Below are 144,179 nucleotides of genomic sequence, written 5' to 3'. Positions count from 1 at the left end.
CACTTAGACAATTTTGGGGCAAGCGTTGCAAATAGATTGCGTCTCATAAATAATCGTTGCAAACAATCTACATGCATGACGGCCATTTGTTCACTGTTAGCTGGCTTTGAGGAAGATGTGCCCTTCCCAACAGGAGGTGAGCTTGCCTGTGCCATTGAAAATATTTTTCTACGAAAACAGGCAAAAACACCAAATGTAGCATCAACTACAACAAGTGCCACCTTCACACCATCTAGTGCCACCATTCCAACACCACCTGCCCCTTATTCCTTTGTTCGTCCCTCCCCCTACCCAGACTTTCCTACCGCATTTGGGGTGAGACCTGGCACCCCATATTATCAATCCCAATTAAGGCGTGAGGTTCCCCCAAAAAACATAGAAGCAAATACCCCTCAAATTACTGGACCATCACAAAGCTTGGAAGCCATGACCAACCTTTATTCGGAAGACTTTTTTAATCTGTAAATTAAAATTCCCCCAAAAATTTGATGCTTAAATAAAAAATAAAGGGTCCTATCCAAAAGAATTATTTAATGTTTGAAAAAAAAATCTAAAAAAATGTGTATGTTTATTTTTACACTGTCATGTTAAGAACACTGTAAAATAAAAAAATACTAGTTTTCAATTTAAACCTTTTTGTTAAATAAATTTTGAAAAACAGTTTTGACTTTGTGTGTGTGTGTTAACTTCTTATTTTGTTTAATCCAAATTGTGACACAGTAAATAATTACATCATTTTTCATTTAACACATATTTATTTCACATAACATAAACATAATATAAACATGTTGCATTTGAGGTATTAATTAGGGGTGACAAGATGTGCATTCCATTGAGCGTGAAAAAAAAATCTTCAACATCTTGTCTTTCATTCGGGGTCCTGTCTTCTCTGCTGGTCTGGCTGCTCAACACCGACACTGGAGTATTGCCAGTGCACGGCACCTTCCGGACTCATAAAGTAGTCAGTGAAGGTCTCTCTCACAGAGACACCAGAATTACTAGGCCGACCAGAAACGGTCAATACTGGCATAAAGCTTCGTGCCTGTGCTTCTTCAACTACATCACTGGTGTAGTGACGAGCAAAATTGTGGAGAGCACAGCACGCTTTTATGACAGCATCAACCGTGTTTGGTTTTAACTGGATGGCTGTGTGAAAGATTCTCCACTGACTACTCATGATTCCAAAGGTGCACTCCACATATCTACGTGCACGACTCAGCCGATAGTTAAAAATCCTACGCCGGTTATCCAGTCCCCTCCGTGGGTATGGGCGCAGCAGGTTTGTTCGTAAAGGGAAGGCCTCATCCGATACCATCACAAAGGGGACTGGATCTGTGGAGCCCGGCAAAGGTTGTGGGGCTGGGAGCGTTACGCAATCTTGAAGAATTTGCAGACCAATCTGTGATGTTCTCAACACCCGAGAATCCCCCGTACTGCCATAAGCACCAACATCGATGGCCACAAAGTTGCAATAGGCATCCGCCACCGCCATAAGGACCACAGAAAAATATTTTTTGTAATTAAAAAAATTGGATCCTGATCGCGGTGGCTTCTGCACTCTTACATGTTTGCCATCGACGGCACCTATGCAGTTGGGGAAGTTGGCCACAGTCTTAAAGCCTGCCGCAACCTGCAGCCAAGTCTCCTCGGTTGGGGAAGGCATCACTATGGGCTGCAACTTCTGCCAGATCACGTTGCATGTGCACCTCACAATTTCGGAAATGGTTGATTTACCAACCCGAAATTGAAGATGCAGGGATGCAAAACTCTCTCCAGTGGCCAGAAATCTGGAAAAGAAAAGAAAATGAAATGAAAACCAGTTTGGGACTTTTTTCAAAATTTACATACATTGCAATTTAATTAAACCAATGCGCAGCAGTGACCTCATTAGCGATCTCGCTGTGTGTGACACTGGGCAGCGATCTGGCCCCTGCTGTGAGAACGCTGTTTGTTACACACAGCTCGGCTTCATTTTTTAGTTGTTGCTCTCCCGATGTGAACCACACATCGCTGTGTGTGACAGCGAGATAGAAACAATCTGATTGTGCAGTGAGCCGGCCTCGGCGGACGCTGGTAAGCAAGGTAACTATCGGTGAACCAGCCTGGTTATCTGATATTTACCTTAGTTAATATCTTCCGCCGCTCTCACGTTGCCAGTGCCGGCTCACTGCACGCATCGCTGGAGTACACATCGGGTAAATAAGCAAAGCGGTTTGCTTATTAACTCGATGTGTACTCTGGCTAGGTGTGCAGGGAGCCAGCGCTAGGCGGTGTGCGCTGGTAAGTAAGGTAAATATCGGTTAACCAAGCGCTTGGTGACCCAATATTTACCGAAGTTACCAACCACAGCATAGCTGACACGCATCTCTGCTGGCTGGGTGCTGGTCAATGGTCGCTGGTGAGATCTGCCTGATTGACAGCTCACCAGCGACCATGTTGCGATGCACCAGCGATCATGACAAGGTACAAATCGCTGGTGTGATCGCTAGAGCGTTACTGGATGCGTTGTGACAAGACGACATTACATATAAAGGTGTTGGCTGTGCATTGTCCTCAAGTTCAGGCTGCATTGTGTAACCGCTATATTGACTTTAATGTTGCCATGTTTTTAGAGAAATTAAATTACGTCCAACATGAACATTTTCCAGCAAAACAAAATCTACGTAATTCCCAGTGTCACATGAGGAGTGTGGCCAAAATGCCGAGATTCATCATGAAAGGGTGCAGATTCCTGTAGCAGACACACAAAAAAACAAAAACATTGATTGGTATATATTACGTTACAACTTACCGCAAGGTGATGAGCAGCCTTTCCTCAGCTGAGATAGACCTTCGCATCACAGTGTCCTTGTATGTTAGGTCCGTTTTGACAATTGCTAGTAGATGATCAAAAGAGTTGATGGGGAGCCGACAAAAAGACATGAATTTGTCTGGATAACTATTTAAAAAAAAAAAAAAATAAAAAAACAATAACAACCAGAGATGCATATAGAAATATGGTATAACATACACATATACATATGTAGCAACATAAAAAAAGTAGGTTTTGCTCACCGCCTTAAATCTCTGTACAGTGAGGCAAAATGGCCTTTCTCCTCACGTGCCATGACAAGAGGATGCACCCACATCTTTTTTGTCATTGCCTACAACATATTGTATTGGTTAATAGAGCACAACACCCAAAACATAAACATGATCAAATTTGGGGAAAAAGTTACCTGGCGTCTACGACGGCGAAGTAATAACAGTAGAATAATGAGCAGCCGACTTCGTTGTGCCCTGCGTAGACGTATCTGTCCTGTGGGGTGCGGCATTTTTTCAGCCAAGATCACACTGTTTCCACAATGGAGAATGTAGAGAATGTGGAGAAGGAAATGACATCGCAGGTTTTTTTTTTCCCCAAGGTCTGTTTTCAACAAACTTTATTGAACAGTGTGTTGGAAAAGGTGCCTAAAAAAACGCATGGAAAACGCATGGAAAACGCATGGAAAACGCATGGAAAACGCATGCGTTTTAGATGCGTTTTTTTACTAAGACGCATTGTTTACAATTGCTCCCTCTGCCAGAGGGTGCGTTTTTTTCTGCACTGAAAAATACGCAACGTGCGCACATAGCCTAACCGAATCACCTAAAAGTGCACTATTGGATGTCGCCCTACCCGCCATAATGGTATAGTGTTTCTGCAGAGTCAATTTTCTAATAAATGTCTGTAGATCGGTAAATAAATCAAATTCCTTTATATTAAAAATAGGGAAAAAAGAAAAGCCCTTATTAAGTAAAGATGTTTCAGTAGTAGTAGGTGTATCCGAAAGATTAAATATATTATTTCTCTTATTTAAGCATCCAGCAGATACATTTTTTTCCCTTTTTTGCTTTGTTTTGGCTCCAGATCTGGTCCCTCTGTAACGTTTTTTTCTTTTTACTGACTTGGGAGTTAGATAACTGGTTATCACATTGTTCTGACCGTGGGTGGCCTTGGGTAAAAAAGGCACCAATGCTGCAGCATTAGTGGAATTATCAATAGTGATAAGTTTATTATGATCAGGTAGTGTAGAGGATGAACCAGGGATTGCAGTAAAATCCTCTATATTATCATGAATGGTGAGATCAAGCAAATCAAATGAAGTAATGTTACATGTATTAGATAATAGAGGGTTAATATATAAAAGATGACAGAGAGTTAGATACAGAGTCAACTATTCCAATCTACTTAAAGGAGCTGGAATTAGCTGCCATCAAAGAAACTACACGTCTCCCTTTCCTCAATTTATCGATTTCCGTCTGAATGATAGCCAAATCCTGTTCTGTATCAGTGTTGAAGTTGTCTGTATTGGTATCAAAAACCTTATTAACATCCGAGGACAGAGTATTTGCCCCATAAGCATTATATTAGTAGTAATAGGAGCAATAGAAGAAGAAATGTGTACTTTAATAACCTCAATAGAAGGAGGAAGAGATGAGTATTTCTCAAGGACTGTAGGGGGGGTAGTGGTCCGTACAGGAGGGGTCGCTTGGTCAATGTTTTGTGAACTATTGTCTCCCCACACTGACTAGCAGTGGAGATGACACACTAGGATCAGCAGAATGTGATCTAATGCTACTGAATTGCTGAAACCTAGTCTTCTTATATCTACTGTTGGTGAAACCTCTTGTGGTTAGAACCACTCATGGTGGAGCCTATTGGCTCACCAATAGTAGGGTTTTTCGGAGTAGGTTCAGGAATATCCTGTTTGGATAGTACATGATAATTCTCCCTGTCTCTTTGTAATTCTTTTCGACTTGTTACTAATAGTCTCTGTGAGATCCTCTGCAAAACAGCCGCCTCTTACACTGGGCACCACTACAGAAGCTAGTAGTCAAGCTACTTTTTCCCTAAACCACACAGTACAAACCAAAGCCAAAAACCACGAGACAGAACAATGCTCATGATCTTCAAAAGTGGATATTACAATTGTCCCTGTTATCTCAACTGTGTGAGATCTTTGATGCCCAACAAGTTCTGATTTCCAATTAAAACATTTCCCAGTCTGAACATGAAAATAGATTCTCCCTTGTGTGAATTTTCTGATGTCTAACAAGGTATGATTTATCACTAAAACCTTTCCCACACTCTGAACATGAAAATGGTTTCTCCCCTGTGTGAGATCTTTGATGTCTAAGACGATCTGAATTCCGAATAAAACATTTCCCACACTCTGAACATGAAAATGGCTTCTCTCCAGTGTGAAATCTTTGATGCGCAACAAGTTCTGCTTTCTGAATAAAACATTTCCCACACTCTGAACATGAAAATGGCTTCTCCCCTGTGTGAATTTTCTGATGCCTAACAAGGTTTGATCTCTGAATAAAACATTTCCCGCACTCTGAACATGAAAATGGCTTCTCTCCTGTGTGAGATCTTTGATGCTCAACAAGTTCTGATTTTCGAATAAAACATTTCCCACACTCTGAACATGAAAATGGTTTCTCCCCTGTGTGAGATCTTTGATGTATAACAAGATCTGATTTCCGAATAAAACATTTCCCACACTCTGAACATGAAAATGGTTTCTCCCCTGTGTGAGATCTTTGATGTCTAACAAGACTTGATTTCTGGTTGAAACATTTCCCACATTCTGAACATGAAAATGGCTTCTTGCCTGTGTGAAATCTTTGATGCTGGACAAGTTCTGATTTCCAATTAAAACAATTCCCACACTCTGAACATGAAAATAGCTTCTTCCCAGTCTGATATTTTTGATAATCAATAAGGTTTGATTTTCGAGCAAAACATTTCTCACATTGAGGAGATGAAAACGGATTTTCATGTGTCTGAACTTTTTGAAGGTTAACAAGATGTGATTTCTTGGTAAAACATTTCCCACATTTTGAACATGAAAATGGTTTCTCCTTTGTATGAGCCATTTCATGTTCCACATCCCTTCCGTAAGTTTTATTTTGCTGACAATTCTGTGATAAATCGGAATTTTGGACTTCTTTGAAAAGATCAGATGATAAAGCTTTCCGAGGAAGGACTGGAGGTAAATCTGGGACAGCAGCATGCTCTTCATATGTATCATGTGTGATACTTTCAGCATCTGTTCTAAATTCTGAAGATATAAGATTTCCATCTGAACTCCCAATACAGTCATCTGCTAAAAATAAACACAATGTTATTATTTTTTAATGATATGATCTTGAAAGTACTTTTACTTTTTTAAACCCGAACATGATAAATTAAATTAGGAAAAAATGTATTCTGAATCTGTTGTCCAATTTCGACATCTAAAGGCCCTGTTACATGCAACAACATCGCTAACGAGATATCGCTGGGGTCATGGAATTCGTGACGCACATCCGGCCTCGTTAGCAACGTCATTGCGTGTGACACTTACAAGCAACCGCTAACGATCCCAAATACTCCCCAAATCGTTGATTGTTGACAAATCGTTGATTGCTGACACATCGTTGATTTTCAAAATATCGTTGCTTGTTATGGACACAGGTTGTTTGTCGTTCCTGACGCAGCACACATCGCTACGTGTGAAACCCCGGGAACGACGAACAACAGTGTTCCTGCGTCCTCCGGCAATGAGGTGGGAGTGTTGTTCTTGCGGCTGCTCTCCGCCCCTCCGCTTCTATTGGTGGCCTGCTGTGTGACGTCGCTGTGACTCCGCACGAACCGCCCCCTTAAGAAAGAGGTTGTTTGCCGGCCACAGCGATGTCGTTAGGAAGGTAAGTTCGTGTGACGCTTACCTTTGATATTGTTCGCCACAGGCAGCGATTTGCCCATGACGCACAAACGACGGGGGCAGGTGCTATCACTAGCGATATCGCTAGCAATGTCGCAGCGTGTAAAGCGGCCTTAAGAGTTACATCTTTGTTAATGCGGATCTCCCATTCCTAGCACCAGTTCTCTGGAATGTGCTACAGTAAATAATCTGATTGATTGTCACAATGTGACTGCAGGATAATGAGGGGCAGGGGGCTCCTATACTGTCCCTCACGCTAGGGGACCCTAAGCTATTGCTAACCTCTGGATTATCCTTGAAGATGGAGACGCCAGAGTCCCATACCTTACTATTCTCCTGACCAGATCTAATCTGTTATCCCCCCCCCGGAAGGAAGGGGCAGTAGTATGATGGAAACACAGATTACGAAAGATAGGAAACACAGATTAAGACAGACAGGACATATTGCAAACTCACAGAAATAAACAGTGAGAGACTAAAGAGAAAAGCAAGAGCAGGAAGGTAGCGATAAAAAGAGAACAACAACAGCTCACAGCAATAATGCACAACAACTACCTGTAAGTCTGGATCACAACTCCTCACCAGACCTGTATAGGTAAATTATAGCTGGCATTAATGAAATAGCCCAGCCAGCATATACAGAAAGGGAGAGAATGATACTGGCTCCCCTACAGCATGTGATCAAAGAAATTAACCAGCAGCCCAGCAGAGAATAACTCTTGCTAGACTGCCCAAGCCTGTGGTTCGATGCCTGCGTCTCCCTGCGCTGCTCACAGACATCAGAGAAGTTAACATGTAGAGTACTAGAATCTATAATTTCCACAGATCCTGAAACCGCCATGACAGTTGTGAAAATCTGCAAAAATCTCCTTGTAACATTGACCAACAGCATAGACAATTTAAAGAGATTTTTTTCGAAGACTAATATAATAGTTACAGACAGATGCCGGATATTTAATAGGGTTGTCCGGGATTGTAAAAATTGATGGCCTATCCTTATGCGGGCGTCACACGAGACGATCTATCGTATGATATGTCGTCGGGGTCACGGTTTTCGTGACGCACATCCGGCATTGTTTGCGACGTTGTCCCGTGTGACACCTACAGCCAACTCTGAACGTTCGCAAATCGGTTACAAATCGTGTTTCGTTGACACGTCGTTAATTTTTAAAAAATCGTTTTTTCTTCTTTGCGCTGGTTGTTCATCGTACCCGGGGTAGCACACATCGCTCCATGTGACACCCCGGGAACGAAGCTTACCTGCGTCCCGCCGGCTATGTGGAAGGAAGGAGGTGGGCGGGATGTTTACGTCCCGCTCATCTCCGCCCCTCCGCTTCTATTGGCCAGCCGCTGTGTGACGTCGCTGTGACGCCAAACGTCCCTCCCCCTTCAGGAAGTGGTTGTTCGCCGCCCACAGCGACATCGCTCAGCAGGTAAGTGCGTGTGACGCGGGTTTACCGACTTTGTGTGCCACGGGCAGCGATTTGCCTTTCACGCACAAACGACGGGGGCGGGTGCGATCGCACGATAGATCGTACCGTGTGACGCCTGCATTAAGGCTACGTCTCACTAAGCGACATCGCTAGCAACATCGCTGCTGAGTCACGGTTTCTGTGACGCAACAGCGATCTTGCTAGTGATGTCGATGTGTGTGACATCCAGCAACGACCTGGCCCCTGCTGTGAGGTCGCCAGTCGTTGCTGAATGTCCTGGACCATTTTTTGGTCATTGCTCTCCCGCTGTGTTTGACAGCGAGAGAGCAACGATCTGAATGTGCAGGGAGCAGGGAGCCGGCTTCTGCGGACGCTGGTAAACAAGGTACACATCAGGTAACCAAGCAAATCGCTTTGCTTGGTTACCCGATATTTACCTTGGTTACCAGCGTCCGCAGCTTCTAGAAGTCGGCTCCTTGCTCCCTGCACACGTAGGCAAGGTACACATCAGGTAACTGTAAGCAAAGCGCTTTGCTTAGTAACCCGATGTGTACTATGGTTACCAAGCACAGCGTGGTTACACAGGTCGCTGGTGGCCAGTGTCTAATCTCTGATCGCTGTGGAGCTCTGCCTGATTCACAGCTCACCAGCGACCATGTAGCGACGCTCCAACGATCCCTGCCAGGTCAGATAGCTGGTGGGATCGCTGGAGCGTCACTAAGTGTGACGGTACCTTTAGGCTTTCTAACCAAAGCAGGTAGCAGGGTCTTGCGGTCTGTGCAGATAAACATTACGGCTCTAATTCATGAATACCAGTGATGGACACTGAAAAATTACGTCAGGGACTGGAGTGAAATCTCTGTCATAGGGAATGCCGAAGTTTGTTATGAATTAGAGAAGCGTTAGCTTCACACCCTTCTTCTGGCAAACCTACAAAAGTCGCACAATTCTAATTTGCTCTCCCTTTCTCCTCATACTAGTTCTGCATGCCAGCCTGTGTCCTGTTTAGTTTAGACTCCCGCAATTAAGAGACCTTTGGTTACATCATCTCACATGACTTTGAAGTCATCAAAGGTTCTTAAACAATCAACCTCAGAATACAACTGATGTGGTCACAGAGAGAGGAGTGCCTGAGAAATTGCTCAATTTGACTCCTTCCAATGCTGGTCCTGACTGTAACTAGGGTTTTTTTTTTAGTAGGGCTTATATTTCAAGCATTCTCCAAAAATCCCATAAAATCGTGCTAGGTCTTATTTTCGGTGTATGTCGTCTTTTCGGGGAAACAGGGCATTCATGAACCATCTACAGGTCTTTGAGTTGCCATCACAACAACATAGAGAAGGCACTAGAAACAAACATCAAAAGAAGCAGAAGCAAAGAAAATACAGCTGAAAAAAAACAAAGAGCAGAAAGTCTAAAAATGTAAACACAAATTAGTGCAGAAAGTACATGAGTAGATATCTCTTACAGGATAGAGCTGGAGTAAACACATCCTGAGGAACATCGGGATCTTCTTGTTTACAGTCCTGTGGGAGAAGAGGACGGGGACATCTCTCTGGTGTTGTCCTCTTACTGGATAGACCTGGAGGAGACACATACAGGGACTGAATTCATTCCTTACATACAGATAATTATAGGCCGTGTGTATTTAGTCCTGTCTATTACCTGGTGATGTGAGGGGCTGGGGAACCTCCATCATGACGTCCTTGTACAGATCTTTGTGTCCTTCTAAATACTCCCACTCCTCCATGGAGAAATAGATGGTGACGTCCTGACACCTTATAGGAACCTGACACATACAATGATACCGTCACCCCCGATCCCTTCATAGCGTTACTGTATAATGTCCCAGCATTCCCAGCAGTGTCACCTCTCCAGTCAGCAGCTCAATCATCTTGTAGGTGAGTTCTAGGATCTTCTGGTCATTGATGTCCTCATGTATCGGGGGCTGAGGTGGAGGCCCCGTGACTGGGCTCAGGGGTCCCCATCCCTCAGACACAGGGGCCTGACAGCGCTCACTAGAGGTCTTCTTCACTACTGTGTAATCCTGGTTATGGAGAGACACAGTAATAAATCTCACTCCGGACATTTCCAGAGTCCTCACCTCTCCAGTTCTGTCCATCTGTTATTCCCAAAGATAAGAATGATGTAATGTGACGTCATCAGAATCTCTCACCTCTCCAGTAAGGCGGAAGAGGATCTCTAGGGTGAGGTGTAATATCCTCTCCGCCATCTTGTCCCTGTCCATATCCATCCTTCACGGGGCAATCAGGAGAATTCTCTTATATAGAAGATCTCCACTGAGAGGATCCGATATTGTAAGGACCTGAATGGGGAGAAGATGACAATGTAACATCATGAAGAATCCGCTGTAATAATACAATTACTGGAGATAATAAGGGGAAACATATAATGAGAACATTCTGGGGGAACATTATACTGTGTGGGGAAGAAAGGGGCCAAGGACCGAGGGTAAAAAGGGGCCAAGGACCGAGAGCAGAAAGGGGCCGAGGACTGAGGGCAGAAAGGGGCCGAGGACTGAGGGCAGAAAGGGGCCGAGGACCGAGAGCAGAAAGGGGCCGAGGACTGAGGGCAGAAAGGGGCCGAGGACTGAGGGCAGAAAGGGGCCGAGGACTGAGGGCAGAAAGGGGCCGAGGACTGAGGGCAGAAAGGGGCCGAGGACCGAGGGCAGAAAGGGGCCGAGGACCGAGAGCAGAAAGGGGCTGAGGACTGAGGGCAGAAAGGGGCCGAGGACTGAGGGCAGAAAGGGGCCGAGGACCGAGAGCAGAAAGGGGCCGAGGACCGAGGGCAGAAAGGGGCCGAGGACTGAGGGCAGAAAGGGGCCGAGGACTGAGGGCAGAAAGGGGCGAGGACCGAGGGCAGAAAGGGACCGAGGACTGAGGGCAGAAAGGGGCTGAGGACTGAGGGCAGACGGGTTTCCTCACTTCAGGCCTCTCATAGTTGGGGCGTCTGTATCTATCAGAGGAAAAGGAACAAAAACCTCACGATTCATAGGAATCAGCGAGAGAAAAACACCAAGAAAGTCTCAGAGCTGAAGGGGTTAATGCCGCCTGCCCCAGTAATGGGGAATCTCCACACAACTCCACCTGCAGAGCCGCACACTAGATATATAATAACCTGCACCTACCTCCACCTGCAGAGCCGCACACTAGATATATAATACCCTGCACCTACCTCCACCTGCAGAGCCGCACACTAGATATATAATAACCTGCACCTACCTCCACCTGCAGAGCCGCACACTAGATATATAATAACCTGCACCTACCTCCACCTGCAGAGCCGCACACTAGATATATAATACCCTGCACCTACCTCCACCTGCAGAGCCGCACACCAGATATATAATACCCTGCACCTACCTCCACCTGCAGAGCCGCACACCAGATATATAATACCCTGCACCTACCTCCACCTGCAGAGCCGCACACTAGATATATAATACCCTGCACCTACCTCCACCTGCAGAGCCGCACACTAGATATATAATACCCTGCACCTACCTCCACCTGCAGAGCCGCACACTAGATATATAATAACCTGCACCTACCTCCACCTGCAGAGCCGCACACTAGATATATAATACCCTGCACCTACCTCCACCTGCAGAGCCGCACACAGATATATAATACCCTGCACCTACCTCCACCTGCAGAGCCGCACACTAGATATATAATACCCTGCACCTACCTCCACCTGCAGAGCCGCACACTAGATATATAATACCCTGCACCTACCTCCACCTGCAGAGCCGCACACTAGATATATAATACCCTGCACCTACCTCCACCTGCAGAGCCGCACACTAGATATATAATACCCTGCACCTACCTCCACCTGCAGAGCCGCACACTAGATATATAATACCCTGCACCTACCTCCACCTGCAGAGCCGCACACTAGATATATAATACCCTGCACCTACCTCCACCTGCAGAGCCGCACACTAGATATATAATACCCTGCACCTACCTCCACCTGCAGAGCCGCACACTAGATATATAATACCCTGCACCTACCTCCACCTGCAGAGCCGCACACTAGATATATAATACCCTGCACCTACCTCCACCTGCAGAGCCGCACACTAGATATATAATACCCTGCACCTACCTCCACCTGCAGAGCCGCACACTAGATATATAATACCCTGCACCTACCTCCACCTGCAGAGCCGCACACTAGATATATAATACCCTGCACCTACCTCCACCTGCAGAGCCGCACACTAGATATATAATACCCTGCACCTACCTCCACCTGCAGAGCCGCACACTAGATATATAATACCCTGCACCTACCTCCACCTGCAGAGCCGCACACTAGATATATAATACCCTGCACCTACCTCCACCTGCAGAGCCGCACACTAGATATATAATAACCTGCACCTACCTCCACCTGCAGAGCCGCACACTAGATATATAATACCCTGCACCTACCTCCACCTGCAGAGCCGCACACTAGATATATAATACCCTGCACCTACCTCCACCTGCAGAGCCGCACATTAGATATATAATACCCTGCACCTACCTCCACCTGCAGAGCCGCACACTAGATATATAATACCCTGCACCTACCTCCACCTGCAGAGCCGCACACTAGATATATAATACCCTGCACCTACCTCCACCTGCAGAGCCGCACACTAGATATATAATACCCTGCACCTACCTCCACCTGCAGAGCCGCACACTAGATATATAATACCCTGCACCTACCTCCTCCTGCAGAGCCGCACACTAGATATATAATACCCTGCACCTACCTCCACCTGCAGAGCCGCACACTAGATATATAATACCCTGCACCTACCTCCACCTGCAGAGCCGCACACTAGATATATAATACCCTGCACCTACCTCCACCTGCAGAGCCGCACACTAGATATATAATACCCTGCACCTACCTCCACCTGCAGAGCCGCACACTAGATATATAATACCCTGCACCTACCTCCACCTGCAGAGCCGCACACTAGATATATAATACCCTGCACCTACCTCCACCTGCAGAGCCGCACACTAGATATATAATACCCTGCACCTACCTCCACCTGCAGAGCCGCACACTAGATATATAATACCCTGCACCTACCTCCACCTGCAGAGCCGCACACTAGATATATAATAACCTGCACCTACCTCCACCTGCAGAGCCGCACACTAGATATATAATACCCTGCACCTACCTCCACCTGCAGAGCCGCACACTAGATATATAATAACCTGCACCTACCTCCACCTGCAGAGCCGCACACTAGATATATAATACCCTGCACCTACCTCCACCTGCAGAGCCGCACACTAGATATATAATAACCTGCACCTACCTCCACCTGCAGAGCCGCACACTAGATATATAATAACCTGCACCTACCTCCACCTGCAGAGCCGCACACTAGATATATAATACCCTGCACCTACCTCCTCCTGCAGAGCCGCACACTAGATATATAATACCCTGCACCTACCTCCACCTGCAGAGCCGCACACTAGATATATAATACCCTGCACCTACCTCCACCTGCAGAGCCGCACACAGATATATAATACCCTGCACCTACCTCCACCTGCAGAGCCGCACACTAGATATATAATACCCTGCACCTACCTCCACCTGCAGAGCCGCACACTAGATATATAATACCCTGCACCTACCTCCACCTGCAGAGCCGCACACTAGATATATAATACCCTGCACCTACCTCCACCTGCAGAGCCGCACACTAGATATATAATACCCTGCACCTACCTCCACCTGCAGAGCCGCACACTAGATATATAATACCCTGCACCTACCTCCACCTGCAGAGCCGCACACTAGATATATAATACCCTGCACCTACCTCCACCTGCAGAGCCGCACACTAGATATATAATACCCTGCACCTACCTCCACCTGCAGAGCCGCACACTAGATATATAATACCCTGCACCTACCTCCACCTGCAGAGCCGCACACAGATATATAATACCCTGCACCTACCTCCACCTGCAGAGCCGCACACTAGATATATAATACCCTGCACCTACCTCCACCTGCAGAGCCGCACACTAGATATATAATACCCTGCACCTACCTCCACCTGCAGAGCCGCACACTAGATATATAATACCCTGCACCTACCTCCACCTGCAGAGCCGCACACTAGATATATAATACCCTGCACCTACCTCCACCTGCAGAGCCGCACACTAGATATATAATACCCTGCACCTACCTCCACCTGCAGAGCCGCACACTAGATATATAATACCCTGCACCTGCCTCCACCTGCAGAGCCGCACACTAGATATATAATACCCTGCACCTACCTCCACCTGCAGAACCGCACACTAGATATATAATACCCTGCACCTACCTCCACCTGCAGAGCCGCACACTAGATATATAATACCCTGCACCTACCTCCACCTGCAGAGCCGCACACTAGATATATAATACCCTGCACCTACCTCCTCCTGCAGAGCCGCACACTAGATATATAATACCCTCCACCTACCTCCACCTGCAGAGCCGCACACTAGATATATAATACCCTGCACCTACCTCCACCTGCAGAGCCGCACACTAGATATATAATACCCTGCACCTACCTCCACCTGCAGAGCCGCACACTAGATATATAATACCCTGCACCTACCTCCTCCTGCAGAGCCGCACACTAGATATATAATACCCTGCACCTACCTCCACCTGCAGAGCCGCACACTAGATATATAATACCCTGCACCTACCTCCACCTGCAGAGCCGCACACTAGATATATAATACCCTGCACCTACCTCCACCTGCAGAGCCGCACACTAGATATATAATACCCTGCACCTACCTCCACCTGCAGAGCCGCACACTAGATATATAATACCCTGCACCTACCTCCACCTGCAGAGCCGCACACTAGATATATAATACCCTGCACCTACCTCCCCCTGCAGAGCCGCACACTAGATATATAATACCCTGCACCTACCTCCACCTGCAGAGCCGCACACTAGATATATAATACCCTGCACCTACCTCCACCTGCAGAGCCGCACACTAGATATATAATACCCTGCACCTACCTCCACCTGCAGAGCCGCACACTAGATATATAATACCCTGCACCTACCTCCACCTGCAGAGCCGCACACTAGATATATAATACCCTGCACCTACCTCCTCCTGCAGAGCCGCACACTAGATATATAATACCCTGCACCTACCTCCTCCTGCAGAGCCGCACACTAGATATATGGCTGCTCTGTGCTTACAGGACCTGTGATGATGTCACATGGAGGGGAGGAGTCAGGGTCACATGATCAGCTCCTCAGTGTATGCAGGACTCTGGATGAGGGGACGTGTATGTGTGGGGTCTGGAGTAGACATGACCGGTCCTGAACATTATTGTTCGGTGTTTGTAGTGAACCCAGACTTCACAAAAAAAAATTAGTTTTCGGAGTTTGGGTGCCTTAGGAATGTAACCACTGGAGGGAGCAGCGCTGTGCTCGGTGCTCGGATATACTCGGTGCTCGGCGCTCGGTGTTTGGTGCTCGGCGCTCGGTGTTCGGACCACTGGGAGTCGCTTGCAGTGTATGAATGTCTCACATTATATAAAGTGGATATCAAAAAGCAAATAAGAGGCTAAAACATAACTTTTAATAAAAGTATGGAAGAGACCTAATACTTCGGCCAATGTAACCATAAGCATCCCCGACTCCTATCAGGATATAAGGCGTAGACCACGCCACACAAGAGACAGCCTCTCAGGGATGCCACAAATATAACAAACTAAACAAAAAACAAAAAAAATATATACATTGTGTTATCCACGCCTTATATCCTGATAACAGTCGGGGATGTTTATGGTTACACTAGAAGGTGGCCCGATTCAAACGCATCGGGTATTCTAGAATTTATTGTGTAGTTAATGTATGATTTTTGTTATATATATCGATGTTGTTGTGTGTAGTTGCCAGTGTTTGTGTAGGGCACTGTAAATGTTCTGGGTGTTGTCTAGGTGTGGGGGTGTGTGAGAGCGGTGTTGTATGTGTGTTGCATTGTGTGTGTTGCGTTGTGTGTGTTGCGTTGTTTGTGGAGTGCTGTGTGTCTGCAGTGTTGTCTGTGTGTGGTGCTGTGTGTGTTGCGCGGTTTGTGTGGCTGTGGAGTGCGTGTGTGTTTTGGGGGAGGTATGTTTTGTGCAGTGTGTGTGTTGCGCGTTATGTGCATATATTTGTGTATGCCGCGGTGTTTGTGTGTTGGATGTTGTGTGTGTGCGGCGTTGTCTGTGTGTGGGTGTCTGTGTAGGGCGGTGTTTGTGGTTCCCAGTGTGTGTGTGGTGTGTTGTGCGGTGCGCGTGTGGCGCTGTGTGTGTGTTTTGGGGGGAGGTGTGCACCCCCATCGTGCTCCATCCCCCATGCTGCGCACCCCCCATCGTGCTCCATCCCCCATGCTGCGCACCCCCCATCGTGCTCCATCCCCCATGCTGCGCACCCCCCATCGTGCTCCATCCCCCATGCTGCGCACCCCCCATCGTGCTCCATCCCCCATGCTGCGCACCCCCCATCGTGCTCCACCCCCCATGCTGCACACTCCCATCGTGCTCCATCCCCCATGCTGCGCACTCCCCATCGTGCTCCATCCCCCATGCTGCGCACACCCCATCGTGCTCCATCCCCCATGCTGCGCACCCCCCCATCGTGCTCCATCCCCCATGCTGCGCACCCCCCATCGTGCTCCATCCCCCATGCTGCGCACCCCCCATCGTGCTCCATCCCCCATGCTGCGCACCCCCCATCGTGCTCCATCCCCCATGCTGCGCACCCTCCATCGTGCTCCATCCCCTATGATGCGCACTCCCCATCGTGCTCCATTCCCCATGCTGCGCACTCCCCATCGTACTCCATCCCCCATGCTGCGCACCCCCATCGTGCGCCATCCCCCATGCTGCGCACCCCCCATCGTGCTCCATCCCCCATGCTTCGCACCCCCCATCGTGCTCCATCCCCCATGCTGCGCACTCCCCATCTTGCTCCACAGTCACACATCAGACAGTATACACGCACACATCTGATCGCATACACTCACACCCCACTTCTCCCTGTGTCCTCCGGTGGGCGGTCCCAGCAGCTGTGCTGCACGCCGTGCTCCTCTGCCTTCTGCTGACACTCACAGATCCGATCGCGTAACTTACACATCAGAACACACGCACACATCCGATCGCATACACGCACACATCCGATCGCATACACGCACACATCCGATCGCATACACGCACACATCCGATCACATACACGCACACATCCGATCGCATACACGCAGACATCCGATCGCATACACACACTGACGATGTCGCACATACACGCTCACACACTCACAACATTTGGAGATACCACATGCTTCCGGCCATGGGATCCTCCGGCAGGTCCTGGAAGGTCACTGCACGAACAGTATCGCCGCCAAGAAGTAAGCGATATCACTGGATGTTGTGAGTGTGTGGATGCGATCTGATGTGTGTGTGAGAGTGAGTGAGTGTGATCTGATGTGTGTGTGTCTGTTCTTATGTGTGTGCGTGTGTGTGTGTTCCGCCGCTGCAGGACCTTGATGCGCTCACCTGCTCCCGGTCGGCGTCTGGTGAGTATGACTGCGGGGTCTTCTTTCTTCTGTCTTCTCTCTTTAGGGGGTGCCCGCTGCCTATAATGAAGTGTCTTGCAGTGTCTTTAACTCTTTCACCGCTGCATGACACTTCATTATTGACCGCAACGTATGCCGGCTCCCTGCACATGTGTATAGGGAGCCGGTGTTCACTGGTAACCATGATACACATCGGGTAACTAAGGGAAGCACTTCCTATAGTTACGTGATGTGTATCATGGTTACCAGCATACACCGGCTCCGTCACGATCCCAGCATCGCAAGGTTATGTCCGCCGGGGGCGGGGCCGAGTGTGCCAACGTGTGGCGGGAGCGAGCGGGCGAGGCATCAGCGTATGCCGGCTCCCTGCACATGTGTACCGGGAGCCGGTGTACGCTGGAGCGGGCGATGCGTGCGGAGGGCCGGGGCGAGTGGCTAATCCATGCGGGGGGTGGGGCCAGGCCGAGGCGAGCGGCCAATCCATGGGGGGGCGGAGCCAGGCCGAGCCCAGCGGCCAATCCGACAGTTGTCACGCTAACGACACTGTCACGGTGACACTGTCACGGGGACACAATTTTGGAGCAAGACAGACAGACAGACAGAATAAGGCAATTATATATATAGACTAGAAGGTGGCCCGATTCTACGCATCGGGTATTCTAGAATTTACGTATTGTGTAGTTAATGTATGATTTTTGTTATAAATATATATAGATGTTGTTGTGTGCAGTTACCAAGTGTTTGTGTAGGGGCTGTACATGTTCTGGGTGTTGTCTGGGTGTGGCAGGGGGTGAGAGCGGTGTTGTTTATGTGTTGCGTTGTGTGTCGTTATTTGTGGAGCGCTGTGTGTCTGTATCGTTGTGTATGTGTGTTGTGTGGTTTGTGTGTGTGTGGGGTGTGTGTGTGTCTTTTGGGGGAGGTATGTTTTGTGCAATGTGTGTGTTGTGCGGTATGTGCGTATATTTGTGTGTGCCGCGGTGTTTGTGTGTTGGGTGTTGTGTGTGTGCGGCGTTGTCTGTGTGTGTGGGTGTCTGTGTAGGGCAGTGTTTGTGGTTCCCAGTGTGTGTGTGGTGTGTTGTGCAGTGCGTGTGTGGCAGTGTGTGTGTGTTTTGGGGGGAGGTGTGCACCCCCCATCGTGCTCCATCCCCCATGCTGCGCACCCCCCATCGTGCTCCATCCCCCATGCTGCGCACCCCCCATCGTGCTCCATCCCCACTCCCCATTGTGCACCATCCCCCATGCTGCGTACTCCCCATCGTGCTCCATCCCCCATGCTGCGCATTGCCCATCGTGCTCCATCCCCCATGCTGCGCACTCCCAAACGTGCTCCATCCCCCATGCTGCGCACTCCCCATCGTGCTCCATCCCCCATGCTGCGCACTCCCCATCGTGCTCTATCCCCCAAGCTGCGCACTCCCAAACGTGCTCCATCCCCCATGCTGCGCACCCCCCATCGTGCTCCATCCCCCATGCTGCGCACCCCCCATCGTGCTCCATCCCCCATGCTGCGCACTCCCCATCGTGCTCTATCCCCCAAGCTGCGCACTCCCAAATGTGCTCCATCCCCCATGCTGCGCCCCCCCATCGTGCTCCATCCCCCATGCTGCGCACCCCCCATTGTGCTCCATCCCCCATGCTGCGCATTCCCCATCGTGCTCCATCCCCCATGCTGCGCACTCCCAAACGTGCTCCATCCCCCATGCTGCGCACTCCCCATCGTGCTCTATCCCCCATGCTGCGCACTCCCCATCGTGCTCCATCCCCCATGCTGCGCACCCCCCATCATGCTCCATCCCCCATGCTGCACACTCCCAATCGTCCTCCATCCCCCATGCTGCGCACCCCCCATCGTGCTCCATCCCCCATGCTGCGCACCCCCCATCGTGCTCCATCCCCCATGCTGCGCACCCCCCATCGTGCTCCATCCCCCATGCTGCGCACTCCCCATCGTGCTCCATCCCCCATGCTGCGCACTCCCCATCGTGCTCCATCCCCCATGCTGCGCACCCCCCATCGTGCTCCATCCCCCATGCTGCGCACCCCCCATCGTGCTCCATCCCCCATGCTGCGCACCCCCCATCGTGCTCCATCCCCCATGCTGCGCACCCCCCATCGTGCTCCACAGTCACACATCAGACAGTAAACACGCACACATCTGATCGCATACACTCACACACACCCCACTTCTCCCTGTGCCCACCGGTGGGCAGTCCCAGGAGCTGTGCTGCACGCCGTGCTCCTCTGCCGACACTCACAGATCCGATCGAACACACACACTCACACATCAGAACACACTCACACACATCCGATCGCATACACTCACACACACACACTGACGATATCGCACATATGTGCTGACACAATCACAACATCCGGAGATACCACATGCTTCCGGCCATGTGATCCTCCGGCAGGTCCTGGAAGGTCACTGCACAGTATCGCCGCCGAGAAGCAAGCGATATCACGGGATGTTGTGAGTGTGTGGATGCGATCTGATGTGTGTGTGAGGTGTGTGTGAGAGTGAGTGTGATCTGATGTGTGTGTGTGTCTGTTCTTATGTGTGCGTGTGTGTGTGTTCCGCCGCTGCAGGACCTTGATGCGCTCACCTCGGGGCGAGAGGCCATTCCGTGGGGGGGCGGAGCCTGGGTGAGCGGCCAATCCGTGGGGGGCGGAGCCGAGGCGAGCGGCCAATCCGTGCGGGGGGAGGAGCCGAGGCGAGGCGAGCGGCCAATCCGTGCGGGGGGTGGGGCCATGGCGAGCCCAGCGGCCAATCCGCTGTTTGTCACCGTAAGGACATGTCACGGTAAGGACACAATTTTGGAGCAAGACAGACAGACAGAATAAGGCAATTATATATATAGATTGGCCTAATTATTAGGTCTTTCACATAATTTTATTAACAGTCATGTTTTTGCCTCTTATTTGCTTTTTGATATTTATTCATAAGTGGCATTGAACACATTTGCTGTATTCTATTATATAAAGTGGAGATTAAAATTAGAGAACAACAAATAATTTCCTAAACGTTGCGGTCACTGTGTCGTCCTATGTGATTATATACCCTGTTTCCTCGAAAATAAGACAGTGTCTTATATTAATTTTTGCTCCCAAAAATGCACTGATCTTATATTCAGGGGATGTCTTATTTTTCCGTGAAGAAAAATTCACAATTATTGATGAACAAAAATCCCTGAAACTTTATTATATGCTGTACAGTAGTTATCACAAACCAGCAGAACCAGACAAACCGTGAATCCTATCAAGAATGTTTTACTGCCATTACTTCCATGTACAACAATCTATGGTACATTTATTGATCACAATATTTAACAACACAATGCAAGATTTATTCAGTGACAGTCATGTCATCATCTTCTGGAACATCATCATAACTATCCAAACTTTCAATTGTTTGGTGAATTTCTTGTGACTCCATTTCTTTCAGAATCATTGGCCCAAATCTCTCATGTTTGGCAATAGCATTGTCCTTAAATGAGCTCCTCTTGTCCAGGTCGCTGCTCGTAGTGCATTTGCAATGCAACTGTCAGTGATTTTGTCCCATGAACTTTTCACCCAAGTCACAACCTCTTGCAGTTTAGGCTTCACAAAGTTTCCACGCTGATTTCTCTCCATTCTGTTTTCAATGTAGTCATTGATTTCCACGCGCAAATTGTCCTTGAATGGCTTGTTTAATGCAATATCCAGAGTCTGGAGATAGGCCGCCATTCCTGCGGGAATCATCTGATCTACGTTTCTATCATGATGAAATGTCTTCATATCTTTAGCGCGGTGTGTGCTGGCTGCATCCCAGACTAGCAGACCTCTATGGCTCCCTCGCATAACAAGTGGCTGCATTAAGTCGACCCACTTCCTTATAATTGCTTGCGTGGCCCAGGCTTTTTCAGTTTCAAGAACAAATATGCCTGAAACACGTTCAATCTTATCCTTCTTGCCCTTAGAAATTAATAAAGGTGGGACTTTAGTGCCATCCAGACGAATTGCCAATATGCAGGTAACACGTGCACTTTCGTAAGCAGTGGAGGGAATGTACACTGAGGAGGCACCCGCTGTTCAATTGTTGGTTGAGATGCTTGGCCCATAAACACTGCCGTTTCATCCATAGCAATCATGTTGGAAAGATTGTATTTAGAGAAGTCAGTGTCATCAATAAAGGACTTGAATGCAAATGCACGTTTAATAATTTCAGCATCTTCCAGCCTAAACAGTGTTGTGGATCTTCTTAAAGACAGTTCACTTCGCTGAAGGAAGCTATCCAGCCAGTGTTGTGATGCTTTGAATTCTTCGGGGGCTATTTCGAAATGTGGTGCCATTGCAAGGGCAAATTCTTTAATCTGAGCCCTATTCACAACCAAAGTCTTTGCTCTCCTGTCAATAACCCATTCACAGATCAGGTCTTCCAGCTCGGAAAATAATGGATGCCGACCTGATCCACACTTGCACTTTTTAGCATTTCCGCTGTCCTCTTGTTGACTGAGGTTACCGTAATCTGCTCGCCATTTTCGGACCAATCGGATATTCAGCATCTTCTCTTTGCAGAAAGCAGTAAGATTTTTGCCCTGAGAGTCCTCCACGATTCCTTTCTTGTACTCGACGGAATAGCTCTTTCTTTTTGTGCTCATGTCTAGGGGTAAAAATATACCAACAATGTTTATTTCTTGTACTTTAGACCCTTCAGCAGAAAAGCAGACACCCCCTAAGGCCTCTTTCACATGTAAGTCAAAAACAACAAAGAAAAAGAATACACGGCACTTCTGTAGCTGGTGCACAAGTACCGTAGGATCCAATCCCATAAGCAATGGCAAAAAGAACATGGCTCTCAAATCTGGATGCAAAGAAGTTGTTTTATTCCCTAACACTGAATAGCACAAATGTTTCGGTCATTAACAGACGGTTCACTTCAGCGGTGGACACCGCAAGGTTAAGATAAGCACCAACCTCTTCTAGGATACTTCTCACTGAATCACCTCTGCACACTGAGGAAGGTCTGTTAATGACCAAAACGTTTGTGCTATTCAGTGTTTGGGAATATAAATTCACCTTCTTTGCATCCAGAGTTGAGTGCCAAGTTCTTTTTGTCAGTCAAAAACAGACTTTTTCACTGACGTGTTAAAGACACATATGGCCCTCCGTGTGCCATGATTTTGCTACACGTGATCTTCGTCTGCTACCGTATCCGTGATACCGTAACACTTGCAGATCAAGCACTCCTGTCCACGCTCCTGCTATCCGTGGTGCTGATGTCTCACACTCTGCGGTCTCTGCCCCCGCTGTCTTTTACTTATCGGTCGCGGTGAAGTTAATATTCATGAGAATTATTACCGTAGCCGGGCTGAAAGTAACAGACAGCAGAGGTAGAAACAGCAGCGCTGGAGTCAGGCGACTATAGAAAATCATTTTATTTCACAGGCACGTGTTTTCTCCAGTACGTGTCACACAGATCACATCAATGGGTGGTTCGTGTGACATCAGTGCTGCCGGAGAAAACCAGACATGTCTCTGTGCGGAAAACACGGACATTCGGGTGCGCCGCACGGACACACAGTCCGTGAGAAATCACTGATGTGTGCGCAGACCCATTGATTATAATGGATCTGCATATATGTCCGTGATTCTGGTACGTACGGTATAAAAACTGTACCGTAATATACGTACAGTACCAGAATCACTGTGTGTGAGGGAGGCCTAAAGAATCAAAGAATCAAATTGACACACTGAGTGCCTGACTCACACAAAGAACCACTAAAAATAAGGGCCGTAAAGTACCTGGCTCCCACACACGGTCTAGAGACTGTAATGGCCGAATTGTAAAGATCTCCCACACACGGTCTAGAGACTGTAATGGCCGAATTGTAAAGATCTCCCACCAGGGGCGGACTGGCCCACCAGGAGGTCGGGAGAACCCCCGGTGGGCCCCTGCTATTGATGGCCAAGCCCCCTAGGCCCCGCCCCCCTACCCCCCTGGGTCTCTGTGGATATGTGTGAGAGGCCCCCCCGGCCAGTAATTTCACTAATCACATCAGCACATTGCCGATATGATTAGTGACAATCCCATTCCCTAAGCAGCGACACTGCAGGAGGAGGCAGTCGCAGAGCGATGACTGCTTCCTTCCTGTGCAGGTGACTGCAGCATCACGCTGCAGAGGACGGACCCGGCGTCACCATAGGCCAGGCTGCAGGAGCAGCAGCACGTGAGTATAGAAGGCAGGGGCCCAGGGTAGGGGGGGGGTGCGGGAACAGGGCCGCCATCAGGGCATTACTACTGTGACTCCTGTCACATTAGGGCAATGAGGGGGGCCCGGGCCGTTCATAGAGAGCTGCCACCTCTCTTCCTGCTCTGCAGAGCAGGACAGGAAACGTACCGGACCAAAACGAAGGCTGCAGGAGCTGAGAAGGTGAAGGACCTGTAAATTCAGGACCTTCCATGTCAGCTGACTAATCATGTGCCTGATCTCATCACAGGAAAAGTGACTGGAACTTCTGCAGCCTCCGTGCAGATCCCAGTGTCTCCTCTCCTGCTGTGCACCATCTGGAAATGCAAGATGAGGTAATGTGTGTGTGTACAGACTGTGTGTAACATGGGGGTGCTGCAGCCTGTGTGTGTGTGTGTTTGTATGTACACAGGCTGTGTGTAACATGGGGGTGCTGCAGCGTGTGTGTGTGTGCGTGTGTCTCTACAGGCTGTGTGTAACATGGGGGTGCTGCAGCCTGTGTGTGTGTGTGTGTGCAGGCTGTGTGTAACATGGGGGTGCTACAGCCTGTGTGTGTGTGTACAGGCTGTGTGTAACATGGGGGTGCTGCAGCGTGTGTGTGTGTGTGCGTGTGTCTCTACAGGCTGTGTGTAACATGGGAGTGCTGCAGCCTGTGTGTGTGTGTCTGTGTGTGTATGTACACAGGCTGTGTGTAACTTGGGGGTGCTGCAGCGTGTGTGTGTGTGTGCGTGTGTCTCTACAGGCTGTGTGTAACATGGGGGTGCTGCAGCCTGTGTGTGTGTGTCTGTGTGTGTATGTACACAGGCTGTGTGTAACATGGGGGTGCTGCAGCCTGTGTGTGTGTGTCTCTACAGGCTGTGTGTAACATGGGGGTGTTGCAGCCTTTGTGTGTGTGTGTGTGTGTCTGTGTGTGTGTGTGTGTGTACAGGCTGTGTGTAACATGGGGGTGCTGCAGTGTGTGTGTGTGTGTATGTGTGTGTGTGTACAGGCTGTGTGTAACATGGGGGTGCTGCAGCCTGAGTGTGTGTGTGTGTGTATGTGTGTGTGTACAGGCTGTGTGTAACATGGGGGTGCTGCAGCCTGTGTGTGTGTGTACAGGCTGTGTGTAACATGGGGTGCTGCAGCGTGTGTGTGTGTGTGTGTGTGTGTGTACAGGCTGTGTGTAACATGGGGGTGCTGCAGCGTGCGTGTGTGTGTGTGTGTGTGTGTGTGTGTGTGTACAGGCTGTGTGTAATGTTATGGTTAATATTTTATATTAAGTTTTGATTATCATTTAAGCAATTTATATATCTATATATCTTTGATAATTTTGTATTTTTATATTAGCTTCATAAGTGTTATTCATAAAAGCAATAACACAGGGTGTACTCTTTGTTATAAGGATGCTTTTGTCTCAAATGTCTTTGTTAATGAAGGTCCAGAAAACTGGACAGAACTAGATTTTTAGAAATGCAGCCGGATCCATGATTTACGATTTTGTTATTTTCAACTTTCATTCCATTTTTGGTCATGTACTAAGCCGTCCCCTTTTCTTTTGTGGTTGTAATAAACTACTGTCTGGGCATCTGAGATTCAGACAAAGCCTGGTACACGGACATTAACTGTGTGTTCGTGTGTTTGTCTCCGATGCATCGCTATTAATTGGACCAACACTGGCAGATCTGGAGATCACTTTGTATCTCACCCTAAATTAGCTCTCCCAAGAAAGTGGTTTCCACGACAGAACATGGTGCAGAAACCTGGGATGGTTAACTGGACCTCTCTGTGACCCGACTACAAAGACCTTCCCAGGAACCACTGAACAAAATCCGCGGTGAGTAACCCATTGTGTTACAAATGTTTCAGTGCTTTCTGGAGGTCCGAGACGGGTACGTAGTGGTCCAACAAGACCATTCTTATCAAACCTCTGCCAGTGTTTGGATTTTGTGTGTATGATTGAAATAATAGAGATATGCCATCTGTGATCTGTTATATGTATCAATGTGTTTTTAAATGTGCGAATGATTGTTGAAGGAAATTGAATGAAGAGTATATCATCTCAGCAGTTGAAAGATTATATGTTGTCCTGTGTTTTCTATATGACTGTTATGTCTGGAATTATATTTTAAGCTATGAGGATCCTTTAATGTGGGACTGATTGATGTTTGAGTGACGGATGTATTGTAAAAATCTGATAAACCATTGTGCTGGTGTTTATGTTCTCTTCAATTTGCATTTAAGATGGGAATTGGCTTAATAGGAGGTGTAGTTTGTAATCATCCAGTTTATCCAGACAAAGAAACATATAGCCATTAGCCAGAGAGGGAAAACTTATTGAAGATTTTATTTTTGGAGCTGCGCCCTCTACAGGACAAGAAAGGGAACTTGTTTGAGTAGTTGAAATCTGATATGCTCTGGTCTGGATACACTGTCTCTTTTGTGTTTGATGTAATCTGTTTGAGTCAGAGGTAGATGGAGATTTTGTAGGAAATTAGCTTAGTCTCCCATGATATATTATATTGAGAAGTAGAAGTAATCCCAATAACTGTTGGTAGTAGAGTTTATGAATTGTTATTTGTTTGGTTCTGTATCAGAATTGTACGGGTACAGAGGGCTGGTAACCTGATGCTTCCTAGAAATTCTTCTCTTGCGAGAACAGTGGTTCTGGGAGTAGAAATCTTTCTCTTGCGAGCAAATTGGTGCTGGGAGAAGAGTAGAGTCTTCTGCGGTTAAGACTCTATGGCCCATTTCAGTTCTACGGTTAACTGCGGGCATTGAAGTTGCAGTCAGAGGACTGGCAGCTATAGGATGTAATCAGCCTCAGAGGTACCACCCATGTCCCTACAAAGGGTATAGAAGAAAGACGAAAAGGGAATGAAGCAATGGATTGATGCAAAATGTTATTGGAATTTTTTTTGTTTTGGGAGATGTTTTTTTTTCTGCAAATGTGAAGACTGTTTGAAAGATAAAAACAAACAGGTTAGAATGTGGTAAAGTATCCAAGCATCTCTCACTGAGTGACCATAAATCAGATTAAACCATTCATGGTGGTGTATATGTAATCTGTGATAGTATAAAGGCCCAGGGAACGCTGCAGTCTCTATAACTGATGTAAAACCTGTGCTGCCTCCCCCCCTTCAGCACCCCTGCCATATGCAGGATCATTGGGATAGACCTGCAGACACTGTGGCCAACACAGTCCCTCTGGAGCTAATATGGCGTGTTCTGTGTTTCCCCATGCTCAGGTATATTGTCCTTGCTACCTAGATCCTGAATCTCCTGTAAAATTACCCTTACATTAAGAACATATCTCCAGGGTATTCAGGAGGTATATCTGGCCACATAGGAAAACCTAATCTTGGTAACTTTCCAGAGAATGGAGTTTAACAGAGGATTAGACACTGGTTTTAGGCAGAATAAGCGACAAGATCTGTTGCAGATTGTAGCATAGGACCATACTCAGTTTTGGGTATGAACATAATGATAAGATTCATGGACTATTGCTGCGGTGTGTTATAAATGCCCATAGACCTACAGTCCAGGGCGCTGTACCAGTCTCCCAAAGTGGAGCAATATGAAATGGATGTATTTGAGGGAAATATCCCCTGGGTAGCTGAACTAGAAAGGAAAGCGTTAATTTGGCCCCCCTGCAGCCAAGTAGAAGAAAAAGGAGGGGTAGAGGGGGAATCCACCACAAGAAGGAGATAAGAGACTAAACTACAGGAATACACAAAAGAGTGAGGAGGGAAAAAAAATAGCCTATATGTAACCATTATAGAGGAGAAATAACACAATAATGTTTATTGATAACAAGTAAAATGGTGCAGTGGGTACAACCGAGAAAGGGCAACATCACAACAATCAAAATATGTAAAAGGAATATTTATAATGTTGTATTATAAAGGAATGTTTATAATGATGGTGAAGTATATTACAATAGCAATGGTAAATGTGTCAGCTAAAAAGACTGAAGGTATGTCAGCCATGCTGCATAGGAAGATAACACAATGTGTGAGAGGATGGTACTTCGCTACGGACATCTTGTTGGTGTGTGATGTCCAGAACCAATGTGTGGTTTTGTGATTAGTGTCACCTTCATCAGGGTGTGGGGTTGTCGCAGCCCTAGAGGCTTTGAAGGCTTAGACTACAGCAATGTAAAAGGTTGGGCTTGTGGGCAAAAAAGGTTTTTTTTGTTTTTTTGAGGGGACAAATGTCCCAAAAATGCAACAACTACTATCGTGACCCCCACCACCATAGGAAACTGACAATTCAGACGTCTCCCACAACCCCATTGTCATCCCCCGGGGACTATATTCATTGTTCCTATTTTGTGACCCAGGTTTTAAGTTTTCTCATATTCACTTATTAATTTAAGGACAGACATGTTGCAGAAAATTGGGACCTGCATATAATTTACACTAATTGGGCCCAAGGTGACAACCCCCCCCCCCCTTAAAAGAAGGCACTCTGTGTAGTCTCCGAATCCTGACTGACAATTCCCAAAGCTAGTTGTTTGACTTGAGAATAAATCCAGACAGTTGTGTTCACATAAGCAAAATAGACGTGGGAAAAACCTTTAACCCTTTACCGCCACAAGCAGGTTGGACATATAGCCAGCGTCCTCACCCAAGAACCCGGTGGCAGACAGCACCCTCCAGAGTATTACTCTGGGATACTACATTCAGTTATTACAGTGACCCCTGCTTGTGTAAGAGCTGGGCAGCTGTTTCAGGACTCTAGAAAGACAGAGGACATAGTGTTAAGCTGCCCCCTCACTCCAAGCTCCTCATGCTGTATCTGAAAGACTCCAACAGGCTCAGACCCACCATCTTTCAGTATAAAGGCCGGACAAATATTAAGCTTTTCCCTCTTTACATTCCCCCATAATGCTCTCAAACTGTAATGGTCTAAATCCAGCTGCATGATTAACAGTGGATTGTAGAAAAGGGAGGAGAATATTTGGATGGGGAAGTGGGAGGGACCATGAGACAAGACCTGTCCCTGTGGGAGAGACCGTGAGACAAGACCTGCCCCTGAGGGAGGGACCATGAGACAAGACCGGCCCCTGTGGGAGGGACCATGAGACAAGACCGGCCCCTGTGGGGGGGACCATGAGACAAGACTTGCCCCTGTTTTTCAAACTAGCAGATGAAGAAGTTCAGTTTGATATGACACATGACTGTCAGGCATTGGTGGAGGCAGAAACAGAGGACTTGACAAATATCACTGATGTACCACTCACTAACCCCTCTGCTGAGTATTTTATAGATGGTTCCAGAGCTTTGGACAATGATCAAGGACTGTTCATCACCGGGTATGCAGTAGTCCACAATGGTAAGGCAGTAGGAACCATTCCCTTCGAGCTACTCTGCGCAAGAGGTTTGAGTTGAAGGCATTCGCTGTAATGTGCAGTCTGGGAAAAGGTAAGAAGAGCAATGTATTTTCTGACTCACAATATGCTTTTGGGGTAGCACACGACTTTGGCGCCATTTGGCGAAGCCGTAATTTCCTGACCTCTGCTGGCAAACCCATAAAGAATGCGCAGGCGGTAGAGCAGCTACTGACAGCACTCACCCTTCCCCGAAGGGCAGCCATAGTCAAAGTATCGGCACACACACGGGAACAAACTCCCCTTGCAGTAGGGAATGCACTGGCCGACAAGGCGGCTAAAGAAGCAGCAAGACTACCTCTGACAGACATACTGGCCATAACAGACATAGCCCTCTCAGGGAGCTAAGTGACCGATAGTGCGGGGTGCCCCCTTACAGCAAAGGAGGCTGGCACCGTACCGGCCCCAGTGGCTGTTGATCGTGAACTATTGCAGGTCTTCCAGACCCAGGCCCCCTCAAACGAACAGAATGCGTGGGTCAAAGTGGGCGCTGTACGGTCAGAGTCAGGGGTATGGCAGGTAAACACCCGGATTTGCCTCCCACGCTGCCTGTTCCCCATGATGGCTGCCCTGGCACATTCTCCGGTGCAAAGGTGTGACGTGTGCGGTAGTGCTGCAAAACTGATGTGCCCCAGGGTTCCCGAATATGGCTGCAAAGTATGTCTTGTTTGTGCAAAACACAGCCCCGGTAGGCCTATTTGAGTTCCGCAGAAATTCAGTACCAAAACCAGATTACTCATTTCAGAGACTGCAGGTGGACTACATACTGCTGCCTAAGGTGGGTACTTATGAATATGTCCTGGTATGTCTGAAGCTTAGACCGTGATGAAAGATAATACAAAGACCACAATTACCATCAAGAAAGTAATAAGTAAGGTGGTTTGCAGATATGGGTTTCCCAAAACTATAGAAAGTAACAGAGGTCCTTACTTCAATGGAGAATTAAATGAAACAGATCATGGCTGCTTTGGGAATAGAACAAGCTTTCCACGTTCCCTTTGACCCACAAAGTAGTGGGAAGGTGGAACGCTTTAACGGTACTCTTAAATTAAAGTGCATGGAGGAAACACACTTGTCCTGGGTAGATTGCTTGCCCACCACATTGCTTTCAGTGAGAACTGCCCGAAGAGGTATAAAGAAGCTGTCCCCATATGAATTAATGTTTGGTAGTGTTCCTGAGACAGAATTATATTTCCCACAGCAATTGCAGGCCTCGTATGCTTTTCTCACTGAATATGCGTATGCTTTTCTCACTGAATATGTCGCTGAGTTGCACAAACATCTGACTGTTACTCATAACTGTGTTCTTTCCTCCATCCCAGACCCCATGTTTATAAGTGGCACACACACACCGGCACCAGGTGACTGGGTCGTGGTCAAGAGACACATAAAGAGACCATTGGAGCCTAGATCCAGGCAGCCATTCTAAGTGATGCTAACCACTGCCACTTCTGTCAAGATCCAAGGCAAAGATACAAAGATAACCACTCTGCCTTTTGGATTATGCTGATGGCAACTGTACCTCTTGTCCTATCAATGAGGCACTAAAAGAGGACTGTGATAACAAACTGGTAAAGCATCACCAAGTTCTGTTCCAAGATATGGACTCTAAAGCACTAAGAACTGTTGGATATGCACTCCGAGCCCAATATCTTCTAATTCTACGCCATATCTTGCAGATCCCCTGATCCTATATGAGGACTATAAGTTACGCCTGTGATGCTCCCACTCTTAGGACTGGAAAAACTGTGAGAGTACTTCAATTACTCGTGATTATTTGTAATGATAGTTGTTTCCAGAAAAGTGACCATGGATGTTTGGAGCAATAGTGAACTGTGGTTTACACATTCTGTGTAGACTTGTGAACAACTTTACCAATTTAACTAACATTTTGAGTCTAAGACATCCTGAAGGAATGAGGTCTGTCTCAAGAACTGCTGACATTTGTGTACCAAACCTTCGAAGCAAAGGACGTTTGACTGATATGTGTTGTGTTGGGAGAACCACTGACATAATACACTGCACAATTCCTAAGGATTTATATCTAGTATGTGGTCACCAGGCCTATAAATGACTTTCCCGAGGCGCAGAGGGGATCGACACCTCTGCACGCCTTATGCCGCTACCTTTATATTTCCTCATGGTGTTCTAGATATAAGTGCTTTACCTAAACATTCCCTATATAACCGAGCTGCAGACAAATGTATCTGACAATTTGGTTCTCAGGTATCATTGGGTGGCTGATGGGCATTCTACAGATGGGAATGTTGATACTACTAGTGTATGTAGCTGCAAGAATTGGTATATTTGTTGTGACAACATTATGTAAAGAGACTCGTAAGATCAAACATCACAGGCCGTCAGTTAACACATCTGCAAAACATCAAAGTGCTCCCTTAGTAAATATATATATGATGAAATTTACAAACAAGATATCTATCGGTGAACGGGGTTGGCCCCTTCATGCTGTCACAGCATGGGGATATAGCTGGTGGATAAATTGTCTGTAAATAATAAAAAGGGAGGAATTGTTATGGTTAATATTTTATATTAAGTTTTGATTATCATTTAAGCAATTTATATATCTATATATCTTTGATAATTTTGTATTTTTATATTAGCTTCATAAGTGTTATTCATAAAAGCAATAACACAGGGTGTACTCTTTGTTATAAGGATGCTTTTGTCTCAAATGTCTTTGTTAATGAAGGTCCAGAAAACTGGACAGAACTAGATTTTTAGAAATGCAGCCGGATCCATGATTTACGATTTTGTTATTTTCAACTTTCATTCCATTTTTGGTCATGTACTAAGCCGTCCCCTTTTCTTTGTGGTTGTAATAAACTACTGTCTGGGCATCTGAGATTCAGACAAAGCCTGGTACACGGACATTAACTGTGTGTTCGTGTGTTTGTCTCCGATGCATCGCTATTAATTGGACCAACACTGGCAGATCTGGAGATCACTTTGTATCTCACCCTAAATTAGCTCTCCCAAGAAAGTGGTTTCCACGACACAACATACCAGAATTTGGCTTCAAATTTAAAGCCAAAGGTAATAGGAAATGAAGAGCCGTTTTCAGAGCCAAAAGACCCGGCTCACCAAAAAACCGCATTTTACCCATCACTACTGAGGAGCTGACCATGTGACCCTGACTCCTCCCCTCCATGTGACATCATCACAGGTCCTGGAAGCACAGAGCAGTCACATGTATACTGTGCGGCTGTTACTCTAGATGCGGGGTTGGGAAGCACCAAGCGAACAGCAAAAAGGAAGGTAACGGAAACCCTGTGTCTAGGGAAACTAAACTAGACTAAACCTACTGCTGGTCCCTGGGCCCTCACCACCATAGATAGGTTCCTCACCTCTGCGCCGAGCCGGATACCTGACCCTAGCTATAACTACTGCTGGTCCCTGGGCCCTCACCACCATAGATAGGTTCCGCACCTCTGCCCCGAGCCGGATACCTGACCCTAGCTATAACTACTGCTGGTCCCTGGGTCCTCACCACCATAGATAGGTTCCGCACCTCTGCCCCGAGCCAGATACCTGACCCTAGCTATAACTACTGCTGTTCCCTGGGTCCTCACCACCATAGATAGGTTCCTCACCTCTGCCCCGAGCCGGATACCTGACCCTAGCTATAACTACTGCTGGTCCCTGGGCCCTCACCACCATAGATAGGTTCCTCACCTCTGCCCCGAGCCGGATACCTGACCCTAGCTATAACTACTGCTGGTCCCTGGGTCCTCACCACCATAGATAGGTTCCTCACCTCTGCGCCGAGCCGGATACCTGACCCTAGCTATAACTACTGCTGGTCCCTGGGTCCTCACCACCATAGATAGGTTCCGCACCTCTGCCCCGAGCCGGATACCTGACCCTAGCTATAACTACTGCTGGTCCCTGGGTCCTCACCACCATAGATAGGTTCCTCACCTCTGCGCCGAGCCGGATACCTGACCCTAGCTATAACTACTGCTGGTCCCTGGGTCCTCACCACCATAGATAGGTTCCGCACCTCTGCCCCGAGCCGGATACCTGACCCTAGATATAACTACTGCTGGTCCCTGGGCCCTCACCACCATAGATAGGTTCCGCACCTCTGCACCGAGCCGGATATCTGACCCTAGCTATAACTACTGCTGGTCCCTGGGCCCTCACCACCATAGATAGGTTCCGCAACTCTGCGCCGAGCCGGATACCTGACCCTAGCTATAACTACTGCTGGTCCCTGGGCCCTCACCACCATAGATAGGTTCCGCACCTCTGCCCCGAGCCGGATACCTGACCCTAGCTATAACTACTGCTGGGCCCTGGGCCCTCACCACCATAGATAGGTTCCTCACCACTGCCCCGAGCCGGATACCTGACCCTAGCTATAACTACTGCTGGTCCCTGGGTCCTCACCACCATAGATAGGTTCCTCACCTCTGCTCCGAGCCGGATACCTGACCCTAGCTATAACTACTGCTGGTCCCTGGGTCCTCACCACCATAGATAGGTTCCGCACCTCTGCGCCGAGCCGGATACCTGACCCTAGCTATAACTACTGCTGTTCCCTGGGTCCTCACCACCATAGATAGGTTCCTCACCTCTGCGCCGAGCCGGATACCTGACCCTAGCTATAACTACTGCTGGTCCCTGGGTCCCTCACCACCATAGATAGGTTCCGCACCTCTGCGCCGAGCCGGATACCTGACCCTAGATATAACTACTGCTGGGCCCTGGGCCCTCACCACCATAGATAGGTTCCTCACCTCTGCCCTGAGCCGGATACCTGACCCTAGCTATAACTACTGCGGGGCCCTAAATAGGGAAAGGGTGGGATGAGCTCTTCATCAACCCCACTAAAGACACAAGGAGGACACAGGAAAATGCATGAACTACTTATCTACAGGTGACACAGGTAGAAGTTCAGCAGCAATACCACAGAGGAGCACAAGCCACCTGCTTACAACCAAGGCTTGAATGAACTAAAAATATCACCAGCATCAGTCCAAGAAGTAACTGGTATTTAAGCACCCAGACAATGCTGATGATCTGGTGTAAGGCGAGCTCCTGCTGGGTCCAAAAGGGGGAGAGAAATCCAGCAGGAAATTAATACTGACAGCAGGAACAATGGAAAGTCAGGGAGCATTCTGCGCAGCCAGATGCTGTGACCTTCTATAGCCAGAAACCACATGACTGTCACTTGTGACAGCGGCTCTGCAGGTGGAGGTGTGTGGAAATTCACCATTATTGGTCACAGGTGGCATTAACCCCTAAAGCTCTGAGACTTTCTTGGAGTTTTTCTCTCACTGATTTCTATGAATTGTGAGGTTTTTGTTCCTTTTCCTCTGATAGATACAAACACCCAAACTTCTGCCACAGGACTGTAAACAAGAAGACCCCGATGTTCCTCAGGATCATCAGGTAGATGGAGAGAAGGTGCCATGAAATCTCCCTATGATGTGTAGACGGCTGTGAAGGTCTTGTGCTCAGTCTTGTTTTATCCTCCAGTATTATATGTGTTATACTTGTGTAATGAGAGCGGTGGAGATGGCAGGATTAGGAGAGATAAGAGCTTTGATGATTCCTTTTAGTCCTCGTTCACACTACTGTATTTTCAGTGCTGTCCATAAAATAAGACAACGTCTCGCCCTCAGACCATTGTTATTGGATGTGGCGGTGCAGATGGGGATTTTCTTCCTCACTGACAGAATCTGCGTGTGAGAATAATCCCAGCATCCTCTAGTGTCTTCTGTAAATCGGAGGAGACTCGTCCATTCAGGTCTGTGTCTGCACAAACCATCAGATTCCCACCAGCTCCACCATACAGCAGACATTGTGTTACGGGTACATTGCAGTTCTGTAATGGAGGAAGCTGTAAATGGTCTTGTAAATTATTAATAGCGGCTGTAAATACCGGATTGTATATGGATGACAAATAAGAAAAGACTCGTCCTAGTTTTCTGGATGAAGCTGTGATGATTTTTTATCCGGTCGTGTGATCCCGGCATTAGAGGCCGTTACATCCCGGGAAGAGAGGATTTATCTACAAAGTGTAAAATCTTTCCCTTCCCTGAATATTTCTGCCTCCGGTCACATCCCGTCTGCCGGTATAACGGGCTCCGCACCACAAAACTCACATCCAACTCATCAATTCTGTTGGGTTTTTCTAAGTCACTTTTTTTATTTTCTCGTATTAATGTTTTTTGTTCCAAATTCTTCACAATGGAGCAAGTGGATCATGAATTTTGCACACAATAGAAACGCTTTGTATTTTTCCCTGTGACCTGTGTTTTTTACTTTTTAGTACAAAATGTCTCTTGTTCCTAAATGGCGAAAAGTTTGCACCAAAATACTTGCTATACATAAACTATCTCGGGTGTGGACTGGAGAACATTCGTGACAAAATGTCATCATTTTTTGAAAGTAGAAATACCGTTCCTCTAAAAACTATTCACACCCGATGAACATTTCAATGTTTTTTTACATTACAGCCACAAACAAGTGGATTTTATTGGGGTTTTATGTGATAACAACACAAAGTAGCAAATATGTATGAGTATAAAGGAAATTATACACGGATTTCTAAACATTTTAAGTAATGTAACTCTGAAAATTGTGATGTGCATTAGTATTCAGCCCCCTGAGTGAATACTTTGCAGGACAAACCTTTCACTGCAAGTACTTCTGCCAGTCTCTTGGGGGATGTGTCTACCAGCTTTGCACATCTAGAGGTGAAATTTTTGCCCTTTCTACTTTATAAAACAGCTCTATCTCAGATAAATAGGATGACGGCGTCTGTGAAGAAATTTTCAATTCTTATGTTTTGCTTTTAAAAATGTTCACTCTTCTATAACGGCCAAATTTGTGGAGTTTATGACTTATAGTTGTCCTGTGGACAGATTCTCCCCCTGACCTCTGGATCTCTGCTGCTTTTCCACTGACCTCTTGGCTGCTTCTCTATAATTACTGCTCTCCTTGCTTGGGATGTTGGTTTAGGTGGACAGCCATGTCTTTGTCATTTTCCAGTTCTGCTATATGTGACAACTCAGCATCTGGAGATTTGTGTGAGGGGTGAACTGTTCTTAATTAGGCCAGACATATTGTGCCTTTGATTGCCAAATCAAGAGAAGTTAGCCATTGTTTCATGTCAGACTGACCAGAGCCCTATTGTCTGTTAAATATTGATTGCCTCAGCTTCTTTGACTGTCAATTAGAGGAATATTATGCAGTCAGATTGAACTGAACCAATGAGAGAACAGCCATCTCCCACCAATCCTGTAAGATACAATACTCTGAAATGAGAACTGAGGGGTATGAAAAGGGCTTTGCTCCTCTTTCAACATTAATTTTGCAGGACTTCAGCCTAAAATCCGCATTTTTAGCTGGAGGATCACATATGTGCTTCACTGCTCAATGCTGAGCCCCCAATTGTGCCTGGAGAACGCAGGTGAGGACAGTTCAGTTTCCTGGCTACATACCTTGCTGTGCTCGTTCAGCTTTCTAAGCTTCTCGCTATCTCCTCTCAGTGGGTGCTCATCAAAAGCGAGGTGCTGCTGACTGGGATAGTTAGCCAAGGAAGCACCGAAATCGCAAAGTTTCTAATCCCTCGCGAGCCAACGGATGGGAGATACTCTGTTGCTTGTACCATCTTGTGATCTTGCTGGAAATGTAATATACATGTTTGCCTGTTGGTGAACCAGTAACGTCCTACCAAGGTGTGGTTCCCTCACTCTGTGTTGTCTGAGTAGTGTTCTGCCCACAGAAAATGAGTGTGAGCGTTCAGTGGGATGAGTCCTGGTCTGAGCGGTCTTTCTGAAGACAGCCAGGCCAGCGGACGACCGTACCTACTGACCCTTGTGTCTCCACACTATACTGCTGACATTTTTGGATGATGGATTGCATAGTGCTTAGTGAGATGTTCAGAGCCTTGGCTATTTTTTTTCATAACTGAAGCCAGCTTTACTCTTCTCCACAACTTTATTTCTGACCTGTCTGGTGGGTTCCTTGGTTTTCAAGATGTTGTTTGATTCATAATATTTTGAAATAAAACTTGTGAAACCTTCACAAAACAGCTGTAGTTATACTGAAAATAAATGATACAGGTGACTCAATTTACTAATTCTGTGACTTCTGGAAGCAATTGGTCACTCAGGGGCATCATACTACAAGGGGCTTAATACAAATGTGTGCCGCCCCCCTGCCAGCAGCCGACGCTGCTTGCATCCGGGTCTGCTGGGGTCGTGGTTCGAGGGGTCTCGCGGACACTCCGAATAAATGGGGGTACATAGATGTACGGGCTAGGCCATATTAAGTTCGTGACGCCACCCACGGTGTGTGGTGAGTTGGGACACCACCACTGCTGTTATGGGGCACCCGAGGGAGATGTATTGGCAGCTGGATGTTAACCCCTCCATGGGCAGGGATGGTTGCCCCGGGGCCCAGTGTCTGGTGCATGGTGTAGCGACGGCAAGGGGGATGCTTGATTACTCACGGTCAATAAATCACACAAGTCTTTGGTAAACCAAGGTGCCACGGCCGGTTGCATTCGGGTCCCTCATCCAGGCTGGTGGTCTCTATCCTTTTCCTCTGCACTGATTTTGTGTAAGATGGACTTCCCAGTCTGGAACTCAGGAGTCCGCTCCCGGCTGGATGTGGCCTAAGGAGCCGTGCCCGCAGACGCTGGCCCGTGGGATCTATGGGCCCTGGCGGTGACCTCTTATCCCCATCGGTGGGCTGTTGTCTCCTATGAGGGACTTTGGGTGGGACAGGACCTATAATCTTGGCCTCAATCAGTTAATTAACTAGGCCGCTCATTTCCGGTCCTTGCTTCAGGGTCCGAGTACCCCTCTTGTGCTCCGGTTTCCGGGTGGGTTCCCCGTGTTGGAACCGGCGGACTACAACCCTGTTCCGGTCCACCTCGGTTCTGCCGAGCCATCTTCCCGTCTCCTGCTGACGTAGACCACCATCTGCCTCTTAGCCAAAGGCACCAGGGCTCCTACCCTGGTATCGTTCAACTTGAACTTCTTCCTGCTGGAGCTACACTTAGCTCCTGCCCACACTCCTCTCCAAACTGAACTCCAAGCTAGACTGTTTGTTTTCCCGCCCCGGGCTGTCTTGAACTCTGGGTGGGCGTGTTCAACTGCCTGGTCACGCCCACTGGTGTGTCTCCCTTTCCCTAAGGGGGGGTGACTAGGTTTTTAGGTTGGCTGTGTGTTTCCTAAGTGGGGGGAAGGTGTTATGCGTCGGCCTATCTGTGACTACCTGGTTTTGCCAGGGCGTCACAAATGCACATCACAATATTCAGATTTATATTTTTAAAAAGTTAGAAAACTATCTATCATTTCCTTTACACTTCACAACAACTTGTTACTTGCTAATGTGCCGTCCCCGTGCCCAGCAGCCGACACTGCTTGGATCCGCACCCTATCCATGGGCGGTGGCTCGAGGGTCTCCGGACCCGGGGGTTCCGCGGACACGCCGAACAAATGGGAGGGGGGGCGTTGTTATGAGGGCTAGGCCGTAGTAAGTTCGCAATGCCACCCACGGTGTGTGGTGAGGTGGGACACCACCGCTGCTGTTGTGGGGCACCCGGGGGTGATGTTATGCAGCAAGTTGTTAACCCCTCCGTGGGTAGGGATGGTGGCCCCAGGGCCCAGTGGCACAGAGCGAGGAATGGTAACCGCAGGGAGTGTGGTTGTACTCACTTTTAGTAAACACACGAGTGTCGGGGGGGGGGGGGTGCTGTCGGGCTGACTGAGGCAGCACTGAGTCTCCCTCGCCCGGGCAGCCAGGGCCGGCTTCAGCACCCGTCAAGAAGGGTGGTGATGTATGCTGCGGCCCCCGGGCGGAGTTCCGGGGACCAGAGCGCTCATGGCGGCAGCCGCACTTCCTTGGCTGCAGGCTCTTAAATGCTCACCTGCACACAGCTTTCACCGCCGCGTGTAGGGTCTAACTTCATCTGTGGGCGGCGATAGCACGCAGCGTACACAGCGCTCCCACAGATGAAGGTAGATGCTAGAATACATGGGCTCCTTCCAGGTATGACTTAATTTGTCATGAAGCTGGTCACGCCCACTAACCTGGAAGGAGCCCATACATTCTAGGCTCCACCCACAGATGAAGAGAGGAGCCAAAGCATTAACATCCCGACGAGCTGTATGTTCTGTCCCCCCAGACCTGTATACCCTGCAGTATACCCTGCAGAAGTGTCTATCTCCCCACCCTAGACCTGTATACCCTGCAGAAGTGTCTATCCCCCCACCCCAGACCTGTATACCCTGCAGAAGTGTCTATTCCCCCCACCCAGAGCTGTATACCCTGCAGAAGTGTCTATTCCCCCCACCCAGAGCTGTATACCCTGCAGAAGTGTCTATCCCCCCACCCAAAGCTGTATACCCTGCAAAACTGTCTGTCCCCCACCCCAGAGCTGTATACCCTGCAGAACTGTCTATTCACCCCACCACAGTGCTGTATACCCCAGAACTCTCTATTCACCCCACCCTAGTGCTGTATACCCCCAGTACTGTCTACCCACCCCCCACCCCAGTGCTGTATACCCCCAGAACTGTCTATCCCCCGCCCCAGAGCTGTATACCTTGCAGAACTGTCTATTCACCCCACCCCAGTGCTGTATACCCCCAGAACTCTCTGTTCACCCCATCCCAGTGCTGTATACCCCCAGTACTGTCTACCCCCCACCCCAGTGCTGTATACCCCCAGAACTGTCTATCCCCTGACCCTAATGCTGTATACCAACAGAACTGTCTATTCCCTTGACCCCAGTGCTGTATACCCCCAGAACTGTGTATCCCCTGACCCCAGTGCTGTATACCCCCAGAACTGTCTATCCCCCCACCCCTGTGCTGTATACCCCCAGAACTTTCTATCCCCTGATCCTAGTGCTGTATACCCCCAGAACTGTCTATCCCCCCACCATGCCATACGCTAATGAGGCTCCAGCCTTTATTTGTGATACTGACTAATTCTCATCATTAGGCCTCAGTCTCACTTGTACATTGCTTCCCATGCGAGAGCATCAGATGCGATATGCTAATAACCCTTGGCTCAGGCTCTGCTGCGAGCCTGAGCCGAGTGTCATGCGACTGTGATCCGATCTTGTGATCGGATCATAGGTACAGACAAGAGGAATGGAGGGGGTAATTCTCATCCTTCTCCACGGCTGTCCAAGTGTAGTGCGATGTTTCACACACTCCTGTAGACCTGTATGGGTGTGTGAGCTGAGATTCGCTGCCAAACGCAGCCAATATAGCATGAAAAATCAATCGCAGATAGACACTGCCCCATAGTTTTACACTGGTGCAAGTGCACTTCGATGTTTTATCAGATTGCACTCATCCGTGCAAAACGCAAGTGGAACTGAGGCCTTACTGTAGTTCCTGTATAGTCCACAGTCTGATGATGATTGATAACTCCCAAGTACCTCCTTCCCATTGTTAAAAGGAATCTGTCACCAGCTTTTGCTCCCCCATCTGAGAGCAGCATAATGTAGAGACAGAGACCTTGATTCCAGCGATGTGTCACTTACTGAGCTCTTTGCTGTTATTTTGATAAAATCAATGTTTTCTCTGCTGCAGATCTAGCAGTTATACAGAGCTGATGAATATGTTGGACTACCTGGCAGCATGCCAAGCAGTCCTGTAATGATAATCTACTGCTGATTAAACAGTGATTTTATCAAAACTACACTAAGCAGCACAGTAAGTGACAGACCGCTGGAATCAGGATCTCTGCCCCTACATTATGCTGCTCTCAGATTAGGTGTGAAAATCCTGGTGACAGATTCCCTTTAAGGATGTACTGGAAGTTGTAGATTCCTGCAATTCAAATGTGTATATGTCTGAGCTGACATTACAATTGATGTACCATGTACTGCTTGTGGTTCTGATTATGTATTTCTATACTGATGAGGGTTTTGATGCTGTATTTTTGAACTTATGGGGTTATATGGATGTATTTCTGTACTGCTGGTGATTCTGATGATGAATTTCTGTGCTGCTGGTGGTTGTAATGCTGTATTGATGGGGGTTCTATTTATGTATTTCTGTACCTCTGCTGGTTCTGGTGATGAGTTTCTGTACTGCTGGTGGTTGTGATGCTGTGTTTCTGTACTGTTGGGGGTTACAATTATGTATTTCTGTACCTCTGCTGGTTCTGGTGCTGTTACTAGTTCTGATCCTGTACACAAGTAACAATACATAAATTGTGAGATGGGACAACCCTTTTATTTAGAATTAGGCTACACTGCTTAATTTTATAAGTAAAGTCTTGTCCAGGTTTGAGATGAAAGTTTCCAGTCTCTCTAGGTGACTGCAGGCTTCTGAATTCTTACAATGCATGCTCTACATACTTTTAGGATTCTCCGGTGCCAGTGACAAGAGTGGACGGTCATGTGAGCGCAAGTATGAGATTTTTATATTTCTGGCCACATTCTGACTAGATGTGTCCAGCCTCACTCAATTCATTTTTATTGAGTGAGGCCATACATGTCTAGTCAGCATATGACCACATGTATGTAAATCACATACTTCCAGTTTTGTGACCTCCCACTCTCACCGCCGGCACCAGAGAATCCTGCCAGTGTGCGCACTGTGAGAATTCAGAAGTCTGTAGTCACATAGAGTGACACAGAGTGACTGCAGATTTTTATCTTAAACCTGAAGAAGCCCTTTGCTTATAAAATTAAGTACTGTAGCCCAATCTTAACAGCATGTAATATACTCCCTGTCAGGATTCAGCTCTGCTCGCTGGTTCCAGCAGACACCACGTGGCCTCTCCACTCATATGGGATTTTCATACTTGATTGAGACAATTAGCTTTTCTTCCTACGTTTTTCTTTATACATCGAGAGAATTACTAAGAGCAGCTCATCATCACATGACTAAGTGTGCAAATCACATATAAATAATTGGTCACATGGGGAGGGCGCAAAATTAAAATCTTGCCCCGGGTGCCGGAAAGCCTAGATACACCTCTGGTTTGTGTATGGTGGACTGTCCTTGTATAAAACTCAGGAGTCCGCTCCCGGCTGGATGTGGCCTAAGGAGCTGTGCCCGCAGACGCTGGCCCGTGGGATCTATGGGCCTTGGCGGTGACCCCTTATCCCTAATCGGTGGGCTGTTGTCTTCTATGAGGGACTTTGGGTGGGACAGGACCTCTAGCCCTGGCCTCAATCGGTTAATTAGCTGGTCCCAGTTGTTTCTGGTGCCGGCTTCAGGGTCCGAGTATCCCCCTTTTGTGCTACGCTTTCTGGGTGGGTTACCCGTGTCGGTACCGGCGGGCTACAACCCTGTCCCGGTCCACCTTGGTTCTGCCGAGCCGTCTTCCCATCTCCTGCTGACGGAGACCACCGTCTGCCTCCTAGCCAGTGGCACCAGGGCTCCTACCCTGGTACCGTTCAACTTGGGCTTCACTGCTGGAGCTACCCCTAGCTCCAGCCCACACTCCTCTCCAAACTGAACTTTAGACTAATCTCGACTTCTCTGAACTTTTCCCGCCCCAGGCTGTCTAGACCCCTGGGTTGGCATGCACGAACTGCCTGGTCACTCCCACTGGTGTGCCCATCTGTCCCTAAGGGGGGGGTGATTAGGGTTTACTGGTTGGCTGGTGTTGCTTTGTGAGGGAAGGTCTTGTGCAGGGGCCTATTGTTGACTACCTGATTTTGCCAGGGCATCACATTCACCCTTGGTTAAACACAGACCATCCGCGGGCTGTCCGACCACCACCATTTATTTTCTAAGAAAAAGGGAAAACGGGTAAACATTTTACAAATATACTAACATTTTTACAGTCAAGTAGGTTTGAATTTTTCTTCCCTTACAGGAGGCATTTTTCTTAAACATTTCACATATAAAACAACTAGGACGGGACGGGACCAGGTCCTTTTCGCTTCACCCACCCAAAACAACCTAACCCTGGTGCCACCGCTAAGCACAGGTGCGCACCCCTTGCCCAATGTTCGGATTAGGTCCGGGTATTGCCCAAACGGGCCGGGTAAAAAGTTCCTTACCCGGCAGTCCTTTTTCAAGGGCCCCACGTCCAGGGGACCCCTGACCCGGTGGGTAGTCACCGGTCTCAGTGGTGACAGGGCCTCGGCCGACTCTACCGCAGGCCCTTCCTCCAACCAGCCTCTCCAGAGACTGCGGCTTGGCGATAAGGTTGGTCAGGGGCTATTTACAAGACCCAAATGTTTATGGGTTGGCCCGCAAGTTCTGAGCCATTGTCTTTGGTAACGGGTTTTAACTGTCAAGACACACAATCCCAACGGGAATTTAACTTTTTGGTAGCCGGGAACCACTACCTGAACATTCGTAATCTGGTAACGTTCTCAACTGATTGGCAGTTATTCACACCATAAACAGACACCACTTACTAGATTGCGGTCTCTCTGTAACTAAGCGGTGGCTGACCCAAATTGGGGCATGTGGACCTTCTAAGTACTCTGGGTTCGCACGGGACCATGTGGGAGAGAGGGAAGTACAGACCCTTCTTCCCCAACGTCAGGCATAGCTGGCAGAGACCTACGAGGGTGGAGTGTAGGTGCGTCCCTGGGCGCTGGTGTTGGGGCATTGCTGTGAGGCTCTTCTGGCTCTTTATCTTCCACGGGTTGTGGGAACATAATGGGAACAATCACCGCTCCATTCTGCATACGCTAATCAGCCGGAAAATCACCCATCACAGTGTGGATCACCTCTTTCTTCTGTTCCACCTTCGGCGCAGGAGGGGAAACCTTTTCCACCATATTCAGGGGTTCTGGGCACTTCTTCAGGTAGTCCCTGGAAACAGTGGCCGTCGTCTTTCCTTGATCACGACTGACGAGGTATGTTTTCTGGTCTGCCCATCCAGTGGGTTCGATAACATATGGGGTCCTTTCCTACTGATCATCTAGTTTGTGCATCCTTCTATTCCTGTTCAGCACTACATCCCCGGGTCCAAAGGGGGCACCCCAGTTTGTTAAAATGCTGCTCCTGCCTCTCCCTGCTCTGGCGCAGGTTTCTTTCCACATACTCCTGGATCTGCCGGTACTGTTTCTGCCGCTTGACGTCCCAATTGGCAGTGGGGGGCATGGTTTCAGGTACCTCAACATCCAGTTCTAGATCCACCGGCAACCTTCCAGGCCGGGCTCTCATCAGGTACGCTGGTGTGCACTTGGTGGAGCTACAGGGGATATTATTGTACATGTCCACCAAGTCGAGCAGTTTCTCGGGCCACAAGTTTCGCTCTTCCAGCGGCAGGGTTTTGAGGAGGTTAAGACCCAAGTGATTCATTTTCTCACACATCCCATTAGTCTGGGCATGGTAGGCTGTGGTCCGGATCTTCTTGCAACCGTACAAGTTGCAGAATTCTTGAAAAACCTCTGCCTTGAAGGCCGGGCCCTGGTCCGTGAGCACTTTCTCCGGGTAACCATGCGGCCGGCAGAAGTACGCCTGGAAAGCCCTTGCCGCAGTGCGGCCCGTTAAGTCCTTGACAGGGACCACCACCATGAACCTGGAGTAGTGGTCTACGATGGTCAGGGCGTACGTATACCCCCTTTGGCTAGGCGTGAGCTTGACATGGTCCAGGGCGACCAACTCTAACGGCTGGCGGGTGACAATTGGCTGTAGCGGGGTCTTTTGACTGGTTTCGTCCCGTCTTCTCAGCGCACATGGACCAAATTCTCTGCACCAGGCCTCTACGGACTCTCGCATCCTGCTCCAGTAGAAGCGCTCCCGCAACAGCATCTCCAACTTCTTCCAGCCGAAATGTCCGGCCCCATCATGATAAGCCTTCAGGATCTTGGGTACGTATGCCTGCGGCACCACCAGCTGACGGACCTTCTTGTGCGTCTTAGGGTTGATGAATCCCCTGTACAATGTGCCCTGTTGCAAGTAGAGGCGGTCCCTCTCTTTCCATAATAGCTGGTCTTCAGAGGGGGCAGTAGGCTCTAACCTGGAAGCATCTTGAGCAATCATCATTTTGATTAACCGGACCGCAGGTTCCTGATTTGGGTTTCTCGCCACCCATGGCGGGGTAACGGGTCGAAGTTCGCCTGTTGCTGACCGACATAGGGTTTTTTCATCCCTGGGCTGCTGGAACGCGGGCAGCTCGATTTCTTCCAGACCACCATCCTCCACCCCTTCGTCGGACAGGTGCGGAATCCGGGATAAGGCATCCGCGTTGGTGTTCTTGCGGCCGGCCCTGTACTTAATGGTGAAGTCATAGTTGGCTAGCCGGGCTACCCATCGTTGCTGCAGGGCCCCCAATTTTGCCGTGTCCAGGTGTGTCAAAGGGTTCTTGTCTGTATAGGCGGTGAACTTCGCCGATGCCAGGTAATGCTTGAACCTCTCTGTTATCGCCCAGACAATCGCTAAGAACTCCAACTTAAAAGAGCTGTAATTCTCGGGGTTTCTCTCCGTCGGCCGTAGCTTCCTGCTTGCATAGGCGATCACCTTCTCCCTGCCATCTTGCATCTGGGACAGGACAGCGCCTAAGCCCATATTGCTGGCGTCCGTATAGAGAATGAACGGGAGATCATAGTTGGGATAGGCCAGGATTTCTTCTCCAGTTAAGGCCGACTTCAGTTGCTAGAAGGAGTCCTCGTGCTTCTCACTCCAGGCAAACGGAGGCCCGGGAGTTCTGCCATTCTTGGTCTGTCCCACAAGGAGGTTTTGCATGGGTACGGTCATCTTGGTGTATCCCTTGATGAAGCGACTATTGTAGCCCACCAGGCCCAAGAACTGCCGCACCTCTCTCACCGTGGTAGGCTGCGGCCAACTCTGGATGGCAGTAATCTTCTCAGGATCCGGGGCCACACCTTCAGCACTCACCACATGCCCGAGATACTGCACTCTGGGCTTCAACAGATGGCACTTAGAAGGCTTCAATTTCATCTCGTACTTGGAGAGGGCTTCAAACACTTCCGCAAGGTGTTCTAGATGGGCTTCATATGTCTTGGAATAGACGATTACATCATCCAAGTACAGCAGGACCATCTCGAAGTTGCGATGTCCCAAGCAGCACTCCATGAGCCTCTGAAAGGTTCCCGGAGCATTACACAGCCCAAAAGGCATGCTGTTGAACTCGCAGAGTACCATCGGGGTAGCGAACGCAGTCTTTTCGCGGTCTTCCTCTGCAACCGACACCTGCCAGTAGCCACTAGTGAGGTCAAGGGTAGAGAAATAATTAGCAGTCTTCAACGCGGCAAATGACTCTTCAATGCGAGGGAGAGGGTACGCATCCTTATGCGTTATCTGATTAATCTTCCGGTAGTCCACACACATTCTCATAGTGCCATCCTTCTTCTTCACCAGGACCAACGGAGCTGCCAAGGGACTACAACTATCACGAATGATCCCTGCCTCTTTCATGTTCCTCAACATATTTTTGGCGCACTGGTAGTATGCAGGTGGGATCGGCCTATACCTTTCTTTAATAGGTGGATGTGTACCGGTGGGAATATGGTGCTGACCCCCTTAATCCTCCTGAAATCTAACGGGTGTTTACTGAATACCTGCTCGTACTCTTGCACTACCCGCTACACCCCCTCCTTGTGATGTGCGGGTGTAGATTCGGTGCCAACATGTAACTCCCGGCACCACTCCTCTAAAGGTCGCTTTAAACGCTGCGACATCGCTAGCCGATGCTAGCGATGCCTAGCGTGATAGCACCCGCCCCCATCGTATGACCGATAAGTGTTGATCGCTGCCGTAGCGAACATTATCGCTACGGCAGCATCACACATACTTACCTGCATAGCGACGTCGCTGTGACCGGCGAACCGCCTCCTTTCTAAGGGGGCGGTTCGTTCAGCGTCACAGCGACGTCACAGCAGCGTCACCGAACCGCCGCCCAATAGAAGCGGAGGGGCGGAAATGAGCGGGACGAACATCCCGCCCACCTCCTTCCTTCCGCATTGCCGGCGGCAGGTAAGGAGAGGTTCCTCGTTCCAGCGGCGTCACACGTGGCGATGTGTGCTGCAGCAGGAATGAGGAACAACTGCTTTACTGCTGCAGCAGCGATATTTGAGAATGGACCCCCATGTCACCGATGAGCGATTTTGCACGTTTTTGCAACGATGCAAAATCGCTCAAAGGTGTCACACGCAACGGCATCGCTACAGGGGCCGGATGTGCGTCACAAATTCCGTTACCCCAACGAGATCGCTGTAGCGATCTCGTAGTGTGTAAAGCCCGCTTTACCTGTTCGGATGGGGTGTCACTGTCTGACATGTGATGTGGTGATGGTGGAGGTTGCCACGTGAATGGCGTCTGCATCTATGGTGAATAATTTAGCAAGGGTGGTGTAGCGGGGTAGCCTAACCTCTTCCTTCACGCAGTTCATTCAACTCTCACGGGCACCCGTCCTTTCTTGACATCAATCACCCCTCTGGCTGCCATCACTGTGGGCCAATGCTCCGACGGCAGAGGCTCCACCACTGCCTGGGTAATCCTGTCCACGGGGACCCACTGCCACTCTACACCAGATCATCATTTCACTCCACGGAGGCACTACTAGAGGCGCCACATCCATCACTCGTATGCCACCAATCTCTCCGGCCGACATATTCACCTGTTGTCACTGCAGGAGAGCCCGTATTTCACGTTGCAAAGCCCTCTGCTGGCCCCCTCCCGCGGTGACAGACAGTTGTTGTGATAGGTGCAGCACTTCCCCCATACAGTTCTCGATCACATTGGTCCCTAGGACCATTTTTGGGTTACGGTCACTTGGGTCATTCTGCACAACAATTAGCCCTTGGTGTTTCAGTTCTGCCCGCCCCACCTTCAAGGTCACCTCCTTAAACCCCACCTGGGTCATAGGGAGTCCGTTAGCCGCGATAATGATCAAACTGGTGTCCGGGGGGGTGAGCTCACTGTCAGACCAATATTGCTTGTACAGTATATAGGGCATAGTCGTTACCTGTGAACCGGTGTCGAGAAGGGCGTAAGTCGGGATACCGTCCACAGCAAGGGAGATGATGGGGCGGCCTCCAACATACCGATCACTCCAGTCAGTTGGGCTTTGAGGGTCTATTCCTGAGGATTGGCCCTTGGCCTCAGGGGTTGCTCGTTTAAAGGACACCGGCGAGAGTAGTGACCAGTCTTGTTGCACTTATAGCAGACGGGTGGGCCATACCGGCTGTCGTTGTTCTTCCTCCGCTGCATCCACGGGACGTCCTCTGGGCTGTCGGCGAGCTGTATCTTCTCTACTGGCTTGGCTTTCGATGGTAGCTGTAAGGCAGCGAGGATCCTGGTTACGTCATCACTCAGACGCTGGACTTGCGACGACAGATCCTTTGGGGCCATGGCTGGTGCTGCGGGAGCCGGCAGGGCCAACAAGGGGGCTGCTACTGAGATGGGAGCGGTGTCAGCCGGCCAGGGTGGCTGGTCAGGGGCACCAGCATCACCCACCTGTAGTGCTTTAATGGCCCGATCTTTTAAAACCACAAAGTTCAAATCCACGTGCTCCAGAGACCACAGGCGTGATCTTCGGCGGACCCTAGCCCTTGCAGGAACTGCTCTTGCAGCATTTTATTGCTTTCAGCCTCCGTAATAGGGTCCACCTTCTTCAGGGTGCGTCTGCAGCCTCAAGGCGTAGTCTCGGATGCTGTCTTGCGGTCGTTGTCGGCAGTTATAGAAATGCATCCGCAGCTCCGCTTCAGTATGGGTTTCAAACGCAACTTGCAGTTTGTCAAATATGGCAGTTACTGAGACCCGTTCTGCATCAGCCCAGGTCTCCACCTCCCTGCTCAGTGGCGCTGGTCAGCTGTCCAAGTACCAAAGACGCCCGCTGCTTGCCAGTCATGGCATAAAAATCAAGGATAGTACAGATTTTCTTTCTAAACATCTGCAGGGCATCAGGTTTCCCATCATACTGGGGTAGCCAGGCAGCACCGGGCACGTATGGCAAGGAGATCGGTTTTACCTGGGTGACCGTCGGGGCTACAGCTCCCCCCACTCCTGCGACTGGAGCCGGAGACGCCACGTTTCCGCCAAATGCCAGACTTGCGGGCGCCGCCGCTCCAGCGGCCCGTGCCATTCCGCCGTCGGGGTTAAGTGCGGACATCTTCCCGCTGCTCACCCTTGGTCTTTTGCCGGCACTCCTTCTTTAAGCCTGTAAGTTTCGTTTTCTGACTTCCGGCTCGCTTTCCGAGGGGGCGGGGCTTCGTCTTTCACGCCCTTTTTTTTCGGGGAAGAAGACGTTGGGCTGCAGTTTTTCGCGCCCAAAATGGCGGCAAAATGACGACTTCTGAAATTTTGGCAACGGATCACCGTTGACTGTCCAGTACAAGGCGCACTTCCACAAGGTAAGTGGATGGGCAAGTATCCTGTTCGTGGCACCAAGTTTTGGGGTGTGCCGCCCCCATGCCCAGCAGCCGACGCTGCGCGGATCCGGACCCTCTCCTTGGGCAGTGGTCTCCGGACCCAGGGGTCCCCGCGGACACGCCGAACAAATAGGGGCGACATAGTTATACGGGCTAGGCCGCAGTGAGTTCACAACGCCACCCACGGTGTGTGGTGAGGTGGGACACCACCACTGCTGTTGTGGGGCATCCGGGGGTGATGTTGTGCTGCAAGTTCTTAACCCCTCCGTGGGTAGGGATGGTGGCCCCGGGGCCCAGTGGCACAGTGCGAGGAATGGTACCGCTGGGAGTGTGGTTGTACTCACTTTTTTAGTAAACACACGAGTCTCTGGTAAACCAAGGTGGTGGTGGCCGGTGCCGCGGCCGGTTGCGTTCTAGTCCCCCACCCGGCTGCTGGTCTCTATCCTCTTCCTGCACTGTTTGTGTATGGTGGACTATCCTTGTATAAAACTCAGGAGTCCGCTCCCGGCTGGATGTGGCCTAAGGAGCCGTGCCCGCAGACGCTGGCCCGTGGGATCTATGGGTCTTGGCGGTGACCTCTTATCCCTAATTGGTGGGCTGTTGTCTTCTATGAGGAACCTTGGGTGGGACAGGACCTCTAGTCCTGGCCTCAATCGGTTAATTAGCTAGTCCGAGTTATTTCTGGTGCCAGCTTCAGGGTCCGAGTACCCCCCTTTTGTGCTACGGTTTCCGGGTCGGTTCCCCTTGTTGGTACCGGCGGGCTACAACCCTGTCCCGGTCCACGTCGGTTCTGCCGAGCTGTCTTCCCGTCTCCTGCTGACGGAGACCACCATCTGCCTCCTAGCCAGTGGCACCAGGGCTCCTACCCTGGTACCGTTCAACTTGGGCTTCACTGCTGGAGCTACCCCTAGCTCCAGCCCACACTCCTCTCCAAACTGAACTTCAGACTAATCTTCACTTCTCTGAGCTTTTCCCACCCCGGGCTGTCTAGACCCCTGGGTGGGCGTGCACCAACCGCCTGTTCACGCCCACTGGTGTGTCCATCTGTCCCTAAGGAGGAGTTACTAGGGTTTACTGGTTGGCTGGTGTTGCTTTATGAGGGAAGGTGTTGTGCAGGGGCCTATTGTTGACTACCTGGTTTTGCCAGGGCGTCACACTAAAATAAGTGCAAACGTTCCGGGGGTGTGAATACCTTTACAAAGGGCAAAATTCCTTCCTGACTCTAAAAATATTAGACTAGTTCTATGGATCAATGTCCCATCACAAATATAGTACTGATAACCTGCCATAATATACTTTTTATGGAAGGCATCCAAGCCCACCTTGAATTTTTGTAGTCTATCAACAATTATCACATCGTGTGTCAGAGAGTTCCATATTCTCACTGCTCTTACAGTAAAAAGGATATCAGGATCCCTGCCTTGCAGAAGAATTTCCTTTTAGAGGCTATGAGTTTTATCCTGCAGAATAATTTTTTTTTCCTTTTAGAGGCTATGAGTTTTATCCTGCAGAATAATTTTTTCACCTTCTCAAATAAACTGTACCACCAGCGCCTCGGTACAGCAATGGGGTCCAAAGCAGTATGTTCTTATGCCAATTTATTCATGGGACTCTTTGAAATCCTATATATATTTGATAGTTGCCTTGTAAATAATTGTTTACAGAAGATTCATTGACGATCTGTTCTTTATTTGGGAAAATGAACATGGCACCATAGAACCATTCCTTGATTCACTTAATAATAATACTTGGGGTCTTGAATTCACACCCGTTACTGATAATAACATGATTCACTTTCTTGATTTGACCATCTACCATAAGGATAATAGAATATACATTAAAACTTATTTCAAACAGGTAGATGCCAATAGCTATATTAATTATAACAGTGAACATTATAGCAAATGGTTGCGAAATATACCTATCAATCAGTATAAAAGAATTAGGAGAAACTGCACGACAGAAGGACTTTAAGATGCAAGTAGACGTTTTAAGGGACCGCTTCCAAGAGAAAAAATACCCCAAAACCTTGATCAAGAAAGCATATAACGCGACCAGGACTTTTAAACAAAGGGATTTATTAGTCTCCAAAAAATCGCTACAACCGAAAAAAAGGGTGGATGATCTGGATAATGCCTTTTCCCTCAACTTCCTAACTACATTCAGCAGTGATAATCTCCGAATTAGGAATATATTTGCCAAACATTGGGACATACTGTGGAATGCAGGGCTGTGGAGTCGGAGTCGGAGCTCATTTTGGTGGAGTCGGAGTCGGTATAAAATGCACCGACTCCGACTCCTAAAATATATAATAAATTGGGGACAGTGTGCAATGCAGAATGTGCTGAATATTTTACTAAATAATAACATTTAGTATAATGCTTATATTTAAGTGAAAAATGTATTGTAGTACAATGTGAACATCAGACATTTTATTTTTATGATACAATAATCAATATATTTGGATAGAACATAAAATATACTTATTAGAATACAACTCTAGAACACAAACTAATAAATTGTAAATATGTAATACTATATATATATATATATATATATATACACACACACACACAAGATAACTACACACACGCAAGATAAATACACACACAAGATATATATGTAATCTACTGTATATTACATAGTGTACTACATATTTACAATTTATTACAGTTTTTTGTGTTCTAAAGTTGTATGCAATAAATAGATTTTATGTTGTATGCAAATATATTGATTATTGTATCATAAAAATTATTAAATGTCTGATGTTCACATACACATGTTCATGTAGTACAATAAATTTTTCACCTAACTATAAGCAATATATGTAGGAGTCGGAGTTGGAGTCGGAGTCGGTGCAAGAGAAATTGAGGAGTCGGAGTCGAAGGTTTGGCTTACCGACTCCACAGCCCTGGTTGAACGACCCCATTTTGAAAGACATTTTACCCACTCGTCCTGGCATCACTTTCAGGAGGGCCCCCACTATCAAAAATATAATAGCTCCCAGTCGATTAAGGGAGATACAGAAAATTAAAACCCTGACCTCCCTGATAGGGTCCTATAAATGCAATACCAAAAATTGTCTATGCTGCAAGAGCATTTACCATAAGAGGACATTTTTTTTGTTCCCACTCAGGGTCTGAAAATTTCCCTATAAAGGACCATCTAACATGCCTATCAGATCATGTTATTTACCTCATTGACTGTATTTGTGGCAAACAATATGTAGGCAGGACCTGTCAAGCTTTGCACAACAGACTGAATTCACACAGGTATAATGTTAAAATAGGGTATATGCTACATGCACATCTTTCAAAATCACTCCCATTGAGCATATTCCACCTAACACACCCAATAGGTTGGATATGTTAAGTAAAAAGGAGACCTTCTGGATCCATAAGCCTGGTACCTTGAAACCTGCGGGTCTAAATGAAATTACTGATCTCTTTTATTAATTTATTTCTTAGGGTATTGCTTGTTCGTTTTCCATAAATCTTTGTTTTTATATGCATTTTAAAATTCATATATACATGCAAAAAATCTTTTTAGTATAAGATATACATTTTTATTTTACCCACATAGTGTTATCTTTTTATTTCTTCCTATATGGGTAATTTCTCCATTTTATTCAGATTTGTATATATATATATATATATATATCTGTGTGTGTGTGTGTGTATATATATATATATATATATATATATATACTGTGTGTGTGTATACATTATATATATTTTTATATATATATATATATATATAATGTATTTTATCTAATTATTATTATTATAAACCAATGTTACTATATATTTTTATGAATTTTTATTTTATTTTTCCCTTAATAATAATGTATCAGGTTAATTTACGTTTTTTTGTAATCTGCAACGCATCTCATTTTATAATATTTATTCAGATATCAATTTTTGACTCTTCATATGTATACACAATATTTGTCTTTCTCCTTCATTGTTGTGTTGTAGCTGTCATTTTCTACATTGATAACTCCATATGTTCTTTTTTCCTAAATATAAACCTGCACATTTTTTTTTGTTGTTGTTTTCTTTTCTTTCCCTTCATCATTATCAGCCTTTCTAATTTCTCTCCCTCCCCTCCCCCTTTTTTCCCCCCTCTTGTACACTATGAACTCACTACAACCCATTTTAGGATGGCTCCTTCGTAGACGGAGGTCCCGCGCACGCGCAAATTAGTTTTGGGGTTTTTTTTCCCACGTTATGAACTTATTTCACCTTTCCCCGCGGGTTCTCTCTGCAGCGGTGCTTCTTCACGCATGCGCAGTATATTTTTTCTCACGCTGTTAAACTCTCGTCACCTCCTTCACAGCACAGGTTTTTTTCCCCTATCACTCTGCTACAGTATCCTCACGTTCGACAAAAAAAGTTTTTTTTTACCTTTCCATCTAGTGATTTTTGCCTTTTTCTGGACCTCCAAAACTATTACAATTGTTTTGTGAGGACCCATTTACATTCTTTGAAACTATTTTTGTTCCCTTTTACACTCACAATTGTCATGATGTATTTGTAGCTGGGGACGAACACCCCATTGCCTACCTCAGCAGGAAACTGCTGGACCGAGAAGTGGCCTATGCAACTGTTGAAAAAGAATGTCTGGCTGTAGTGTGGGCCCTTAAGAAACTACGGCCGTATCTGTATGGACAGGAATTCACTGTGGTTACTGATCACAATCCTCTCACCTGGCTGAACAGAGTCTCTGGGGACATTGGACGATTACTGCGATGGAGCCTGGCTCTGCAGCCCTATAACTTTACCATACAATATAGAAGGGGCAGCCAACACCAAAATGCAGATGGACTGTCCAGGCAAGAGGAGCCTTGAGTCCTGTCAGCCATGCCTGCGTGTACTTAACCAGCGACCTGTAGAGGTCCCTAGTACGTACACAAGTTGGGAGGGGAAGGAATTGTCATGATGTATTTTACCTTCTCACTGTATTTGCTGTAATACTATGTCTTGGGATGTAAGTAACCATACCTTCCCCCCATCTCCTGTGTCTCTGGGTCCATAATGCAATTATCTCTTGTCCACACAGCCAGGGGAACTTCTCATTGTTTCGTAAGCAGTGGATAACGCCAACTACACAAACCTGTAGACATCTCGGAGCCAACCTTCTAGAATCTTCTAGTGGGCCCAACCATTGCATAGACCCCTACCCTTGAGGGGCGGGCCCACGAGCTCAGACAATTCACTCCTGTTTCTAAATGCAGTTGGGAGCTGAGTTTTGAAGAGGAAGGAGCGAGATCTGATTCTGCGGACAGATCTCGCCGTCCAGTGGATTGTGTGGGATTTCTGGGACTCTGAAGAGGACTATTTCTTCGTGATCTGGCACTTTGGATTATCGGGAGATGCCCCCGAATCTGTTTTATTTGGACTTGTCGTGTGCTGTTCCTGTATTCCTGTTAGTAAACCTGTTGGATCATCCTCGGCCTGTTGTCTCTCTTTGCTCTGATGTACACCCCGTCACAAACTGGTGGCAGCGGCGGGATCAGAGCAGAAGAAATGGAGGACAACGGCCAATCAACGTCTGAAACCAGAACCTCAGGATACAGGAACTGGACTGTGGTGAGCCTACAAACAAAGGCATTAGGTGTCGGCTACAAAGGACTCTCTAAGGAGCAACTAATTGAGGCATTGGAAAACGCTTGCCTGCAAGATGGCACTGAGGAACAATTTCCACAGCAAGGGGAGCAAAGACGGGAGCCGGAGGTAAATACCCAAAAAAGTCAATGGGTTGTGTGGTACGAGGAGGAGATGGCCTTGCTGGGAGAGGAGACCACCATAGAATATAAGATGGAGGTCATGCGTGGAGCTAAAGAGAAGGAGCGCAGGATGGAGAAGATGGCACTGCTGGATAAGCAGCTTGCTGTGGAAGCCGCGAGAGGTTCCAGACAGACTGTAACCCCAGCACCCATCATGAGGGAACTTCCCACAGTGTCCCGCAAAGACTTCAAGCAGTTTAATGAGGCTGCTGGGGACATTGAGGGCTTCTTTGGATTATCGGGAGATGCCCCCGAATCTGTTTTATTTGGACTTGTCGTGTGCTGTTCCTGTATTCCTGTTAGTAAACCTGTTGGATCATACTCGGCCTGTTGTCTCTCTTTGCTCTGATGTACACCCCGTCACAACCTTTTTCTCCATACAATCCCTTTTTGGTGAATAATAAAAATAAATAATCAATCTTTAGATATGATTTTCATAAATCCCTCTTTATAGCCCTATATGGTTTTTCTGGCACCAGTCAGTTTATTGCCCCTTATAACATTATTTTCAAGGGACAATTATAATGTTCTACCATGATTTTTCATTTTCACAAATAACACTCCCCCCATAGGTGTGTTTTTTTTATTATTACTTACACTGATAAATAATCAAAAAGTAGCAATTTTTCACAGTATTACATTTCTATTAATATTAATTATTGGTACTCCAGTTTTTTATTCATTTTTTCCTTTTTGATTTCTCCTTCTCCTTACTTTTGTTTCTTTTTCTCTCCCCTCTTTTTTTTTCTTTCTTTTCTTTTTTCTTTTTCCCTTTTTTTTTTCTTTGTTCTCTTTTTGTCTGTATGTTCCTGCCCTCCCCATGTGACTCTTAGTCATCAGCCAGTTGACATCATTTCTGTAAACGTGGCTACTTCAGTTGTATATATGTATCCTCTGCATGCAGCATGTGTTATGCTGTTCCTTTCTGACTTTTGTCCTGATGAAGAAGGTGGAGATGCCTTTGAAACGCGTTGACCTGTGAAAATAAAGAAAAGGAATTCACGATATATCTTTGGATTGTGGTTTTTAGCGCAGCATTTAACCCGATTTCTTTTGATCATCCGCCATCTTGCTCTTACAGTAAAGAATCCCCATCTGTGATTATGATTGATTCTCCTTGTCATCATTGCAGGCCCAGTTGTAAAAAGCTAATTAGAAATAGCTTGCTAATCTGTCCTCCTATTGTAGACCTTCCATTCCTTTAATGGTCGCTCTCCTCTGCACCCGCTCTAGTTCAGTTATTTCCTCCTCATTCACTGGAGCCTGAAATTGCACAGAATATTGTAAGGCTATGTGCGCACGTTGCGTACTAGCCCTGCATAAATTTCTGCAGCGATCTGAAGAGCACACGTGCGCTTCAAATCGCTGCAGAAAATGTCCGTAGAGAAAAAAAAAAAAGCCGATTCCATGTGCTCTGCCTGCAGCTCCTGCCGTAGACAGAGCAGGAGCTGCCGGCAAAGCGCACGGAAGAAGTGACATGTCACTTCTTAGAACGCAGCGCTTCGGGCAGCAGCCGAAGCGCTGCGCTCTAAGACGCCACTTGCGCACGGCCCCTGCACAATCTCCATAGACTGTGCAGGGGATGCAGGACGTATGCAGTTACGCTGCGCTACAAAGCGCAGCGTAACTGCATGTATTTACGCAACGTGCGCACATAGCCTAAGTGTGGCCGCAGTAGTGACTTGTATAGAGGCAAAACTGTTCTTGTCCGAAGCATCTGTGCCGAAAAAATCTGGAAATCTAAACCCCTGCAAACATACAAAGAACAAAAACCCAACAGATTAATATTATAAAATAGTCACGTGCCATACATGTGGAAGAAAAGCCGATTCGTAATATTATTGGATCGAGGTTCTTCATTTCGGTTAGTGCAGCCCCAAAACCAGGAATTGTCTTCTTCATGTCCTACATGTTAGCGTTATTTCTGCAGCCAGTGATCGGATATAAAGTCTCCAGTAATTAAATTACTGTACAGGATTCGTTATGATGTTACATCGTCATCTTCTCCCCATTCAGATCCCTACAATATCGGATCCTCTCAGTGGAGATCTTCTATATAAGAGAATTCTCCTGATTGCCCCATCAAGGATGGATATGGACAGGGACAAGATGGCGGAGAGGATATTACACCTCACCCTAGAGATCCTCTTCCGGCTTACTGGAGAGGTGAGAGATTCTGATGACGTCACATTACATCATTCTTATCTATGGGAATAACAGATGGACAGAACTGGAGAGGTGAGGACTCTGGAAATGTCTGGAGTGAGATTTATTACTGTGTCTCTCCATAACCAGGATTACACAGTAGTGAAGAAGACCTCTAGTGAGCGCTGTCAGGCCCCTGTGTCTGAGGGATGGGGAAGACCCCTGAGCCCAATCATGGGGCCTCCACCTCACCCCCCGATACATAAGGACATCAATGACCAGAAGATCCTATTACTCACCTACAAGATGATTGAGCTGCTGACTGGAGAGGTGACACTGCTGGGAATGCTGGGACATTATACAGTAACGCTATGAAGGGATCGGGGGGTGACGGTATCATTGTATGTGTCAGGTTCCTATAAGGTGTCAGGACGTCACCGTCTATTTCTCCATGGAGGAGTGGGAGTATTTAGAAGGACACAGAGATCTGTACAAGGACGTCATGATGGAGGTTCCCCAGCTCCTCACATCAGCAGGTAATAGACAGGACTAAATACACACGGCCTATAATTATCTGTATGTAAGGAATGAATTCAGTCCCTGTATGTGTCTCCTCCAGTTCTATCCAGTAAGAGGACAACACCAGAGAGATGTCCCCGTCCTCTTCTCCCACAGGACTGTAAACAAGAAGATCCCGATGTTCCTCAGGATCATCAGGTAGATGGAGAGAAGGTGCCATGAAATCTCCCTATGATGTGTAGACGGCTGTGAAGGTCTTGTGCTCAGTCTTGTTTTATCCTCCAGTATTATATGTGTTTATACTTGTGTAATGAGAGCGGTGAAGATGGCAGGATTAGAGCTGATCATAGATGGGACTTCTCCATCTGTCTGTGACTTTTATAATATTTGTTTCAGGGTGAAGATCTGCCCCATATTAATACTACAGAGACATATGTGAGGGGTGATGAGCCGAGTAAAGAGGAGATTCCTACAGATAACCGCCCAGGTGAGTAGTGACCACTAAATGCAGAGAAGTCACAGATTCTTCTCAGTCACCGGCTGTGGCTGCTTTATCAGGGTTGTAGTCCGGCCATATCTAATGGTCACCATTCTGCTGCTAGACTACCACATGCTCCTCCACCCAAAACTATCCTCATTATTTTGGGCATTGACACCCTTCTGTTGGAGTGATATCTGTCAGATCTTACAGGTAGGATCCACCCTATCCCCTGAAATTAGAAGATCTCGATGTGTCGCCCAGGGTTATGGGGTACTCTTTTCTAGGCAGTGTATATCTGGAGAATGTCACTTTGGTGGCCGTTGCCCGATTCTGTGCCCTGATTGTTTTTTGAAAAGGGGAATATTTACAGGGGATTTGAATAATGTTCACTCATGATGCCACTTGCGGTGTTGCGGCTATGTAGATGGAGCCGCCGCTGCACAATGTCCACTACTGGGGCTGGTGTTAATGGCAGCCTGGATATTAGGCCCTCTGCAAGCAGGGCCGGACCCCAGAGGTAGGTGATGTGTCGGAAGAAGGTAGTCCACACAAAAGGTTTAGTGCAACTGGTTCTCTACTCACTTTCTGGTGGTAACTGGTCACCCGAGGCCAGCTGGTTTCAACTTCAGGTCCCCTTAGTGCCAGTTTAGTAATCTGGTGGCTTCTTCCCCTGCACCTATCTCTGGTTGGTGGGTCCCCGTGGCGTAGAGCAGCTGGGGGTCGCTTCCTGGCTGTCTTCCACTGCAGTCCGTATGACGGTAGCGTGAACCCTGTGTGGTTGTAGTCTCTGGTCCTGTCCCCGGTTCTCCCTTTGCTACTGTGTCCCGGACGTCAAAGTTAGTGTTGTCCTTGATAGTTCCCTCACTGTGCAGGTGTGTAGTTCCAGGAGTACTCCACCGGCAATTAGGCGACTGGGCCCTCAGGCTACTGTTCACTCCTGGTCAGTGCGTCTGCTCCCTTCCACCGCCTCCTCTCAGTCTCTCTCTCATCTGACTCCCACCTGGTCAACTAGTGGACTGGACTGGCTCCACCTCTAGGCGGCCATCCATTGGTCCCACCCTAGCCTTGTACCATTCTATGGGGAAATGTTGGGGAAAACTGGGATTACCTGGAGTGTTTGTGTGTTACCGACACTGGTCTTCTGGGTCCCTAGGGGGTAGGCCCTGCATCCCGTTGGGGATGCAGTACCTTGTAGCTCCCTGATGGCTTCAGGGGCACTACATTCCCTCCTTGGTTAATTCCAGCACGTCCTCGGGCAGCCTGTGAAACTGGATACATTTTCTAATTTTTGCATAATAACAACATAACAGGTCTTCCCACGCAGGGGAGGTTCAAGCTTTAACGTTGCTTTAACTGGAGTACCCCTTCCCTTTTACCCACCACCCAAAGGTTCTGGTTTCCAAAACCCTTGCAGGAGTTTAGTCACTGCATTTCTTTGATGACTAGGTCTCGGCCTACTCCGCCGCAGACCTTTCCTCCAATCTGCCTCTCCATGATTGCAGTGCTGGTTAGGGTCCATTGGTAGGGTGTACTCTGGTACTCCATGGGTGGGTGTATTCCCAATTTTCGGAACAAACGGGCTCCACCATTGCCTGGTAGTCCTGCCCTTTAATATTGCCGCCTGACACCAGACCATCCTTTCACTTCGGGGAGGTAGTACAATGGCACCGGACTCTATTACTTGTACATTACCAATTTCTCCACCGGACAGGTTTACCTGTTGTTTCTGCAGGAGGTCTCGGATGTGTCTTTGTAGGACCCTCTGCTGCCCAGCACCTGCAGTTTCAGCAATCTGTTGAAGTAAAAACAACACTTCTTACAAACAGTTTTCAATGACATTGTTACCCAAAATCACCTGCGGATTCCTGTCAATGGCAACAGTTTCGACTACAATTAAGCCTTGGCCTTTTAACTCTACCCTCCCCACTTTTATGGTTACTTCCTTGAACCCAACCTGCGCTACTGGCAGTCCATTTACAGCATAAATAGTGAGGCCCGAGTCCGGATGGGTGAGTTCAGTGTGGAGACAGCATGGCCCAGGGCTCATCCCAACTGAACACCCGACCACCTTAACCATGGGCGGAACACTACTCAGACAACACAGGGTGAGGGAATCACAATATTAAAGGTAATGTATCGCGTTTTTTTATTTTTGTATTAAAAATAGTGATTCTGAAATCAAGTATTTTTAATACAAAATGAAAATCGTAGCTTATTTACTTTTTCTGTAATTCTAATTTTACTGTATGCACTGGCGGCCATGTTGGATTTGCTGTGTGTGTAACGACAGTTACACACTCCTTTATGGCAGCCCCTGTGCATAGAGAACAGTAGTTGTGATCCGACCCTATGAGTAACGTTACAGTAGGCGTCTGCTGTGACCTGGACGCGCCCCCTGGGCTGTCCAGATCACAGCACAGGGAGGATCTCAGCGCCATTTTTGTGGAGCTTCAAGCCTTGCTTTTTGCTCCACTTTATACCTGTCAACCGCCGGGATGTGTGTCCGGGCCGCCTCCCCTCCCCCCGTTACCGATGACAACCCCCCCTTCGCTCTCCCCAGCCCCCGCAACTGCCTCCCCCCCCCGCTGTTACCGTCTGTAATGAAACCCCCTCCATCCGTTCTCCCCAGCCCCCGTTCTGCCCGCTGCCGGTGTGTGTGTGTGGTGTGTGTGTCGTCTCCAAATACATCCCCCCTTCCACCAGTCGGCCTGTGTTATACTGTTTGCACTGTTGTGTATCTAATCCTCTCCTTTGTTATACTGACTGCTGAGCCGTGTATCTAATCCTATCCTGTGTTATACTGTCTGCACTGTTGGGTATCTAATCCTCTCCTTTGTGATACTGACTGCTGAGCTGTGTATCTAATCCTTTCCTGTGTGATACTGTCTGCTGAGCTGGGTATCTAATCCTATCCTGTGTGATACTGTCTGCTGAGCTGTGTATCTAATCCTCTCCTGTGTGATACTGTCTGCTGAGCTGTGTATCTAATCGTCTCCTGTGTGATACTGTCTGCAGGGCTGTGTATCTAATACTATCCTAATCCACCATACAGTGCTAACCACTGAGCCACCATACAGTGCTAACTACTGAGCCACTGTACAGTGCTAATCACTGAGCCATCATACAGTGATTACCACTGAGCCTCACACAGCTGCAGAACTACAAGGCTCAGCATACCCCATCCAGGACTGTATGCAAGAGTTTTTTGATCCCCCAAAAAATTACGTGGGCTTTGCCATATTTTTGTATGCTAGCCAGGTACAGCAGGCAGGTACGGCTGCCCCCAACCCCCAGCTGCCTATTTGTACCCAACTGGGAACCAAAAATATAGTGAAGCCCTTTTTTTTTAATTATTTCACTTATTTCATGAAATAATTAAAATAAAAAAATGACGTGGGCTTCGCCCAATTTTTGAGTCCAGCCAGGTACAATTAGGCAGCTGGGGATTGGAATCGGCAGCTCAGGGTGCCCAAGCTTTCTGGGCACCCTGCTGCAAATTGCAGTCCGCAGCCACCCCAGAAAATGGCACTTTCATAGAAGCGCCATCTTCTGGCGCTGTATCCAACTCTTCTAGCGGCCCTGATGCCGATTGGCTCGCTGGGTAATAATGGGGTTAGGGCTAGCTGTAAATTATCAACTGGCCCTAAGCCCGAAATTCATGGTGTCACGCCAATATCAGACATGGCCACCATGAATTTCTAGTACAGATAAAAAAAAAAAAACAAAACACAACACACAGAAAAATATTTTTATTAGAAATAAAACACAACACAATTAGTGACTCCATCTTTACTGAAATAAAGAACCCCCCTCCAAGTAATCCTGGGTCAAGGGTCCCGCGCCGTCCAATCCGGATCCAATATCATCTGATCGGTGTGCTAGAAGGCAAAGTGATCAGATGATGTGTCAGGTTCAAGCGCCTGAATCACATGACACAGCAGCTGATTGTATACAAGCTGTTTATACAATCAGCTAATGAATCAGTGAGAAAAAAAAAAAATACACACTTACGTGCTGGCTCCTGTCCGATCTCTGCAGGAGCTGCCGGTAATCAGTGATAGTCTCCTGACGGCATCAGCTGATAGCCGGGCGGTAAAAAGCCGGCGTCACCACGAGACTTGCGATCAGCTGATGCGTCAGGTGACTGCATCAGGTGATCCTCCGCCAGGTCCTGTATCCATCGGACGAGCCTTGGAGCCGGCACACAGCCGGAACGGCGGTACCGGAAGAGGAGCTGGGAGCAGGCATGGAACCGGGAGTCTGCAGACAGGTGAGTATGTCTTTTTTTTTTCTACTGTTCACTTTTGATTTCACAGCTGCTTCCATCTCTCGCACGGGAGCGGACCTGCCGCCGCACGGGAAATTGAAGCAGCGTGGGAGGGAGGATTCCATGACTGCATTCTGTATATATATGTATAAATGTGTTTCCATTTTACTTCCGGTTGGAGCTGTACAATTCATATACAGTCACCCAGAAAATGGCGACACCATTACTATGAAATACACCTCCTTCCCTTTTGGGTGCTGTGTAACACCCAAAAGGGGAGGAGAATAGGCATGTCATCTAGTGACTGCCCAAATTTGCAGCTATCGTAATTCTACTAAGGATTACTATAGCTTTTTGATGTGTACACAGGAAGATGCTCCCCCTACTGGCAATTATAAGTATTTTTTATATTAAAGTTTTTTATTTTACATATTTAAAAGTTGAATTACATTAGGAAAATAGTTGTTACCTAATTATAATAATATTGTTTGCTGATTTGGCCTACAAAAAAAAAAAAATTAGACGATACAGTCCCTTTAACCCCTTCAGCCCCGGGGCACTTTCCGTTTTTGCGTTTTTGTTTTTTTGCTCCCCTTCTTCCGAGAGCCGTAACTTTTTTATTTTTCCGTCAATCTTGCCATATGAGGGCTTGTTTTTTGCGGGACAAGTTGTACTTTTAAATGAAACCATAAGTTCTACCATATGGTGTACTGGAAATCAGCAAAAAAATTCCAAGTGGGGAAAAACTGCAAAAAAAGTGTGATGGCACAATAGTTTTTGGGATGTTTTATTCACGGTGTTCACTATATGGTAATACTGATGTGTGGGTATGATGCCTGAGGTCAGTGCAAGTTTGTAGACACCAAACATGTATAGGTTTACTTGTATCTAAGGGGTTAAAAAAAATTCACAAGCTTGTCCAATAAAAGTGTCGTACGTTTTGCGCCATTTTCCGAAAACCGTAGAGTTCTCATTTTTTTGGATCAATGGCTCAGCGATGGCTTATTTTTTGCGTCTCAAGCTGTCGTTTCTAATGGTACAATTTTTGCGCAGATGCTACGTTTTGATCGCCTGTTATTGCATTTTGCGTAAAGCTTGCGGCAACCAAAAAACATAATTTTGGCGTTTGGAATTTTTTTGCCACTACGCCGTTTACCAATCAGATTAATTGATTTTATATTTTGATAGATCGGGCATTTCTGAACGCGGCGATACCAAATATGTGTATATTTATTTATTTTTTAACTCTTTAATTTTCAATGGGGGGGGGAAGGGGGGTGATTTGAACTTTTAGGTTTTTGTTTTTTTTAAAACTTTTTTTTTTATTTTACTAGTCCCCCGAGGGGGCTATAGCGATCAGCAATCCGATCGCTCCTATCTATCTGCTGATCACAGCTGTACAGCTGTAAACAGCAGATACAGTCACTTCGTGTTTCTCTCTGCTCCCGGCCGAGGGAAAACGAAAGTGAAACGTCATAACTGCAGGCGTCATCACATGACCCTGTGCTACGATGGCAACCACCGAAAGTCACGTGATCACTCACGTGACGTCCGGTGGTAAGTGAAAATCTTCACCGCGCGTATATACATCTCGCTGCCAGACTTTGGCAGCGAGATGTTAGGTGTTAATGTTACGGGTGGAATGCGATTCCACTCGGAACATGCAGGCACACATGTCAGCTGTTGAAAACAGCTGATATGTGTGCCGAACAACGCCGCCTGCCCGCGGATATTTCCGTCCATGGTCGTGAAGGGGTTAAGACTTTATTGGATCCCCAAACAATTAACGACACATGGCACATAACCAGCAAAACCACAGAATATAACCGTCAACAGTTTCTCACCTTTCCGCTGGCTCACCAGGGATTTAGAATGTCCATGCCTCAGAGCTTCCAGGGCTACTTACTCCAAACCAGCAGCACCCCGCTTTCGGCGGGCACCCACCAAGAATGGAATAATGCCAGATTTAGGAAGCTGGCTGAGGTTCGCAAAGTCTGTAGTCCGGTGACTGTATTGTCCCATGCTGGATTCCTTCCTTAGGTAGTCCTTGATATCTCAGCCGAATCCTTGCATTCGATGCTGAAGTCCATGTAGTGTTATAATCCAGGTTCAGCTATGGCTTGTCAATCAGATCTGCAGGTCCTTACTTGGCATCATGTAGCAAGAGTCTACCTGGGCAGTGGACAGTCCTTCTTATACCCCAGAGCTCTCCATTCAGACCATTGGGGGCTTCACGATTGGTGGATAAGACTGGGCTCTTATTGGCTAGATCTCAAGCCGCATATAAAATATCCCTAAGGGTAAGTTCACACAGTGCGTTTTTCGCGGCGTTTTTGCGCAGTTTTAGGGTGCAGTTTTTGCTCAGAAAACTGCATGACTTTGCTTCCCCAGCAAAGTCTATGAGTTTTCATTTTTGCTGTCTGCACACAGCGGTTTTTTTCAGCTGCGTTTTTGTGGTGCCACAAAAACGCAGCATGTCAATTCCCGCGTTTTTCACTGCGCTTTTCATCCATTGAGTGCAATGGGATGTTGAAAGACGCAATGAGAAACGCAAATAGCTGCATTTTGGTGCGTTTTGGTGCGTTTCTAAGACCAAAAACGCACCTATAAACGCAGGAGGTGGGTAGTAAAGTGACATGTACAGGAAGAGGATTCCTTCTGTCAGTAAACACAGAAGCGTGAATCCTCCCGGTACCATCACCGCCGCTTCCACCTCCAGTCCTGTGCATGTATGCTGCCGTGCGGCGCCATGTCTGGGCGGGAGGTGGAAGCGGCTGCAAAAACAAAAGTTAACAGTAGAAAAAAAAAAAAAAAAGTTATACTCACCTGTCTGCAGGGTCCCGGTGCCATGCCCGCTCCCATCTTCTCTCACGGTATCGCCGCTCCGGCTGTGTGCAGACGGCTGGGACACCTCCGATAGATGCAGGACCTGGCGATGGATCACCTGATGCAGTCACCTGACGCATCAGGTGATCGTAAGTATCGCGGTGACGCGGGCGCCCGGCCGGTTTCAGCTATCAGCGGATGCGTCAGGAGACTTCCTCCCTGATTACCGGCAGCTGCTGCAGCGATCGGACAGGATCAGACTCCCGCCCCATCGCTCCAGGAGCTGCCGGTAATCAGCACATAAGTAAGTAATTTTTTTTTTTTTTTTGCACCGATGCATCTGCTGATTGTATAAACGGCTTTTATACAATCAGCTGATGTGTGATGTGCTTCAGCCCCTAGAACCTGACACATCATCTGATCGATCAGATGATATTGGATCCGGATTGGACGGCGCGGGACCCTTGACCCAGGATTACTGCGGAGGGGGGTTCTTTATTTCAATAAAGATGGAGTCACTAATTGTGTTGTGTTTTATTTCTAATAAAAATATTTTTCTGTGTGTTGTGTTTTTTTTTTTATCTTTACTAGAAATTCATGGTGGCCATGTCTAATATTGGCGTGACACCATGAATTTCGGGCTTAGGGCCAGCTATACAGCTAGCCCTAACCCCATTATTACCCAGCGAGCCACCCGGCATCAGGGCAGCTGGAAGAGTTGGATACAGCGCCAGAAGATGGCGCTTCTATGAAAGCGCCATTTTCTGGGGTGGCTGCGGGACTGCAATTCACAGCGGGGGTGCCCAGAAAGCATGGGCACCCTGCACTGTGGATTCCAATCCCCAGCTGCCTAGTTGTACCCGGCTGGACTCAAAAATTGGGCGAAGCTCACGTCATTTTTTTTTTAAAATTATTTCATGAAATTCATGAAATAATTAAAAAAAAAAAGGGCTTCCCTATATTTTTGGTTCTCAAATAGGCAGCTGGGGGTTGGGGGCAGCCCATACCTGCCTGATGTACCCGACTAGCATACAAAAATATGGCGAAGCCCACGTCATTTTTTTTGTTTGGGGGGGGCAAAGAAATCCTGCATACAGTCCTGGAAGGAGGATGCTGAGCCTTGTAGTTCGACAGCTGCTGTCTGCTCTCCTGCATACACTATTGGATGGAGGATGCTGAGCCTTGTAGTTCAACAGCTGCTGTCTGCTCTCCTGCATACACTATTGGATGGAGGATGCTGAGCCTTGTAGGTCTGCTCCCCCTGACTCTCCCTCAAGCATACAGTCCTGGATGGAGCATGCTGAGCCTTGTAGTTCTGCAGCTGCTGTCTGCTCTCCTGCATACACTATTGGATGGAGTATGCTGAGCCTTGTAGTTCTGCAGCTGTCTGCTCTTCTGCATACACTAGTGGAAAATGAAGAACACATTGAAGAAGGAAATGACATCAGACCTTTTTTTTTGTTCACTGATAAAAAACGCATAAAGACGCAGTGAGCAAAAACGCAGCAAAAAACGCACCAAATCGCGGCAAAACGCGTGCGTTTTTTGCCGCTTTTTTGACGCGGGTGCGTTTTTGTGCGTTTTTTGCCGCAAAAAACGCACAAAAACGCAGCGTCAAAAAAACGCAGTGTGTGAACCTAGCCTAATAGTAATGGTCTCTGACAGTAACAAGGGAGACTGCCCAGCCACATCGCATCCAACAATACAATGGAGGTTTGCACAATTGATTTGTCTGGATATCTGATCCTCTCTGGTCAAGGTAATTACATGAGTCAACAAGAACTTTAACACTAGACTCAATGAAACGAAACAATGACCACCATTTATAAACAAAATATCTTCATGTCTGGCTGAATGTTAAGAAACTTTAACCCCTGCTAGACACTGACAAAGGGTAAGTTCACACAGTGCATTTTTCGCGGCGTTTTTCTGGTGCGTTTTTGGCCTCAAAACTGCATGACTTTGCTTCCCCAGCAAAGTCTGAGTTTTCATTTTTGCTATCCGCACACAACTTTTTTTTTAAGCTGCGTTTTTGAGCTTAAAAAAAAAATGGACATGCCAATTCTTTCCTGCGCTTTTCTGCGTTTTCCCCCCATGCAATGCATTGGAAAAACACAGCAAAACGCAGAGATCAAAAAAGCAGCAAAACGCAGCCAAAAACGCACCAAATCGCGGTAAAAACGGAGCACCAGGGGGCGCAGCCTGTTCATTAGTTGCTACTACAGTCAAGGAGGAGGGCTCTACTCTCATAGGTGAGGTACTGGCTTGCCAGGACTGGGGAACAGAGTCTGTGGTTACAGGGGATTGCAGGGCTTTTATGGTCTGGTCTTTCAAAACAACAAAGTCCAGGTCTGGGTGTTCTAGGGCCCACAGGCGCAGCTGCTTAATGGTCCTCTACTGATTGTAACTCCTGCAGGAACTGTTCCATCATTTTGTTCCCATCTTGATCACTAATGGAGTCTACATGTTTCAAGGTCCGTAGCGCTGATTGTAATCGTAAAGCATAGTCTCTGATGCTATCCTGGGGTCTCTGCCTGTAGTTGTAAACTCCCATTCTCAGCTCTGCCTCCGTACGGGTCTCAAAAGCAACTTTTAACTTGTCAAAGATGGTAGTCACGGATTCCCGATCCACATCTGACCAGGACTCTACTTCCAGCTCTGCTGCACTCGTTAACTGTCCCAGCACAACAGACGCTCGTTGTTTTCCAGTCATCACATACATGTTCAATATGGTACATATTTCTTTTTAAACCCGGGTAAGGCATCCGCTTTACCGTCATACTGGGGAAGCCAGTCTGCTCCTGGGACATACGGCAGGATAATCGGCATGATTGGCACCACCACTTCAGCTCTGGGTACTGCCGCTTGCGCTACCGGAGCAGGTCCCGCTGCATTCCCGCTATCAGGAGGCGCCTGCATCTTTTAAGTCCCCTTTGGTGATTCTTACCACTCTCTCGCGGGACTGGAGCACCTCGGGAACGTCCGGGTCCGGTTACTGCCCCCTTCCGCCCACGCTTACAGGAGTCGTGGGCAGGTTATCTTTTCGCATCTTTTTCACTGCTGTGGCGCAGTCACTTTTTACACCCAAAGTGGCGGCGGTTTAACAAGTAGTAAAACACAGTCCATAAAGCACAGTCTTTAAGGCACACGTCACCCTGTATGACCGGGTCCAGTTCAATCCTGTTCGTGACGCCAGGAAAAAGCTGTGTCGGCCAGGGTTATGGGGTACTTGGTCTCAGGTAGTGTATAACTGGGGAATGTCACTTTGGTGGCCGTTGCCCGGTCCCGTGCCCTGGGTGCTTTTGGAAAAGGGGAATATTTACAGGGGATGTGAATAACATTCACTCGTGATGCCACTTGCGGTGTTGTGGCTATGTAGATAGTCACCGCTGCACAATGTCCACTACTGGGGCTGGTGTTAATGGCAGCCTGGATGTTAGGCCCTCCACAAGCAGGGCTGGGCCCCAGAGGGTAGGTGGTGTGACGGGTGCCGGAAGAAGGTAGTCCACACAAAAGGTTTAGTGCAACTGGTTCTTTACTCACTTTCTGGTGGTAACTGGTCATCTAAGGCCGGCTGGTTTCAACTTCAGGTCCCCTTAGTCCCAGTGCCAGTTAAGTAATCTGGTAGCTTCTTCCCTTGCACCTGTCTGTGGTTGGGGTCCCCTTCTGGTGGTCTTTCACTGCAGTCCGTATGACAGTAGCGTGAATCCTGGGGGGTTGGAGTCTCTGGTCTTGTCTCCGGTTCTCCCTTTGCTACTGTGTCCCGGACGTCAAAGCCAGTGAGGTCCTTGATGGTCCCCTCACTGTGCAGGTGTTATCAGGCCTGCCTGGAGCTTCTGCCTGACCTAGGGTCCTGTACCCCGTTGGTGCATAGTTCCAAGAGTACTCCACCATACACCAGCAGCTAACCGACTGGGCCCTCAGGTTACTGTTCACTCCTGGTCAGTGCGTCTGCTCCCTTCCACCGTCTCCTCTCAGTCTCTCTCTCACTTTGACTCTGACTTTCCACCGTCCGCCCCTCCCACCTGGTCAACTACTGGACTGCACTGGCTCCACCTGTAGGCGGCCATCCATTGGTCCGACCCTAGCCTTGCTCCATTCTATGGGGGAAAGTTGGGTAAAACTGGGATTACCTGGAGTTTGTGTGTTACTGGCACTGGTCTTCTGGGTCCCTAGGGGGTAGGCCCTGCATCCCGTTGGGAATGCAGTACCTTGTAGCTCCCTGATGGCTTCAGGGGCGCTACATTGACCCTTAACTGCCCAGATCTCTAACCTACAAAGCCAAATGACAGCGTACGTAGAATGTACAGACAACTTAGAAAATCATGGAAAGAAAATTCTCATCTGCATGGTGGACCCCTAAGAGAAAGCGGAGGGTAATGATGCTGGTGAGTAGCACACTTGGAGAAAAATACATAAAACGAACATCCCAAAATCATACTTTGATCTAAAGCTGCTAGGCAAAAATTAAATACCTGAACATGGGGTTGTTGGTTTAACATTCTGATCAGACTGTATGAAGCCCACTGCCACATCACGGCGAACTTCTTGAGTGGGTCCGTCATCTATGCCTTAAGGTGTGGCGCCATGCACCAATCACTGCAGCAGCGACAATGCACCAGCAGGTAACCTGGTGCCCCACAGCACCGTGCTGCAAGGCAGAGCCCCCATGGCTCCAGGTCCCACTGCCCCACCTACACAAAGCCGCCACAATAATAACCACCACACAGCACCAGCACACTGTGAAAGGAGCTGTACATTCCCCTTCCACAAGCTCCCAGTGTGTGAACTGAGAGCAAGAAAGGCAGACCCCTCTTGCAGTCTCCTGCTAATTAAAAACGCCTGTGCCAAATGGGAGGAGTGCTGGTTCAATTAAAAAACAGAGGGGAATAGAATGCAAAATAGCACACGGAGAAAAAGACATGAATCGCACATCCCAAAATCATGCTTTGATCTAGGCAAAAATTAAATACCTGAACATGAGGTTCTTAGTTTAACATTCTGATCAGGCTGTATGAAGCCCATTGCTACGTCACGGCAAACCTCTGAGTGGGTCCATCATCTATGCGGCACTGTGCGCCAATAACTGTAGCAGCGGAAATGCACAGCTTTGCCGTGACGTGGCAGTGGGCTTCATACAGTCTGATCAGAATGTTAAACCAAGAACCTCATGTTCAGGTATTTAAATTTTGCCCAGAGGCTTTAGATCAACTTATGATTTTTGGACGTTCGGACATGTCTTTTTCTACAACATTGTGGTGATGATGCTGGTGACCTCCTAGATTCTTAGTTTGGTGCCGTGTTCACCAGTTGAAAAATGATTGATTGTTCTCAGTGGGAGAAACAAAATAATGATCTTGTAGTTGATGAAGAGACCTCAGTAGTCTGGAAAGCTTGCTTTGTAACATCATTTATTTTATCTTTATTCTTCATTAATAAGTATCATAACTACAAGATTCTTATTGTTTCTCCACTGAGAGCAATGAATCCATCTTCCTAGAATCCCGGCATCTTAATGATGGATCTTCCTTCTCTCCCTTCTGATGAATGTGCTGATAGGGGCGTTTATATCCAAAGTTCAGCACAGGGTAACTGTAACATATGAGGGCGGTTAGAATTATCCCACAGTGGGTACATGGAGGCCGGGCAGCCCACACACAGGATTTCCACAATGTAATTAGAAAAAAAAGGGTAAATAATTAACCCATAAAGTTCTGATATTTTTACCTTTAAGAGTCTGAAAGATATTTTCTCTGCTTAGAATTGTACAAATGTCCATTATATAAGAACTTGCACTGGAGCCATCCATTGTTGAGTCCGAGAGGCAGAAAATGAATGTCTAATATTTTTTCTAGAAACTCATCTGACAGAAAATATTGGCCCCTACAATAGTTTGGATTGCCGAGAGCCCCCGAGCCACATACTGTAATTACTGCAGATGTGTCACCTCTAGTTACTAAATCACTGACGGTGAAGGCTGTCGGGGTGGAGAGCGATCATTTTAGTAGATGTGTTATTGTCTATAGCAGGGGTGGGGAACCTCCGGCCTGCGGGCCGCATGCGGCCCGCCATGACCTTTTATGTGGCCCCCCAGGCAGATTCCCGGGGGAGGCAGTGCTCGTGCTGTCACCGCGGTCTTGCTGCCGCCGGCCCTTTAAATCCACACATTGCTGTTTGTGCTGCAATGTGTTCTCCCGTCGGCCAGTGCTTACTTTGTGGGCGGGTCCACAGCAGCCTCACAGCTTCCAGCGTTGTGTGCACGCCCCCTGCCCTCCGGAGATCAGTGCCTGCCTTCTCCTTCTGATGCAGTGTGTCCGGCTCCTGCACTCCGCTGATGTGAATGCAATGCTGCTGTGAGTCCAGCGCCGACCCTCTGCTGCTATGTGCCCTGCCCAATGCTTTGTGCCTAAACACCAGTTCTGTAAACCCTCTCCCCCAGAGTTGCATGAAACTCTCAGCGCAGTGTGCCCCCAATGTCCTGTGTGCACCCCTCCCCCAATGTCCTGTGTGCAGCCCCCCAATGTCCTGTGTGCACCCCTCCCCCAATGTCCTGTGTGCACCCCTCCCCCAATGTCCTGTGTGCAGCCCCCCAATGTCCTGTGTGCACCCCTCCCCCAATGTCCTGTGTGCACCCCCACACAATCCTGTGTGCAGCCCCCCCAGTCCTACGTGCAGCCCATCACCCAGTCCTGTGTGCACCCCTCCCCCAGTCCTATGTGCTTCCCATCACCCAGTCCTGTGTGCAACCCCACCCAGTCCTGTGTGCAGTCCCCCCACAATCCTGTGTGCACCCCCACACAATCCTGTGTGCAGCGAATCACCCCAATCCTGTGTGCAATCTCCTTGTGGGGTCGGTGCCCCCAGCCCCGCGTGTGGGGTCGGTGCCCCCAGCCCCGCGTGTGGGGTCGGTGCCCCCAGCCCCGCGTGTGGCGTCTGTGCCCCCAGCCCCGCGTGTGGCGTCTGTGCCCCCAGCCCCATGCCCCCAGTTAATTAATTGTTTCACCCAATATAGCAGGGTCATTTAAACATTGATAATTTTGTGCGGCCCCCGAAGGTTGGTAGAAATTTCCAAATGGCCCCCAACAGAAAAAAGGAAGTTTCTTTATAGTAGTTAGTACCAAAGCCGCTCTTAAGGCCCAGTCACACTAAACAACTTACCAGCGATCCCAACAACGATCCAACCTGATAGGGATCGCTGGTAAGTTGCTAGGAGGTTGCTGGTGAGATGTCACACTGCGACACTCCAGCGATCCCACCAGCAACCTGACCTGGCAGGGATCGCTGGAGCGTCGCTACAGGAGTTGCTGGTGAGCTCACCAGCAACCAGTGACCAGCCCCCAGCCAGCAGCACCGCGTGGAAGATGCTGCGCTTGGTAACTAAGGTAAATATTGGGTAACCAACCCAATATTTACCTTGGTTACCAGCGCACGCAGCTACACGTGCAGAGAGCGGGGAGCAGAGCACACTGCTTAGCTCTGGCTCCCTGCTCTCCTAGTTACAGCACACATCGGGTTAATTACCCTATGTGTGCTGCAGCTACATGTGCACAGAGCAGGGAGCAGCGCACAATGCTTAGCGCTGGCTCCCTGCTCTCCTAGCTACAGCACACATCGGGTTAATTAACCCGATGTGTCCTGCAGCTACATGTGCAAGGAGCAGGAGCCGGCACTGACAGTGAGAGCGGAGGAGGCTGGTAACGAAGGTAAATATCGGGTAACCAAGGACAGGGCTTCTTGGTTACCCGATGTTTACCGTGGTTACCAGTGTCCGCAGAAGCCGGCTCCTGCTGACTGCACATTTAGTTGTTGCTGTCACACACAGCGATCTGTGCTTCACAGCGGGACAGCAACAACTAAAAAATGGCCCAGGACATTCAGCAACAACCAACGACCTCACAGCAGGGGCCAGGTTGTTGCTGGATGTCACACTAAGCAAGACCGCTAGCAACATCGCTGCTACGTCACAAAAGTTGTTCGTTAGCAGCGATGTTGCTAGCGATGTTGCTTAGTGTGACGGGGCCTTTATTTCATGGCTTTCCACTGAAGCCAGTTTTCTTTTTCTATCCAGGCCCCATTTCTCCAATCGGACATCTGTCACTTTACATGATAACACCTTTGTAATGCTTAATCTGGTCCCAGTGTTTCTGAGATTATTTTTCTGTGGCATATTCTACTTTATTTTAGCTGTAATGTGAGGTTGATTGGTTTTCCATTTATCTAAAAAAAAAAAAAAGATACACAAGATACAGAAACCATAAATTTTTGTGTGGTTTTTTGCAACGCCAAACATGTGGCTAGTAATATTGTTTGTGTACATTGCAAGGCTGAGATGCATTGAGGACATTTTGGCATTGGAATTTTGTTGGATTGGATTATGAAGTCATATCTCTTCATAATCAAGAGTCTGTGAGCTACAACCATTGTGGAATCCCTGCATTTCTCCACTGACAAAGTAGCAGTTTGGTATAATTTTGGCCTACAAAACACTATCTGATGGCTTATTATTCCAATATATGGGAGGGAAAATGAACAAAGAGGGTTGAACATCATGGTCTACTGGAAAATACAGCAGGTCCAGTAGGCACAGATAAAGATAGTGGTAAAGATAGATACAGCAGGTACAGATGGCACAGCAGATACTGGGATACAGAGACAAGTATAAGACTCCGCAAACGAAATGGGATCTGACAACTAGCCAAGTGTCTCAAAGGATAGCTCAGGCACCTCCCATAGGGGGAGGGTGCCTTAAATATCTAGTGCCTCTCAGCCATAGGCTAAGATGCTATTCCAGGTTATGGCAAGCAGACCCTTTAAGAATACATGCTTGCGCTCTCCCAGGAGACCTGTGTGGTGTACGCAGGCCCTGGGAGATTGCAATAGGGACTAGGGACATAGAAGCCACTGATGGGAAAGGGGGCAAGATAGTAAGGGGATGCTGTTGATGGTGTTACAAGCTATTTTGTAAATTTTATCCTTAAAGTTATATATATTATTAAAAATAATTTTTATTCTTATATTTTTGCAGATGATTGTACCAGGGGATTAGATGCACAACTGACATATTCAATGTTTAAATCAGATGACCTTAATATCACACAAAATGAAACTGAAGTGAATGCCATTATTCTAGATATACCATCATCCCTTCACAGCAAAGATCTATCATCTGATTCTTTTAAACAAGTCCAATCTTCTGATTCATCACAGACTATTAGCAAAATTAAAAGTCACAAAAGAGGCATTAAAAATCGGAGTGTTCATACAGTTAAGAATGTATTTTCAACTTCAGAATATCAAACAATCCATAAAAAAATTCACACAGGGGAGAGAAGATTTTCTTCAGAATCTGTTAATTACCAGCAAACTCACACAAGGGAGACACCCTTTTCATGTTCAGAATGTGGGAAATGTTTTAACAAGAGATCACATCTTGTTAGCCACCAGAGAACTCACACAGGGGAGAAGCCATATTCATGTTCAGAATGTGGGAAATGTTTTAACAAGAGTTCACATCTTGTTAGCCACCAGAGAACTCACACAGGGGAGAAGCCATATTCATGTTCAGAATGTGGGAAATGTTTTAACAATAGATCACATCTTGTTAGCCACCAGAGAACTCACACAGGGGAGAAGCCATATTCATGTTCAGAATGTTGGAAATGTTTTAACAATAGATCACATCTTGTTAGCCACCAGAGAACTCACACAGGGGAGAAGCCATATTCTTGTTCAGAATGTGGGAAATGTTTTAACAATAGATGTAATCTTGTTAGCCACCAGAGAACTCACACAGGGGAGAAGCCATATTCATGTGCAGAATGTGGGAAATGTTTTAACAATAGAAATAGTCTTGTTAGCCACCACAGAATTCACACAGGGGAGAAGCCTTTTTTATGTGCAGAATGTGGGAAATACTTTAACAAAAGATCAGATCTTTTTAAACACCAGAGAACTCACACAAGGGAAAAGCCATATTCATGTTCAGAATGTGGGAAATGTTTTAACGAGAGATCACATCTTGTTAGCCACCAGAGAACTCACACAGGGGAGAAGCCATATTCATGTTCAGAATGTGGGAAATGTTTTAACAATAGATCACATCTTGTTAGCCACCACAGAACTCACACAGGGGAGAAGCCTTTTTTATGTGCAGAATGTGGGAAATACTTTAACAAAAGATCACATCTTGTTAGCCACCAGAGAACTCACACAGGGGAAAAGCCATATTCATGTTCAGAATGTGGGAAATGTTTTACCCAAGGATCAAATCTTGTTAGACACCAGAGAACTCACACAGGGGAGAAGCCTTTTTTATGTACAGAATGTGGGATTTTTTTTACCCGAGGATCAAATCTTGTTAAACACCAGAGAAGTCACATAAGGATGAAGCGTTTTTCATGTTCAGAATGTGGGAAAAATTTTGGAGATATATCAAGTCTTGCTAAACACCAAGGAATTCACACAAGGGAGAAACTTTTGCCAAATTCAGAATGAGGGAATTATTTTTATAACTTTATTCATTTTCAAAAAGTATACCAAGACATAACATAGTATCTACTGTATGTTGAATACAAGAAGCAGATTCTGTCTTGACTCTTAAACGTAAAGAGTACCATTTCAATATCATTAATAACAATTTTATCCATAACAGAGGGAAAGGGAAAAATAGATAAGGGAATGAGAATAGAGGATAAAAAAGCATAACGGCAGAAAAGTGAAGACCAGGGGAAAAAAAAGAAGAAAAGGTGCCATGATAAGAATACAAATCAAATTGCTTATGTTCTTCTTCAACCTGACAACTGAAAAAAACATTTAGTAGGTTCTAAGACAACTCACAACGGAATATAGCAACCGATCCAGATACAATAAAGAAAGAAAGCTAAATTAATCACAGGAGTAGTTGGAGTACTGAATCTACTTTGCCCACTGAGACTTGGTCAGACTGCCTTTACAGCTAGCAATCATGTGTTCCATAACGCAATTGTTGTGGATTTTACGTATAATTTCCTGCATTGAAAACTGTTTAGCCGATTTCAAATTAGATGCGATCCCAGATCTGGCTACTGTAAGCAGATGTGAAATGATCACAGCATCCTCCATCAGGATTTTATCTAGATCCAGAAATAAGAGAGCTGTGGCAGGACCCCACGGAAAATCTGTATGTAGGATACATTGAATCAGACCATGAATCTGGCACCAATAGTCTTGAATGCAGGTGCAGGACTACCAGACATGGAGAAGAGTACCCACCTTGTCCTAATACCTGTAACGTATAGGATAAGATTGGGGAAATATTTTGCTAAGTCTGTAGGGGGTAAAATACCACCTATTGAGAAGCTTCCAGGTGATTAATGAATTGAGATGCTTTCTTACTGATTTGGAAGGAGAAGGACCATACAGATTCAGAAAAAGATTGCCCCAAGTCCCTTTCTCACTTTACAACAAAAGGGAAGGAGGGAGGAGCGTAAGAGGGGTGAAGGGCAGCGTAGGATCTAGATATACCTTTAGATGAGTCCCTATTATTCAAAAAGTAATCTTCATAGAGGGACCAATGAGGTTGGTCTTGTAAGTTGAATGAGGTAACAAAATGCCTGATTTCGAAGTGCATAAAAAAATCTTTACTATGAATACCATATGATTTCAAAATTTCTGAAAATGGTCAGATGGAGTTAGATTGCAATAGATTGCCCAGTTTAACAATTCCCTTTGCAATCCACCCGTCCAGGTTAATGGAGGGAATGATGTATTTAAACAAAGCTAGCGGGAGTTTGTTTATTCTAAAAGGGACTAATGACTCGAGTCCCCCAAACTTTCATTCACCCATGTATATATGTAGGAAGGTGCATAGAGATATGTGTGTTGGTGTTGACTATGAGCAAAAGGCACTCCTGTAACAATGATATCTGACTACTAGATGTCAGCGACACTCACTGTTGTTCTAAATTTTATGAAGTGTTAAAAAAACAATACTTGAATAATTTTGTGAATACTGTGATGTAAATAATAGCCGAACTATGCAGTGAAAATGCGATTTTGCTGCTTGATTTATAAAATACTTTTATTGCATCATTGCTCTGTCAGTCAAGTTGAGGATGAATAAAGTTTTGTTGTGAATAGAAGTCGGTTGGTTGCCACGGAGACAAAACTGGGAGGAGCAGTGTTTTTGTGTGTGCTCCTGTGACTGGTGACGTCTGGGACAATAATCCTCAATTTCTTTTTTGTGGAGAGCGTGAAAAAGAAAGAAAACCAACAACAGGAGATCATTGAAAAGAGCCGGCCGGTTTGTGAAGTGTGACATGGCGCCTGTGGAAGGGTAAAGCACTCTATACCCAAAACAAGGAGGAGCCACCTAATGTTATTCGTTCTATTTTAAAATTCTCCTTGACCAGTCTAACGAGTTTATCTAGGGTTAGCTTTGTGTTTAGACCAACCTAAATAACTGATCTTTATGGGACAGTGTCAGTGAGGCACAAACTATTCATCTTCCCAACGACTATTGATACCGCGGTGCGAAGTTCAGAAAGGCCACAGTCCGTGGTGAAGTTCCCAAGGCACCTTCCTGTTCGGATTGGATTTTCCCGGAGAGCATGTTAATCAAATGCGATTGTTAATATTTGTATTTCATGTAAATGGGAATTGAATATGGTTATTTATTTAATGTTTTTTTCTTGTTGGTAAACTTGGGTTGAATTCTGCTTAGCTGTACAGCTGAGTTTGATACAGGTAAAATATACTTTGTACCGTGTTAGCCAGTAGAGATAAAAAAAAGGTTTGTTTAAAAGAACTGAGAGTCCTCAGTGGTTGATACCTTTAATGGCTAACTGAAAATATGGTAATAATAGCAGATTTCCAGACTACTCAGGTCTCTTCATCAGGCATGGTATAACACAAAATCTGAAGAGTCACATATTTATACACAACAGGACATAGAATAGTGTAGTAAAAAAGACAAGTTATGTGAAGCAGAACTTTCACTATGGCAAGGGGGGCTGTTGGGGGCCATAAATATTGTTGCAGTTCATACATAAGCAGTGTGAAAGTTTTATTGTCCTTTGATTGGGGTCTGGTCCTTGCTGTGATGCCCCAAGAGACTGCTTTCTGCAGAGACGAGCTTTAGATGTGAAGTCATCATGGCACCACGACCTGTGAGGAACCTACATCTAAGGCTGCATAAATGCAGGTGTGGTAACTACATTGGCTAAATGCAGGTTTTAAGCAACTGCTGATCTACAGTATATCCAGCAGATCGTCAGTCATTTAACCCCTTCACGACCGCGGGCCGTAAAATTACGTCCTATTTTAACGTGACTTAACGACCAGGGACGTAATTTTACGGCCTAAACTTCATTTGATTGCCGTGGCCATAGCAACGGCTTTCAAATGATGTCCCCTGCTGTTTCTTACAGCAGGGGACCTTTGCTTGACCCCAGGGGGGGCGGCATCGCCACCCCCTATCGACGATCGATGTGATTGGCTGTTCAAATCTGAACCGCCAACCACATCGATCGCACTAATTTCGGCAAAAATAATGCCCGAATTAGTGCGATCCTGTGAGATCCAGCTATGAGATGCCGCAGCTGCTGCAGCATATCATAGGTGGACCTCAAACATGCCGCCCCCAGCCCCTGCAGCACTGATTGGAGCGATCGTGCTATGACGCGCAATCGCTCCAATCAGTGTGCAGTGGGGCGGTCTGATCTGCCGGTGGCCGCCCTCCCCAGGCCTGTCCTGGCCTGCGAGCCCTCCCCCAACATGGCTGCAGCGTGGAGTGGCTGGTACTTTTGGTACCACGCCACCGCTGCTGCTGCCGCCGCCGCCTCTGATGTCTCCGCCGCTGCAGCTCTAATGGTAAGTATTCCGCTCCCTGCGCGCTCCCGTGAAGGCCCCTGCGCGCTCCCGTGAAGGCCCCTGCGCGCTCCCGTGAAGGCCCCTGCCCGTGCCCCCCCCGATCTGCCCCCCTACGCCCCGATCTGCCCCCCCCCGGCATCCCGATCTGCTACCACCGCTGCTGCTGCAAAGTGAGTACTGTGCTCACTTTGCAGCCCGTGCGCGCTCCCGTGGTGCCCCTGCGCGCTGCCGTGATAGCCCCTGCCGTGCCCCCCCCGCGATCTGCTCCCCCCAACCACCCCCCCCCCCCCCGACATCCCGATCCGCTCCCCCCGCGATCTGACTGCCTCCCCCATTATTTCTATTCTGCTTCTGCAGCTCCCTCTCCGGTCTCCCCCTCTGTTCTCCCCCCCTCCCCCTCTGCTCTCCCCCCCTCCCCCTCTGCTCTCCCCCCTCCCCCTCTGCTCCCCCCCCCCCCCCCCTCTCCCCCTCTGCTCTCCCCCGACGTCCTCTTACCTGTCTTCACCGGCCTGATCACATCTGCGTCCATCGCTGGGTCCTTCCTGGGCATTCTGCTGATCTGCCTGCTGCTCCTGTAAAGCTGTCCATCTCTCTGCCATCTGTTCCTCTGCAGCTCTTCTGGTCAGTGATCCTCCTGCTAGTCCTATGGGTACTGTGAGTATAACTTTTTTTTTTTTTTTTCCGTATCCCCTGTCCATTTTTACACCTCATCCGTCCGTGCGTCCCGCCAAGCGCTGATCAGGGATGCAGATAACGGATCGGCATCCCTGCTCAATTTTTGGCGTGACTTTTTTTTCCGTATCCCCGACGCTTTTTGTATCGCATCCGTCCGTGCGTCCCGCCAAGCGCTGATCAGGGATGCAGATAACGGATCGGCATCCATGGTCAATTTTTGGCGTGACTTTTTTTTCCGTATTCACGACGCTTTTTGTATCGCATCTGTCCGTGCGTCCCGCCGAGCGCTGATCAGGGATGCAGATAACGGATCGGCATCCCTGCTCAATTTTTGGCGTGACTTTTTTTTCCGTATCCCCGACGCTTTTTGTATCGCATCCGTCCGTGCGTCCCGCCAAGCGCTGATCAGGGATGCAGATAACGGATCGGCATCCATGGTCAATTTTTGGCGTGACTTTTTTCCGTATTCACGACGCTTTTTGTATCTCATCCGTCTGTGCGTCCCGCCAAGCGCTGATCAGGGATGCAGATAACGGATCTGCATCCCTGATCAATTTTTGGCGTGACTTTTTTTTCCGTATCCCCGACGCTTTTTGTATCGCATCCGTCCGTGCATCCCGCCAAGCGCTGATCAGGGATGCACATAACGGATCGGCATCCATGGTCAATTTTTGGCGTGACTTTTTTCCGTATTCACGACGCTTTTTGTATCGCATCCGTCCGTGCGTCCCGCCGAGCGCTGATTAGGGATGCAGATAACGGATCGGCATCCCTGCTCAATTTTTGGCGTGACTTTTTTCCGTATTCACGACGCTTTTTGTATCGCATCCGTCCGTGCGTCCCGCCGAGCGCTGATTAGGGATGCAGATAACGGATCGGCATCCCTGCTCAATTTTTGGCGTGACTTTTTTCCGTATTTGCGACGCTTTTTGTATCGCATCCGTCCGTGCGTCCCGCCAAGCGCTGATCAGGGATGCACATAACGTATCTGCATCCATGGTCAATTTTTGGCGTGACTTTTTTTTTTACGTATCCCCGACGCTTTTTTTTATCGCATCCGACCGTGCGTCCTGCAGTGGCCGATCAGTGCACTGCGTCTGTGCGTTTGAAAAGTCAAATGGCGCTCCTTCTCTTCTGAGCCCCGCCATGCGCTCAAACAATTACTTTCCACCACATATGAGGTATCTGCGTACTCAGGAGAAAATGCACAATACGTTTTATGGTGCATTTTTTCCTGTTACCCTTGTGAAAAAAAAAGCTACCTAGTTGAAGCAACCGTTTTGTGGTAAAAAAAAAAAAATTCTTTTCACGGCTCAACGCTATAAACTTCTGTGAAGCCCCCAGGTGTTCAAAGTGCTCACCAAACATCTAGAAAAAATATTTGAGGGCTCTAGTTTCCAAAATGGTGTCACTTGTGGGGGAGCTCCACTGTTTAGGCACCATAGGGGGTCTCCAAACGTGACATGGCGTCCGCTAATGATTCCAACCAATTTTGCTGTCAAATGGCGCTCCTTCTCTTCTTAGCCCCGCCATGCGCCCAAACAATTACTTTCCACCACATATGAGGTATCTGCGTACTCAGGAGAAAATGCACAATACATTTTATGGTGCATTTTTTCCTGATAGCCTTGTGAAAAAAAAAGCTACCTAGTTGAAGCAACCGTTTTGTGGTAAAAAAAATTTTTTTTCTTTTCACGGCTCAACGCTATAAACTTCTGTGAAGCCCCCAGGTGTTCAAAGTGCTCACCAAACATCTAGAAAAATTATTTGAGGGCTCTAGTTTCCAAAATGGTGTCACTTGTGGGGGAGCTCCACTGTTTAGGCACCATAGGGGGTCTCCAAACGTGACATGGTGTCCGCTAATGATTCCAACCAATTTTGCTGTCAAATGGCGCTCCTTCTCTTCTGAGCCCCGCCATGCGCCCAAACAATTACTTTCCACCACATATGAGGTATCTGCGTACTCAGGAGAAAATGCACAATACATTTTATGGTGCATTTTTTCCTGTTACCCTTGTGAAAAAAAAAGCTACCTAGTTGAAGCAACCGTTTTGTGGTAAAAAATTGTTTTTTTCTTTTCACGGCTCAACGCTATAAACTTTTGTGAAGCCCCCAGGTGTTCAAAGTGCTCACCAAACATCTAGAAAAATTATTTGAGGTCTCTAGTTTCCAAAATGGGGTCACTTGTGGGGGAGCTCCATTGTTTAGGCACCTCAGGGGGTCTTCAAACCCGACATGGCGTCCGCTAACAGGTGCAGCTAATTTTGCACTCAAAAATTCAAATGGCGCTCCTTGCCTTCCGAGCACTGCTGTGTGTCCAAACATTTGATTTCCACCACATATGAGGTATCTGCGTACTCAGGAGAAAATGCACAATACATTTTATGGTGCATTTTTTCCTGTTACCCTTGTGAAAAAAAAAGCTACCTAGTTGAAGCAACCGTTTTGTGGTAAAAAAAAATTTTTTTCTTTTCACGGCTCAACGCTATAAACTTTTGTGAAGCCCCCAGGGGTTCAAAGTGCTCACCAAACATCTAGAAAAATTATTTGAGGCCTCTAGTTTCCAAAATGGGGTCACTTGTGGGGGAGCTCCATTGTTTAGGCACCTCAGGGGGTCTTCAAACCCGACATGGCGTCCGCTAACAGGTGCAGCTAATTTTGCACTCAAAAATTCAAATGGCGCTCCTTGCCTTCCGAGCACTGCTGTGTGTCCAAACATTTGATTTCCACCACATATGAGGTATCTGCGTACTCAGGAGAAAATGCACAATACATTTTATGGTGCCTTTTTTCCTGTTACCCTTGTGAAAAAAAAAGCTACCTAGTTGAAGCAACCGTTTTGTGGTAAAAAATTTTTTTTTTCTTTTCACGGCTCAACGCTATAAACTTTTGTGAAGCCCCCAGGGGTTCAAAGTGCTCACCAAACATCTAGAAAAATTATTTGAGGCCTCTAGTTTCCAAAATGGGGTCACTTATGGGGGAGCTCCATTGTTTAGGCACCTCAGGGGGTCTTCAAACCCGACATGGCGTCCGCTAATGAGTGCAGCTAATTTTGCGTTCAAAAATTCAAATGGCGCTCCTTCCCTTCCGAGCTCTGCCGTGCGCCCAAACAATTGATTTTTACCACATATGGGGTATCAGCGTACTCAGGAGAACATGCACAATAAATTGTAGGGTGCACTTTCTCTTTTCTCCCTTGTAAAAATGAAAATTTTATGGCTAAAGTAACATTTTTGTGTTAAAAAGTAAAATTTTCATTTTTTCCTTCCACATTGCTTTGGTTCCTGTGAAGCACCTAAAGGGTTAATAATCTTATTGGATGTGGTTTTGAGCAGTGTGAGGGGTGTAGTTTTTAGAATGGGGTCACTTTTGGGTATTTTCTGTCACCTCGGCCTCTCAAAGTCACTTCAAATGTGATGTGGTCCCTAAAAAAATTATTTTGTAAATTTTGTTGGAAAAATGAGAATTTGCTGATGACCTTTGACCCCTTCTAACTTCCTAACGGAAAAAAAATTTGTTTCGAAAATTGCGCTGATGTAAAGTAGACAAGTGGGAAATGTTATTTAGTAACTATTTTGTGTGACATATCTCTCAGATTTATGGGCATAAATTTTCAAAGTTTGAAATTTGCGAAATTTTCAAAATTTTCGCCAAATTTCCTAAATTTTCACAAATAAACGCAAAAAATATCGGCCTAAATTTACCACTGACATGAAGCACAATATGTCACGAAAAAACAATCTCAGAATCGCCAGGATCCGTTGAAGCGTTCCAGAGTTATAACCTGTCAAAGTGACACTGGTCAGAATTGCAAAAAATGGCCCGGTCATTAGGGTGTTTTAGTGGCCGGGGGTGAAGGGGTTAATAGCCTGTTTAGCCTGTGACGGCACTTTCATGTGCACAGTAAGATCTGTAACGTCATAGTCCTGTGCACATAGGATACCATTCTTCTTGAAGTGTGTTCACAGGACAATGTGCTACCAACAAAGATGATATCTAAAGGTGTCTGTCACCCCCCAAATGCCAATTAAATGGAAAAAAAACATTTATTTAGGAAACGTTACCCATATAAAAATCATGCCAGGTATATACAGTTTAACCTAATAATGAAACATCTTTTTTTTTTTTTTTTGCCTGTGCCATAAATATATCTGGATTTTTTAGCAAATGTTAAGTAGAGCTGTATACACTTGGTATGATTTTTTCTATTAGATACCTTCCCTATTATGAATATTTGTGCAGGGTGATCGGCATTTTGTGGGTGACAGATTCCCTTTTAAACTTAAAAATTCACCAAATGTTTTGCTCCTGCATCAGTTGATTGACAGCTTGTTTAGGTAGATCGATAACCGGCTGCAGCGTAAATGCACCTTAAAGAGTAACAAATGTTAGAGAAAATATTTTGTATGATTTATGGTCATTAATTTTGAGCAGATCTGAGGGGAACCTGGTCCTGAGTCCCCACCAATCGCTCAAAAGACCTCTTAGAAAAGTGCTTCTCATGAGGCAGGAGAGCAGACAGAGCAGACCGGATGCTGTAGAAAGTCATAGTCCTGTCTCCTGAGCCGTACATTTAGTCTGTGGGGGTCTCGGGACAGTACTGCACCAATCTGCTAAGAATTGAGTGTAACTGATGCTTAATTTCAGGGAGGAGTCAGAGCCTGCGGCAGTGAGTGCAACCTCGGCCCCCTGATGACGTCTTGTTTGAGTATCCCAGCATGCACCATGCTCAGATTCTCAAGTGAAGTGTCATCAAAAAGGAATTAGGGGGAAAAAAAGAGAATAACAGTGATTAAGGAAGGATAGGGAATTATTAATGCAGGTAAATAAACTAGTGCGCAGCTTACAAGCGGAAGTCGCCTGAGGAATGGTTGGGTCACGTCATTCAACCTCTTCTAAAGACTGACCATACAATCAGCATGTCATTTTTACACTGAAGGGCATAGATCCAGTCTTTTTAGAGTTTATTTACTGCTTTTTCAGGCGGGTTACGGAGCAGATCTGCCTGACATAGATGTTGTATGCACATACTCGTTCTTACTTACTAGTAGGAAGCATTACAACTTAAAGTACACAGGGCAGCATGAATGCCAAATACGGCCCTGACCACAGTCCAAGTTCTTTAATTCTATTTTGTGTGTTAAAAGTTTTTTTACTGGATCAGATCTGAATATATTGATAATATCTATGAGGAGGTTAAATTCTTCTAATTGCTGAAACGAGCAGAAAGCATTATAGGACAATAGGCGGCTAAGTCTCGTAATACCTGAGGAAATCCATTTCTCACCCATCTAGATGTAGGAATTCAGAATGGGTCTGATTGTTCCCCACAGATGTAGAAAAAGTGCAGCCTTTATCTCCTAAGGATTTTATTTTAGATTACAATTACACACAATTTATTTCAGATAATGTTTTTTTTTTTGCTACACATCAGAGAACTCACAAAGGGGAGAAGCCATTTGCTTGTTGACAATGTGGAAAATGTTTTACAGAGAAGAAAGTTCTTATTACACATCAGAGAATTCACACAGGAATGAATTGATTTTCATGTTCAGAGTGTGGGCAAGATTTTAGTCAAGTATTGTGTCTTGTTATACATCAGAGCTCACACTGGGGAGAAGCCATATTGATGTTCAGACTGTAAAAATTGTTTTGTGCGTAATTCAGATTTGGTTAAACATTAAAAATGTCGCATAGGGAAGAAGCCATATCTATTTTGAGAATGTGGGAAATTATTTTTTTTTCTTTTTTCAAAACAACATAGCTCACTCATTTGAGAACAAATTTTCAGACGCAGTATGTGGGAAGTATTTTATTTAAAATTAAATTCTATTTTTCAGATATTAAGTCTTGCTACACATAGGCAGGCTAACTCCCAAAGTGGAGAAGCCATATTCATGCTCTGAATGTAAGAAATAAATTTAGGCTTCATAAAACTTAAAAAATAGCATTCTTTATCCTGTTTCATGGTCAAATTGTACAAGAAAACATCAATTACAAAAGTAATGTCTCATGAATACAAAAATAAAATAGAATCCAATTTGCTCAAATATAAATCACACCTGTGCACTGAATATTTTATAGTAATAATATAATACATCGTATGATATGCATTTGCCATGTTCCAAATTATTATGCAAATTGGATGTCAAAGATTTTTTTTTTGTTTTGTTTTTCAAATAAATTCCGGGATGGTCTTGCGTCTCATGGTCTTTGGATCACTGAAATCATTCTAAAAACAGATGTGATCGTTTGCCAGGTGGGTCCAATTAAAAGGAAAATTAAGACGACGTTCCACGGTATTAATTAGTCAGAAGTTTCAAACAATATGGGTCCCATCACTCTCCTGCCCCTCTCCAGGCGGGGACTTTGGCACACTCATCGCCGGCCAGCGATGACTGCTGCGACCTCTGATGCTGGCACCCAGGGCCTGTGCACACCATGCAGGTCTCCTGGGAGTGTGCACCTATTATTAAAGAGCCAGTGTGCTCTAAGGTTGAGAGGCACTAGGTATTTAAGGCACCCTCCCCTTATTTGAGGTGCCTGGGTAATGAGGTCAAACTTAGTGATATGTTGCAGGCTGTCAGGTCTCTTTCCCATATGCTGCTGTGTTTCTTTTACCTATTTGTTTAGTAGTACCTGTGGTACCCGCTGCTGCATCTATCCATACTGGCTGTACCTGCCATACCAGCTGCCGCACCTAACCATAATGGCTGTGTGTGCCGCATCAGCCATTCTGGCTGCATCCACGTATATCAGAGACTGCCAGTGTCCGTATCCCAACCCCTGGGGCCAGCTGTTGCAGTACTGAGTTCTCCAGAGAATTACCTAGTGGCTACCAGCAGCCAAGGCCTGTCCTACCATTAAAGGCACTGGTGAATACCCAGTGTGGGCCTAGTCAAGCCCCTCAGGTGTACCGAGTGCTGCGGCCCAGTCGGTCCACCCTCGCTCGCACCCGCGAGCATTACAATGGAAAAAAGGATGGGCCAGATTAATGGAGTAATGGATGGTTGGTGAATGGCCATCATTTCCCAACAAGGCTGCAACATTAGAATATAGGTGGTAGAGTCATGTTTTGGACTGCAATCATGGAGCGAGCCCCATGAATGACCTTGGCAAACTCTATAGGGTTTCAGACAAACTGTTCCATCAATAGTAAAATCATCTTCATGCTGGACAATGCAATATCTCATGCTGCAAGGAACGCAAAACTAAGTCTAAAATTTACTCACCTGACATTTTCATTTCCTGCAATCCGCAGGTAGCATAGAATGGGTTAATACTTTACCCCTGGCTAGAGAAAGAAGACAGGTTAAGAAGCAATTACTAATCAACCACAAATGATTGACTACTCCCCATTGTATACCATAACGGGGGCAAAGACCACCGTAACCACGTATGTTCATGGGGGTCAGTGCTGCCGACGGATTCCAGGAGAGTAAATTTTAGACTATCCTGGATGTCCTACAGGAGCACATAATGGGATTTGTAAAGCAATAACAAGAACATTTTAGGGTAGGGAACCAGAACCAGCAGCTTGTTCTCTTTTCCCAAAGGCTGAACCCGCTGGAGCTGAGACATCTGATCTATAATGCTTCAGAAAAGTAGATGTAGATGACTAGGAAGCCGCTCTACAGATGTGATCTAGTGGATCATGCGCCAATAAACCCAAGAAGCAGGAGTGGTGTGTCATAATGTCACGTGGCCCCAACATCGCTGGAACCGAGCCGGCACCGGAAGTGAGTAAAGGCATTGCTATTCTTATGGGGGCGCACATGGGGAATGAGAAGGGGTTGTCCAAGTAGTGGATGGCCCCTATAACCTTTTCTTCTGTTTCTAGCTAGGGGTAAAGCGTTAACCCATTATGTGCTGCCTCAGGACGTCCAGGAAATAATAGATTTTCCAGACGATTCTTAATTAAAATATTTCAAAAACTTTTACTCCATATTGTAAAAATTGACACAATAATTACAAGCAGGATGTAATTCCCTGCGCGTTTCCAACGAGGAAATGTCCATAATCATTGATAAAGTGCACGTCAGCGAACCCCGGATTATATAGAAGAGATCCCTCCTGTAATGGGGCAGTGACTCCCCCAATCATTAATGACGGGTATCAGCATCACTTGTGGAGAAATCCAGAGAAAAGGAAAAGATAAAAATATCAGATAGAAAAAAACACAAAACACAAGGAATAAATACAATGAAAATACTTCATAATATAAAATAAACCCGACTGAATAAAGAGAATAACAAAGAAACAAGAGGAAATAAGATCAGAAAACACTAAAAACACTACAGAAAAAATACTGAAAAATAAACTGGATTTTACCGAGAAAACTCAGCAATAAAGGAGCAGAGCGTCCATTGTTACATTCACCCCTATTATCCTCTGATGAAGAGCGGCGACATCCAGACGCCTCCTTGTTACTAAGAGGTGAATGACCCCGACTCAGGAGCGTCGGATTCCTACATGTCACACACACGGCTCCGCTCCGCACACCTCATACACACGCGGCTCCGCTCCGTACACCTCGTACACACACGGCTCTGCTCCGTACACCTCGTACACACACGGCTCCGCTCCGTACACCTCGTACACACACGGCTCTGCTCCGTACACCTCGTACACACACGGCTCCGCTCCGCACAGCTCGTACACACACAGCTCCGCTCCGCACACCTCGTACACACACGGCTCCGCTCCATACACCTCGTACACACACGGCTCCGCTCCATACACCTCGTACACACACGGCTCCGCTCCATACACCTCGTACACACACGGCTCCGCTCCATACACCTCGTACACACACGGCTCCGCTCCGCACACCTCGTACGTACACACACGGCTCTGCTCCGTACACCTCGTACACACGCGGCTCCGCTCCGTACACCTCGTACACACACGGCTCCGCTCCGTACACCTCGTACACACACGGCTCTGCTCCGTACACCTCGTACACACACGGCTCCGCTCCGCACACCTCGTACACACACGGCTCCGCTCCGCACACCTCGTACACACACGGCTCCGCTCCATACACCTCGTACACACACGGCTCCGCTCCATACACCTCGTACACACACGGCTCCGCTCCATACACCTCGTACACACACGGCTCCGCTCCATACACCTCGTACACACACGGCTCCGCTCCGCACACCTCGTACGTACACACACGGCTCCGCTCCGTACACCTCGTACACACGCGGCTCCGCTCCGTACACCTCGTACACACGCGGCTCCGCTCCGTACACATGCGGCTCCGCTCCGTACACCTCGTACACACGCAGCTCCGCTCCGTACACCTCGTACACACGCGGCTCCGCTCCGTACACCTCGTACACACGCGGCTCCGCTCCGTACACCTCGTACACACGCGGCTCCGCTCCGTACACACGCGGCTCCGCTCCGTACACCTCGTACACACGCAGCTCCGCTCCGTACACCTCGTACACACGCGGCTCCGCTCCGTACACCTCGTACACACGCGGCTCCGCTCCGTACACCTCGTACACACGCGGCTCCGCTCCGTACAGCTCGTACACACGCGGCTCCGCTCCGTACAGCTCGTACACACGCGGCTCCGCTCCGTACAGCTCGTACACACGCGGCTCCGCTCCGTATACCTCGTATACACGGTTCTGCTCCGTACACCTCGTACACACACGGCTCTGCTCCGTACACCTCGTACACACACGGCTCCGCTCCGTACACCCCGTACACACACGGCTCCGCTCCGTACACCTCGTACACACCGCTCCGTACACCTCGTACACACGGCTCCGCTCCGTACACCTCGTACACACGCGGCTCCGCTCCGTACACCTCGTACACACCGCTCCGCTCCGTACAACTCTTACACACGGCTCCGCTCCGTGCACCTCGTACACACACGGCTCTGCTACATCCACACTGTAAACCCCTCCTGACCCCACACATAAACTTCCCCTCATCCAGCACCATGACAACCAGCACAGCAGAGCCCTGCATACACTGAGGAGCTGATCATGTGACCCTGACTCCTCCCCTCCATGTGACATCATCACAGGTCCTGGAAGCACAGAGCAGCCACATGTATACTGTGCGGCTGTTACGCTAGCTGCGGGGGTTGGGAAGCACCAAGCGAACAGCAAAAAGGAAGGTAAGGGAAACCCTGTGTCTAGGGAAAGCGAAGCTGGTGACCCCTGACCAAACTTATTGCTGGTCCCTGGGTCCACACCACCATAGATAGGTTCCTCACCTCTGCGCCGAGCCGGATACCTGACCCTAGCTATAACTACTGCTGGGCTCTAAATAGGGAACGGGTGGGATGAGCTCTTCATCAACCCCACTAAAGACACAAGGACACAAGGAGGACACAGGAAAGTGCATGAACTACTTATCTACAGGGGACACAAGTAGAAGATACCACAGAGGAGCACAAGCCTCTTGCTTGCAACCAAGGCTTGAATGAGCTAAAAATATCACCAGCATCAGTCTGAAGAAGTATCGGGTATTTAAGCACCCAGACAATGCTGATGATCAGGTGTAAGATGAGCTCCTGCTGGGTCCAAAAGGGGGAGAGAGAAATCCAGCAGGAAATAATACTGACAGCAGGAACAATGGAAAGTCAGGGAGCATTCTGCGCAGCCAGATGCTGTGACCTTCTATAGCCAGAAACCACATCACTGTCACCCATGACAGCGGCTCTGCAGGTGGAGGTGTGTGGAAATTCCCCATTATTGGTCACAGGCGGCATTAACCCCTTCAGCGCTGAGACTTTCGAGGAGTTTTTCTCTCGCTGATTATTATGAATCATGAAGCTTTTATTCCTTTGTCTCTGATAGATTCAGTCGACCCAACTATGAGATTGTATAGAAAATAGTTCCGGCACACTTCAAAAAATGCGAGAGAGGAATATAATGCTTCAAAGGATTTTATTTTACTTGTGCATAGGCAAAAAATGTCCAACGTTTCAACCATCAATTTTGTTTTTTGTCCAGGACAAGAGGATCTAATGTAACAAAAACATAACAGATTCTTTTAGATGATTACAGTCACTAACATACATTACAAAGCTTTATACAAACATCACTAATGAAAAGAGTGCATCAAACTGACGCTATAAGACGATAAAGGAGCAATAATGCGATGATTGCACAAATACATGAACAAAGGGGAATGACTGAGTTTATACAATTTTTATGAATTAATATTAATTATTCTCATTTAAATAGGACAAATGCCAGACTGGTCTGAATGATGCCAAGAGTACGAAATATAATAAATAGTGTCCACCCACCTAAGAAAAAAATGAGTGACAAAAGGTTTCTCAAGCTGCAAACTGTGGTTTCTCGCTGGGATATGAGGATATGAGGATATGGGGTGAACAGCCTAAGATGAGTAAGCAGAAAAATAACATACAAATGTAAGAGGACAATATAAAAGACACAGTGATACACTTATGTTGGGGTACACATCAGAGACCTCCGGAGTACAGAATGAAAGGTATATGCCTTTTGCACTTGTGTAGAAAAAATAAGGACATAATCGTGTTACTGTTCGGGGTTCTGTTGTGCCTCGAACCGGCCTAGTCCCGTCATTGACTGCCACATTGGGGGTTGGTTAACTCTGCAGCGCCACCTGGCTGTCGCTTGAGGCATCAGTTGGCTAGAGTTTTGTACCATCCTGAGCCTAAGTGCTCATGCAGCCACATTGAGCATGTGCGTGATGTAATTGATAACAAGGCGGCCACTGATTGGTCATCAGTGACATCAGCGATGAAGTGGCAACCGCTGATTGGTCATCAAGACTTCAGCAATGACGTGGAAGCCCCTGTATGGCTGCAGCCGACGCCATTAACACATGCCATGTGGCTTGGGCCAGGGTGGCGGCTATAAAAGGTCTGTAGCTCCGCCCAGCTGCTTTCCCTGCTGTTAGGAGTGAGTGGGTCCCAGCGCCAATGTAAGTCTGCAGTGCCTGTGCCATACTCTTGTATATGTGCAGTGTGATTCTGACTTTAGGGCAGGTGCCGGTACCAGGTACTCGTATCTGGGTACAAACTGTGTCTCAGCACAGTGAGGGATTAGAGTCCTTCCAGACAAGACGTGCCCCCTACGCACACTCCCCGTCTGCAGTGGCAGACTTGTGTGTATGTGTGTGCCAGCTTTGGGTACCCAGTGACGCTAACTGGGTAGCCTTCACGGTCTGACGTGCCCCTGTACGCATGTGACTGGCCCCGTGTTTATGTTCCAGGATGCCAGTGACACTAACTGGGTAGCCTTCACAGTCTGACGTGCCCCTGTACGCACGTGACCGGCCCCGTGTTTATGTTTCAGGTTGCCAGTGACACTAACTGGGTAGCCTTCACGGCCTGACGTGCCCCTGTACGCACATGACCGGCCCCGTGTGTATGTTCCAGGTTGCCAGTGACACTAACTGGGTAGCCTTCACGGTCTGACGTGCCCCTGTACGCACGTGACCGGCCCCGTGTTTATGTTCCAGGTTGCCAGTGACACTAACTGGGTGACCTTCACGGTCTGACGTGCCCCTGTACGCACGTGACCGGCCCCGTGTGTTTGTTCCAGGTTGCCAGTTAAACTACCTGGGTTGCCTTTTGGTTTCGACATGTTCCTACACACGTGACCATTCTCATCTGCGTTTTCCTTTGGTTTAGACGTGTCCTTACACACGTGACCATTATTTGTGCACCTGTGAGGTTAACCGGGACATGCTTCACGAAGGAGTGTGCCTTTACAACATCTCCTTCGTTTCTGTCTTTGTCTCCTGAGTTGCTGTACTCCGTTCTTCTGTCCTTAGTGGCTTTAACACCTGCCCGGCTGTGATACCAATGTGATATGACTGAAAGAATGTGTGATTAGATAGGAATCATAATCAAAAGATAGGAGTGATCCCAGATATTATTTGACCTATCAATAATTCAGTATCAAAGAGATGTCCTCTGGATGGCCAATATGATGACCAAAGAATACATGTCAAACAGGTTTTGAAGCAGTTTCAAGATAATGAGGAAGTCACATTTACAGTTCCACTTACCGGAAACTTGTGGTTGGCTTAAAGACAGGTTTAAGGAAGCTTGCATATGAAATTTACGGCTCATTGCAATATTTCACTAACACTATGGTCAACTGTGGTCGGTCAGTTGTCAACTGGCAGGATGTGCAGGGAATGTGCAGGAAGCTGCTGGTGCCCACAGCAGTTTGTGGTCAAGTTACATGAACATGACTCAGCTGTCACATGCTGGTGACCATTTAAACACAACCTACAAAGTTTTCCTATAAAAATTCACCGGACTCGCTTAATGTTAGGGGAAACCTTCCAGGACATTGAAGTGTACGTACGCACTGTTCCTGTGATGCAAGATGCCATGTTGTTCCCTTATCATTAAATCGAGTTCCCTCCGATGTGAAAGGATTGCTACAACAAACGGTAATGTTGATGCATATTTCTGTTATTGTATAAGATTCTATGACTATAGTTCTAAATGCCTATGTATCATTGATTATATTCATGTGCTATTAAAATAAATAGTATCTTGCTATAAAGAATATTAGTATTCGTGCCTGATTAGGATATCAGTGAGCGCTTCGTAAGTATGGGCTTTCAGCCCCCTTTTTAGTAGAATTTTGAAAGACATAAATTGGCGTAGTCGGCAGGATTACTTCTATAAGAAGTAATTAATGAATTTTTGTAATTTAGAAATTAAAAACATATATTTGGCAAAATTCAAGATATTTTTTCAATCTTTTTGCATAGTGTCAAAATGTTCAGAAAACGTAAGGATAATGTTAAGGAGGTTGTTGTGGAGATCCCGAGCTGGATTGAGGCTCCCTCCAATTTTATAGCACATGAATTGGTCAATTGTGGATTGGCAGAACAATGGCAGAATAAGCTCAAAGGTTGTGAAGCTACTGATGTTGTGAATGTACTCAGTAGTGCCCCTGTGAAAACAGGTGATGTAGTGTCTTTAGCACGGCACAAACAATGGCAGGATAAGCTTAAGGGTAGTGAAGCTACTGATGTTGTGAATGTATTCGGTAGTGTCCCTGTGAAAGCAGGTGATGTAGTGTCTTTAGCACGACGCAAACAATGGCAGAATAAGCTTAATTGTAGTGAAGCTACTGATGTTGTGAATGTATTCGGTAGTGTCCCTGTGAAAGCAGGTGATGTAGTGTCTTTAGCACGGCGCAAACAATGGCAGGATAAGCTTAAGGGTAGTGAAGCTACTGATGTGAATGTATTCGGTAGTGTCCCTGTGAAAGCAGGTGATGTAGTGTCTTTAGGACGGCGCATCTGGATTTTGGCAAGTGCATATAGTGTAATGCATGAGCGTAATCTAAAGATGCAGAAGAAAAGTTCGCAGATTGAACAAAAGATGATAGAATTAGGTTGCCTGAAAACAGTTCTGGAATGTAATACCAGACTGTTGAAGGATAAATTGGAACATTATCAGAATGTGGCAGAAAAAGCTGCCATAAAAATTGCTCAAAATAAGTACAAGAAAAGAAGGGGAAAGGTAAATAAAATCAAAATTGCTCAAAATAAGTACAAGAAAAGAAGAGGAAAAGTAAATAAAACCAAAGTACATAAAAGTATCGTCTCAGCTTCTATAAACTGGGATCCCGATACTTGGGATGGGGATGTGTGGGATTCATCTTCATCATCTGATGAGGAAGATTACCATAAAGGGAAGATTCAGGCTAATCCAGTAAGGAGGCGCCTAGAGAGGACAGAGAATGAGATCATCCGGGAACATGTCCGGGATGGTCAGGGGAATCTGCAATATGACGAAGATGATAATGCCATCACAAATGAGAGAACGATTCCTCATGTAAAAAATCGAGTAACCATTGAAGATTACTCTCAGGGAGAAGTTGATCGCATTTTAACACAGTTTAGACAAAAACCAGGAGAAGGAGAAATTCCCTGGTTGGTCAGGGTGCACGATCTCGGAGGAGGTGGAGTGCACTTTGACGCCGGAGACGTGGCAAAATTTGTCACCATGTCTCGGGACCCAGTAATTCAGAGATCAATAAAAAATTATTTTGTTGATCGTAATGAGCATGGTACTCAAAACTTAATCATGATCTTAGCCCATGCTTTTCTGGACAAATATCCATCAGAAGCAGACTTTCCTATCAATGCTACCAAGACCACTGTATTTCATTTCGATGCTCATGTCCCTACTAACTCACTTGAACGTTTGTTTAATTCAAAAGCAGATAAAGCAGCAACCATCAGACAAGTCAGTCCAACAGTTGACAAGACAAGGTACAACTGTTTGGGCACACCAGAAAGAGCGACACCTTATTCAGCAGGTTTAGACCTCAGTACATTGGAAACTGTCGTGGTACCCCCAGGTAAGGTAAAACCAATTTCAACAGGATTGGGTTGCCAGATACCAAAGGATCATTATGGTCAAATAGCCACTCGTTCTAGTTTAGTGTTAAAAGGAGCCATAGTGGTGGGAGGGGTAATAGAGGCAGATTATCAGGGAGAAATCAAGGTACTGATGCTAAATTTTGGAAATGAACCTTTGATCTTGATGAAACACCAGAAGGTGGCTCAGGTGTTGATAATTCCAAAATACTTGTCTGAAATAAGAGAAGGAACTGCCCCGACAGAATTAACAATACGGGGTACTAAAGGTTTTGGATCCTCTAATATTAAAAATGTAGGAGCAAAAATATGGATTCAAAACCTCCAAGGACCGCCCTCAGAGACAGAGGTAATAGCGGTCGGAAAAGATCGTACTCTCCTGATAATGAGACCAGGAGTGGAGAAGTGGGAATATGTCCCACAAGAAAAATGTTATTTACGAGAATAATAGTGTATCTTTATTTGCAGAAGGTGTTGTAAATAAGCGGAATCCATGGTATCGGTTACTGGGAAGAGCTCGATAGTGATGAGATGGAGAAATTCCTGTGTTTGATGTTTGTCTCTTTGGTCGTTGGATGGACAAGTCTACATCAGGAGGAACCTGTGGCGAATGAATTTCTGATGCATCATCACATTTTCAACACACAGATTGCTGGATCTGTACACATTCTCCGGTTACAGCCACCAGTATCCCTTATCTGGATGTCCCGGTATTGATGGAGGAAATCTTAAAGTAGAAAAGTTGTTCTGATCATCTTGCTGATAAAGACACTCGAAGTGTTCGTCTATAGAATACTACAGTACCCATTTCCATAGTGGGATGGATCAATCTTCCATGGTGGCAAGGCAATTTGAATGCAACAGTCACCAATTTGCAATATCTGGCTTTTAAGGGAGGAATTTGGGTACCAACAAATAAGACTGGACTGACTAACCTGGGATTCATCTCTATGGAGAATATAAAAATAAGTTTTGGGACAGCTATAAATACTGTAGATGCTTTTAAACCCAGCTTAGTGGAAAGGACAATTCATGATATGTTATGGCCTTATGCCAATATGTTCATAAATGGGTCTAGTGAAACTTGTAGTAACATATCGGGAAATGTAATGTGTAATGATTCCTTTGAATATCGAGCAAATGCCAAAACACATGATATTCAAGGGAGCTTTTCAGATAATATTGCTTTTAGTTTTAATATATTGTACAAAAGTAGTGAAAGTGATTATATTTGTGATTCAACGTTTATCTAAACAAACCAAGAAAACAAAATTTGTGGCAAACAATATTTCTTGGTCATGGTATGGTATATTCCGAGTGATCTTCCTCTAGTGGAATACTGATGATGGAAAATAATCCCTGGGATCAAGGACCGATTGTGATACCAATGTGATATGACTGAAAGAATGTGTGATTAGATAGGAATCATAATCAAAAGATAGGAGTGATCCCAGATATTATTTGACCTATCAATAATTCAGTATCAAAGAGATGTCCTCTGGATGGCCAATATGATGACCAAAGAATACATGTCAAACAGGTTTTGAAGCAGTTTCAAGATAATGAGGAAGTCACATTTACAGTTCCACTTACCGGAAACTTGTGGTTGGCTTAAAGACAGGTTTAAGGAAGCTTGCATATGAAATTTACGGCTCATTGCAATATTTCACTAACACTATGGTCAACTGTGGTCGGTCAGTTGTCAACTGGCAGGATGTGCAGGAAATGTGCAGGAAGCTGCTGGTGCCCACAGCAGTTTGTGGTCAAGTTACATGAACATGACTCAGCTGTCACATGCTGGTGACCATTTAAACACAACCTACAAAGTTTTCCTATAAAAATACACCGGACTCGCTTAATGTTAGGGGAAACCTTCCAGGACATTGAAGTGTACGTACGCACTGTTCCTGTGATGCAAGATGCCATGTTGTTCCCTTATCATTAAATCGAGTTCTCTCCGATGTGAAAGGATTGCTACAACAAACGGTAATGTTGATGCATATTTCTGTTATTGTATAAGATTCTATGACTATAGTTCTAAATGCCTATGTACCATTGATTATATTCATGTGCTATTAAAATAAATAATATCTTGCTATAAAGAATATTAGTATTCGTGCCTGATTAGGATATCAGTGAGCGCTTCGTAAGTATGGGCTTTCAGCCCCCTTTTTAGTAGAATTTAGCAAGACACCGGCGGACGTGGGGCGACGATTGATATTCTATTATTTTTTATTTCAATCGTCCTCTGCGTAACAAATCATACTTAAAGGAAGTGTTTTTTTGTGGCTTTCTTTTTTCAGCAGCAATATGGCATAAGAGCAATATCTGAGTAAATAGACAAAGTATATAGTGTTATTATCAATATATAATGGATTGAAGCATAATTGATATAAGCTACATCCACAGGAGCTATTCCAGGGTAAAGCCTGTGTGACCGGCTGCAGATAACTAATCTGCTGTGTGAAGGCAGAATTCCCCCGGGCTCCACAAGTGACCTTCAGAGAAACCAATGTTAATTCAAGAAAAATTGAGGGGGTGCGCGCTAGTGACCTGAATGACGTGGGGAGAAAATAGTGACTTACTTGAATCAGAGTAATAGTGGGGATGTTTCTGAAGTGCTGTGCATATGCAGAAAATGAGAATAGTGACAACGATTTCTAGATCTCCGGCTCTATAAAGCACCTAGGAGTCATAGTGTTAAAAGGAAAAGAATTAGAATAAACCTAATGTCATGTAATATACCCGGTTACTGCAGGGGGATACTACATAAGACTCTACTATCAGAGGTTACTGTAATCTAATATATGCCATACTGAGATATAAAACTGGATTAAGAAAAGGGCAACCTGTGGATCATTTAGGATGATCCAGTATCTGAGAGTAGCTGCAGTAGTGGCTATATACATTGTATGTGAATAATGCCCCTGTGGGAAAGATCCAATCGTGTGAAACAGACCTCTCATATGAGTACATACCTTCAGTGGTGATTCAGGGAGTGATTCCAGTGGAGGGGAGTGTAGCCGTGCCGGCGGTGACCTGCCTTTATATATTATTCTCTGTGCTGCGTCCGTTATCCATCTCCTGGACATGGAACACACGCCGCGCATGCACCGCACACACCGCTGAGCGACGCAGGCGCGAAGAAAGGGCATGAAAACTAAGTGGTGTTCACAGTGCGCTGGATGCGCATGCGCAGTGGTAATTTCTTTATTTCTTGTGCTAACGGAATACAGGAGATGTGCTGGATGATGGAATACAGGAGATGTGCTGGATGATGGAATACAGGAGATGTGCTGGATGATGGAATACAGGAGATGTGCTGGATGATGGAATACAGGAGATGTGCTGGATGATGGAATACAGGAGATGTGCTGGATGATGGAATACAGGAGATGTGCTGGATGATAAGGTGCCTTAGTGATAGTGACAGCCTAATCGTGCTTACAGAGGGGGCCTGATTCAGGTGACAAGGGGAGCCTGGAAGGAGAAAAGGGAGAACATTTATAATACAAGTCTATTTACTTAAATGACAAAACATGTGTTAATAGATATTTAGATCTGCACTTACAAAGGAACCTCATCCGCGGCCATATAGAATACAGTTAGGTCCAGAAATATTTGGACAGTGACACAAGTTTTGTTATTTTAGCTGTTTACAAAAACATGTTCAGAAATACAATTATATATATAATATGGGCTGAAAGTGCACACTCCCAGCTGCAATATGAGAGTTTTCACATCCAAATCGGAGAAAGGGTTTAGGAATCATAGCTCTGTAATGCATAGCCTCCTCTTTTTCAAGGGACCAAAAGTAATTGGACAAGGGACTCTAAGGGCTGCAATTAACTCTGAAGGCGTCTCCCTCGTTAACCTGTAATCAATGAAGTAGTTAAAAGGTCTGGGGTTGATTACAGGTGTGTGGTTTTGCATTTGGAAGCTGTTGCTGTGACCAGACAACATGCGGTCTAAGGAACTCTCAATTGAGGTGAAGCAGAACATCCTGAGGCTGAAAAAAAAGAAAAAATCCATCAGAGAGATAGCAGACATGCTTGGAGTAGCAAAATCAACAGTCGGGTACATTCTGAGAAAAAAGGAATTGACTGGTGAGCTTGGGAACTCAAAAAGGCCTGGGCGTCCACGGATGACAACAGTGGTGGATGATCGCCGCATACTTTCTTTGGTGGAGAAGAACCCGTTCACAACATCAACTGAAGTCCAGAACACTCTCAGTGAAGTAGGTGTATCTGTCTCTAAGTCAACAGTAAAGAGAAGACTCCATGAAAGTAAATACAAAGGGTTCACATCTAGATGCAAACCATTCATCAATTCCAAAAATAGACAGGCCAGAGTTACATTTGCTGAAATACACCTTATGAAGCCAGCTCAGTTCTGGAAAAGTATTCTATGGACAGATGAGACCAAGATCAACCTGTACCAGAATGATGGGAAGAAAAAAGTTTGGAGAAGAAAGGGAACGGCACATGATCCAAGGCACACCACATCCTCTGTAAAACATGGTGGAGGCAACGTGATGGCATGGGCATGCATGGCTTTCAATGGCACTGGGTCACTTGTGTTTATTGATGACATAACAGCAGACAAGAGTAGCCGGATGAATTCTGAAGTGTACCGGGATATACTTTCAGCCCAGATTCAGCCAAATGCCGCAAAGTTGATCGGACGGCGCTTCATAGTACAGATGGACAATGACCCCAAGCATACAGCCAAAGCTACCCAGGAGTTCATGAGTGCAAAAAAGTGGAACATTCTGCAATGGCCAAGTCAATCACCAGATCTTAACCCAATTGAGCATGCATTTCACTTGCTCGAATCCAGACTTAAGATGGAAAGACCCACAAACAAGCAAGACCTGAAGGCTGCGGCTGTAAAGGCCAGGCAAAGCATTAAGAAGGAGGAAACACAGCGTTTGGTGATGTCCATGGCTTCCAGACTTAAGGCAGTGATTGCCTCCAAAGGATTCGCAACAAAATATTGAAAATAAAAATATTTTGTTTGGGTTTGGTTTATTTGTCCAATTACTTTTGACCTCCTAAAATGTGGAGTGTTTGTAAAGAAATGTGTACAATTCCTACAATTCCTATCAGATATTTTTGTTCAAACCTTCAAATTAAACGTTACAATCTGCACTTGAATTCTGTTGTAGAGGTTTCATTTCAAATCCAATGTGGTGGCATGCAGAGCCCAACTCGCGAAAATTGTGTCACTGTCCAAATATTTCTGGACCTAACTGTACATAGTAATATACTGACTTATATTCCTAACACAATCAGTTGAAATAATATGTAAATAACATGCTTAACATTGATATGATAGTAAAACAGATCTGTAAGGATAAATTCCCTTTATAATCTCTACATGAATGAACAAAACGGCATATGAGAAAATAATTAAGTGAAAACCTCATATTCTCTATTAAGACCCCTTGGTTCCAGGGTCTTAAGTGTGTGTAGCCAATATGCCTCCTCCTCTTTGAGGATACGTACCCTGTTGCCACCCCTTCTCATCGGGGGCACATGTTCGATTACCTGATATTTGAGTTGTGCGATCGTATGGCCGTGTGTTATGCAATGATGAGGTACGGGAAGAAGAGTTGTTTGGATCTGATGGTTGATATGTGTTTGCTAATTCTGTCTCGGATATGTTGGCTTGTTTCTCCAACATATCCGAGACCACAAGGACATTTAATCAGATAAACTATGAATGAAGAATCACATGTGAAAAACCCGTGAATAGGGAATACACGACCTGAAAAAGGATGGGTAAATGTATCGCCCCTAGTGAGGTTATTGCATTGTATACAGTGATGACAGGGAAAATTACCTTTCCTAGGAAAGCCTAGGAAGGTTTGACGAGGAGCAGTCTTTTGAGGGCCTATGTCGGCTCTAACTAGACTGTCCTTAAGATTTTTGGGTCTCTTGTTGCAAAATAGTGGGGGCTCTGAGAATTCACGTATTGTCAGATAAGCCGTTTTTAGGAGTGGCCAATGGTTGAAAATGATATTTTATTCAAAGGTGAAAAGGGATGATACGTATTTATACAGGGTATTCCAGATGAATTTTGTATAGTGTGTGGCCTTTGAGTCATTTTTATGTTAGCAATATCTTCGGGATAACCTCTTGCTATGAATTTTTGGCTGATTTCAGTAGCTCTAACATTCCGTTGTATACAATCATAACCCATGTTTAGTGTGTTTTGGATGGCAGCTTGTATAATGAAAGAGGTTATTTCTGTCTGTGGGTTTCACATACAAATCTGTTTGTAGATAGAATTACCAGGGTATCAAGAAAATTGATATTGTGAGAGTCCAAGTGAATAGTGAATGTAAGACCAGGTCTATATGTATTAATCTCTTGATGAAACTTAATTAAAGAGTCCATATCCCCCCGCCAAATAGTGAAGCTATCATCTATGTACCTTTTTCAGGTAATAACATGCTTAATCCACAGAGGGTGATTATAAATGTGATTTTCCTCAAAGCATGCCATGTAAATATTGGCATAAGGGGGCGCTAAATTTGACCCCATCGCGGTGCCCCTTTTCTGTAGAAAAAAATGGTCTTGAAAAAGAAAAAAATTATTCTCGAGGACCAGTTGGAGAAGGTCCTTACAGAAAGTTCCTACGACAGTACTCAAAACTCTATGTCTTTCAAGAAGCCAATCAACCGCTACCAGACCATCATGATGTTCTATGCTTGTATAAAGACTATTTACATCAAGTGTAACTAAAGCTGGTGTCACACATAGCGACAACGACATCGCTGTTAAGTCACCATTTTCTGTGACGTAACAGCGACCTTGTAAGTCGCTGTTATGATCGCTGTTTAGCTGTCAAACACAGCGACGAAGCAGCGATCATAACGTCGCTACATGTCCAGAGAGCAGGGAGTCGCGCACACTGCTTAGCGCTGGCTCCTTGCTCTCCTAGCTTCAGTACACATCGGGTTAATTAACCCGATGTATACTGCAGCTACATGTCACAGTGCAGAGAGCAGGGAGCCGCGCACACTGCTTAGCGCTGGCTCCTTGCTCTCCTAGCTACAGTACACATTGGGTTAATTAACCCGATGTGCACTGCAGCTACATGTGCACAGAGCAGGAGCCGGCACTAGCAGCAAGAGCGGCGGAGGCTGGTAACGAAGGTAAATATCGGGTAACCAGGGAAAGGTCTTCCCTTGGTTACCCGATGTTTACAGTGGTTACAGCTTTCCGCAGCTGCCAGACGCCGGCTCCTGCTCCCTGCTCGCTTCATTTCGTCGCTCTCTCGCTGTTACACACAGCGATGTGTGCTTCACAGCGGGAGAGCGACGACGAAAAAATGAAGCAGGACATTCAGCAACGACCGGCGACCTCACAGCAGGGGCCAGCTAGCTGCTGGATGTCACACACAGCGACGGGACGTCGCTGCAACGTCCCAGAAAATGGTGACGTAGCAGCGACGTCGTTGTCGTCGTCGCTGTGTGTGACACCACCTTAAAAGACTGCCCGGTGGAATTGACTCAAACTGATGTAGATGTGATAAAAAATCAGAAGTGTTCTTCAAATATGATGTTATCTTTGGGACAAGCGGTGTTGGCCAGGGGAGAAAGAACAGACTCAGTTAAAGCAACTATGGGACGACCCGGAGGTCGTTTAAGATTTTCACGAATTTTCAGGAGGGTATAAATTACTGGTGTAATGGGATGTGTTTTAATGAGGTACTCCGCCAATTTAGCATCTATTGTTTTATTGTGTAAATACGAATCTACAATGCTCTTAATGAGTGACTGTATACGGGATGTAGGATCTCTTGAAATAGGTAATTATGTATTTCTGTCTTCTAGTTGGCTATGTAACTCTTCAATATAATAGGCTCTGTCCATTACCACTATTGCCCCTCCTTTGTCAGCAGGTTTTATGATGATTTTATGATTGTTCCTTAGGCTTTGAATCACCCTGTTTTCTTCCACCGAAATATTATGTCTGACCTTAAATTTGCCACCTTCTACTGATTTTACCGTGTTGTCAATGTCATTAGTTACCAGAGAAATGTAGGTTTCTACTGGATGATATGTCTTGGAGGGGTTGAATGAACTCGGAATTCTGAGATTTAACTGTCTCAATTGAAATGTGTTACCTTGCTCTATTTTAGTTGTGTGAGTCTGAGTCCCACTTTCAGTCCCAAAATGTACCTTAAACCTTAACAATCTAAAAAATCTCCATCTCTTGATCAAGCTGAAATGTATTAAAAGCTGGAGTTGGACAAAAAGATAACCTTTTCTGAAGAACCTGTGAATCAATGAATGACAAATTGTGAGATGATATATTGTACACTAAATTCGTCGTACCTGTGAGTGTGTATATGGTATGTCGATGTGGTTCCTGTGCCTCCTCTTGCTACGCCTCGTTTTCCTCCTTCTTGTCTTGGTCCTAAAAAACAAGTTATGTGAGTAGTGTACTGGTCTACTTCTGAACTGGATGAAGAAGGATAATGACTGTAAGTTGTAGATCATCTAGGAGCCTCGTCGGAGAACCGCCATCGATACACCTGATCTTTGGAATAATCTTCCTGGTCCCGAACAAATTTAGATCTTTTTTTCTCCTGTAGGGTTTTCCTAAATTCTATAATGGTTTCTTAGATTTAATCTTCTCCCATTCGGTATTAGGGATAGTGTTTGTTAACTGCTCTTTTATGGAATGGATCTTAAGACCCAATGTTTCAATTTCTTTTTGTAAATATTCAATGGTTAAAATAATGATGTCCATTGAACATTTGTTGATGATGCTCTCAAACTTCGAACAGTATTCTGGATTGTCCGAAAACAAAGTGGGTCTCAAGGGTTCTCTCAATCCCCTGGGAATCCTTTGTACTCTATGGTATTCGGCCAGAGTGGCGCAATGAAGTTCCAGTGCCGTCTGTCTCCTCAGTTCCTTCTCGTAATCCCGAGAGCGTACCTCCTCAGTGGGAACTGATAAAAATGCATTTGGAATGTTGACCTTAGATAATATAGTCTTTACTTCTTCAGCATTATATGAAAAGGTAGTAAAATACATGAGAATTGTCAAATAATGAGACACAGGAGCTCAGGTAAAAAATATATAATCAAAATACACGATAAACCTGGCTTCACTGTGAGAAAAAAAGGTGCACGGAAAAAATAGAACTAATTCTATAGAAAATAGTTCCGGCGCATTTCAAAAAATGCGAGAGAGGAATATAATGCTTCAAACTATTTTATTTTACTTGTGCATAGGCAAAAAAAAATCATCATTGTGTACCCCAATATAAGTCTATCACTGTTTCTTTTATATTGTACTCTTACATTTGTATTTTATTTTTCTGCTTACTCATCTTAGGCTGTTCACCCCATATCCTCATATCAGAAGAAGGAAATTCCAGCGCAGTCCAATATGTCCGATTAAAATTCATTTTTATTTAGTAAATCCATAAAAATTAGGAAAATACAGGGCGGTCAGCAGGATATTGCATGGATATTGTACAGACCCCACAAAGCTACGCGTTTCGACGTTGAGTCTTAATCATGCTCAAAGACTCAACGTCGAAACGCGTAGCTTTGTGGGGTCTGTACAATATCCATGCAATATCCTGCTGACCGCCCTGTATTTTTCTAATTTATATGGATTTACTAAATAAAAATGAATTTTAATCGGACATATTGGACTGCACTGGAATTTCCTTCTTCTGACCGTTATTTGGCAGCCTAGCCCTCCGTGCGCAGGTCCTGACTGACAGCGGATTGCAGCAACTCGGTGAGCTGAATTTTTCTCTCTTTTCTTGGATATCCTCATATCGTCATATACCCATCGAGAAGCGACAGTCTGTAGCTTGAGAAACCTTTTGGCACTCATTTTTTTTCTTAGGTGGGTGGACACTATTCATTATATTTCGTACTCTTGGCATCATTCTGACCAGTCTTGCATTTGTTCCATTTTAAATGAGAATAATTAATATTAATTCATAAATTGTTTAAACTCAATCATTCAACTTTTTTCATGTATTTGTGCAAATCATCACATTATTGTTCCTTTATTGTCTTATAACATCAATTTGATGCATTCTTTTCATTAGTGATGCTTTGTATAAAGCTTTGTAATGTATGTTATTGACTGTACATCATCTAAAAGAATCTGTTATGTTTTTTATGTTTTTGTTACATTAGATGCTCTTGTCCTTGACAAAAAACAAAATTGATGGTCGAAACGTTGGACATTTGTTTTGCCTATGCACAAGTAAAATAAAATACTTTGAAGCATTATATTCCTCTCTCGCATTTTTTTGAAGTGTGCCGGAACTATTTTCTATACAATTAGTTCTATTTGTTCCATGCACCTTTTTTTTTTTCTCACAGTGAAGCCAGGTTTATCCTGTATTTTGATTATATATTTTTTCCCTGAGCTCCTGTGTCTCATTTTTTGACAATCCTCATGTCTTTTACTACCTTTTCATACTATGAGACGCAGGAAGTGAGGAAAACCGTCTGCCCTCGGTCCTCGGCCCCTTTCTGCCCTCGGTCCTCGGCTCCTTTCTGCCCTAGGTCCTCAGCCCCTTTCTGCCCTAGGTCCTCAGCCCCTTTCTGCCCTCGGTCCTCGGCCCCTTTCTGCCCTCGGTCCTCGGCCCCTTTCTGCCCTCGGTCCTCGGCCCCTTTCTGTCCTCGGTCCTCGACCCCTTTCTGCCCTCGGTCCTCGGCTTCTTTTTGCCCTTGGTCCTTGGCTCCTTTCTGCCCTCGGTCCTTGGCTCCTTTCTATCCTCGGCTCCTTTCTGCCCTCAATCCTCGGCCCCTTTCTGTCCCCACACAATATAATGTTTCCCCAAAATGTTCTCATTATATGTTTCCCCTTTTTATCTCCAGTAATTGTATTATTACAGCGGATTATTTATGATGTTACATCGTCATCTTCTCCCCATTCAGGTGCCTACAATATCGGATCCTCTCAGTGGAGATCTTCTATAGAAGAGAATTCTCCTGATTGCCCCGTGAAGGATGGATATGGAAAGGGACAAGATGGCGGAGAGGATATTACACCTCACCCTAGAGATCCTCTTCCGGCTTACTGGAGAGGTGAGAGATTCTGATGACGTCACATTACATCATTCTTATCTATGGGAATAACAGATGGACAGAACTGGAGAGGTGAGGACTCTGGAAATGTCTGGAGTGAGATTTATTACTGTGTCTCTCCATAACCAGGATTACACAGTAGTGAAGAAGACCTCTAGTGAGCGCTGTCAGGCCCCTGTGTCTGAGGGATGGGGAAGACCCCTGAGCCCAATCACGGGGCCTCCACCTCACCCCCCGATACATGAGGACATCAATGACCAGAAGATCCTAGAGCTCACCTACAAGATGATTGAGCTGCTGACTGGAGAGGTGACACTGCTGGGAATGCTGGGACATTATACAGTAACGCTATGAAGGGATCGGGGGTGATGGTATCATTGTATGTGTCAGGTTCCTATAAGGTGTCAGGATGTCACCGTCTATTTCTCCATGGAGGAGTGGGTGTATTTAGAAGGACACAAAGATCTGTACAAGGACGTCATGATGGCGGTTCCCCAGCCCCTCACATCACCAGGTAATAGACAGGACTAAATACACACAGCCTATAATTATCTGTATGTAAGGAATGAATTCAGTCCCTGTATGTGTCTCCTCCAGGTCTATCCAGTAAGAGGACAACACCAGAGAGATGTCCCCGTCCTCTTCTCCCACAGGACTGTAAACAAGAAGATCCCGATGTTCCTCAGGATCATCAGGTAGATGGAGAGAAGGTGCCATGAAATCTCCCTATGATGTGTAGACGGCTGTGAAGGTCTTGTGCTCAGTCTTGTTTTATCCTCCAGTATTATATGTGTTATACTTGTGTAATGAGAGCGGTGGAGATGGCCGGATTAGGAGAGATAAGAGCTTTGATGATTCCTTTTAGTTCTCGTTCACACTACTGTATTTTCAGTGCTGTCCATAAAATAACACAACGTCTCGCCCTCAGACCATTGTTATTGGATGTGGCAGTGCAGATGGGGATTTTCTTTCTCACTGACAGTATCTGCGTGTGAGAATAATCCCAGCATCCTCTAGTGCCTTCCGTACATCGGAGGAGACTCATCCATTCAGGTCTGTGTCTGCACAAACCATCAGATTCCCACCAGCTCCACCATACAGCAGACATTGTGTTACGGATACATTGCAGTTCTGTAATGGAGGAAGCTGTAAATGGTCTTGTAAATTATTAATAGCGGCTGTAAATACCGGATTGTATATGGATGACAAATAAGAAAAGACTTGTCCTAGTTTTCTGGATGAAGCTGTGATGATTCTTTATCCGGCCGTGTGATCCCGGCATTAGAGGTCGTTACATCCCGGGAAGAGAGGATTTATCTAGAAAGTGTAAAATCTTTCCCTTACCTGAATATTTCTGCCTCCGGTCACATCCCGTCTGCCGGTATAACGGGCTCCGCACCACAAAACTTTCATCCAACTCATCAATTGTGGTGATTTTTTTCTAAGTCACTTTTTTTTCATCTTCTCGTATTAATTAATGTTTTTTGTTCCAAATTCTTCATATTGGTGCAAGTAGATCATGAGTTTTGCGCACAATAGAAACGCTTTGTATTTTTCCCTTTGACCTATGTTTGTTACTTTTTAGTGCAAAAAGTCTCATGTTTTCCTAAATGGCGGCAAGTTTGCACCAAAGTATTTGCTATACATAAACTATCTCGGGTGTGGACTGGAGAACATTCGTGATAAAATTTCCCAGTTTTTAGGTTGAAGGTAGACATACCGTTCCTTAAAAAACTATTTATACCTGATGAACTTTTCCACATTTTTTCACATTACAGCCACAAAAAAATGGATTTTATTGGGTTTTTATGTGATAACAACACAAAGTAGCAAACACTTGTGAAGTATAAAGGAAATTATACATGACTTTCTAATTATGTTAAGAAATTTAACTCTGAAATTTGTGATATGCATTAGTATTCAGCCCCCTGAGTGAATACTTTGTAGGATCTCCTTTCACTACAATTGCTGCTGCCAGTTTCTTGGGGATGTGTCTACCAGCTTTCCACATCTAGAGGTGACATTTTTGCCCCTTGTACTTTATAAAACAGCTCTATCTCAGGTAAATTGGATGAAGGCGTCTGTGAAGAAATTTTGCTGAGCCCACAATTGTGCCTGGAGATCCCAGGTGAGGACAGTTCAGTTGCCTGGCTACATATCTTGCTGTGCTCATTCAGCTTTCTAACTTTGCCGCTATCTCCTCTCAGTGGGTGCTCATCAAAAGCGAGGTGCTGCTGACTGGGATAGTTGGCCCAGGAAGCCCCGAAGTCGCAAAGATTCTAATCCCTCGCGAGCCAATGGATGGGAGAGACTCTGTCGCTTGTACCATCTTGTGATCTTTCTGGAAATGTACAATATGATTTTTTCCTATTGGTGAACCAGTAACATCCTACCAAGGTGTGGTTACCTCACCCTGTGTTGTCTGAGAAGTGTTCTGCCCACAAAAAATGAGTGTGAGTGTTCAGTGGGATGAGCCCTGGTCCGAGCAGTCTTTCTGAAGACAGCCAGGCCAGCGGACGACTGTACCCACTGACCCTCGTGTTTCCACACTATACTCCTGCCATTTTTGGATGATGGATTGAAAAGTGCTTAGTGAGATGTTCAGAGCTTTGGCTTTTTTTAATTGTTTTTTTTTTTATAACTGAACCCTGCTTTACTCTTCTCCACAACTTTATCCCTGGCCTGTCTGCTGCGTTCCTTGGTTTTCAAGATGCTGTTTGATCCCTAATGTTCTGAAGCAAAACTTGTGAAACCTTCACAAAACAGCTGTAGTTATACTGACAATAAATGATACAGGTGACTCAATTTACTAATTATGTGACTTCTGGAGGCAATTGGTCACTCAGGGGCATCATACTACAAGGGACTGAATACAAATGCACGTCACAATATTCAGATTTATATTTTTAGATATTTAGAAAATCATCTATCATTTCCTTTACACTTCACAAATACTTGTTACTTAATGCTGGTATATCACATAAAATCACAATAAAATAAATTTGTGGGTATGATGCTAAAATAATTGGAAATGTTCCGGGGGTGTGAATACCTTTACAAGGGGCAAAATGCCTTCATGACTCTAAAAATATTAGACTAGTTCCCTGGATCAATGTCCCATCACAAAATCTAGTACTGATAACCTGCAGTAATATACGTTTTAATGAAGGCATCCAAACCTGCCTTGAATTTTTGTAGTCTATCAACATTTATCACATCATGTGTCAGAGAGTTCCATATTCTCACTGCTCTTACAGTAGAGAATCCCCATCTGTGATTATGATTGAACCTCCTTGTCATCATTGCAGGCCTCAGTTGTATAAAGCTCATTATAAATATCTCAGTAATGCCCCTGATATACTTGTACATTGTAATAAAATCGCCCCGTAGCCTTTTTGTTTCCAAAATGAATAACCCCAAGCTTGCAAACCTGTCCTCCTATTGCAATCCTTCCATTCCTGTAATGGTCGCTTTTCTCTGCACCCGCTCTAGTTCAGTTATGTCCTCCTCATTCACTGGAGCCAAACATTGTGCAGAATATTGTAAGTGTGGCCGCACTAGTGACTTGTATAGAGGCAAAACTGTTCTTGTCCGGAGCATCTGTGCCTCGTTCACTGCATCCTATTATTTTATCTGCCTTGGCAGCAGCTTCCTGACACTGGTTGGTTTTTGTCGTCCACCCGCACACCCACGTCTTTTTTAGTGTCAATTTTCTACAGTAATTTTGAGACTATTTAAAAAAAATTGCAGTTTAAGAATCAGACGAAAAAATCTGAGAAGCTAAACCCCCGCAAACAATGGCAAACATTAAAAAAAAAACCTCCCAACAGGCGAATACTCATAAAATGGTCACATGCCATACATATGGAGTAAAACCCGCTTCTCAATATTATTGGATTAAGGATTTTCACTTTGGTTCCCGCAGCCCAAAGTCATGAATTGTCTTCTTCTTCATGTCATACGTGTTAGCGTTATTTCTGCTGCCAGTGATTGGATATAAAGTCTCCAGTAATTATATTACTATACAGGATTCTTTATGATGTCACATTGTCATCTTCTCCCCATTCAGGTCCCTACAATATCTGATCCTCTCAGTGGAGATCTTCTATATAAGAGAATTCTCCTGATTACCCCATCAAGGATGGAAATGGACAGGGACAAGATGGCGGAGAGGATATTACACCTCACCCTAGAGATCCTCTTCCGGCTTACTGGAGAGGTGAGAGATTCTGATGACGTCACATTACATCATTCTTATCTATGGGAATAACAGATGGACAGAACTGGAGAGGTGAGGACTCTGGAAATGTCTGGAGTGAGATTTATTACTGTGTCTCTCCATAACCAGGATTACACAGTAGTGAAGAAGACCTCTAGTGAGCGCTGTCAGGCCCCTGTGTCTGAGGGATGGGGAAGACCCCTGAGCCCAATCACGGGGCCTCCACCTCACCCCCCGATACATGAGGACATCAATGACCAGAAGATCCTAGAACTCACCTACAAGATGATTGAGCTGCTGACTGGAGAGGTGACACTGCTGGGAATGCTGGGACATTATACAGTAACGCTATGAAGGGATCGGGGGTGACGGTATCATTGTATGTGTCAGGTTCCTATAAGGTGTCACGACGTCACCGTCTATTTCTCCATGGAGGAGTGGGAGTATTTAGAAGGACACAAAGATCTGTACAAGGACGTCATGATGGAGGTTCCCCAGCCCCTCACATCATCAGGTAATAGACAGGACTAAATACACACGGCCTATAATTATCTGTATGTAAGGAATGAATTCAGTCCCTGTATGTGTCTCCTCCAGTTCTATCCAGTAAGAGGACAACACCAGAGAGATGTCCCCGTCCTCTTCTCCCACAGGACTGTAAACAAGAAGATCCCGATGTTCCTCAGGATCATCAGGTAGATGGAGAGAAGGTGCCATGAAATCTCCCTATGATGTGTAGACAGCTGTAAAGGTCTTGTGCTCAGTCTTGTTTTAATATCCAGCATTATATGGTTTATACTTGTGTAATGAGAGCGGTGGAGATGGCAGGATTAGAGCTGATCATGGATGTGACTTCTCCATCTGTCTGTGACTTTTACAATATTTGTTTCAGGGGGAAGATCTGCCCTATATTAATACTACAGAGACATATGTGAGGGGTGATGAGCGGAGTAAAGAGGAGATTCCTACAGATAACCGCCCAGGTGAGTAGTGACCACTAAATGCAGAGAAGTCACAGATTCTTCTCAGTCACCGGCTGTGGCTGCTTTATCAGGGTTGTAGTCCATCATAGAAAATGGTCACCATTCTGCTGCTAGACCACCACATGCTCCTCCACCCAACACTGTCCCCATTATTTTGGGCATTAGACGCCCTTCTGTTGGAGTGAGATCTGTATCAGCCAGATCTTACAGGTAGGATCCATCCTATCCCCTGAAATTAGAAGATGTTGACCCTTAGGTGCCCAGATCTCTAAGCTGCAAAGCCAAATGACAGTGTACGTAGAATGTGCATAAAATTCAGAAAATTATGGGAAGAAAAATCTAATCTGTATGGTGGACCCCTAAGAGAAAGCGGAGGGTAATGATGCTGGTGACTTCCTAGAATCTTGACATCTTATTGCTGAATCTTCCTTCTCTCCCTTCTGCTGAATGTGCTGATCGGGTCATTACAAAGGTCCAGTCTTTCTTGCCAAACTTCCCTTTTATGACGAGACACCATTCCATGAGCAGTGAAATTCCTCCTTTCCGGGCAATCGCAACACATGTGAAATAGATCTGCAGCCTCTGAGTTACACATGGGACATAACGAAAATTGAATATTTCTGATCTGTTGTTACTGCTGAGACTCTATGATGACGAGAGGAGGGAGTAGCTAGAGGCAGAGGGAGGAACTTGAGGTTGAGGGAGAAGCTGGAAACAGGGAGGAGGGAGAGGAAGGAGCTAGAGGCAGAGCCAATTCCTCTTGTATCTACATAGTATCTCATCAGAATGATAGAGACACCCCCCCCCCCCGGTGAACTCAGCCAATGACTGCAAAACTTTGACTCCAAATGGTCTTTGTTCTGTGTTGAGGAAATAAATGTTAGCAATACACACCATAAGGAAAATGTATCTACCGTCTAAATCAACTCGCGACTCCAAAATCTGGTAGAGAAGAGATTTGTGGAAAGCAATAGAAACATCCTTCGGTTTATTATTTGGGTTAGTAGAAAGGGAACAGGCATTGTAGTATCTATTTGAATACTTGAACTAAAGAGGCCTTAAAGTATGTTTCCTGAAGCATAACTATTGAGACCCTTTGTATGTAGATATTAATATATCTGACTCCTTTTCAAAGGACTATTTACAATACAAGATGTAAATGTCACAAGTAGAGAAAGGGAGGGAGAACGACTAAGATAGGATATAGAGGAGACAAACCTGGGGAGAAATGCGAAATTGGAAGAGACAACTTCCATAGGCCACACTAAACTATTAACTCCTAGCAGGAGAAAACTGGACCTTATCAACAGGTCCCACAATCTAAGTGGGGTTGAGGAAGCCAAGACAGGGATAATCTCCACAAGAGACCCGTATTACTCAAATATCCAAAATATGTATAGTATACCCACCAATATAGAGAGAATAAAGGTGAAAGAGAGAAAGCAGAAAAAAAGATAATAGAAGTAGGAAAAGGAAGTGACAATGATAGATTAGGTTTAAAAAAAACCCCAACAAATATTTCCTGATACAATTTCTCAAACCAAACTCCTGACCACCATTTAAAGGCATCAATAATGACCAAATTGTAATTCTAGTGATGGTAATAAGTACAGATCAGTCAATCAGTCATCCTGGAGAAGACCTCATGTCTTAAGAGGCCCATCACTGAGGGATAAGCGTTGCAATTTTGGTGACAGCTCTGTCTCACAATTAGCATGTGGGGGTAGAGTATGAAGTGCCGTCCATTCTGGCAGATGGATCTGAGGCAAGTCGAAGGTAGATAAGTTGGTCGGGAGGTCCCCCAAATTCTTAGATTCTGCGTGGCGTCCATCTTTTTTTGCAAAAAATTGAAATGAGAAAACCTCCAGTGGTAGGAGATCCCTTGGGTCTTGAAGAAACTGAGTGAGTGATCATTAGGCTTTACGAAGTTGTAGTGTGCTCCTGGCCAGATTTGGGAGGATAGCCATGCCTCAGTCTTCCAGCTGTATATTCTATTTAGATCTTGCAGCTTGTGAAAGAATTTACTTCTCCTTGTAAAAATGAATGCAGGACACAACATCACGTGGTCTTCAGGCCACGGTGGACTTGGGACCAATATCTCTGTGAAGTATATCCATTTCCATACGCGAGTCCTCTTTCCTCCCAATTAAATCATAGGATAAAGTATTAATGGTTTTCTCCTGCATATGGGAAGAGATTTCTTCAGACAGGCCACAAATACAGAGATGGTTTAGTCTGTAACGGTTCTCTATATCATCTATAAATGTTAGAATGTTTGAGATCTGAGTGGTACGTTCAGACATAAGATATTGGTTCTCTATTGAAGACGTTGTGTCAGACTCTAGGTCATACACTCTGATGCCTACTGAGTCTCCTCTAGTCTATTAAACATGGTCTCCAGGTCCTGCTTTGTGGGGATAGAGCACAGATGTTCTTTCCAATCCCACTTGTCTCCTTCAAAGAGGATTGTGATTAATATAAAAAAGCAAAAAAGAAAATATCATTACTTACAGCAAGATGGAATTGCAGCTGTATATTGCTCAGGCCAAAAGACTACTACTACTCCAGCAGGATACAGCTAAACCCCCACTAGGTGGAGGCAACACAGGTGCAGGTGGAGCCATTCACACTCACTTCCAAATATGGAGGAGGTGATGGCTGGATGGTAAAACTGCACACTGGTGGCTTGCATAGAGCACTGTTCACACTAGCAGACGCACAGTCACAAACCCGCAGCCTATTAGGTGACGCCCATACTATTAGATCAGGCGGGCTGCCAAGCCGTACCCCCACTGCGCAAGACGCAAGCCTACAACCCTCGTCACGGGAACAGTGCTCTATGCAAGCCACCAGTGTGCAGTTTTACCATCCAGCCATCACCTCCTCCATATTTGGAAGTGAGTGTGAATGGCTCCACCTGCACCTGTGTTGTCTCCACCTAGTGGGGGTTTAGCTGTAGACGCTGGAGTAGTAGTAGTCTTTTGGCCTGAGCAATATACAGCTGCAATTCCATCTTGCTTTAAGTAATGATATTTTCTTTTTTGCTTTTTTATATTATATATAGTGTAGGGACCTACAAGCATGAGGTTCCCGTGACGAGGGTTGTAGGCTTACGTCTTATGGCCATAACGCTAACAAAAAACCTCAAAAACATTTTTGTACAGGATACAGCCAGGCCCCTTTTTGTTAGGCCTTGCTATCAGAGTTTCTGTCCCTACGTAGCGCGCAGTGGGGGTACGGCTTGGCAGCCCGCCTGATCTAATAGTATGGGCGTCACCTAATAGGCTGCGGGTTTGTGACTGTGCGTCTGCTAGTGTGAACAGTGCTCTATGCAAGCCACCAGTGTGCAGTTTTACCATCCAGCCATCACCTCCTCCATATTTGGAAGTGAGTGTGAATGGCTCCACCTGCACCTGTGTTGCCTCCACCTAGTGGGGGTTTAGCTGTATCCTGCTGGAGTAGTAGTAGTCTTTTGGCCTGAGCAATATACAGCTGCAATTCCATCTTGCTGTAAGTAAGGATTGTGATTAACTACACAAGAACATGACACCTCCGCCATGATAAATCGCTAAGCTGAGCGTGGTTGATGGCTCTAAAATACAGTTACTTGCATCTACAGGATCATCATGAATTCTATTTTGTTTCTGATCCTAAGGAATTCAGATTACTGCACAATTGCTCCTGAAATGGGGAACACTATTACTTCTACTTTTCTGGCCAAAACTCATAGTAGCGCCAATGGTCCATCGTAAATGAGTACAACACTGATTTACTGGACTATGTTAACGAACGCTCTCTCTAAATGTCTAATGTCTTCAAGAAACTCATCTGACAGAAGATATTGGCCCCTACATTAGTTTGGGTTGCCGAGAGCCCCCGAGCCACATACTGTAATTACTCCAGATGTGTCCCCTCTAGTTACTAAATCACTGACGGTGAAGGCTGTCGGGTGGAGGGCGATCATTTTAGTAGATGTGTTATTGTCTATAGTCACAGTTTTCTCTATAGTATTTAGTAAAAAAGCCGCTCTTATTTCATGGCTTTCCACTGCAGCCAGTTTTCTGCTCCTATCCAGGCCCCATTTCTCCAATCTGACATCTGTCACTTTACTTGATAACACCTTTGTTATGCTGAATCTGATCCCAGTGTCTGAGATTTTTTTGTGACACAATGTAAGTTCTTATTTGTAATTTAAGATTGATTTGTTCACAAAATCCTAGAAGGAAGAGAGGAAACTGGAATGGAGACCTGGGACATGAAAATAGTAGGGGGTGCCAGTAATAAGAGCCATAATGGTACAGTCCACCAAATCCTAGAAGGAAGAGAGGCACTCACCCAAAATAAAATGCAGTGTCCTTTATTTCATGTAGACATACGATGGTAGGGAGAGGATGCGAGAAGCGAGGATAATGGCTGCCGTTTTGCGCTTAGAATAGCGCTTCTACATGTCCACCTGTCACCAGCATACCTCCCACATCCGTAAAGGTGAAAACAGGTGACAGCGATAATTACAATCAAGTGCAAATACAAAAAGTGAAGAAAAAGTTAAAAAACCATACTAAAAACAATACAATGTAACAATTGGAAATATAAATACAGGGGCACAATATCAGAGAAGATGATTAATAATAGGGCATACAAAATAATTCATATCAGTTAAATTAGGAAAGTTATGATCAAATCAAAGAAAAACTGACATTTCATTTTTTTCATTCGAGCCTAAAGTGCCAAGTGCCTTTAGGTCAATTATCCAGATTGCTTCTTTTTGTAACAGGATTTTGTGTGTATTACCTCCTATTTGTGAGATAACGACTCGTTCCATGCCAGCAAATTTTAAACAATCTGGATTACCCAGATGGACTGAGTGAACACGGTTGATTAATCTAGGGAAACCTTTTCCTGTCAAAATAGAATTATAGATTATAAATTAATTTGTTCCTGTTCACTAAAAAAAAAAAAAAAAAAGTAGCCTAAATTTTGCTTCAAACATTGCATTTGGATGTTCTTAAAACAAATCGTGATACCGCAACATATAGTCAGTAAATAGCATTTACTGTATTCTGCTTTAGCCGAAATTACTATTTTTGACTCCAGAGGCAGTCTCTGGAAAATTGCAAAGAGTGGATGTTTTAGAGGGAAAATTACAAATATGCCGATATACTGCCCAATACATAGCACCCAGCTTGGTCTCCAGGAAACACACACCGTACATGTTTGTGGGTTCTTCCCTGTGGCAATGCCAAACATGGATAGTAACAGTGTTTAGGCCACTACAACGCTGAGAAGAATTGAGGACATTTGGTTTTGGGATTTTTTTTTATTGAATTATGGAGCCATATTGCTTTTCAAGAGTTTTTCACCTATAACTAATGTGGAAACCATCCATTTTTCCCACTGAGCGAGTAGGTTTTTGGTATAATTTTGGCCAGAAAACATTGTTTGGTGGATTATTATTCAAATATTTGGGATGCAAAATGAACAAAGAAGATTGAACATCATGGTCTACTGCTTCCTGCTCTGATTACTGACTACTGTTAGATTTATGAACATTTTTTGTTTCAGTAAATATTCTAATTATAGATTACTACATAACTTGCAATTTCTTTAGCTATTTCATAAATCATATCCTTTCATTTCTATATATATATTATTATTAAAAAATTTTATTCTTGGCAGATGACTGTACCAGGAGATCAGAGGCACAACTGACATCTTCAGTTTTTAAATCAAATGACCTTGATATGCCACAAGATGTAACTGAAGTGAATGCCATTGCTCCAGATATAGCATCATCTCTTCAAAGCAAGGATATATCCTCTCATTCTTTTGAACCTACTTCTGATTTATCACAGACTATTAAGAAAAATAAAAGTCACAAAACAAGCATTCAAAATAGAAATGCTCTTACAGTGAAAACATCATTTTCAACTTTAGAATCTGAAAAAATACTTAACAAAATTCACACAGGGGAGAAAAGATTTTCTTCAGAGTCTTTTAGTTACCAGAGAACTCACACGGGGGAGAAGCCTTTTTCATGTTCAGAATGTGGGAAATGTTTTACACAAAAACCACTTCTTGTTATACATCAGAGAACTCACACAGGAGAGAAGCCTTTTTCATGTTCAAACTGTGGGAAATGTTTTGCACAGAAATCACATTTTGTTAGACATCAGAGAACACACACAGGAGAGAAGCCTTTTTCATGTTCAGAATGTGGGAAATGTTTTACACAAAAATCACTTCTTGTTATACATCAGAGAACTCACACAGGAGAGAAGCCTTTTTCATGTTCAGAATGTGGGAAATGTTTTGCACAGAAATCACATTTTGTTAGACATCAGAGAACTCACACAGGAGAGAAGCCTTTTTCATGTTCAGAATGTGGGAAATGTTTTGCACAGAAAACACATCTTATTAGACACCAGAGAACTCACACAGGGCAGAAGCCTTTTTTATGTTTAGAATGTGGGAAATGTTTTGCACATAAACAACATTTTGTTTCACATCAGAGAACTCATACAGGGGAGAAGCCATTTTCATGTTCAGAATGTGGGAAATGTTTTGCACATAAATCACGTTTTGTTGAACATCAGAGAACTCACACAGGGAAGAAGCCATTTTCATGTTCCGAATGTGGGAAATGTTTTGCACATAAATCACGTTTTGTTACACATCAAAGAATTCACACAGGAGAGAAGCCATTTTCATGTTCAGAATGTGGGAAATGTTATGCACAGAAAACACATCTTATTACACATCAGAGAACTCACACAGGGCAGAAGCCTTTTTTATGTTTAGAATGTGGGAAACGTTTTGCACATAAACAACATTTTGTTTCACATCAGAGAACTCATACAGGGGAGAAGCCATTTTCATGTTTAGAATGTGGAAAATGTTATGCATGGAAATCAGATCTTGTTGCACATCAAAAAACTCACACAGGAGAGAAGCCATTTTCATGTTCAAAATGTGGGAAATGTTTTGCACATAAACAACATTTTGTTACACATCAGAGAACTCACACAGGGGAGAAGCCATTTTCATGTTCAGAATGTGGGAAATGTTTTACACAGAAATCAATTCTTGTTAAACATCAGAGAACTCACACAGGAGAGCAGCCTTACTCCTGTTCTGAATGTGGGAAATGTTTTATCCAAAAATCACATCTTGTTGGACACCAGAGAACTCACACAGAGAAGTCTTTTTCATGATAGAATGTGGGAAATAATTTACATTAAAAATGCAATCTTTTTGAACATCTCATAAATCACACGGGTGGAAGCCACTATCATTTCATATTGTATCCTCCTTCCCCTTTTAATATAAATATTTTTCTCGATGCGAATAATAAAGTTCACTTTTTGGATAAATTTCTTACGCGTCTGTGCTTTTTCTGATAGCCAGTACGAAGCAATAAGTTTCCTTGCCGCATATAGTCATACAACTGCCAGTTTCTCATGTTCTTCCGCTCCCACTTCATCCACATAGCCCAGTACACACACCAAAGGAATCCTGGGTAGCTCCACTTGCATCACCGATTTAATTAAATTTAAGACTATGATCCAGAACCCTTCTAAAAACGGGCACTCCCACAACATGTGTATGATCCCTGCTTCTGCCACGGCACATTTCAGGCACTTGGAATCTGTTCTCCCGCATTATGCATCCACACAGCGGTTTTATAGACTATACATTTCATATAACTGCAAGAGCCTTTTCACTTTACTCAGAGATATTTTGGTGACATTGCAGAATAGACTCCCATTTCTCCTCTCAAATCTCTCCCAAATCCTCCACCCACTTCACATATGCCTCAATTGGATGCTTCCCAACAGACATGGACAAGAGTCCCTCATAGACCATTGATATACAACCTGCCTTACCTCTCTGCATTTCTATTATGTTAATTACACTGTCCGGTTGTACAACAATTGGTGCTATTCTGTTCTGCGACTCAAATGCATGACGTAACTGCATGTACTTGTAAAACATACCATGTCCCAATGGGTAGTCCTTTAGTAGTCCTTCAAAAGTTTTAAACTCGTTTCCCTCAACCACTTGGGAGATACCAGATACTGATTTTCCTCCATTGCCCGATAAACTTAAGGGATAATAATTCCAGGATATTGGGATTGTCCTATATGGGGGCATATCTAGTGAGCCCCGTTACCTGGCTCAACTGTTTGACCTTACCCCATACTTTATCAATCAACTGTATAGTAGGATATGGTGTGTAGTGTAAGCAAATCTTTCCCGCCTCCAGACTGGCCAACAGGGGGCCTTTTCCGACCACGTATTGTAAAATCTTCCCCCACCGAGGTCTCCAAACCCACTGTCCCCCACCCCACCATGTGCTGACTCTGGGCTGCTAAATAATAGCACCAAGGGTTACATAAAGCCAGTCCCCCTTCATCCTTCGGCCTTTGTAGATACTCTAGCTTCATCCTTGGGCGCTTCTTTTCCCAAATTAAGCCTCGAAAGATAGTTTATTTTATAGAACCTGTACTGCGGTAGCCACACCCGGGCGTTGTGGACCACATATAGCAGCTGGGGCATTAGTATTATTTTAATTAAATTGACTCTCCCCACCACCATAAGGTACAGTTTGAACCAAGTCAAGATTTGTTGTTTGAACTTGAATAAGACGGGGGCGAGATTAAGACGCTCATAATCCATTAGTTTAGTGGATATCCTAATTCCCAAATATTTGAACTCCGACACCACCTGCACCGGGGTGCAAGTCACCACTGTATTAGAGAGCATTTCATCTAGTGGCATCAAAACTGAGTTGTCCCAATTTCTAGCAAGTCTTGATATTTTCCCAAAACTGGAGATGACCCACAACACCCCTTTCCAGGGACCCCCCTGCATCTACCAAAAGCAATGAAAGGTCGTCCACATACAGGGCCACTTTCTACTCTACCCTCCCATACCGGTATCCCACTATATCGGAAGCCTGCCTTATCACCACCACCAGTGGTTCGATGGTGATAGCAAATAAGAGGGGGGACAATGGGCACCCCTGACTTTTGCCCTGGTAAAGAGAAAATTTATCTGACATACTGCCATTTGCCCTGATTCTTGCTTTAGGAGCAGAGTACAATAGCTGTACCCACCTAATATACATCTCCCCAAAGCCGATCCACGACATTGTGGCCCATAAATACCCCCACTCCATGCTGTCAAAGGCTTTGGCAGCAAGTATCTAAGGAAATAATCACCCTCCGCCCCTTGTTTTCCGCCGGCATCTGCATATTAAGGCTATGTGCGCACGTTGCGTATTTACATGCAGTTACGCTGCGATCTGCACCGCAGCGTAGCTGCATGCGTCCTGCGTCCCCTGCATAATCTATGAAGATTATGCAGGAGCCGTGCGCACGTGGCGTCTTAGAGTGCAGCACTTCGGCTGCTGCCCGAAGCGTGCGTTCTAAGAAGTGACATGTTACTTCTTTCCTGCGCTTTGCCTGCAGCCCCCGCTCTGTCTATGGGAGGAGCTGCAGTCAGAGCGCATGGAATCGGCTTTTTTTTTTTTCACTACGGACTGTTTCTGCAGCGATTTGAAGCGCACGTGTGCTGTTCAAATCGCTGCAGAAATTTCTGTAGTGACAGTACGCAACGTGCGCACATAGCATTAGATACAATCTCCTGTGGTTGGTTACCGTGGACTTGTTGGGCATAAACCTCTCTTGATGTATTAGAGATGTAATGACTTTGGTGAGCCTATTTGCAAGCATTTTGGCAAGAAGCTTTACATCTACCGTTAGTAGGGATATCTGTCTGTACGAAGCTGGCAGGCAGGGGTCTTTACCTTCCTTAGGGAGTTCCACAATTATCGCCTCCTGCATGGATGGTAGCAGATCACCCCCTCTAGACATGAATTATATACCCAAAGCAGCACAGGCAACAGAACCTCCCTATGCTGCTTCTATACTTCAGCCGGAAACCCATCTTTCCCGGCACCTTATCATTCGCCATGGCATTTAGGGCTGATTCCAACTCCTCTAAGTCAAATGGCTCATTCAGCAGCTCTCTAGATTTTCTTGAGAGGAGCGGCACCTGGGCCCTGCACAGGAATTCATCTACCTCCTCACCTCCGGGTGCATCTTAGCTGAGTATAGGTCAGAATACAATGTCTCCAATACTTTCAGGATCCCTGACGTGTCCGTGACTACAGCCCCATCCACTGACTGTAGACGTGCAATATACATCGATTCTCTCTTGCCGCGGCTATCACTGAAAATAGATGACCCACCCGCTCCACATTTTCAAATGACTGCACGGTCTGATTGTCTCTTCAGGGAGGAAGGAGACGAACTCTAGTGCCACCTATTGGAAGAAGCTATCCTAAAAGTCAAAAGTGGCTCTTTAACGAGCCTTTTCATATGACCTAGGATTTATGCCAGATCAGAACCTCAATTTACAGACACGATGTTTCGGGATTATTGTCCTTCTTCAGTGCAAAGTAGGAAATCTGATCTGGCTATATGAGATGCTGTAGTGTGGGCTAAGCTGCAATGGAAAATAATCAAATTGTCTCTTCAGGGAGGAAGGAGATGAACTCTAGGTTTGTCAGTCTCCGCAATGAGAACAGTTTTCCCCTTAGACCACACTATAGCTTCTCATATAGCCAGATCAGATGTTATACTTTGCACTGATGAGGGACATTCTCTGCAAATTGAGGTTCTGATGTGGTATATATCCTAGGTCATATGAAAAGGTCGTTAAAGAGCCACTTTTGACTCTTAGGATAGCTACTTCCAATAGGTGGCACTAGAATTTGTCTCCTTCCTCCCTGAAGAGACAGTTTGAACATTTTCCAGAGCATTGCAGCTATAAGACTCCTCACCACTGACAGCCAGACTGGTTTGTCAGTCTCCGCAAGAACAGTTTTGTCTTTTGACTTATATGGGGCCACAAATGCGTTTCAGTTCAATTCATTTCCAATAGAATCGCGGCAAGATGCGGTCACATGTGGTTGTGTATGACGCATGCAACTGCATGTGACCGCATCTTTCCACGATTCCATTGGAAATAAATTGAACCACATTTGTGACGGTCTGGTTTTGCGGCAAAATACCGCTGATGTGAGCGCTGCCTTAGAAAACAATAATTGTCCTACCGCAGTTTTCCCACGTGTCCAGTGTCCGCTCTTCTACATTCCCTTATATAAAACCGTGATGTCTCCGACCAAACCTGCTGATTATGATTTTACAATCGTAATAACTTTATTCCAATAAAGTATTTATTATTATTATTTATTATTATAGCGCCATTTATTCCATGGCGCTTTACAAGTGAAAGAGGGTATATGTACAACAATCATTAACAGTACAAAACAGACTTGTATAGGAGGAGAGAGGACCCTACCCGCGAGGGCTCACAGTCTACAGGGAATGGGTGATGGTACAATAGGTGAGGACAGAGCTGGTTGCGCAGTGGTGTACTGGACTGAGGGTTATTGTAGGTCGTAGGCTTGTTGGAAGAGATGGGTCTTAAGGTTCCTCTTGAAGCTTTCCACTGTAGGTGAGAGTCTGATAAGCTGAGGTAGAGCGTTCCAGAGTATGGGAGAGGCACGGGAGAAATCTTGTACGCGATTGTGGGAAGAGGAGATAAGAGAGGAAGGAGATCTTGTGAGGATCTTAGGTTGCGTGCAGGTAGGTACCCCGGTACTAGACTAGGTCACAAATGTAAGGAGGAGACAGGTTGTGGATGGCTTTGTACAGTATGTCATGGTTAATGTTTTGAACTGGAGTCGTTGGGCGATGGGGAGCCAGTGAAGGGATTGGCAGAGTGGCGAGGCTGGGGAATAGCGAGGGGAGAGGTGGATTAAGCGTGCCTCAGAGTTTAGGATAGATTGGAGGGGTGCAAGAGTGTTGGAAGGGAGGCCAGAGAGCAGGAGGTTGCAGTAGTCGAGGCAGGAGATGATGAGGGCATGCACTAATGTTTTTGCTGATTCTTGGTTAAGGAAAGCACGGATCCGGGAGATATTTTTGAGTTGTAGTCTGCATGAGGTGAAGAGGGCTTGGATGTGTGGCTTGAAGGATAGAGCAGAGTCGAGGGTTTCTCCAAGGCAACGAGCTTATGAGACTGGGGAGAGTGAGCAACCATCAAGTTTGATGGAAAGGCTTGTTGGAGGAGATGAGTGAGGAGGAGGAAAGACAATGAATTCTGTTTTGTCCATGTTAAGCTTTAGGAATCGCGCAGAGAAGAAGGATGAAATAGCAGACAGACATTGTGGAATTTTGGTTACTAGAGAGGTAATTGTACCGCCCCGCGCTCGACTGCTGCAGCAGAGCCGCTCGGGTCCAGGCTCGTTTCTGGTGGGTGGCTCGAGCGCCTCTGGACCCGGGGGTCACGTCGCTCTGTAAGGGGTTTGCTGGCGCTACGTGCGGAGGTTTCGATGGGGAGGTTCACGGATGGGGCCGTGGTGTTAAGGGGTATAAGTTTGTTACACCACCCACGGGGTTGTGGTGAAGGTGTGGGCACCACCGCTGCCATTGACCAGGCTCCCGGGGATGGTGATAAGCAGCCTGGTGTTGATCCCCTTCGTGGGTAGGGGGTGATGGTCCCGGGGCCCGAGAGTGAAGAGGTGCGGGGCAGTGTTGATGCAGTGCGGTGCAGTGCCTGAAGGCACTGTTGTACTCACTATTACAGATACACTGGAGTCTCTGGTAAACAAAAAGGATGGTGGTCGGTGCCCGCAGCCGACTGCGCTTTGCCCCTTACTCAGGTTGGTGGTCTCCGCCTTTCTCCTGCACCTCTTTAGTAGAACGTTAACTACCTTCGCTTCAGCGACGGGAGTTCGCTCCCCAGCTTTGTGTGTCGGTGAACCCATTTGCCTCCAGGCGCTGGCCCGTGGGATCTCTCTGCCTGTGCGGTGGCTTTCTATCCCCCTCGGTGGGCTGTTGCCGTCTTTCGAGTCTTGAGTTGGGAAAGGACCTAAGATCCAGACCTCAATCAGAGAATTCGACGTGGTCCAGTGGCTTCTGGGCCTCGTCAGGGTCTGAGTACCCCACTGGTGCTCCGGTTTCTAGTTGGTTCCCCGGTTCGGTACCGGCAGGCCTCTACCCTGTCCCGGTGCCTTACGGTTCCACCAGCCATCTTCCCGACTCCTGCAGTCAGCAACCACCGTCTGCCTCCTTGCCACGGTACAAGGGCGACGACCCTGGCACCGGTCAGTGTGATTGCTGTAGACCTATCACCACAGGCCTGCTGCACTAGAACTTCAACTCCTCTCTACTCCACTCCCTGGCTTAACTTAACTGACTACTGTTTCCTGTCTCAGGCCCTCTGGACTCCTTGGTGGGCATGTCAACCGCCTGGCTCCGCCCCCTGGTGTGACCATTGGACACAGAGAGGTGACAAGGGTTTTTAGGTTGGCTGCTGTTACCTTGTTAGGGGACTGGTGTTTGTGCATGGGACTACCTGTGACCACCTGGCTAGTCCAGGGCGTCACATAATGTCAGGTCCAGAGAGGGAGTTCTGTGTGTCATCAGCATAGAGAGGATACTGAAAGCTGTGGGACTCTATAAGCTGTCCCAGGCCGAAGGTGTAGATGGAGAACAGCAGGGGTCCAAGAACTGAGACTTGGGAGGACACCGACAGATAGGGGGCGAGATGAGGAAGTGGTGTGAGAATGGGAGACGCTGAAAGTTCGGTCGGTTAGGTATGAGGAGATCCAAGATAGGGCCAAGTCTGTGATGCCCAGAGATGAGAGAATCTGTAGTAGGAGGGAATGGTCTACTGTGTCGAAGGCAGAGGACAGGTCAAGGAGAAGAAGGACAGAGTAGTGTCGTTTGCTTTTGGCGGTTAGTAGATCATTGGTGACTTTGGTTAGGGCAGTTTCATTAGAGTGATATGGTCGAAAGCCAGATTGTAGCTGGTCATAAAGGGAGCAGGAGGAGAGGTATGTATGAGGACAATTCAAGATGGACATGTTGTTCCAGTTTTTGAGCATAGGGGAGAAGGGATATGGGGCGATAGTTTGACACACAGGATGGGTCAAGGGAGGGTTTTTTGAGGATAGGTGTAATGGAGGCATGTTTAAAGCATGAGGGGAATACACCACTTGTTAGTGATAGGTTGAAGAGATGGGTTAGGGCTGGGATGAGGACTGCGCTGATGTTGGGGATGAGCTGCGATGGGAGTGGGTCCAGTGCACAGGTGGTTAGATGTGATCTTGAAAGTAGAGTGGAAAGATTGTTTTCTGTCATGGTGGAGAAGATGGATTTGGAGGAAGAGGGCTGAGTAGCTATGATGAGGGGCCATGGTGATTGTGGGCCAAAGCTTGCTCTGATGTTGTCAATCTTCTGCTTGAAGAAAGAGGCAAAGTCTTCAGCTGAGATGAGAGGAGGGGGAGGTGGTGCTGGAGGACGGAGGAGAGAATTGAAAGTGTTGAATAGCTGTTTAGGGTTGTGAGAGAGAGAGGATATGAGGGATGAGAAGTAGGTTTGTTTTGCAGCAGTGAGTGTGGACTTGAAGGTGGTGAGGGACTCTTTATATGCAATGAAGTGCTCAGTGCAATGAGACTTCTTCCATCTGCGCTCAGCAGTTCTGGAAGCCCATCTCAGTTCTTTAGTCTGACTTATGTGCCATGGTTGTTTGTTGATTGTGCGGGTTTAGGTGTGTGTGAGGGGGGCAGCAGATTCAAGAGCTGCAGCGATTGTAGTGTTGTATAAAGTTGCAGCAGCATCTGCATCGTGTAAAAATGCAATGTCTGTGAGAGGGAGAAGGGACTGAGAAAGTGCGTGTAAATCAAGGTGTTTGATATTTCTACGAGGGTGTGAAAGATTGTGGAGGGGGGTTGCGTACTTGGAGAAGAGAGGGAAGAGAATGTGAGTAGGTTGTGGTCAGACAGGGGGAGAGGTGAGTTAGAAAGGTTAGATAGGGAACAGAGGGGAGTGAAGATGAGGTCCAGCGTGTGTCCATCTTTGTGAGTAGCTGCAGAAGACCATTGGGTGAGGCCAAAGGAGGAAGTGAGTGTTATAAGTTTGGAGACAGGTGAGTGGGAAGTGTCAATGGGGACGTTGAAATCACCCATGATGATGGTGGGGATGTCGGTGGAAAGGAAGTGTAGTATCCAGGTGGTGAAATGGTCAAAAAAGGCAGTGGCCGGCCCTGGAGGGCGGTAAATGACAGCCAGTTGAAGGTTGGAGGGGGAGTAGATGTGGACAGAGTGTACCTCCAAAAGAGGGGAGAGTAACAGAGGGTGGCAGTGGAATTGGTGTAAAGGAGCATTGGTCGGACAGGAGCAAACCAACTCCTCCACCATGCTTGTTACTGGGGCGGGGGGGGGGGGTGAGAGAGTTGGAGACCGCCATAAGAAAGTGCAGCAGGAGTGGCTGTGTCAGAGGGGGTGAGCCAGGTTTGAGTGATAGCGAGGAAGGAACGTTTATTAGTGATGAAAAGATCATGAATGTAGGAAAGTTTGTGGCAGACAGAGCGAGCGTTCCATAGAGCTCCTGTTAGTGGGACTGGGGGAGCGGGGACTGGGTGGATGGGTTTGAGGTTAGAGAGGTTGCGGAAATTAGTGATAGGTTGTGGAGGAGGGTTTGAAGTGACAATAGATATGTGGTGAGGAGGACCAAGATTAGGAGAGATATCTCCAGCAGTGAGGAGAAGCAGTGGAAGTGCTAGTAGGTGGGAGCAGGAGTGGCCATGAGGTAGTCGTGTGTGTCTGGAGATACTGGGTGAAATATGGAGGAAAATATTTGAGGGGAAGGTGAGCTGGGTGCGGAGGATAGTGGGAGAGATGGAAAGTTCATTACTGGGTTTAGAGATCAGAGGGTGCGGTAGAAACTGAAGTATTTTAGGGGTGAAAGTGAAGAAAAACACAAACATTGTTTACAGAGTCTATGTATCCAGTTACCTTCCGGTCACTTCTGGCCCAATTCTGGCCTAATTCAATACATCATACTTATATGGTGCAGACTTGTCTTGGTGCAGACAAAAAGTCCGCAGCCTGTGTATAAGATCTGCAGCTTCCGCTAAGCACTTCCCACCTTTGTCCTCTGTACGTATGCCAACCTTGTGGAGAAACAGAGGGTCATATATCCCCTATGGATAATTTATACAGTGGCATGCAAAAGTTTGGGCACCCCTGGTCAACATTACTGTTATTGTGAAGAGTAAAGCAAGATAAAAGATGAAAAGGCAAAAAGTTAAAGATGACACATTTCCTTTGTATTTTAGGCAAAAACAAAATATTTATCTTTTACATTTTAAAATTAACAAAAAAGGACAGTGGACGGTTCCAAAAGCTTGGGCACCCGGCATGGTTAGTACATAGAGAAAAAAACTGACGGCACCCCCAACATACAGTCTGAACAGGCGCAAAACTGAATGACATATAATAACAAAAAAGACAATTGCACTCTGAAATGCTAAACCATGGAAACCATGAATGTAATAATATAGACATGCATTACTGCTAAAGGAAATCTAGGAAAAATTGATATATTTAGCATACAAAAATGGCCATTTCTATATCTGCCCAGTAGCCACGTCAAGGAATATCTTGTATACTGGGTACCCACTCTAATGCCTCTCTCTGGGTTAAAAACCTTCATGTGTATGGACAAGTAGGAACCCGCTACTAGAGAGTAAAATCAGCTATGGCTAATGAGAGAGGGGTGGACATTCAGAGGACATCACTTTATAATCTTGACAAAAAAAACTGATGGCACTCCCAACATACAGTGGTTAGTACCTAGTAGCACCTCCTTTGGCAAGTGTCAAACTTGTAAATGCTTTTTCATCCATTTTTCCTTGGAGACGTCTTCCAGTTCTGTGAGATTACTGGCTCGTGTTGCATGCACTGCTCTTCCTTGGAGATGTCTTCCAGTTCTGTGAGATTTCTTGGTCGTCTTGCATTCACTGCTCTTTTGATGTTTAGCCACATATTTTCAATGATGTTCAGATCAGGGTACTGTGAGGCCATTGTAAAACCTTCAGCTTATGCCTTTTGAGATCGTCTATCATGGATTTTGACGGTGTTTAGGATTATCCATTTGTAGAAGCCATCCTTTTTTCAACTACAGCTTTTTTACAGATGGTGTTCTGTTTGTATCAAGAAATATTTTAAAATTTAATTGAATCCATTTTCCCTACTCAATGCCTCAAGTGGATGAACTGATCAAGAAGCTGGGTAATGTTCGATACATAACACTTGATTTAATTAAAGGATACTGACCAATATCGTTGACAGAAAGTGTCAAGGAAAAAACATGTTTTTCTGCACCCACTGGTGGCTATCAATACATCCGTTTCACTTTAGATTTATATGGGGCCCCAGGAATGTTTCAGTGTATAATGGACAGGATGCTCATAGCCTGTGGCGCCCTGGACAAGCCAGGACGTCACAGGTACTGCAACAACACACCCCACACCCCGGTTAGGCACATCAGCCGCACATACAAATCCTTGTTGCCTCCCTCCAGGGGCTGATGTCCACACCAGGTGGGGTGGAGCCAGAAGCGCTGCTCGAGTCCCCGGATCCGGCCCACCGCTCGAGCCACCGAGCAGCAGCAGCCAGACCCAAGCCGCGAGCGCGGTCGAGTAGCGCATCCCCCCGCCCGCGACAACTTGGCGTCACGAACAGGATCCTACCATTCTACCGGCTGGTAGAAGTGCGCCTTGTAGCCCGCCGGAGGTGTCCGGCCGAAAAATTTCAGAAGCCGCCATCTTGGGCGCGAAAAGTTCCCCGCTCGAGTGCCTTCCCGAGCAGTGGAGGTGCGAAAGCCGAAGCTCCGCCCCTGAAGAGGAGGTGCTGAGAGAAAACCAAGGGGGGACGGATGGCGTCCGGCCGCATGTGAACTGCGGCTATAAAAGCGGGGACGCCAGGACTCCGTGCCAATGTCGTTCCTGGAACCCCAAAATCACAGCACTATGTCCACTCCGCTGGTGCAGCCGGAAGCCCAGCCGCCTGTGCCCGGAACGGCGGCCTGGATCAGGGCCCGAATGGCGGGAATCTGTCGAAACTACCGAGACTAGATATGTCTTCTGATGGAGCAGTGGACCGCGGAGGTGGAGGAGGTAGCCGCGGTCGCCCGGGTGTACGGGATGGAGGCTATGATGGAGGAGCTGGTGAGTGACCCACACCCCTATGTCCCTGAGGGACCGGCCGCTGCGGCTGAGGGATCCGGTCTGCCCCTGGCCCCCATACTATCTCTGCCCTTCCTACCCGTGTGCCCCGCTGCTGCTGGTCCATCTGATTTGCGCCTCCTTGCAGCGGCAACCGAAAGAGTGACGAGCCCGGAGACTGCGGCAGCTGGCGGCAACCCGCCTGGCGCAGGGACGGATGAGAGCGACTCCGGGCCGGACACAGAACCTGTCTCGGAGGAGGGAGTCGCTGGCTTGCACGACATGGAGGCCATCTACATTTCACGGAGCGGAAACAATGGATATCGGGCGGCCCTTCCCCGTCACGCCTGTTATGCGCTAGAAGGGCTGGTACCCGTGTTTTTCCACCCGAGGCTGGATAAGGAGCAAGAAAGCGAGCAGTAAGGCAGCGGCCCTCCGTTGCACAGTTGTCCCCGTTGGGACCATCAGCACCATTGTGTGAGTTGTTGAATGTGTGATTTGTTGAAAATGTAACCGAATGATAAGGAAAAGTAATCAACCGAACAGTTATCAGATTAGCAACCGTGATTGAATCAGCCGTTGCCGGCAACTAGTCCCCGTGGGGACTTTCTGCAGCCGTATGCGTAAGGAACTACTTACGGACACGCCCGAGAACTTGCAGGGCAACCACAAACTGAGTGGAATGTAAATAATTGGCTTAAACCGTGACCGCCTCCGGAGAGGCTGATTTGGAGGATGGGCCTGGAGGAATGGATGGCCCAGGCCCGCCACTACCGTAACCGGTGGCGATCCTCCGGGGGTTCAGGGGTTCCCCATGGACGTGGGTCCCCTGAAAGAGACCGTACCCACTCGGGCAATTTGGTTCTGGACTGGGGCAAAGGGTGCTGCTCATTTTCTTAGGGGCAGCATCAGGGCCAGGTTGTTTGGGCGGGGGGAGAGCGGAAGCCGTTACCGTTAATAAAAATGTTAGTAACGTTAAAGAAGGTGCCTCCCGTAAGGGAAGATTTGAAATGTTCAAATGTTTTTATCTTTTTCAGTTGTGAAAATAAAACCGGTGATGGACGGGCAGCCTGCGGACGGTCTGCGTTTAACCAAGGGGGAATGTGGTGCCCTGGACAAACCAGGACGTCACAGGTACTGCAACAACACACCCCACACCCCGGTTAGGCACATCAGCCGCACATACAAATCCTTGTTGCCTCCCTCCAGGGGCTGATGTCCACACCAGGTGGGGTGGAGCCAGGCGGTTGGCTCCACCCACCGAGGAGTTCACAGTCCTGGAGGCGGGAAAGGTGCAGTTGAGTCGAGTTGAGTGGAGTCGAGTGAGGGAGAGTGAAAGGAGAGGAGCTGACTGACCGTGTCCGGGTACGTGGCCCGGGCACCTGAGAGCAAGGTTGGCAGACGGTGGTGACCATCTGCAGGAGAGGCCGATTGCCGCACAACCGTAAGGACCGGGGTCGGGCGGTGGCCCGCCGGTACCGGATCGGGGAGCGAAGAAACGCCAGCACGGACCCCGACCAGGCTTGGAGTCGTCGTTAAACCGGTCAAATCCGTCAGAGACGGGAACCTCCGGGGTTCCTCAGCAGCAAAGACCCGACTGAAGGCAACCGCTCAACCGTGAAGGGAAATACAGCTACCACCACAGCTAGAGTTCCCAGGGCCAGAGCCTGCGGGCAAAAGGGGCTCCTCCGGCAACACACCGCTGGGGAGCGGGCTACCGGTGGGAAGCCATCGGGGCCAACAACACATCAAAGGTGCAGGGAGAGACAGTTACCGCCAACCTACCGGGACTGATCACCGCAGCCACCTGTGGGACCCGTCCATCCAGCCGTTTGCTTCACCAGAGACTCCGTGTACGTTACTGGCTGAGTGAGTACCACTGTGCCGCCTGGCACCACGCTGCCCCCATGACCCTGCACCTTCCCAACTCCTGCCATCCACCTTTCAGTCCACATTACCGGGTCCCGGGACCACCAAATCCCCCTACCCACGGAGGGGAGAGATACATCTCAGCTGCTCCCTGTCATCGCTCCCGGGATCCCCGTCCAGAGCAGTGGTGGTGCCTCATTATCACCAGAAACCGTGGGTGGCGTCACGGACTACATCCCCAAACCAAACCACCCCTTTCACTCACGGGCGAGGAGCGCTGCTCCAGTCCCCGGATCCGGCCAACCGCTCGAGCCACCGAGCAGCAGCAGCAGCCGGACCCGAGCCGCGAGCGCGGTCAAGTAGCGCACCCCCCCCGCGACAAGCCGACACTCCGTATGCTTCAGCCTATCTTGATGATGTCATAATATACAGTGGGGACTGGGAGTCCTACCTTAACAATAAGAATAAAAAAGGTTGTCAGCTCACCCCTCTTCACTCCTGGATTCTGCACAGATGCAAGGAAATGCCCTGGCCTGGGCGGCAATGGATATCAGCAGAGGAAAAAATCCAGCATCATGGAGATTTTGTAGAAATAAAACTTGATTTTATTGTAGCAGAATAAAAACATGCAGACCGTGCAGTGGGCACAGAGGCACAGGTGAAAAAATGTGGGTTATCTAACGCGTTTCGACCAGAGAGTCTTATTCATGCCATGTGATTTACCCAAAACTGATTCAGTATTTAAAAGGTACACATTACACGTCATGGGATGGACTTAGTGCTCAATTAAAACTAAAACCGCGCAGGTGTGCATTCCCAGTGGACAGATGCACCAATAACACGTAGTGGGGTTAAAAACATGTATGTAGAAAACCACAATATGAAGAATGAATAAATAAGATTGAGAAAAATATCACAAAAACATTGGATTTGTATTTAAAGATGGTGAATCCATAATGAGAGAACTACAAAACAGCTTTCAATACTATTATAAATCATTTCCATATAAGTCATACAGCAATAAATTTGGAATGATTATTGGAAGCTGAAAATAACAGAGGGCAAACATGAGAGAGATGTCTATTAGTCCTGTATAAAGCAGTTGTCAAGTACACAGTTAATTTTATATTAGTACATAAAATATATCTGAATGTTAGATAGTGAATTCCTGCACAGGAGGCAAAAAAAAACCCAAAACACAGCATATATACCGCAAATGCCATAGTAAATCTAGGGAATATACAGTGCCTACAAGTAGTATTCAACCCCCTGCAGATTTAGCTGGTTTGATAAGATGCAAATAAGTTAGAGCCTGCAAACTTCAAACAAGAGCAGGATTTATTAACAGATGCATAAATCTTACAAACCAACAAGTTATGTTGCTCAGTTAAATTTTAATAAATTTTCAACATAAAAGTGTGGGTCAATTATTATTCAACCCCTAGGTTTAATATTTTGTGGAATAACCCTTGTTTGCAATAACAGCTAATAATCGTCTTTTATAAGACCTGATCAGGCCAGCACAGGTCTCTGGAGTTATCTTGGCCCACTCCTCCATGCAGATCTTCTCCAAGTTATCTAGGTTCTTTGGGTGTCTCATGTGGACTTTAATCTTGAGCTCCTTCTACAAGTTTTCAATTGGGTTAAGGTCAGGAGACTGACTAGGCCACTGCAACACCTTGATTTTTTCCCTCTTGAACCAGGCCTTGGTTTTTTTGGCTGTGTGCTTTGGGTCGTTGTCTTGTTGGAAGATGAAATGACGACCCATCTTAAGATCCTTGATGGAGGAGCGGACGTTCTTGGCCAAAATTTCCAGGTAGGCCGTGCTATCCATCTTCCCATGGATGCGGACCAGATGCCCAGGCCCCTTGGCTGAGAAACAGCCCCACAGCATGATGCTGCCACCACCATGCTTGACTGTAGGGATGGTATTCTTGGGGTCGTATGCAGTGCCATCCAGTCTCCAAACGTCACGTGTGTGGTTGGCACCAAAGATCTTGATCTTGGTCTCATCAGACCAGAGAACCTTGAACCAGTCTGTCTCAGAGTCCTACAAGTGATCATGAGCAAACTGTAGACGAGCCTTGACATGACGCTTTGAAAGTAAAGGTACCTTACGGGCTCGTCTGGAACGGAGACCATTGCGGTGGAGTACGTTACTTATGGTACTGACTGAAACCAATGTCCCCACTGCCATGAGATCTTCCCGGAGCTCCTTCCTTGTTGTCCTTGGGTTAGCCTTGACTCTTCGGACAAGCCTGGCCTCGGCACGGGTGGAAACTTTCAAAGGCTGTCCAGGCCGTGGAAGGCTAACAGTAGTTCCATAAGCCTTCCACTTCCGGATGATGCTCCCAACAGTGGAGACAGGTAGGCCCAACTCCTTGGAAAGGGTTTTGTACCCCTTGCCAGCCTTGTGACCCTCCACGATCTTGTCTCTGATGGCCTTGGAATGCTCCTTTGTCTTTCCCATGTTGACCATGTATGAGTGCTGTTCACAAGTTTGGAGAGGGTCTTAATTAGTCAGAAAAGGCTGGAAAAAGAGATAATTAATCCAAACATGTGAAGCTCATTGTTCTTTGTGCCTGAAATACTTCTTAAGGCTATGTGCGCACACTGCGTTTTTTTGACGCTGCGTTTTTGTGCGTTTTTGGCCGCTAAAACCGCACAAAAACGCACCCGCGTCAAAAAAACGCGGCAAAAAACGCACGCGTTTTGCCGCGATTTGGTGAGTTTTTTTGCTGCGTTTTGCTGCGTTTTTGCTCACTGCGTCTTTACGCGTTTTTTATCAGTGAACAAAAAAAAAAAAGGTCTGATGTCATTTCCTTCATCAATGTGTTCTTCATTCTCCACTAGTATATGCAGAAGAGCAGACAGCTGCAGAACTACAAGGCTCAGCATATTCCATCCAATAGTGTATGCAGGAGAGCAGACAGCAGCTGCAGAACTACAAGGCTCAGCATGCTCCATCCAGGACTGTATGCTTGAGGGAGAGTCAGGGGGAGCAGACCTACAAGGCTCAGCATCCTCCATCCAATAGTGTATGCAGGAGAGCAGACAGCAGCTGTCGAACTACAAGGCTCAGCATCCTCCTTCCAGGACTGTATGCAGGATTTCTTTGCCCCCCCAAACAAAAAAAATGACGTGGGCTTCGCCGTATTTTTGTATGCTAGCCGGGTACAGCAGGCAGGTACGGGCTGCCCCCAACCCCCAGCTGCCTATTTGTACCCGGCTGGGAACCAAAAATATAGGGAAGCCCTTTTTTTTTAAATTATTTCATGAATTTCATGAAATAATTTTAAAAACAAATGACGTGAGCTTCGCCCAATTTTTGAGTCCAGCCGGGTACAACTAGGCAGCTGGGGATTGGAATCCACAGTGCATGGTGCCCATGCTTTCTGGGCACCCCCGCTGTGAATTGCAGTCCCACAGCAACCCCAGAAAATGGCGCTTTCATAGAAGCGCCATCTTCTGGCGCTGTATCCAACTCTTCCAGCTGCCCTGAAGCCGGGTGGCTCGCTGGGAAATAATGGGGTTAGGGCTAGCTGTATATTATCAGCTGGCCCTAAGCCCGAAATTCATGGTGTCACGCCAATATTAGACATGGCCACCATGAATTTCTAGTAAAGATAAAAAACAAACACAACACAGAAAAATATTTTTATTAGAAATAAAACATAACACAATTAGTGACTCCATCTTTATTGAAATAAAGAACCCCCCCTCCGCAGTAATCCTGGGTCAGGGTCCCGCGCCGTCCAATCTGGATCCAATATCATCTGATCGGTTTGCTGGAAGGCAAAGCGATCAGATGATGTGTCAGGATCAAGTGCCTGAATCCCATCACACATCAGCTGATTGTATAAAAGCCGATTATACAATCAGCAGATGCATCGGTGCAAAAAAAAAAAAAAATACTCACTTATGTGCTGATTACCGGCAGCTCCTGCAGCGATGGGGCGGGAGTCTGATCCCGTCCGATCGCTGCAGCAGCTGCCGGTAATCAGGGATGAAGTCTCCTGACGCATCCGCTGATACCGGCCGGGCGCCCGCGTCACCGCGATACTTACGATCACCTGATGCGTCAGGTGACTGCATCAGGTGATCCATCGCCAGGTCCTGCATCCATCGGAGGTTTCCCGGCCGTCTGCACACAGCCGGAGCGGGGGTGGCGATACCGTGAGAGGAGATGGGAGCGGGCATGGCACCAGGAGTCTGCAGACAGGTGAGTATAACTTTTTTTTTTTTTTTCTACTGTTAACTTTTGATTTAGCAGCCGCTTCCAACTCCTGCCCAGACATGGCGCCGCACGGCAGCATACATGCACAGGACCGGAGGTGGACGCGGCGGTGACGGTACCGGGAGGATTCACGCTTCTGTATATACTGACAGAAGGAATCCTCTTCCTGTACACGTCACTTTACTACCCACCTCCTGCGTTTATAGCTGCGTTTTTGGTCTTCAAAACGCAGCTATTTGCGTTTCTCATTGCGTCTTTCAACATCCCATTGCACTCAATGGATGAAAAGTGCAGTGAAAAACGCGGGAATAATTGACATGCTGCGTTTTTGTGGCACCACAAAAACGCAGCTGAAAAAAACAGATGTGTGCGGACAGCAAAAATGAAAACTCATAGACTTTGCTGGGGAAGCAAAGTCCTGCAGTTTTGAGGCCAAAAACGCACCCGAAAAACGCGCAAAAACGCAGCGAAAAACGCACTGTGCGCACATAGCCTAATACTTTAGGAGAACCAAACAGAATTCTGGTGGTTTGAGGGGTTGAATAATAAATGACCCTCTGAATAAACTTTTCTCAATTTAAAAAAAAAAAAAAAGAAATAACATTCTCTTTTGCTGCATTTCACACTTCCAGGCTGATCTACAGTCCAAATGTCACAATGCCAAGTTAATTCCGAATGTGTAAACCTGCTAAATCTGCAGGGGGTTGATTACTACTTGTAGGCACTGTATATATGGACCATTATGCGTTAAGGGAGAGACCACAGATCGTTGTTATTAGGTGTACTGCAAGATTAAGTCCTGTCGGGTATTCAGACCATTCGGCACCCTGGTCCCAAGCCTGAATATCCAAAAGAATTCTCTATTGAGGAGTTTTCTTCTGTGGTCTCCCCCTCTAACGGGATTGGTGACTTTTTCAATGCCCATAAACGCAAAGGAATCAGTGCATCTATCATGAACACTAACAAAGTGCCGAGAAACTGCTGAAATATTAAGTGCATTTGCATTTAAAGTATCCGACAGATGTCGTCTGATTCGTTTTTTTAGGGGGTTCCCCATGCAGCCTACGTATTGAATCCTGCACTTAGTGCATTCGATCAGGTATATAACATACGATGGGTTGCAATTAATATAACTGCCCACATCATACGTTAAATACGTGGTCCATATATATATTCCCTAGATTTACTATGGCATTTGCGGTATATATGCTGTGTTGTTTTTGGGGTTTTTTTGCCTCCTGTGCAGGAATTCACTATCTAACATTCAGATATATTTTATGTACTAATATAAAATTAACTGTGTACTTGACAACTGTTTTATACAGGACTAATAGACATCTCTCTCATGTTTGCCCTCTGTTATTTTCAGCTTCCAATAATCATTCCAAATTTATTGCTGTATGACTTATATGGAAATGATTTATAATAGTATTGAAAGCTGTTTTGTAGTTCTCTCATTATGGATTCAACATTTTTACATACAAATCCAATGTTTTTGTGATATTTTTCTCAATCTTATTTATTCATTCTTCATATTGTGGTTTTCTACATACAGTTAGGTCCAGAAATATTTGGACAGTGACACAATTTTCGCGAGTTGGGCTCTGCATGCCACCACATTGGATTTGAAATGAAACCTCTACAACAGAATTCAAGTGCAGATTGTAACGTTTAATTTGAAGGTTTGAACAAAAATATCTGATAGAAATTGTAGGAATTGTACACATTTCTTTACAAACACTCTACATTTTAGGAGGTCAAAAGTAATTGGACAAATAAACCAAACCCAAAAAAAAATTTCATTTTCAATATTTTGTTGCGAATCCTTTGGAGGCAATCACTGCCTTAAGTCTGGAACCCATGGACATCACCAAACGCTGGGTTTCCTCCTTCTTCTTTATGCTTTGCCAGGCCTTTACAGCCGCAGCCTTCAGGTCTTGCTTGTTTGTGGGTCTTTCCGTCTTAAGTCTGGATTTGAGCAAGTGAAATGCATGCTCAATTGGGTTAAGATCTGGTGATTGACTTGGCCATTGCAGAATGTTCCACTTTTTTGCACTCATGAACTCCTGGGTAGCTTTGGCTGTATGCTTGGGGTCATTGTCCATCTGTACTATGAAGCGCCGTCCGATCAACTTTGCAACATTTGGCTGAATCTGGGCTGAAAGTATATCCCGGTACACTTCAGAATTCATCCGGCTACTCTTGTCTGCTGTTATGTCATCAATAAACACAAGTGACCCAGTACCATTGAAAGCCATGCATGCCCATGCCATCACGTTGCCTCCACCATGTTTTACAGAGTATGTGGTGTGCCTTGGATCATGTGCCGTTCCCTTTCTTCTCCAAACTTTTTTCTTCCCATCATTCTGGTACAGGTTGATCTTGGTCTCATCTGTCCATAGAATACTTTTCCAGAACTGAGCTGGCTTCATGAGGTGTTTTTCAGCAAATTTAACTCTGGCCTGTCTATTTTTGGAATTGATGAATGGTTTGCATCTAGATGTGAACCCTTTGTATTTACTTTCATGGAGTCTTCTCTTTACTGTTGACTTAGAGACAGATACACCTACTTCACTGAGAGTGTTCTGAACTTCAGTTGATGTTGTGAACGGGTTCTTCTTCACCAAAGAAAGTATGCGACGATCATCCACCACTGTTGTCATCCATGGACGCCCAGGCCTTTTTGAGTTCCCAAGCTCACCAGTCAATTCCTTTTTTCTCAGAATGTACCCGACTGTTGATTTTGCTACTCCAAGCATGTCTGCTATCTCTCTTATGGATTTTTTCTTTTTTTTCAGCCTCAGGATGTTCTGCTTCACCTCAATTGAGAGTTCCTTAGACCGCATGTTGTCTGGTCACAGCAACAGCTTCCAAATGCAAAACCACACACCTGTGATCAACCCCAGACCTTTAAACTACTTCATTGATTACAGATTAACGAGGGAGACGCCTTCAGAGTTAATTGCAGCCCTTAGAGTCCCTTGTCCAATTACTTTTGGTCCCTTGAAAAAGAGGAGGCTATGCATTACAGAGCTATGATTCCTAAACCCTTTTTCCGATTTGGATGTGAAAACTCTCATATTGCAGCTGGGAGTGTGCACTTTCAGCCCATATTATATATATAATTGTATTTCTGAACATGTTTTTGTAAACAGCTAAAATAACAAAACTTGTGTCACTGTCCAAATATTTCTGGACCTAACTGTACATGTTTTTATCCTCACTACGTGTTGTTGGTGCATCTGTCCACTGGGAATGCACACCTGCACGGTTTTAGTTTTAATTGAGCACTAAGTCCATCCCATGATGTGTAATGTGTACCTTTTAAATACTGAATCAGTTTGGGGTAAATCACATGCCATGAATAAGACTCTCTGGTCGAAACGCGTTGGATAACCCACATTTTTTCACCTGTGCCTCTGTGCCCACTGCACAGTCTGCATGTTTTTATTCTGCTATAATAAAATCAAGTTTTATTTCTACAAAATCTCCATGATGCTGGATTTTTTCCTCTACTGATATCCTACCTTAACAAGGTACAAGCTGTGGTGAACTTACAGACAGTGAGGGTGAAGAGCAAACCCCAATGTAATACCCAAACCAGCGTCCATGCATTGTCCTGCTTCTCTCCCTAGGCGCGGATGTCGGCACAGATGCCCAGATGGAACGCACGCCGTCCCATAGTGACCGGCCGGTGAGACGCAGGATTTCCTGGTCTACCGGTCACATGAACGGTCACGTGGTGAGCAAGGGGTGGGAGCGCATTAAACGAATCCAACCCCGCATTCTGCGTCACGGCGTCGTCATCATGGTGGGAAGACGCTCAACAAACTTTATTCACACATACATTTGCGTGCAATCGTGTGATTAAACATATAAGGCATATGGGTATTGAACTTGTTGAATACCTCAAAAGAATATACAGAAAGGAGGAGGGAGGGAGTCATCGGAATGAGATCACCAGGCTCTTCTATATGAAGTATATAGGAAATTGACTGTCTTACCAATGCAGTCAATTATTTAAACATAACATCCCAACAAGGTAACAGGGTGATACACACCCCGATAGGGGAATCTAGTTAACATATGCCATATTCATGACCAAAGGAACAACAATTATCAGTAAGCAAGAAGTTGTACATGAGACCAATATTTTTAAATAAAGCATCCATAGTTGAGTTGTTAATTCAAACCAGAGGGAGAGACTGTGCTCAGACGGAAGATCCATCTCCCCTCCTTTTGTTAGATCAACTGGTCTCAGTCTCCCCCTCTAATTGGTTTCTCAATTTTTTCTATGCCGATAAATTTAATGGCGTTTTTTCTCCCACCATGGGAGACATTGACATGACGTGCCAAGGATGTATCTCTGTCATGTTCAATGTCTCCCATGTGGTCACCAATACGCCTGCGGAACTCCCTTCTTGTCTTTCCGACATATTCGAGTCCGCACGTACAGGTTGCTTTATAAATAACGCCCTTTGTACGGCAGTTAATGAAGTCATGAATGAGAAATGATTCCTGAGTGACATTCGAGGTAAAGGTTTTGCCAGGTGAGACAGAGGAACATGACACACAATCACCACATTTATGGCATCCCTTTAGATTGGATTTAAGCCAGGTTTTCCTGTTTTGGTGCCAAAAAATGGCTGTGGACCAGCCTATCCCCCAGGGATTTTTCCTTGTGATAGGTGACCTGGGAGTAGGGGCCCACTAATGTTTCAAGATCATTGTCCATGGTCAATATTGACCAGTGTCTTCTTAGGGTGTCCCTAACAAGACCAGCACCATTGGTGCATCTTGTGACAGGGTCACCCCCTTCTTTTTTGGAAGGTTTTAGCGGGTCAAATCTAGTCTTAGATTTTGCCTCCTTATAGGCCTGACTCAAAATTCTATTGGGATAGCCTCGATCTAGGAATCGCTTCCTAATATCGTTTCCTTGTGTCATGAAGGAAGCATCGTCGGAGCAATTACGACGAATTCTGTAGTATTGCCCCTTAGGGATTCCTCTCCTGAGGGGAGCTGGGTGGTTGCTGTCCCACCTCAGACGGGAGTTGGTGGAGGTTGGCTTTCTATATGTGGACGTGTTCAGGGTACCTTCTTTCGTTTTATTGATGAGGACGTCCAAGAATGGTAGTGAAACGGGATCAGCCTCATAGGTGAAACGAAGGCCTATCTCGTTGTTATTCAGTTTGTTGAGGTACTTCTCCAGCTCGACCCGAGTGCCGCGCTACATGTCGATCCGGTCAGACATTCATCCGTCATCACCCTCCTCGGAGAAGACAATAGTCTCCTCCCACCAGCCCAGGAGCAAGTTAGCGTACGAGGGAGCACAAGGGCTCCCCATCGCTGTGCCCCTGAGCTGGTGGTAAAACTTCCCATTAAAGGTGAAGACGTTGTTCTTCAGGCAGAATTCCAATGCTTGTAATATGAACGTATTATGGAGATGGTATTGGCAACCTCTCATAGAGAGGTAATGTTCAACTGCCCTAAGTCCCATATGGTGAGGGATTGAGGAATAAAGTGCCTCTACGTCGATACTCACTAGGATACTACCCTCCTCAACTGAGATGCCCTCCACTTTCAGGAGGAGGTCGGTAGTATCCCTTGTGTATGAGGGGAGTGATTCGACGAAAGGACTCAAGACCATGTCCACATATGAGCCTAGATTCTGGCATATTCCGCCAATACCGGAAATGATTGGCCTACCCTTCAATGGACTGAGTCCTTTATGGACCTTGGGCAGGCCATAGAACGTTGCCATGATGGGGTGTTCCGGTATCAAGAATTCATGCTCCTTCTTGTCAATCACCTTATCGGCAAGACCTTTATCCAATAGTCTTTTCAAGTCTGACACCAAAGACTCTGTTGGATTACCTCTTAATATAGCATACCCTTCTCTATCCATAAGTAGATCGTGGCACATCATAAAATATTGTGCCGGATCGAGGACCGCCACATTGTCATAAAACCCTCTGATAAGGGTGGCAATGTGGCGGTCCTGCTCCAATGCCCGTATTGCCACGATCTCCTCCCTGGTACAGTTGCAGTGTGTGAAGGTTTTGTGCTCACTTATTTCTTTTAGATCTCTGGATACCAGATTAACTAATATGTCTATCATTGACATATCGTTCTGCACCGGAGGCATTTTGGTGCTTTCATTTTGAATGTAGAAAAGGGACCTTGTCCAGAGAGATTTGGATTCATTTCAGATAGACCCTCCAAAAGTCTAACATCAGGTAACATGTCCGGGGGGATACCTAGCTCCTCACTTAATTTGTTGTCTTTTGTGTGAAAGAATTTCTTCCACTTGAGCTTTCGCGCGAATAGGTTTAAATCTTTTATGCAAGAGAAAAGGTCGAAATCCGTTGTGGGGACGAAGGAAAGTCCTTTCTCAAGTACTGCCATCTCGGTCCCACTCAGAGGCCGGGATAACAGATTTATGACCTTCGGTCCTACGCTTGTTCCTGGCCCCTCGTTACACCTCTTCGGCTCCTCAGGGAGTAAAAGTTGTCTAAAAAAGTGGAATTTTGCACAGGCTGAGATCTGCCTCTTCCCCTCTGTCCGCGACCTCTCCCTCTATTCCTGTTTCTACTGCGATAATTGTATCCCCCATTCCCTTGTTCACCATCAGATGCCTCGGTGTCAGTGGAGGAGATGTCTATATGTTGCTGAGGCTGGAGTGTCTTATTAGTCAAGAAGAAGTATGCCTTATTGTCAGGAAAGTCCTGGATGTCTCGCATGTACCGTTTGTGCTTGCGGTCTTTGATCAAATATTGGAAGTGCTCGATGGTATTCTGTAAATTGGTCTCTTTTTTGGGGAAATCGGTTTCACCAGAGTATTTTTTGACCAGGGAAATCTGTTCTTTCAAGTTATCATTCAAACCTGATAGAATCTGTCTCTCTTCCTCAAGGAGGAGTTTCATCAATCTGAGAGCACAGTCAGTTGCCTCCCTTTGCCATTTTTTTTTTTATAAATTCAGAGGCTCTAAACCTATTCCCCGGATTGAGGGTAATCCTCAGACCTCTAGGCACTATCCCGTCTCTAATATAATTTTCTAAACTCTGTACCTCCCACCAGGAGACTATCTGGTCCTTATACACCTTGGTGAGATCTCTGAAGGCACCGTTTAGAGTAGGTGTGTATTTTTTAGGGATAGTGCCTTTATCCGAGAAGACCCCCTTTTCATCCTCAAGCCACTGGTCAGTGTTGAGTTCTCCAGGCAAGAAACTGGCCATGTCAGTATGATCAAAGCTAGAAAAAAGCACTTATTCACAACCGTTAGGTATCAGGAAAGGATTCCATGTATTAAATCTGCAGAAATAGCGACATGTGAATATTAAAATTTAGCCTTTAATTGGGTTTGTTTAAAATAAAATGGAATACACACAGTGATCAAAAACACCAATTGCTTATCTCTATTTGTGGGTAGCCCCACAAACAAATAATCCATTGGATATCAGATAAAATACTTTAGTTTTTTAATTACAATAATTATCCTTTGTAAAGGGATAATTTTTATAACATAAAGAGCCCAATTTATGCGGGGCCCACGCCTGATTCATGAAGTGGTGCATTCCTCTGAATGAATCTGGAGTGTTTGATGAGTGGCATGGGCCTCCTTGTGCCATGCAAGAACTATTAATCCCGTCAGGGACTGGAGTGAAAGTTCTGGCATAGGGAACACCACAGATCGTCATGAATTTAAGGAGCTGTAGTATCACGCCCCTGTCCCACCCAAACCCTGCCAGTTTTGGAGTGAAAATGGCAAAAGCCATCAGAATTTGGCACAACTATGAACTGATCCAAATTTTTGTGACTTTTCAAAGTTTTTGTGCCTTTTTTTGGCATAAAAGCTTTGGTAAACTGGGACCAGAGCATTCTTAAAAACTTCCACATATCTAGGATGCATAGTGTGATTCAATTCTCCCCTGTCCCTGCTGGGGATAGAAGCTATACGAGCCGTATATTACAATACAAAGGGAAGGGGAAAAGAATGCCCTATCACTAGGGAAAGGGGGAAGTGGTAACCGCTGACAATACAGCTCACCCTCACTGCCCTCAG

General features: G+C 46.2%; 5 protein-coding genes across 5 annotated transcripts; 3 read left to right on the top strand and 2 right to left on the bottom strand.

Annotated features, from left to right (window-relative positions):
- Positions 1-4,843: 4,843 nt before the first annotated feature.
- Positions 4,844-7,572, bottom strand: LOC142259051 (uncharacterized). The gene is given in 3 exon segments (XM_075331579.1): positions 4,844-5,031; positions 5,033-6,134; positions 7,506-7,572. Coding segments are annotated over 3 exon segments (1,344 nt in total). The 3' UTR covers positions 4,844-4,856.
- A 1,239-nt stretch (positions 7,573-8,811) lies between these two features.
- LOC142259041 (gastrula zinc finger protein XlCGF66.1-like) lies at positions 8,812-10,452 on the bottom strand. The gene is made up of 4 exons (XM_075331572.1): positions 10,341-10,452; positions 10,035-10,211; positions 9,830-9,953; positions 8,812-9,746 (listed from the first exon to the last, which is right to left on the bottom strand). The coding sequence occupies exons 1-4, from the start codon at positions 10,416-10,418 to the stop codon at positions 9,598-9,600; spliced, it is 528 nt and encodes a 175-aa protein (XP_075187687.1). The 5' UTR covers positions 10,419-10,452; the 3' UTR covers positions 8,812-9,597.
- A 47,829-nt stretch (positions 10,453-58,281) lies between these two features.
- On the top strand, positions 58,282-78,987 carry LOC142259040 (uncharacterized). The gene is made up of 3 exons (XM_075331571.1): positions 58,282-58,364; positions 58,563-58,653; positions 74,766-78,987. The coding sequence occupies exon 3, from the start codon at positions 74,807-74,809 to the stop codon at positions 76,232-76,234; it is 1,428 nt and encodes a 475-aa protein (XP_075187686.1). The 5' UTR covers positions 58,282-58,364; positions 58,563-58,653; positions 74,766-74,806; the 3' UTR covers positions 76,235-78,987.
- Positions 78,988-90,324: 11,337 nt separating this feature from the next.
- Positions 90,325-108,435, top strand: LOC142259050 (gastrula zinc finger protein XlCGF66.1-like). The gene is made up of 6 exons (XM_075331578.1): positions 90,325-90,410; positions 106,578-106,727; positions 106,857-107,036; positions 107,118-107,241; positions 107,325-107,422; positions 108,313-108,435. The coding sequence occupies exons 2-6, from the start codon at positions 106,650-106,652 to the stop codon at positions 108,433-108,435; spliced, it is 603 nt and encodes a 200-aa protein (XP_075187693.1). The 5' UTR covers positions 90,325-90,410; positions 106,578-106,649.
- Positions 108,436-110,806: 2,371 nt separating this feature from the next.
- Positions 110,807-119,265, top strand: LOC142259037 (uncharacterized). Its single transcript, XM_075331568.1, has 6 exons — positions 110,807-110,946; positions 111,076-111,255; positions 111,337-111,460; positions 111,544-111,641; positions 111,839-111,929; positions 117,606-119,265. The coding sequence occupies exons 1-6, from the start codon at positions 110,869-110,871 to the stop codon at positions 119,138-119,140; spliced, it is 2,106 nt and encodes a 701-aa protein (XP_075187683.1). The 5' UTR covers positions 110,807-110,868; the 3' UTR covers positions 119,141-119,265.
- The last annotated feature ends 24,914 nt before the right edge of the window (positions 119,266-144,179 follow it).

Source organism: Anomaloglossus baeobatrachus, assembly GCF_048569485.1.
Source record: "Anomaloglossus baeobatrachus isolate aAnoBae1 chromosome 5 unlocalized genomic scaffold, aAnoBae1.hap1 SUPER_5_unloc_23, whole genome shotgun sequence".
Classification (NCBI taxonomy): Eukaryota; Metazoa; Chordata; class Amphibia; order Anura; family Aromobatidae; genus Anomaloglossus; species Anomaloglossus baeobatrachus.
Note: the sequence above shows the minus strand (reverse complement) of the source record. Positions and strands in the feature narration are given on the sequence as shown.

Coding starts and splice junctions, on each gene's coding strand:
- LOC142259041 (XM_075331572.1), bottom strand. CDS start 10,418: ATGGATATGGACAGGGACAAGATGGCGGAGAGGATATTACACCTCACC. Junction 10,212..10,340: donor TCTTCCGCCTTACTGGAGAG/GTGAGAGATTCT, acceptor CTCCATAACCAG/GATTACACAGTAGTGAAGAA. Junction 9,747..9,829: donor CCAGCCCCTCACATCACCAG/GTAATAGACAGG, acceptor TGTCTCCTCCAG/GTCTATCCAGTAAGAGGACA.
- LOC142259040 (XM_075331571.1), top strand. CDS start 74,807: ATGTTTAAATCAGATGACCTTAATATCACACAAAATGAAACTGAAGTG.
- LOC142259050 (XM_075331578.1), top strand. CDS start 106,650: ATGGATATGGAAAGGGACAAGATGGCGGAGAGGATATTACACCTCACC. Junction 107,242..107,324: donor CCAGCCCCTCACATCACCAG/GTAATAGACAGG, acceptor TGTCTCCTCCAG/GTCTATCCAGTAAGAGGACA. Junction 107,423..108,312: donor ATGTTCCTCAGGATCATCAG/GTAGATGGAGAG, acceptor GTTACTTTTTAG/TGCAAAAAGTCTCATGTTTT.
- LOC142259037 (XM_075331568.1), top strand. CDS start 110,869: ATGGAAATGGACAGGGACAAGATGGCGGAGAGGATATTACACCTCACC. Junction 111,256..111,336: donor TTGAGCTGCTGACTGGAGAG/GTGACACTGCTG, acceptor TGTATGTGTCAG/GTTCCTATAAGGTGTCACGA. Junction 111,930..117,605: donor TCCTACAGATAACCGCCCAG/GTGAGTAGTGAC, acceptor TATTCTTGGCAG/ATGACTGTACCAGGAGATCA.